Below are 144179 nucleotides of genomic sequence, written 5' to 3'. Positions count from 1 at the left end.
CATCGTGTGAAGATTGATGCGCAAAATCCGTAAAACTTAAAACTGTATATATGAAAGATTTTGTTACCTAGGGAGATTATATATCCCTGAATCTCTGCAGATCTGTAGGAAAGGGTGAAGAAGGTCAAACATCCTCTTCTTTAGCGGTGATCCACACAGCAGGGCTACGATGATGCTTCTTAAATCTCCAGACCTACTATCTGAAGAGGAGAAGAGGAGAGGAGAATAGGAGATGACAACCCAAAAATGCTCTAGCATATGAACCATTAGTTCCCTCGTATTTATAGAGGTCCTCTATCAACTTAACCCTAATGGATCCTGCCTTATTGAGTATTAGATCTTCATCCAACTACCCAAGCCTTTTAGATTAATGGATCTCTATCTAATAATCTCTCATTGACCCTTATTGGATCACATCCATAAGATCCAATAATTCAGGGGCTTATTGGATATCCAATAAGATAGGGACTCCGACGGATATCTCATATCTGAACCTCTACTCATCGCAACGCCTACCATATGTGTGTGACCCTCTAGGCCCAATATCGAGTTGGCCGTAAGTCAAACATGTCAGAACTCCTTCTGGCTTAGTGAATTATTATCTCCATAATAATTCACTCAACTCATCAACTACGAACGTACTAGGCCACTACGTCGCAGTCCCCAAGTGATACAAGGGAATCCAATCCATTGAACCTGTCTATCCTAAGTTACTATTGAATCTTGGATTTTGATGATGAAGTCAATTATCATTTGTTGATCTAATCTATATGTTGAGAAAAGTGTGTAGGATTAACTACGACGACAGTAAGACATGCAGCAGGTGTTGTGCCGGAGTTAAGATCAAGATCACATTGGGAGTACGAGAGTTCGTCGGAAGTCCGGACGTTCGTCGAAAGTTCTGCGGGAACCAGCCGAGAAGTCCAGGAGCTTGCCATAGAAGCTCGTCGGAACTCGCCAAGAAGATCGTCATGAAGTCTAGGAGCTTGCCTGGAGTCCGTTGGAGCATCACCGAGGGTTCATCAAATGTTCGTCGGAAGTACGCCAGAAGCTCGCCGGAAGAAGCGATTGATGCACCAGAACACATAATTGCAGTAATCATGTCGTAATTGTCATAGTTAGAGTATAGATTAAGTTAGGGTTAGGAGGTAATCCCACTAACTTAATTAGGGGCCAATTGGGCCCTTAATAGACCCAAATTGGGCCGAATGGAATAGCCCATTCGGACCCATAATTCCTGGTCAACGGTGGCACCGCACCGCCCAGGAGACTCGGTCTCCCAGGAATTCTTGGCGGTGGTATCGCCCCTATTAGGCAGTGGCACCACCGGTAGTTATTACTGCCAATGGTGGTACTGCCAGAGCTCGGTCTCCGAGCTCTATTAGGCGATGGTACCACCCCAGGCAGGTAGTGGTACTGCCAGAGCTCGGTCTTCGAGCTCTGTCAGGCGGTGGTATCACCCCAGTTTGGTGGTGGTACCGTCAGGACCCCGAAAATCCAGGAATGGGCACTTTTAGGCTCCATTTTCAAACTCATTGGGGCCTATATAAACCCCACCCTTTCCTACATGAAAGGGCAACGAAAACTTGATATTATCTTGAGTCTTTGAGGCCTTAAAAGTGTTGTAAAAGCTAGAGTTCTCCTTCTTTCTTCTAAGTGTTGAGATAATTCAAGAGAGGAGTGAAACTTGTAAGGGTTGTCTCCTAAGCCCGACAAAAGGAGAAAAGCTGTAAAAGGGTGGTTGGCCTTTGCCTATTGAAGGAAGGCTTCTAGTGGACGCCGGTGACCTTGTCAAAGGAGGAAGCTGATAGTGGATGTAAGTCACGTTAACCAAACCACTCTAAAATCTCGGTTTACATTTACTTTGAGCATCTTTCCTTTATAGCAAACTGCCTCTCCTCCTTACTGTGCTTTAAATACGTCTACATTCACTTTGACGTAAAACATCTTCCGCGATCTGCTTTCTACGAAGACTTTAAAAAATCTACGTTTTTGTGATTTATACTATTGCAAATCACCTTAGTCTTCTCTTTCATTTTCACTTAAGACTTTAAGCTCAAATTCCTTTCGAAACGAATTGAGTTGAACTCATTCTCGTTGAATCGACTTTAATCGAAAAAAATGTTTTTGAAATCGTAAAAGTTTTCGGCTGCACTAATTCACCCCCCCCCCTCTTAGTGCACTCTTGATCCTAACAATTGGTATCAGAGTAAGGTTCACTCTCAGTTGGCTTAAAACCCAAGAGAGATGAGATTTGCCGGGAACCAAGAGGGTCACTCAATTACACGTCCGCCCATATTCAATGGGACAGATTACACCTATTTGAAGACTCAAATGAGGATCTTCCTTATTTATATGGATTTTGAGCTTTGGAATATTTAGAAAATGGATTTCAAAAGTCTTCTCTTCCAATGACCGATTGGAATGAATTGGAGAAGATGACTTTCGCTCTAAATGCAAAGGCTATGAATGCCTTATTTTATGCACTAGATAAAAACGAGTTCAATCGTGTTTCGATTTATGAAACTGTTTTTGATATTTGACACACACTCTAAGTGACTCACGAATGCACGAGTAGAGTCAAAGAGTCAAAAATCAACCTTTTAGTACATTCTTATGAACTATTTCGAATGAAACCAAGTGAGACTATAGGAGATATGTACACCCGTTTTACGGATGTCGTCAATGGTCTGAAAGGACTCGGTAAAGGTTTTTCAGATTTTGAGCTTATTAATAAAGTTTTAAGATCACTTCCAAAGAGTTGGGACCCTAAAGTCACAGCCATTCAAGAGGCCAAAGATTTAAATGACTTTCCTCTTGAAGAATTAATTAGGTCACTAATGACCTACGAAATGATATCCAATAAGCTCCTGAATTATTGGATCAAATAATTTATTACGAATGCAAGAAGTTGGGACACTACAAAAGTGAATGTCCCTAAGCCAAGAAGAGGATACCAAAGAAGAAGACACTCAAAGCAACATGGGATAACTAAAGCGCATCCGAATAAGAGGAGCCCAACACCGAGCAAGTTGCTCATTATGCACTAATGGCCATTGGAGAGGAGGTATCAAGTTTAATTGATGCAAATTTATCATTTGATGAATTATTAAATATTTTCCATGATTTATTTAATGAATATAAAATAATTAGTAGAAAATATAAATTGTTAAAAAAGGAGCATGATTCTCTTGTTAGTAATTTCGATAAATTAAAAATTGAGCATAATGATAGCTTAGCTCCATATACGAAATGCTATGATTTAGAAATAATTCAAAAGGAGAACTTGCTACTCAAGGATGCCTTAAAAGAAATTTGAGGTTGGTAGCAAGTCATTGAACATGAACCTTACCAATAAGGGTCACATTTATAAAAGAAGTGGAATCAGATTTGTGAGAAGCTCTCACCAAAATCCAACCACATTCATTAAAGGCCCTATCTTGCATAATTCGCACCAAAACAAATGTAACTTTTATTGCAAACATGGACATAAAGCTTATTATTGTCCATTTAAGAAGGTTAGTCCAAACAAATTGATTTGAGTTCCTAAAGGAATCATAAAGAATTTCATGCAACATGATAAGCAATTTAGATCGGTTTTTGAGGCACCCAAGGTCAAATGGGTACCTAAGAATCATCCTTTTTTTTAGAAACGTATACCATCACAAGCTAGAAGCAAGAGATGACATCTTGCATTTTGGATGCTCAAGGTTTATGACCAGAAATCCAAAATGACTCATAACGCTCTCTAGCTAAAATGACAAAAAGATGATCAGTAGAATTAAAACTATCAATTACAAAACGATACTTATATTCCATACGTTAATGATGGAATCTTGTAAAACATTTAAGTTTGATCCCTCAAAATTTTGAAACTTGTAAACTCTTATGCATAAATTCCCCTTCACATATCCTCCGGATTTTTGAATTTATCAGATACATTTCTCCCTCAATTCTTCCGGATCCAACTATATCTTACAAGATCATGAACTTACAACTTGCGACTCTTGCATGATGAGTCATAAACATATTGAAAACATATAAGTTCTATATGGCATTTGAGTAGAGTATGCATTTCACAAGATCGATCATGAATGTACGAATTTTCTCATCTTATGATGTGAATCTTTATATGATTATATAATTAGGGTTGTGTGCTCCACAAACAAACACTCCCTTCAAATTGAAATCACCCACATCAGCCCACACACCCCTGTAAGCAATGCTCACTTCATGTAGGCGGTGGCACCGCCCAACTGGCGGTCGAACCACCAGCTGTCACGGGTGGCAGGTGGTTGCACCGCCCAACCAATGGTGCCACCACCCGCAATATGCCCCTTTTTAAAACCGAGCTAGGGTTGGCGGTAAAACCAACCCCAACTCTTTTTTCACTCCCCCTTGCAGCTCTAAACCCTCCAACTCCATTCTCTCCCTCTAGCTACCCAAAACTCTCTATTTCCTGTAAGATCAAGGATCAATCCTACATCTTCTTGAAGATCTCAACTAAGGTATTCTCTAAAAGGCCTTGATTTCTCTTGTGTATCATATACTCTTACTCATTATTTATCTTCATAATATCAGTATTTATAGGTTCTAGAAGATCCTCTAGGGATAAAGGGAAGAGGAGATTAGAAGAAAAATATGATTCCATGCTTTTTGATTCAAATCAACATGCCCTAAAATTTGCATCCATAGAATTTAGAAATGTTCATAAGGGAAAATATGTTGATTTAGATGAACTAAGTGATTTAGAACCTATTCAATGGTTTGTAAATCTAGACCTTCTCCCAATCCTACAAATAAGTGAACCTATCTACCCTAGATTTATTAGGTTGTTTTATAACAATCTACATGTATATGAAGAAGAAAGGGTGTCTACCTATCTTTCAAGACGTCATATATCCATTACAGATAAATCCATTTGCGACATCGCAGGCATCCCCGTAAAAGAAAGAGGTTGTTATTTTAGAGGATAATGGGATGATGAAACAGTTGGGACCACGTATGTTGATGCCTTAGAAACAATTTTTGGTAATCCCAACTTAATGATACTTCCAAAAAGCTGTGAACATTTATTACCATTAAGCACCAAAATACTACATCACATCTTGATTAGTATCATTCTTCTGAAACAATACCATCGTGATGAAGTAAGTCAAATGTAACTAGGTACCATCTATTGGATCATGAAAGGATATAACAACTGTTTTGGTTACCTTATCCAACAAAACATGATAGAAATATCTAAAAAAGACATGATGCTTCCATATGGTGGCATAATTACTAGAATACTCCATGCCTACGATATTACAATTCCACCCAATGAAGAAGTTATAAAGCTAGATAGATTTAGCATCATAAATAAAAATCTACTTTGACGGATGAGATGCATATTTAGAAATGGTATGTGGGTTAGAATGCCTAGATGAACCGATCCCCCTCAACCTGAACCAGAATCGGAAACACCAATCTTTAGGGGTGTAATCTATCTCCTCCCATTGGTCCCTTTGAGGAATCACATCTAGTAGAGCAAGCACCTCCATCATCTATCGAAGACATAGGGATTCGGATGGATCGCTTTGAACAAAGACAAGATCGACTTGAAAATCGCCAAGATCAAATCCTATCTGAGCTGCAGCAGATTCACCGATAGTTTGACACATTGGTTAGACATTTTAACTTTCCACCACCTGAATGAGCATATGTATGTATTTAGAAAAAGTGGACACAATTCCTTTGTGTCATGTTATAAAACTATGTTGTTGTAAACCTTTTTATGCTATTCACTTTGATTGCAATGCCACTTACTTTGATGATCGCAAGTCCTTGATATGTTTAACTATTGGTATATATGACTTGATGTATTATTTGGTGATCATTTACGGAGTTAGGAATATTAATGTTGATTGAACTTCGTTTTCGAATTTTCTTGATTCTTTGATCACTTAAATTCGGTGGTGAAAATTTTATACGAATTTGACATGATTGTGATTTGAGAAGTTTCAATCATACATCGAATTCTTAATATTTGAGTACTACAAAGCACTAATAATTTTGCTTCATAATTGTGATTGAAAAGCTATGACAAAATATTGTCCGAATGCATGAATTTGTTAAATTTCGTTTTCGAACTTTCTTGATTCTTTGATCACTCACTTAAATTCGATGATAAAAATTTTATGATACAAATTTGACATGATTGTATTACATGTTTACTTTAATGTTAGAAATTTTGTGCCTTGGTGCTAAAAGTTTCCATGATGATGAACATGTTTACCTTCATGATTGTAATTGAAAAGCTATAACAAAACATTGTCCGAATACATGATTTTGTTGTATTTCTCTTCCAGATTTAATATATTTCTTGAATGAAGTTTTCATGAGCCTATGCCGTGTTGAATTTATTTCATATCCATGCTCCATCACTAAATGATTTTTGATACATGAAATTAATTGACAAATGCATCTCTCATGGACTTATCTTTTGTGAATTTTTATTGAGAAATGGACTTGATGTAATCATTCTTTCACATGAATTCCTTCTTGATGAAGGAAGACTTTTTTTGAGATGAACACTTGCAAGGATTTAATTTCACATGTGTATCATGATCCTTGTGAAAAATGAAGCATGATTTTATCATGTTGACTGAAAAATGAAATGAAACTCTCTTATCGTTTTTAACTTCATTCAAAGTTGGTTCTCAATGGCTTTTCCTCCTTCATGCAAAGTTTTGATGATAAAGAAAAGGGAAGAAGTAATGAAAGCTATCTCTTTAATGTGAGAATTTTTGAATGATACCATGTCATGAATGCTTTAAAAATGATTGGTATGACTTTTTGTGTGACATGAATTTTTACCACACTTGCATATATCGTTGAATCGTTCTCTTTTTTGTTGATGACAAAGGGGGAGAAAAATATGATAAATTGATGATAAATGTATGTAATTTTACACTTGAAATGTTTGCATTATGATAAGATATCTAGAGCTTAATTTGAAATATTACAAATTGATATCTTGTCATAGAATGAATTGCTATGAGTGTTATCCTTCATATTTAAAATATAAGACTTGAAAATGGATGTCATGCCTTGACATCATTTTCAGAAAGTTATATCATGATAGGAATCATGATGGGTGTATTGATAAGTTTAAATGAACTTAACTTATCAATATGTCTCTTGAATTCAAAGGCTTTGAATTCAAGAATGACTTTTCTCAAGTATAGCATATAGATAGGGGGAGACAATCAATTGATGACGGAGTTAAGGTTAACTCTGTCATCAATTGATTGTCATCATAAAAAAGAGAGAGATAGTTGAATCTCAGATTTTGATGATGAAGTCAATTGTCATTTGTTGATCTAATCTATATGTTGAGAAAAGTGTGCATGATTAACTACAATGGCAGTAAGACATGCAGCAGGTGTTGTGCCAGAGTCAAGATCAAGATCACGTTAGGAGTATGTGAGTTCATCGGAAGTCCAGACATTCGTCGGAAGTTCTGCAGGAACCAGCCGAGAAGTCCAGGAGCTTGCCATAGAAGCTCGTCATAACTCGCCAAGAAGATCATCGCGAAGTCTAGGAGCTTGCTGGGAGTCCGTCGGAGCATCGCCAAGGGTTCGTCGAAAGTACGCCGGAAGCTCGCCGGAAGAAGCAATTGACGCACCAAAACATAGAATTGTAGTAATCATGTCGTAATTATCGTAGTTAGAGTATATATTAAGTTAGGATTGGGAGGTAATCCTACTAACTTAATTAGGGGCCAATTGGGCCCTTAACAAACTCAAATTGAGCCGAATGGAACAACCCATTCGAACCCAGAATTCCTGGCCAGCGGTGGCACCGCCTAGGAGACTCGGTCTCCCAGGAATTCTGGGCGATGGTACTACCCCTGTCACGTAGTGGCACCGTCGGTAGTTATTGCTTCCAACGGTGGTACCGCCCCAATCAGGCAGTGGTAACCCCAAAGCTTGGTCTCCGAGCTCTGTCAGGCAGTGGTATCGCCCCAGTTTGGCGGTGGTACCGCCAGGACCCTAGAAATATGGGAATGGACACTTTTAGGCTCCATTTTCAAACTCATTGGGGCCTATATAAACCTCACCCTTTCCTGCATGAAAGGGCAACGAAAACTTGATATTATCTTGAGTCTTGGAGGCCTTAAAAGTGTTGTAAAAGCTAGAGTTCTCCTCCTTTCTTCTAAGTGTTGAGATCATTCAAGAGAGGATTAAAACTTGTAAGGGTTGTCTCCTAAGCCCAGCAAAAGGAGAAAAGCTGTAAAAGGGTAGTTGGCCTTCGCCTATTAATCGGATTCTCTCGGAGAACTCATTCTCTCTCAAGTCGAATGACTCTGGCCAGGGATATGTCTGAGTAAGAATACATAGGATATTCCTCTCATGACACCGAGAGTGGATGATCCTCTATCGACACTCAATAGTCCTTATAAGATTGGCTACCACTCCCGATGACCGATTGTGCTAGATCTGGAACCTCCAGGCCTATAAGTCTGGTATCAAACAGTGGAGTACTTATATAGGACATTCTTGATGCCTTAAGTCTAAGGACCAGATACACCACTAGGACTACGAAATCACTATTTGACAATAAGGCATCATCAACTATCTATCATTCCGTAAGTAGATTAGCCAGTGAACTCATTCTCTAATAAGCACCTGTACTATATCCTTAGTGTTCCCACATGAGCAACTATGAGACCAGCTGCATCCATTATATGGACGGGCATACAACATACTAATATATTCGGTTATCTCGATGTCCTTCTCGAGTAACCTATGACCAATATTATTTAGGGTCTGTGTTTAAAAGTGAATCAGGCTCATTATCATGATCTCATGACAATTCGATTCCCATTACATAGATCCATGGATATCATAATATATTTAAGCAATAGGCAATATAAAGTGATAAAATGTCAAATAATAATAATAAGCAAAAAGACTGTGTGTCAAGTCACACGTGCCATCACTCACGTGATTAGCTTGCAGGGCACCTATGACTAGCAATCTCCCACTTGACCTAAAGCCAATCACCTATATGTCGGATCCTCATCAGACCCCAGTGACGCTTAAAGACAATTTGAGACAACGACTTTGTTAATGGATCTGCAATGTTATCTTTAGATGAAACTCTTTCTACTGCTACATCTCTTTGGGTCATTGTTGGGAAATCTTGGGAGCGACATCACATACACAACGGAAGAACAAGAAAAAACAAAATCCCCAATTTCCCAAAAAGATGTTCATCGTCATGCGAAGATTGATGTACAAAAATCCACGAAACAAACTGCGTATAGAATAGATTGTGTTACCTAGGGATATCGTATATCTCTGTTTCCTTGCAGATTTCTAAGAGAGGGTGAAGGAGGTCAAACGTCCTCCTCTCTAGCGGTGATCCACACAGTAGGGTTGCGACGATGCTCCTCAAAACTCCAGGCCTACTTTGAGGTGGAGAGGGGGAGGAGAATATGAGAGGCAAGCAAAGACTCTAGCCTATGAGGCTCTGAATCCCTCCTATTTATAGAGGTCTCCTGTCAAACCCTAATGGATCCTCCCCTAATGGGTATTAGATCTACATCCAATTACCCAAGCCTTTTAGATTAGTGGATCTCTATCCAACAATCTCTCATGGGCTCTTATTAGATCTCATCTATGGGATCTAATAATTCAGGGGCTTATTGGATATCTAATAAGATAGGGGCTCCGACGGATATCTCATATCTGAATCTCTACTCATCGCAATGCCTACTATATGTGTGTGACCCTCTAGGGCCAATATCGAGTTGGCCGTGAGTCATACCTGTCAGAACTCATTTTAACTTAGTGAATTATTATCTCTATAATAATTCACTCGACTCATCGACTATGGACATACTAGGCCACTACGCCGTAGTCCCCATACGATATAGGGGAATCCAATCCATTGGACCTGTCTGTCCTCAGTTACCATATACCTATAGTCTCTCATCCATCTAATATCTCAGAGACCGTATATCGGGCATGGTGCTGTCAGACCTATACGGTTTCTTCTCGAGTCTCGCTCTAATCGGATTCTCCCGAAGAACTCTTTCTCTCTCAATCCGAATGACCTTGGCTAGGGATTTATCTGAGCAAGAACACATGGGATATTCCTCTCATGATGCCGAGAGTGGATGATCCTCTATCGACACTCAATAGCCCTCGTAAGGTCGACTGCCACTCCCAATGACCAATTGTACTAGATCTGGAACATCCAAACCTATAAATCTGGTATCAAAGAGTGGAGAACTCATATATGACATCCTTGGTATCTCAAGTCTAAGGACCAGATATACCACTAGGACTACGAAATCACTGTTTGACAATAAGGCATCATCAACCATCCAGCATTCTGTAAGCGGATCAATTAGTGAACTCATTCTCCAATGAGCACCTACACTGTATCCCTAGTGTCCCCACATGAGCAGCTATGAGAGCAGCTGCATCCATCATATGGATGGGTATACAGCACACCAGTCTGTCCAGTTATCACTATGTCCCTCTCGAGTAACTTATGACCGGGATTATTTAGGATCTGTGTTTAAAGGTGAATCGATCTCATTATCGTGATCTCATCACGATCCGATTCACATTGCATAGAACTAAGGACATCACAATATATACATACATATATGCAATAGTTAAGATAAAGTGATAAATGCCAAAATATAATAGGCAAAAAGATTCCGTGTCAAGTCACACGTGTCATCACTCATGTGATTAGCTTGTTGGGCACCTATGACTAGCAATCACTATCTCTCTAATAAGTTGGAACCTTATTAGAACACTTCTGATGAGACCAAGGTTCCCTCATTTAAGCAATCACCCCATAGTTGTCACAATATAAGGAAATCAGCTCCTCGCTACCTGGCACGACTCCCAGATCTGTGATGAACTTTTTTTTTATCTAAACTCCCTTCTTTGATGCCTTTGTTGTAGTAATGTACTCCACCTCTGTGGTCGAGTCAGTAGTAGTATCTTGCTTGGAACTCTTCTAACATACTACTCCTCCATTCAGAGTGTACGCATACCCCAAATTTGACTTGCTATCATCGACATCGGATTGGAAACTCAAGTCCGTGTAGCCTTTAACCCTAAGGCTACTACCTCAATATACCAGTAAAATATCCTTAGTCCTTTTCATGTTCTTAAAGACACACTTTACAGCTTTTCAGTGCTCCAAGCCTAGATCCGCATGATACCGGCTCGTGACACTCAGAGCATACGCTATATCAGGTCTGGTATATAGCATAGCATACATGATAGACCCTATCGCTGAGGCATATAGTATCTTATCCACGTTCGCCTTTTCTTCAGGAGTCTTAGGGGACATACTCCTAGAAAGTAATATCCCATATCTCATCGGTATGAGACCTCTCTTTGAATTTTTTACGCGAAACCTTTTGACAATGGTGTCTATGTACTTGGATTGGGACAAGCTAAGCATCCTATTAGATATATCTCTATATATCTGAATCCCCAAGATATATGATGCTTCCCCTAAGTCCTTCATGGAGAAGTGTCTAGATAACTAAGTTTTTACTGCGGATAGCATTCCTATATCATTCCCAATGTTCAGGATGTCATCTACATATAATACCAAGAAGATAATATCGCTCCCACTTACCTTCCTATACACATAAGGCTCATCTTCGTTCTTAACAAAATGATAAGATCTGATTGCCTCATCAAATCTTATGTTTCAACTTCGGGAAGCTTGCTTTAGTCCATAAATGGACCTCAGCAACCTACATACCTTATTTGGGCATGTTGAATCTCGTATTTTGATGATGAAACTCCTTGATATATGTTTATGATTTAATCTGCGTTTTGAGTGACGCAGGGTGCTTCGATTTGGATGAGACAATTAAAGCAGGAACATCATGTTATGCCGGAGGAACATGTCAGAAGATTGGACGTCGGGCCGGTGGATCGGTTGACGTATCGACAGAAGGCTTCGGGTCGTGGACTCGGGCATCGGGCCAAGAAGAGCGGGTATTATGCCAAGGATAACAAAGTTACGGAGTCAACTGGCCAATTGGATAATAGGCTACAGGAAAGGACGATGCGCCGAAGAATCGGACGAAGCATCGAGGGACCAATGACATGCCGGACAACTTGGTTAATTGCTTAGGATTAATTGTCTCGATCGAAGTTTTTTGTTTTGAGTGTGCAGGATTAACTACGATGAAAGTAAGACATGCAGTAGGAGTTGCGCCGGAGTCATGACAATGATCACGTTGGGAGTTCGAGAGCTCGATGGAAGTTCGGACAGTCGTCGGAGGTTCTGCGGGAACAAATCCGAGAAGTCCAGAAGCTTGCCAAAGGAGCTCGTCGGAACTTGCCAAGAGGATCGTCGCAGTCCAGGATTTTGCCGGAAGTCCGCAGGAGCATCACCGAGGGTTCATCGGATGATCGACGGAAGTTCGCTGGAAACTCGCCGGAAGAAGCGAGTGACGCACCGAAGCAAGCTGCAGAATATGTCTTAGGAAATAATCGTAGTTAGCACTTTGATTAAGTTAGAAATGGGAGGTGATCCCATTAGCTTAATCCTGGGGCAATTGGGCCCCTGAAGAACTCAAATTGGGTCGAATGGTTCAACCCATTCGGACCCAGGTTGCTGTGGGAGGTGCAACCGCCCAGGCAGGGAGGTAGCACCGCCCAGGCTATGTCTCCCAGCGAGACTGGGCGGTGCAACCGCCCCAGCCAAGAGGTGCAACCGCCCAGGGCTCAGTCTCCGAGCGAGACTGGGCGGTGCAACCTCCTCTGTCAGGAGGTAGCACCGCCAGAGCTCAAGTTTCGAGCTCTGCCAGGCGGTGCAACCTCTCTAGTCAGGCGGTGCAACCGCCTGAGCTCGGTCTTCGAGCTCTGGCAGAGAGGTGCAACTGCCCCTGATAGAGGTAGCACCGCCCAGAGGCTCAGTCTTTGAGCTCTGCCAGGCGGTGCAACCGCCCCAGTCAGGAGGTGCAACCGCCTGATCCCGGAATTCCGGGATTTGATCGTTTTGAGCTCCAAATTTGAATTGGGTTGGGGCCTATAAATACCCCACCCATTCAGCACTGAAAATATACAGAACTACATCGAATTCTTGATCTTTTTTGTGAATCTAAGAGCTCAAATTTGTGTAAAGTCCAAAAGTTCTCCTCTTTCTGTTCTTCAAGTCTTGAGTTGTAAAGAGAGGAGAGAAGGGTTCTGTAAGGGTTGTCTCCTGAGCCCGTCAAAAGGAGTGAAATTGTAAAAGGGCAGTTGGCCTTCGCCTATTGAAGGAAGGCCTCTAGTTGACGTCGGTGACCTCGTCGGTGGAGGAAGCCAAAAGTGGAGTAGGTCAAGACTGACCGAACCACTCTAAATCTCTGGTTTGCTTTTATTTTGAGCACTTTATCATTACTGCAAACCTCCTACATAGCTACTGCTCTCTGCGCTTTTACGAACAAGTTTCTAAGTTCTGATCTTTCCGAATCTGCATTCAGACGTAAATCGGTGTTTTCGTACGATCTTTACATTGCAGTTTACATTTACGTTTTGATTCTATTTATAACTGCAAACTGTCTTCTGCGCTTTTTCGAACGAGTTTCTTTACAATGTACGTTTACGTTTTGATTCCATTTATAACCGCAAACTGCGCTTAGACGCAATCTGTGCCTAGACGCAAACTGCGCTTAGATGCAATCTGAGCTTAGACGCAAACTGCGCTTAGATGCAAACTGCGCTTAGGCGCAATCTGCATTTAGACGCAAACTGCATTTAGACGCAAACTACATTGAGACGCAAACTGCGTAAACTGCGCTTAGACGCAAACTGTGTTTAGACGTAAACTGCACTTAATCATAAGTAATCTTAGAATCGGCTTTTGCATCAAAATAGTTTTTATCGAACGAACGCAGCTTTTGATTTTAATCGCTGAAAGATTTCTGCTGCACTAATTCACCCCCCCCCTCTTAGTGCTCTCGATCCTAACAATTGGTATCAGAGCGGGGTATTTCTCATTTCGGATTTACACCCGAGAGAAATGGCTCTTTAAGAGGGCTTTTCGGTCTTTCGTCCACCGTTCTTTAACGGATTGGACTACACTTATTGGAAAACTCGAATGAGAGTTTTCTTGATTTCTCTAAATCTGGATTTATGGAATATCGTTGAAAACGGTTTTCAACTTCCCTCTAAACCGATGAACGAATGGTCGGATTTAGAGAAGAAGTATTTTTCTTTAAACGCAAAGGCTATGAATGCCTTATTTTGCGCTTTGGACAAAAATGAGTTCAATCGGGTTTCTTTGTGCGAAACGGCTTTCGATATTTGGCGCACTCTTGAAATCACGCACGAGGGAACTAGTAGAGTCAAAGACTCGAAAGTTAATATTTTACTACATGATTTCGAGCTTTTTCATATGAAGCCAAGCGAAACCGTTGTTGACATGTACACCCGTTTTACGGATGTCGTCAATGGTTTAAAATCACTTGGTAAAAGCTTTTCGGACTTTGAACTCATTAACAAAGTTTTGCGCTCACTTTCTAAAACTTGGGATTCAAAAGTAACTGCTATTCAAGAATCGAAAAACTTGAACCAATTTCCACTTGAAGAACTAATTGGTTCATTGATCACATATGAAATGACGTGCAATGCACGTGAAGAACTTGAGAACCACCTTCCAAAGAACAGGAAGGATTTGGGACATAGAACATTTGAAGACCACTCGAGCATAAGCTCAAGTGATGGTGAACTTAAACTACAAATGAAACAAAAATTAAAAAGTAAAAAGAACGGAACTACTTGCTTTGAACGCAAGAAGAAGAACAAAAATTGGGATGAATCAAGCTCCTCCGAAGACGAGGAGAAAATCAACAAAGGCGAGGTGGCAAACTACGCCTTTCGACGCTGAGGTAATCAAAATGCCTTTAATTTACTTTGAAATTACATGATGCTTTTCATAAAGCATTTTTCTTTTTTTAATTTTCTTGAAAATTATATGTTTAATAATTTTATAATGAAAATACAAACAATTAGGAATCATGCTTATCATTCTAGTAATTTTAAAAATAATCATGAAAATTGCATGTTTATGATAAATAAAATGATTTTGATTAAAAATACCTTATGAAATCATGCTATATGTGGTTGAGAAGTAATAATGTGTATCATGTTGATTTCCATTGTTATTTCTCGATTTTGAGTATATGAAATCATGTTCAATTTGAAGTTATGATTAATGAGTATATATTTTTTTGAAATTATGGTGATTCTTGATTATCGATTTTCATGATAATAATAGTGGCTTTAAAAAAAAAAAAATTGATGCATGTTTTCATAAATGAAAAGGCATGCTAACATGAAATTTATCACTTAAAATGAAATACTTAAAAAGGGGGAAAATATATTATCAATGAAATCATGAATCTATTTATGTTTTGTGAGTCATAGAAATGATTTTGATGACTTAAAATTGAAGAGAGTTTTATCAAAATCATGATCTTGATTTATCAAATTGAATGAATTGAAAATGAATAATGATTTTTCTCTTGAATGATTGTGACTTGTATTCCTTGTATTCATGATATGATTTTTATGCAATTCCTTGTATTCATAAAACATTTATCTCATCACTCAATTATTTCTTTTCAATATTCCTCAAGTGATGATATGAATGCATGAGATATTCATGAATTTATTTTTTCGATCATGCATGGTAGGATGCAACGTGACAAATTAATACCATGATGATTTGAAATATTTATGATTTGGAATGATGCATATGCTTTTTATTATGATAATGTATGATGTGTATCATGAATGCTTAAAAAAATAAATAAATAAATAAATAAATATTTATATCATGTTAGATGGTTTTACGTATTATGCATGATAAGCTATAGTGATGAGTGAAACAATGATTGAAATAATATGAATGATGATTTGGAATCATGCATATAATAATGAGTTTATATGTTTTGAAAATGTGCATGTTTTAATTTGAAAATATAATGATGCACAAATAAGATTGATACTAACCTTTGTCATGATTTAAAAATTGATGTAAAGGGTTTTTCCCTTCTTTTTGACAATGACAAAAGGGGAGATAGTTAGCTTGCACAATTCAAGAAGAAAGCAAAAATTACACTTCTCAAAAGAGAAGAAATTGCTATCTTGAACATCACCAAGAAGTGCTATCTTGCAAATCTCAAGACACACAAATGCAATCACGCAAAATTTGTAATTTTGCACATCATTAAAATTTATGATGCTTTGGTGATTATGCATGTTCTAAAATGTTATAAAATTCACTAGCTTGCATGATGTAGAACTTAGCTATATTGAACATCACCAAGGAATGCTATCTTGCCTATCTCAAGAAGCAAAAAAGTTAACTTGCACATCTAGCAAAACTTATATTTCATGAAGCAAAAGTTGCTTTCCTAAACATCTCAAAATTGCTAGCTTGCGGGCCTTAAAATGTAGAAATTTTTTGCTAGCTTGTATATGGTAAACTTGCTATCATACTACCATAATGATGAGCATGCCTTATCTTCATGATTATATTTGAAAAACTATGACAAAAATATGTCCGAATGATTAAACGTGTTAAAATTATTTTTCGGACTTTTTTGATTGAATGATCAAATCACTTGATTGCCATAATGATTTTACACAATTACTTGCCATGATTACATGTTGGAAATTATGTGCTTAAATATAAAAAAATTCCATGATAATAAGCATGTTTTACCTTCATGATTGTAATTGAATATCTCTAGTAAAACCCTGTCCGAATGTATGAAAGTGTCAAATTTCATTTTCGGATTTTCTTGATCCTAACAATTGGATTTTCTTGATACATTATCCTTTTCCGAACTTAACAAGCATATGTCATATCAAGTTTAATTCACATCATTGATTTTTGACATATGGAATCATCAAGCAAATGCACTTATCATGTGAAAAATATTTTTCGAGAAACATATTTGATGATTCCCTCTTATAAAAGGATGATATTTTTATATACAAGGATTTGACTCACTTACATATCTTAATCCTTGCAAAAATGAAGTGTGCTTTAATATCTTATCGATTTGAACTTCACATATGGCTTTCCTCCTTCATGTAAAAAGATAACAAATAAAAAGGAAGAAGCAATAAAAGCTATCTCCATGTCATGTTTTCCTCGAGATGTTTGCATAATTAGTATCCTATCACTCACTATTGGAAAATGACATAAACCAACTTATGGCATCGCACTTATATTTAAAATTTGCTTATATCGTTCTTCTTGTTGTTGATGACAAAGGGGGAGAAATATATAAATTGATACTATGAGTGCAATATTTGAAGAATATGAATAGATGTCATGAATGCCATATTATGATGAGATATCAAAAGCAGCATTCATATGAATAGGTGCTATGTATGTCATATCATGTTAAGATATCAAGAACTTGAATCGCAATTTTACATATTGATATCTTACCATTTGATGATAGCAAACTTGCATGATGGTAACAATAGATATTATGTTTTTCATGCAATGAGTTAAAACTTACATCACAAACACTTGATTATGGTACCTCTCCTTTTTGTTGATGACAAAGGGGGAGAAGTATGTTGATGACATCACATGTTATGCATAAGTTTATGATGACATGTTGCTTGGATTTTTGAATCCAAGAGTTTCTATCAATATGGCATACTGATAGGGGAAGTTTGTTTAAACTCTGGGAGTTCAGGTTAACTCCGTTTATGATGACATGTTGCTTAGATTTTTGAATCTAAGAGTTTCTATCAATAAGGCATATTGATAGGGGGAGTTTGTTTAAACTCCGGGAGTTAAGTTTAACTCCGTCATCAAGTAGTTGTCATCATCAAAAAGGGGGAGATAGTTGAATCTCGTATTTTGATGATGAAACTCCTTGATATATGTTTATGATTTAATCTGCGTTTTGAGTGACGCAGGGTGCTTCGATTAGGATGAGACAATTAAAGCAGGAACATCATGTTGTGCCGGAGGAACATGTCAGAAGATTGGACGTCGGGCCGGTGGATCGGTTGACGTATCGACAGAAGGCTTCGGGTCGTGGACTCGGGCATCGGGCCAAGAAGAGCGGGTATTGTGCCAAGGATATCGGAGTTGCGGAGTCAATTGGCCGATTGGACAATAGGCTACAGGAAAGGACGATGCGCCGAAGAATCGGACGAAGCGTCGAGGGACCAATGACATGCCGGACAACTTGGTTAATTGCTTAGGATTAATTGTCTAGATCGAAGTTTTTGTTTTGAGTGTGCAGGATTAACTACGATGAAAGTAAGACATGCAGCAGGAGTTGCGCCGGAGTCATGACAATGATCACGTTGGGAGTTCGAGAGCTCGATGGAAGTTCGGACAGTCGTCGGAGGTTCTGCGGGAACAAATCCGAGAAGTCCAGAAGCTTGCCAAAGGAGCTCGTTGGAACTTGCCAAGTGGATCATCGTAGTCCAGGAGTTTGCCGAAAGTCCGCAGGAGCATCACCGAGGGTTCATCGGATGATCGACGGAAGTTCGCCGGAAGTTCGCCGGAAACTCGCCGGAAGAAGCGAGTGACGCACCGAAGCAAGCTGCAGAATATGTCTTAGGAAATAATCGTAGTTAGCACTTTGATTAATTTAGAAATGGGAGGTGATCCCATTAGCTTAATCCTGGGGCAATTGGGCCCCTGAAGAACTCAAATTGGGTCGAATGGTTCAACCCATTTGGACCCAGGTTGCTGTGGGAGGTGCAACCGCCCAGGCAGGGAGGTAGCACCGCCCAGGCTATGTCTCCCAGCGAGACTGGGCGGTGCAACCGCCCTAGCCAAGAGGTGCAACCTCCCAGGGCTCAGTCTCCGAGCAAAACTGGGCGGTGCAACCTCCTCTGTCACGAGGTAGCACCGCCAGAGCTCAAGTTTCGAGCTCTGCCAGGCGGTGCAACCTCTCCAGTCAGGCGGTGCAACCACCTGAGCTCTGGCAGAGAGGTGCAACCGCCCCTGACAGAGGTAGCACCGCCCAGAGGCTCAGTCTTCGAGCTCTGCCAGGCGGTGCAACCGCCCCAGTCAGGAGGTGCAACCGCCTGATCTCGGAATTCCGGGATTTGATCGTTTTGAGCTCCAAATTTGAACTGGGTTGGGGCCTATAAATACCCCACCCATTCAACACTGAAAATATACAGAACTACATCGAATTCTTGATCTTTTCTGTGAATCTAAGAGCTCAAATTTGTGTAAAGTCCAAAAGTTCTCCTCTTTCTGTTCTTCAAGTCTTGAGTTGTAAAGAGAGGAGAGAAAGGTTCTGTAAGGGTTGTCTCCTGAGCCCGTCAAAAGGAGTGAAACTGTAAAAGGGCAGTTGGCCTTCGCCTATTGAAGGAAGGCCTCTAGTTGACGTCGTTGACCTCGTCGGTGGAGGAAGCCAAAAGTGGAGTAGGTTAAGACTGACCGAACCACTCTAAATCTCTGGTTTGCTTTTATTTTGAGCACTTTATCATTACTGCAAACCTCCTACATAGCTACTGCTCTCTGCGCTTTTACGAACAAGTTTCTAAGTTCTGATCTTTCCGAATCTGTATTCAGACGTAAATCGGTGTTTTCGTACGATCTTTACATTGCAGTTTACATTTACGTTTTGATTCTATTTATAACTGCAAACTGTCTTCTGCGCTTTTACGAACGAGTTTCTTTGCAGTTTACATTTACGTTTTGATTCCATTTATAACCGCAAACTACGCTTAGACGCAATCTGTGCCTAGATGCAAACTGTGCTTAGACGCAAACTGTGCTTAGACGCAATCTGAGCTTAGACGCAAACTGCGCTTAGATGCAAACTGCGCTTAGGCGCAATCTGCATTTAGACGCAAACTGCATTTAGACGCAAACTGCATTTAGACGCAAACTGCGTAAACTACGCTTAGACGCAAACTGTGTTTAGACGTAAACTGCACTTAATCATAAGTAATCTTAGAATCGGCTTTTGCATCAAAATAGTTTTTATCGAACGAACGCAGCTTTCGATTTTAATCGCTGAAAGATTTCCGCTGCACTAATTCACCCCCCCCCCCCCCCCCCCCCCTCTTAGTGCTCTCGATCCTAACAGGGCAATCCTTAGACACGACTCCCTCAGGATGTATCATATATACCACATCCTCGAGGTTGCCATTGAGGAACACGATTTTCACGTACATCTGTCAGATTTCATATTCATAGTATAATGCAATAGCTAATAGAATTCAGATATATTTTAGCATGGCTATGGGTGAGAAGGTTTCGTGATAAACAACACATTGCCTTTCACGATACCCATTAGCCACTAGCCTTGCTTTATAGGTCTCTACCTTTCCATCTACTCTGATCTTCTTCTTGAAGATCCATTTGCAATTGATGGGTATAATACCCTTTGCTGCATCAACTAAGTTTCAAACTGTGTTGGAGTATATGGAATCCATCTTAAAATTAATGGCTTCTTGTCACTTCCCAAAGTCTATACTCATAATAGCCTCCTCATAGGTTTGAGGATCAATATCCTCAACATCCTCTCCTCTAATATGTCTCACATATCTCTCAGGAGGATGAGATACTCTGTCGGACAAACGTAAAGTTAGAACTTATGTGCTAGGTACCTGAACAAACTCGAGCTATGGAGTGGTGCTTGAGCTAGGTTCTCCAATCTCGCTCAACTCTATCATGCCCCCATTGTCTCCGCCAAGAATGTGTTCCTTCTCAAGGAACACCACTCTCTTGGCTACAAAGACCTTTTGGTCCTTGGGATGATAGAAATAATACTCACAAGTTTCCTTAGGGTATCCCATGAACTTTTACCGCTCCGTCGTCGATTCTAACTTATCGGGGTTGTATCTTTTAACGTGGGTAGGGCAGCCCAAAATCATAACAAACTTAAGATCGGGCTCTTTTCCTTTCCGTATCTCATATGGTATAGATACTATCAACTTAGTTGAAACTCTGTTCAGAAGGTAAGTTGCGGTCTCTAGGGCATATCCCCAAAATGAGATGGGTTTGTCAACGAAACTCATCATGGATCGCACCATATCGAACAATGTATGATTCCTCCTTTCAAATATACTATTGAACTGAGATGTATAAGGAGATATCAATTGGGATAGAATCCCATGGTCTTTGAGAAATTAACTGAACTATGTACTCAAGTACTCATCTCCTCGATTTGATCAAAGAGTCTTGATACTCTTTCCAGTCTAGTTCTCTACTGCATTCTTATACTCTCTAAATTTCTCAAAGGCCTCGGACTTGTACTTCATCAAGTACATATGTCTATACCTTAATAAATCATTAGTAAAAATAATAAAGTAGGAGTAACCATCTATGACATGAGTTGACATGGGTCTATATACACCACTATGTATAAGTTCCAACAGCTCAATGGCTCTCTCTCTAGTTCCACCAAAAGGAGAGTTGGTCAATTTTTCATGAAGGCAAGGCTCGCAAGTTGCATATGACTCATAGTTGAATGGATCTAGATATCTATCCTTTAGCAACTTATAAATCGTTCCCTCATGGATGTGACCTAGACTACAATGCGACATGTATGCACTGTTCACCTCATCTCATTTTCTCTTGGACACATTTACATTCATGATATGTAGAGCAGTGTCTAGCATAAACAAACCATTATGCAATGTTCCTCTCATGATGATCTTATCATCTAATAATATTGAACAACCATTATTCTAAAAAACTAATTTATATCTACTAACTATCAAATATGAAATGAAAATAATATTCTTAATAATAGAATGAGCAAAATAGCATGTATCCAATGCAATAATAGCTCCACCAAGTAGATGTAGGGTGACCTTGCCAACAACTACTATAGCAACTTTTGCTCTATTTTCCATCTTGAGGTTTATCTCGCCTCTCACCAATCTCCTAGGTCTTGTAAGAACCTACAATGAATTGCAAATATGATAAGCACTATCGGTATCCAATACCCATGTATTATCATAAGAGTCTAACAAATAGAGACTGATCATGAATGTACTTGAAGCTTCTCCAAGCTTCTGTTTTGCCCTCTCTACAAGGTACTCTTTGCAGTTCCTCTTCTAGTGCCTATCTTTATCATAGTTGAAGTAATGACCTTTGTCCTTTCCTGGGTCTTTCTTAGCAACCTTTGCTTTACCCGGTCTGTCCTTGCCCTTCTTAAGGGACTTGTCTGCTTACCTTTTCTTTCTGGTCTCACCAATATAGAGAACTAGCTTCTCTTTTTTGATAGTGCTCTCTGTCTCCCTTAACATATTGAGGAGCTAAAAGAGAGTCACTTCAAGCTTGTTCATATTAAAATTAATTATGAACTATGAAAAGGAATCTGGTAGGGACCGAAGCACAAGATCCATGAACATGTTATCCTCTAGGACTATTCCTAGACCTGTGAGTTTTTCTATCTACTCAATCATCTTTAGGACATGGTTCTTAACCGGTGTCCTCTTAGTTATCATAGCGTGGAAGAGGCTCTTGGATATCTCATATCGTTAAGTCCTTTTTTGTTCCTTAAACAGTTTGCAGACATATAGGAAAATGATGTTCTTGCTCAGTCAATCCGTATAATTCTCAAGCACACGATTTTATCTACTATAAGAACAATTCTCAAGTTACGTAGCCAATCCATATAATTCAGACCAGTGAGATGGTTGATATTAAGTATGCCACAAAAGGGATTTGAAAGCGACATTTTCTAAAAATAAAGATGCAGCAAAAATAAATAACATGCATATTTTATAAAATAAATAATCAAGATATGGACTTCTATCTTAATCTACTCTCACTATTTTATTAGCGAGTCATGCGATACCCTCAGCATGTGAAACGGAAGTCTTCGGTAGACTTCTAGTGGAGATCGGGATCTAATCAATGTCTTAGTGTAACCTCGAGGGACTCGACCAATCACACTAAGCCCAAAAGGTAGGTAACTATTACCGATCACAACTCCTTGTGATTTCCATCCTATTCGACCTCTGAACTATCATGGTCTTGAGGGACTCGACCAACTATGATGTTTGGTTAAGTCAACACCATGGTTATAAAAAGAGTTTGATTCGATGATATTCCCTTGAGGGACTCGAACAAGCATACAATGTCCTTAGGTCACTGGTGACATCTCTATATCATAGGCAAGATAGCGAAACATGATATAGGTGAGCCTCGAGGGACTCGACCAACTCAACCTACATTGAGAATCGGTCCCTACCTATAATGATAGAAGGCCACGTGAGTCAATCTAATTGCCTCACATTTTCCGACTTAATATTGTCGATAGAGGGGTTTCTTTGATTTGGTCTCATAATATAACGTATCACACACATACATATTTAATATATATTTACATCGCATATATATATACATATATGTATACATATACATATATGTATACATATAAATATATGTATACATATATGTATACATATACATATATATATACATATACATATACATATATATATATACATATATATATACATACATATATATATACATATATATATACATACATACATATATATATACATACATATATATATATATGTATACATATATATATATATGTATACATATATATATATATATATGTATACATATATATATATATATATATATATATACATATATATATATATGTATACATATATACATATATATATACATATATATATATATATATGTATACATATATATATATATGTATACATATATATAGTAGGTGTACAAGTAATCATATATCAAATGAGCAATCACACCAGATGATCATGGACCACAGCCTAATGTGATCAGGCCCGAGTCAATAGGCCTAATAACTCACATCATGATCTATGTGTACAACGATGCATCTCTATGCCATGTGATCGTACATCTCGTTCTCATCGGTTCCGTTAGCATCTCAACGTATCTCCATGCATCGCGATCGTCCACCTCGACATCATGGGTCCCGTTATCGCTTCCACGCTCCCACTGCGCCTCCTCATGTGATTACAAATTAATCATATGCACGTAGGCCCGACAATAAACGAGAAATAAAATAGAGGCTTGTAAGCCCCAATAATAATAATCAAAAGTACACACATCACATAGTCTATTATCATACATCACATGTATATATCATCATTTAGGACTACTAGATAATAATAATAACCATAATCAATTAAACTTTGTAATTAATTAATATTTTTTGAAATTGGGGACATGTAGAGAATTTTCTGAATTATGAGGACAGAATTGAAATTTTATAAATTCACAAGGGCAAAATTATCTTTTTACCCAAAAAATGTAAATACCTATCCTTGCTGCTTGTTGCCACTACGCAACCCTGTAGGCAGTGGCCCTCTACGCCAAGGGGGCGAGGCCGCCACCCTTGCTTGTGGGTGACGCCGCCGCTGCAGGTGGGCACCCCCTTGGGTGGCTCTACTAGGGCTCGCGTGCGGGCCCAGTGGCGGCAGGTGTCACTTATGCCCACGCATAGGCGGTCGCCACTGGTGAGCCCCACCCCTATGGGCGGCTCGCTTGCGAGCGCCGCTGCAGGCAACCGTACTTGCATGCACAGTGCTCGCGTGCAGGTGACTACTGCTATAGCAGCCCGTCGACCGCTAGCCAAGAGCTTGCACGCTGATGGCAACACTGCCATCTATGAGGGCAGCAATAGTTGTTGCCCCTTTCTCGCTTTTGTGTCAATGATTTTGACGTCAAAAGCTTCTCCAAAACACAACACACGCAGTTCAAAACCAATCTTTCGCACAAACAACTTAGCTCTGATACCACTGTAGGGAAACATTAGGGGGCATCATATGCGCAGCGGAAGAACATAAAAATAAAATTCCTAAATTTCTCATCGATGTGTTCGTCATCATGTGAAGATTGGTGCACAAAATCCACGAAACTTAAATCCACACGTGAGATAGTTGTGTTACTTAGAGAGATCGTATATTCCTGAATCCCTGCAGATCTATAGGAGAGGATGAAAGAAGTCAAGCACCCTCCTCTCTAGCGGTGACCCACACAGTAAGGCTACAATGATGCTATTCAAATCTCCAGGCCTGCTCTCTGAGGAGGAGAAGGGAAGGAGAATAGGAGATGGTAACCCAAAGAGGCTCTGGTCGATGAACCATTGGTTCCCTCCTATTTATATAGGTCCTATGTCAACTTAACCCTAATGGATCCTGCCTTATTGGGTATTGGATCTTCATCCAACTACCAAAGCCTCTTAGATTAGTGGATCTCTATCTAATAATCTCTCATTGGCTTTTATTGGATCTCATCAATAGGATCAAATAATTCAAGGGCTTATTGGATATCCAATAAGATAGGGGCTCCGACGGATATCTTATATCCGAGCATCTACTCATTGCAATGCCTACCATATATGTATGATCCTCTAAGCCCAATATCAAGTTGGCTGTGAGTCATACCTGTCAGAACTCCTTCTAGCTTAGTGAATTATTATCTCCATAATAATTCACTCGACTCATCGACTGCGATCATACTAGGCCACTACTCCGTCGTCCCCCAAACGATATAGGAAAATCCAATCCATTGGACCTGTCTGTCCTCAGTTATCATATACCTATAGTCCCTCATCTATTTAATATTCCAGAAACTGTATACCGAGCATGGTGTTGTTAGACCCATACAGTCTCTACTCGAGTCTCGTTCTAATCGGATTCTCCCGGAGAACTCTTTCTCTCTCAATCCAAATGACCCTAGCTAGGGATTTGTCTGAGTAAGAATATATAAGATATTCCTCTCATAACACTGAGAGTGGATGATCCTCTATCGACACTCAATAGTCTTCGTAAGGTTAGCTACCACTCCCGATGACCGGTTGTACTAAATCTGGAACCTCTAGACCTATAAATACGATATCAAAGAGTGTAGTACTCATACAGGGCATCCTTAGTGTCTCAAGTCTAAGGATCATATACACCATTGGGATTACGGAATCACTATCTGATAATAAGGCATCGTCAACCATCTAGCATTCTGTAAACGGATCAATTAGTGAACTCATTCTCCAATGAGCACCAGTACTGTATCTCTAGTGTCCCCACACGAGCAGCTATGAGACCAGCTGTATCCATCATATGGATGGGCATACAACACACCAGTTTGTCCGGTTATCTCGATGTCTTTCTTGAGTAATTTATGACCGGGATTATTTAGGGTATGTGTTTAAAGGTGAATCGGTCTTATTATCGTGATCTCATCACGATCTGATTCCCATTGCACAGATCCATGTACATCACAATATATTCAAGTAATATGCAATATAAAGCGATAAAATACTAAATAATAATAATAAGTAAAAAGACTGCATGTCAAGTCACACATGCCATCACTCACGTCATTAGCTTGTAGGGCACCTATGACTAGCATCTTGCACATCTAAAAAAAGAAGCATGCTAGCTTGCATGTTTCAAAAATTTTCTAGTTACACTTCTCCTTTTTGTGGATGACAAGGAAGAAAAGTTATGATGATAGTTTAAAATTTGAATCATGCATGGTATTATATACTTTTATATTTTGAAATTATGTATGCTAATTTAAAATTATGCATGTAATACTTCAACATAACTAATGATTATGTTGATATGATGTATTGTATATGATTTATGATTGAAATTATGACATATAAATAGAGGGAGTTTAGTTAAACTTCGTCATCAATTGATTGTCATCATCAAAGAGGGAGAGATTGTTGAATCTTGAATTTTGATGATGAAATCAATTGATAAATTTATGATCTAATGTATATTTAAGTGACGCAAGACTGACTTTGATCATAGAAAGACAATTCGATTAAAGCAAGAGGAATCAAACGTTGGGCCGGAGTAGAACATGTCAGAAGATTGGATGTGAGGTCGGAGGAATGATCGACATGCTAGAAGGACTTCGTGCCATGAGTTCGGGCATTAGGTCGAAGGATCAGACATTGTGCTAAGGAGATTGGAAGTTGTGGGAGGTCCAACATACCGATTGGGTAATACGTCTAAGGAGATGACGATGCGCCAAAGGATTAGACGAAGTGCTGGATGAACCAATGACATGCCAGACAACATAAGATTCATGCTTATAATCGTGTGTGTCTAGATCGAGTTAGTTAGGTCTAATTGAGTTAGTTTTGGGTGTAACCATATCAACTTAATTAGGGGCCAATTGGGCCTGAATTAGGGCTGAATTGGGTCAACTGTTTAGCTTATTCAGTGACCTATAGTAGGGTCTAGCGGTGGCACTGCCAGCTCTAGCAATAGAACCACCAGAAGTTCAGTCTCCCAAGGACTAATTTGGTGATGGTATTGCCCAAACAAGTGGTGGTACCACCTAGACACAATCTTCTAGGCTGTGTCAGACAATCATACCGTTCAGACTAGCGGTAGTACCACAAGTGCAAGGTTGTCAAGTGATAGTAGCACCCAAATTAGGCGGTGGTACTATCTAGTGTCAATGTCAGACTAGGCAGTGGTATCGCCTAGTGTTAGACTAACAAGCGATGGTACCGCCAGAACCCAGGAAACCTGGTATGAGACCTTTTTTGCATTATTTTTAAAACCATTTAGAGTATATAAATACCTCACTCTTTCCTGCTTGGGGAATTAAAAAATAGAATAGAAAAGGGGGAAAATATACTTGAGAAAAAAAAGTGTAAACTCTCTTTAAGTATAGAGTCTCATTCTCCTAGGTTTAGAAAGTCTTATAAAGGGAGGAGTGAGGTCTAGTGTGAAAGAGAGTTGTAAAGATTCTCTCCTGAGCCTGTTAAAATGAGAAAGAGTTATAAGATGAAAGTTTTTTTTTTCCCGTTGAAAGAAGATCGATAGTGAACACCAATGGCCTTGACGAAAGAGGAATCGGAAGTAGACGTAGGTCAGGACGACCGAACCACTATAAACTTAGTTTACATTTACTTTATACTTTTTATTCTTATTACAAACTGATTTACTTGCTCACTATGCTTATGAATGCTTTCAAGTTAAACACCTTTCCGATACGGGCTTTCATTGAATGAAAGTTTTAGAATCGTCGAGATTTTTACGAATGTACTAATTCACCGCCCCCCCCCCCCCTTTTAGTGCCAAAATAGTCCTAATAGTTGGTATTAGAGCCACATTATTCTCGGTTAGTTTAATACCTAAGAGAGTTTAAATGGCTTTTATCAACAATCTAGAGGGATACTCTATCACTCGTCCTCTTATTTTTAATGGGACGAACTACAAGTATTGAAAAACATGAATGAGAGTTTTCTTGCTTTCTATGAAATTTGATTTATGAAATTTTATCGAATATGGGTTTCAACAACCCTCTAAACCTATGAATAAATGAAATGAATTTGAGAAAAAAATCATTTTCATTAAATGTTAAAACTATGAATGCTTTGTTTTGTGTTTTGGACAAAAATAAATTTAATCATATTTCGACTTGTGAAACTTCACATGATATTTGGCACACTCTTGAAATTACACATGAAGGCACAAATAGAGTTAAAGAATCTAAAATCAATCTTTTGAAGTATAGTTTTAAATTGTTTCAAATGAAACCATTGTAGACATGTACACCCGTTTTACGGATGTCGTCAATGGTTTGAAAGCTCTTAGACGAAGGTTGCTTGCAGCCTTGGCCAAGGGCCTAATATGTTACTCTCGGCCTGGCCAAAAGCTATCTGGCCAAGAGCAACAAACTCTCAGCCATGGCAGAAGAGTCCTATGCAACCACGGGAAGCTTGGCGGTTAGGGTTTCCTAGCCACCTAGGAGTCCCTACGGCTAGGGATTCCTAGCCACATGGAGCAACTTGGTGGCTAGGGTTTCCTGGCCACCCATGATTGCCTGTAGCCAGGGATTCATATAGAAGAATATCATCACCCATTTTAGAATTTTGAGAGTCATCATCACTGACAACAAAACTCAACTCAACAATACGAAGTTCAGGAAGTTCTATCAATCTTACAAAGTTCAATTAAAGTTTAGCTTACTAGCTCATTCTTAGACCAATGGTCTCACCAAGGTCACCAACCAAGCAATTCTCTAAAGGCTAAAGAAGTTGATCATTGGAGAAAAATGTATTTGGCTGGACAAGCTACCAAGTATCTTGTAGGCTTTTCGGGTGACATCTAAGACCAGGTCGAGAGAATCACCATTTAGCTTAGCCTTTGATACTAAGGCTATCTTGCCACTTGAGATAGTCTTTCCAAGACCTTAGGCTAAGAATTTTAATGAGAATATCTCTAAAAGAGGATTTCAAGTTGGACTCGACCTAATCAGTGAGGTTAGAGCAAGAGCACACCTAAGGGAGTTGAGATATAAGAAAGTGATAGCCAAGCTATATAATTTAGGTGTTCACCCTCTTGGAGTTAGAATAGGGGACATAGTGTTTCGAAAAGCTAAAGTTAGCAACCCAATTATATCCTAGGGTAAGTCAACACTAAACTAAGAAGGGTTATTGAATCATCGAGGTTTTTTGAGATGGAACCTATTGCCTTGGGATAATAGAAGAGGTGGTGTTGATGAAGACATGGCACATTATGAACTTAAAATTTTTTTACCTCGAGATTAGTTCGGGACGACTATGCCTCGAGTGTCAGGCATTAGTCTACTATGTCTTTGGCATCAATTATAAAAAATATATATTTTTTCAAAATGAAGGTATTGCAAGTTAAGGAAAGAAAGTTTTATTACTTTAAAAGAATTATACTGACTTGATCAAGCCTCTACATCTAAAATGAGAACTCAACCTACCGAGGTAAAAACTGATTAGATAGACAAGCCCAATGATGCAACAAGCAAAAGACACAAAGATTAAGTTGGATAGATAGACTCGATGACTCGGTAGAGACCAACACATTATGAGACAACGGGGTAGACATTAGGGTAAGGTGGCAAGCCAAGACCCCCATCAGAAGGCACTTTGGCACTATCAAAACATTTTGATCCTCGGGAAAATCAGTGAATGGATCTTCTTCAATCTCCATCCCGGGATACTTTACTTTGAAATGAGCTAAGGTGGTATAGTACTTGCATTGATACGAGATGACACCCGACCTCTCTAGGCTCCTCTTAAACCCGATGGAGGCATTGCAGTCGACGATCGCTTCCTCCCAATACCTTGGTATCGTGCTTCGCTCAGCCTCCAACGCCTCTTTCAGACCATGAACCTACTAAGTCATACTCATGAACCGCTCATTGGTAGTGATAACTTACTCAACGAGATCAGAGTTGTATGTTCTCGTCAAACCTAGCTCTCAAGTAAGCCACAATAGCTCTTGGGTAAGTCAAAAAAACATGTCACGGTGGGAGGCATAAGATATATGCCCAAGGTACGTGAGTAAAAAAAACCTAACCCGCTTTAGAAGAAACCTATTAAGGTGGGAGGCACAAGATAAAATATGCCTGAGATGCATGAGTCGAGAAAATTAGATAGACATCAAAAGAAACCCGCTATGATTAGAGATACAAGATAAAATGTGTCCAAGGCATATGAGTCAAGAAAAGATAAAATATGCCCAATGCGTGAGTCAGGAAAAGACAAAATGTGCCCTGAGAGAAATATCAACTTATGTTATAAGAAATCTGCTACATTAGGAGGCACAAGATAAAATGTACTTGCAACGCATGAGTTGGGAAAACTCGACCCACGCTAGAAGAAACCTACAATTACTGGAGTCACAAGACAAAATATGCCTATGATGTGTGAGTCGGGATAACTCGACTTGCGTCAAAAGAAACCCACTATGGCGAGATACACAAAAGAAAATATGCATGTGGTGCATGAGTAAAAAAAACTCGACTCACGTTAAAAGAAAGGCACCACGACGGTATGCACAAGGCAAAATATGCCCAAGGTGCATGTATTAAGAAGACCCGACTTATATAAAAGAAACCCATCACGGCGGGAGACATAAAATAAAATATGCCCGAGGTGCGTAAATTAGGAAAACCTGATGGAAGACGTAAGGGAAAGTGTGCCCGTAATATGGAGGTTGAGTGCCAAGCCCCCCTTACTCAAGGTGGGTAGACCATTGCCCAACATAGCCTATTAGCTTGAAAAAAAAGGGAAACCCAACCCTGTCCTCCACCCGAGGTGTGACAGTCAGGAAACCTGACCCTCTCCTCACCTACGGTCATCATCAAGGTCTGGAGGTTGGGAAGCCTGACTCACTCCTTCGCTTGAGGCGAGGAGGTCAGATAACCCATCTCCCTCCTTCGCCCGAGGCACGACGATCGGAAAACCCACCCCCCTGCTTCACTTGAGGTATAGAGGTTAGGAAACTCGACCCTCTCCTCTACTCGAGGCATGCTATGGTTCTCATTGAGGTGTGGAGGTCATGAAGGTCGAGAAACCCAACCCCCTCCTCCACCGAGCTCCTCCACCTAGCATGGAGGTCATGAAACCTAACCCCTTCCTTCACCTAAGTCATGGCAGTCAGAAACTTGACAATCTCCTCCACCTAAGGTGTGATATAGTCCTTTTCAAGGCATAGAGGTCTAGAAACCTAATCCTCTCCTTCACTCGAGGCATGGAGGTCAAAAAACTTGACCCCCTCCCTTGCTCGAGGCGTAGCGATCAAGAAACTCAATCCTCTCCTCGCCTATGATCATCGTCGAGCCATGGAGTTGCTTGAGTACGATGGTCGACAAACCAAACTAGGTTGGGAAGAGACATAGAGGTCCGAAAACCCAACCCTGTCTAACCAAGGTGCATTCCTTAATAATACGAGGGGTATGTTGATGATGGATCGCCACCAGTAGCGCTCACACCCTCGCTCACAGTTCTCCACACTCGAAGGAGGGTTAGGTTCATGTCAGTAAGGATCGATCATCTATTGAGGAGGGTCCATCGATGAGAAGATACTCCTTACCGACGAATGAGGGTCGTCAATTCAAGATGCGAGCGCCCCTCGATTCTATTGGCGTTCACCTAATGCATGCAGTTAGAGAACCAATCAAAAAGTGTTAGAGCTAGCCCCAGGAAATTTACCAAAGGGTAATTTTGGCAACCCAACAAAGACAATAAAACGGAAAGAATAAAAGCGACAAGAACACCAGATTTATGTGGTTCGGTCAATTGACCTACATCCACGGACGAAAGAGGAGCAAATCACTACTATAAAAGAGGGACTATTATAAATGCCTTAGGAAGATGTTCCTAGGCCATAAAATACCCGAAACTATTAAACAAAAAAACCAAACTATTTAACTGAGTGTGGACTTAAACCCAAACAAACACTTAGGTTTTTCTTATGGTGCATCTGACTTCAAAACCCAGGCCCTTATTTATAGTTTAAATAGGAGATACCAAACTTGATTTTCCTGATGTGAGACTATGTGGGACTTGCCAAACTAACAAATCTCCACCTTAGCGTGTCCCAACAAAACTTGCTCCACCTTCTTCACAAAAGCCCCAACGGGCAATCACTAACAATGAACACCAACCAAATCTCAGCACTACTTGAACTTGTAAACCGGAAGAGGCTTCATAAGCATATCTGTTGGATTGTCCTTCGTATGAATTTTCTTAACAAGGACATTTCCCTCAGCAATAGTATCACATTTGCATCCAACAATTTTCTTACCCGAAGGTGGCTTCACAAGATCCCAAGTTCTATTCTGATGGAGAGATTCTATTTCTTCATTTATCGCAATCAATCACTTAGTAGAATTATCATAAGAAACTGCATCTGAGTAGGTAGTAGGCTCACCAACTTCACTTGTTTCTTCTGCAACAAACAAAGCATATGCAACCAAATTTGTATATCTTTATGGTGGTCGAATATCTCTCTGTGGTCTCTCCTTGGCTATGGAATATTGCTCTTCCTCTAGATCATCTTTGTCAGTAGATTCGGGACCATCTACTAGCATTCTTTGAGTAGAAGAGTTTAACTTAAAAGACTCTGAACTACCAATCTTAAGCTCCACCTACTTCTGCGCACTATCATTTGTACAACTAGTAGATTCCTCTTTGGAAGATAACATAGACAATTCATCAAAAGTAACATCTCTACTAATTATAAATTTTGGGGATTTGGGATCAGAACACCATAATATGTATCCTTTCACCCTAGAAGCATACCCAAGGAAAATGCACTTTTTAGCTCGAGTCTCTAATTTTCCTTCATTTACATGTATGTATGCTAGACACCCAAAAATTTTTAAATCAGAGTAATCAGCAGGAGTACCTGACCAAACTTCCTCCGGAGTTCTAAAGTTAAGTGTCGTAAAAGGAGCGCGGTTGACAACGTAACAGGCCATATTAATCGCCTCTGCCCAAAAGTCCTTTGTCAACCCTGCATTTCAGATCATACACCTTGTCCTCTCCAAGAGTGTTATGTTTATACGTTCGGCCACACCATTTTGCTGAGGCATCATCCTAAGAGTGGGATGCCGAACAATTCCTTCATTTTTACAGAATTCATCAAAGTCACCTTCACAAAATTCCATGCCATTATCTGTTCGAAGCCGCTTAATTTGTTTACCTGTTTGCTTCTCAATCAAAGTCTTCCATTGTTTAAATGTTAGAAAAACATCATTTTTATACTTTAGAAAATAAACTCAAACTTTCCTAGAATAATCATAAATGAAAGTCAACATATACCTAGCACCACCCTTAGACTGAACATGAGCTGGACCCCAAAGGTCTGAATGAATATAGTCAAGAGTACCTTTTGTTTTGTGAACTGTCGGAGAATTGAAGCCAACTCTTTTCTGCTTTCCAAAAATGCAGTGTTCATAAAAATCTAGTGGCCCAATACTCTGTCCGCAAAGTAGAACCTTTTTGCTCAATATGTTTAAACCTTTTTTCACTCGTATGACCCAAACACATATGCCATAATTTGATGATGTTAGAATCAAACAATGATGATGATGAGACTGCAACCAAGCCTGTGACAGTAGTTCCCTGCAAAATATATAAGCTACCAGACCTACAAGCTTTCATAACAATAAGAGCACTTCTAGAAACTTTCATAACTTCACATTCAGCTGTGTATTTACACCCAAGGGCCTCTAGGGTGCCTAAAAAGATAAGATTCTTTTTTAAATCAGAAACATGTCTAACATTAGTGAGCATCCTCACAATACCATCATGCATTTTAATTCAGATTGTTTCTCTACCAGCAACATCACATGGGGCATTATTGCCCATCAAAACAATTCCACCATTACAAGATTCATATGTGGAAAACAAATCTCTATTGGGACACATGTGATAAGAATAACCCGAATCTAAAATCCATTCATTTTTAGACCTTGTCCTATCATCAGTAGCAAAAAAAATATTTCCATCATTCTCATCATCTGTTACACTAGCTTCAGCAGACTCAATAGTTTTCTCAACAATTTTTTCCTTTTGCTTTAATTTATTTTTCAATTTAAAGCAATCATCCTTAATGTGCCTCATTTTATGACAATATCTGCATTCCAAATTTCTATGCCTGGATTTAGATCTACTACTGTCAAATTCTCTTTTATCCATTTTACCCCTAACAACTAGACCCTTAGCCTGATTCCCTCTACTTTCCCCAATGATATCTCTGTCTATCTGCTCCTTAGATTTTAGTGCAGATTTAATTTACTGATACAAAATTATTTATTTTTCATAAATCATAGTATCACGGAAATGCTTAAAAGATTGGGAAAGAGAACACAAAAGTAACAAGGTCTTATCCTCATAATCAATTTTTACATTTATATTCTCCAAATCCATAACCAATGAATCAAATTTATTAAGATGTGAGAGTATAGATGTACCTTCAATCATCCGAAGCATATACAAACTTTGCTTTAAGTAGAGACGATTCTCTACTGTCCTCTTCATATACAAGGCTTTAAGCTTATCCCACATGCTCGTAGCCGTAGTCTCCGTAGCTATCTCTTGTAAAACCTCGTCAGAGAGATTTAGAATAATGTTGGATCGGGCCTTCTTATCCATACCCGCAAGATCTTCCTTTGACGTACCATCTGGAATGTTCTCAGCTCCATGTAGTACCAAATCAACTCCGTCTTGAACCAGAATGACCTCCATCTTGAGTTGCCACATGCCAAAGTTGACATTTCTATCGAATTTCTCGACAACGATCTTTGTTATTGTCATTGTTGCCAAAAGATCCCGAAACCAGGCTCTGATACCAATTTGTTAGAGCTAGCCCCAGGAAATTTACCAAAGGGTAATTTTGGTAACCCAACAAAAACAATAGAGCGGAAAGAATAAAAGCAACAAGAACACCATATTTACGTGGTTCGATCAATTGACTTACATCCACGGACGAAAGAGGAGCAAATCACTACTGTAAAAGAGGGACTATCACAAATGCCTTAGGAAGATGTTCCTAGGCCATAAAACACCCGAATCTATTAAACAAGAAAAACCTAAACTATAAGCCCAAACTATTTAACTGAGTGTGGACTTAAACCCAAATCAAACACTTAGATTTTTCTTGTGGTGCATCTGACTTTAACACCCAAGCTCGTATTTATAGTTTAAACAGGAGATACCAAACTTGATTTTCCTGATGTGGGACTATGTGAGACTTGCCAAACTAACAAAAAGACATAAGCATGATGTGTCAGATTAGACGTCGTATTTTGAATTCCTTTCTGAGAGCCTCGAAGCATGCCTTGGCAGAAAAAATAAATAATAGAGAGTACACCATTAGTTAATTATTATTTGACACGTGACTATCATGTAGTGTCTAGGGTGGAAGGAGAAAATGAAGGCCATCCTTTACCCGTCTACCCACGAGGTCAAGGGTCCAAGGTAAACGACTATGGGTTGTCCCTTTTTGTCGCTTATGTGGATAAGAGTCCAAAAGGAGGTTGTTGGAGGTGATTAGAGGTTGTCTCTCTGTAGAATATTTTATAAAATATTCTACCTATTTACGACTAGATATAAAGGCACATCTTCAATATAATAAAAAGGGGGATCACTTTTTTGACAACTCATGTCTAGACTCATATACCTCGGTACTAACTTAAGTATCGAAGGAATTGGATTGAAAAACCTCTCTCGACCTCGATCTTCGTGTAGGTGACACAATGGGAACACAATGTTTCTATCTCGACATACATGTTTGGATCACGTCGGGGGAGTTGACTAGGATGTCAATAGTTTTTTCCCTTAACACTCCTCTTTTTATTTTTTTTCATAATATCATATATATATATATATATATATCTTCATTTTCTTATAGATCCGTTTATAGTTTAGTTACAATATTTTTACACTGTATTATATTATTTATAATAAAATTTTAAAAATATTATAATATAAATTTTTTTACTATATTATAATATTTTTATATTATTGATAATATTATAATATAATATAAAAACGCTATAACATAGTAAAAAATCATGACATAATGTTTTTATATTACATTATAATATTTCTTCGGTATATTAAAAATATTATAATATAGTATAAAAAAATTATAATTGGATCAATAAACTGGTTGATAAAAAAAATGAAAAAAAGATATAAGTGACTGGAAAAAAAGATAAAAATCAAATCAAGGATATTTCAAGTGTTAAGAAAAAAATCGCTATTAAGAAATTACGAGGATTCGAGAATTTTTTTTCAAAAATTCGTCCTAATATTTATTTATGAAACCTGGGTGAAGTGGAAGGACAAAACTTGCCGGATAAGCATGCTCCGCTGACCACGATAAAACAACGTGCAGGAAATCTATCTCCCACCACCATGAGGCCACCTCGACACGCAATACCACGTGGCCCCGACGCCTCGCTCCACCAAACCACCCCACCACTCTTCCCTCCTCTACACGACTTCCTTTCTTCTTCGACTCCGTCTCTTTCCCTTCGCATTTCCACACCACCAAACTCTCCAACACTGCTGCTGCTGTTTAGTTTCCTTGCGCTTTCCATTAGCAGTGATGATGGGGAGTCTGAAAGCAGAGTTTTCGCAGTGGTAAGCTCTCACCTTTGTAACTCGGAGGTATCTTTCGTATATTGCTGTAGCTGCTGCAGAAGAAGAGGAGGGAAAGAGAGATGAAGGTGGCGGTGGAGGTGGTGGACGCCGCAGACCTGATGCCTAAGGACGGGCAGGGTTCGGCGAACCCGTTCGTGGAGGTGGAGTTCGAGGGGCAGCGGCAGCGCACGCAGACGAAGGCCAAAGACCTCAGCCCGGCCTGGAACGAGACCCTGCTCTTCAACGTCGCTGACCCGGCCCTTATCCCCCACCGTACCATCGATGTCTGCGTCTACCACGAACGCAGCAGGTCCGCCTCCCTCCTTGGCGGCGGTGGCGGCCGCCACCACCCCAACTTTCTCGGTCGCGTTCGCGTCTCTGGCGTCTCCGTCGCCCTCTCCGCTGCCGAGGCGCAGGTCCAGCGTTTCCCCCTCGAGAAGCGCGGCATCTTCTCCCACATCCGCGGCGACATCGCCCTCCGTGCCTACGCCCTCCCTGACGCGTTTTCTTCCTCCGCCGCCGCTGCCGCCGCTCCCGCGCCCGTCGAACCAGCTCCTTTCGTCGGCGATCCTGCCCTCGTTGATGCGAAGAAGGTGAAGAAGAAGACCAAGTCGCCCTCGGCGGTGGCGCCGGATGAGCCGCGGGTCTTCTATTCTATTCCCGCCTCCGGCGCCACAGGTGGCGGTGTGCCTCCTGCGCCGGTGATGTCGGTAGCCAGCGTCGCGCACGCGCGGCCTGAGCCACCGCCTGGGGCGGTGGTCCACGTCCGGCCTCCGGCAATGGCCCGTCCGGGCCCCGAGTTCGGCCTCGTGGAGACGGCCCCGCCACTGGCCAGCCGCCTCGGGTACCGCGGCCGCGACAAGATCAGCTCTACCTACGACCTGGTGGAGCAGATGCGCTACCTCTATGTGAACGTGGTCAAGGCCCGCGACCTCCCCACCATGGACGTCACCGGCGCCCTGGACCCCTACGTGGAGGTGAAGCTGGGCAACTACAAGGGCACCACCAAGCACCTGGAGAAGAACCCCAACCCGGTGTGGCGCCAGGTGTTCGCCTTCTCCAGGGACCGCATCCAGTCGAGCCAGCTCGAGGTGGTGGTCAAGGACAAGGACCTCGTTAAGGACGACTTCGTCGGCCGTCTCGTCTTCGACCTCGTCGATGTGCCCCTCCGTGTGCCCCCCGACAGCCCCCTCGCGCCGCAGTGGTACCGGTTGGAGGACAAGAAGGGGGACAAGCTCACCAGGGGAGAGCTCATGCTTGCGGTCTGGATGGGCACGCAGGCTGACGAGGCCTTCCCGGACGCCTGGCACTCCGACGCCCACTCCGTCGGCCTCGACGCCCTCGCCAACACCCGCTCCAAGGTCTACTTCTCGCCCAAGCTCGTGTACCTCCGCGTGCAGGCTATCGAGGCCCAGGACCTCGTCCCCAGTGACAAGAGCCGCCCGCCAAACGTGGTCCTCAAGGTGCAGCTGGGCCACCAGCTCCGCCGCACTCGCCCCGTCGCCGGCTCGGTCAACCCGTCGTGGGGCGAGGAGCTCATGTTCGTCGCGTCGGAGCCCTTCGACGAGCCGCTCGTGTTCACCGTCGAGGACCGGGTGGCGGCCAACAAGGACGAGCCTCTCGCCCGGTTGCTCTTACCGGTGTCCGCGGCCTACCGGCGGACCGACCACAACAAAGCCGTCGAATCTCGGTGGTACAATCTAGCTAAGCCGACAGCCCCCAAGGAAGAGGCCGTCGACGGCGAGAAGAAGGAGAAGTTCTCCAGCAAAATCCACCTCCGCCTCTACCTCGAAATGGGCTACCATGTGCTCGACGAATCCACCCATTACAGCAGCGACCTCCAGCCGGCGTCGAAGCAGCTCAGAAAGCCAAGCATCGGCATATTGGAGCTTGGCATCCTCAGCGCTCGCAACCTGATTCCGATGAAGGCCAAGGATGGCCGGACCACCGACGCCTACTGCGTAGCGAAGTACGGGTCGAAGTGGGTCCGGACGCGGACGCTCCTCGACACCCTGACGCCACAATGGAACGAACAGTACACTTGGGAGGTGTTCGACCCCTGCACGGTGATCACGGTGGCGGTGTTCGACAACTGCCATGTAACCGGCCACAAGGACGACGTCAAGGACCAGAGGATCGGCAAGGTCAGAATCCGGCTGTCGACCCTGGAGGCGAATCGCGTGTACACCCATTTCTACCCTCTGCTGGTCCTGCAACCCTCGGGCCTCAAGAAGACCGGCGAGCTGCATCTAGCGGTGCGGTTCACCTGCACGGCGTGGGTGAGCATGGTGACGCTATACGGCAAGCCGCTGCTCCCCAAGATGCATTACGTTCAGCCCATCTCGGTGCTTCATATGGACTATCTCCGGCACCAGGCCATGGTCATCGTCTCCACCCGGCTCTCTCGCGCCGAGCCGCCCCTTCGGAGGGAGGTGGTGGAGTACATGCTCGACGTGGACTCGCACATGTGGAGCCTCAGGAGGAGCAAGGCCAACTTCCACCGCACCACCTCGCTGTTCTCCGGCGTCGCCACCATCGGTAAATGGTTCAACGGAATCCGAAACTGGAGGAACCCAATGACGACCATACTCGTACACGTGCTGTTCCTGATACTTGTCTGCTACCCGGAGCTGATCCTGCCCACCATCTTCCTCTACCTGTTCGCGATCGGGATCTGGAACTACCAGTTCCGGCCGCGTCACCCGCAGCACATGGACACGAAGCTGTCCCACGCCGAAGCGGCGCTGCCGGACGAGCTCGACGAGGAATTCGACACCTTCCCGACCTCGAAGGCGATGGACGTGGTCAGGATGAGGTACGACCGGCTGAGGAGCGTCGGCGGGAGGATGCAGACGGTGGTGGGCGACCTAGCGACGCAGGGGGAGAGGGTCCAGGCCATACTGAGCTGGAGAGACCCGCGGGCGACCACCATCTTCGTTATGCTGTCGCTGATCGTGGCCGTGTTCCTCTACGTGACGCCGTTCCAGGTGGTGGTGGTGCTGATCGGCCTGTTCTTGCTCCGGCACCCCAAGCTCAGAAGCAAGGCGCCATCTGTGCCTTTCAATTTCTACAGGAGACTGCCTGCCAAGTCCGACATGCTTCTCTGAGAGATCAATGCGTCTGCGACAAGGAAGATTCAAGGCTTTCAGTGAGCTTAATACCCTGATCAGTAGTGAGCTCAGGTTCTTAACAGGGGATGAGAACAAGGAGGAATCCATGCAGGGTTCTTGGTAATGCAAGGAGAATATGCAGTGCATGTGCAGGTGACATATATCTCTGCCATCGTGAAATAGGTGTGGGAATTCTTTGTTGTGTTGAGCTTTCTTCTCTTCCTCTTAGAAGGATCTGAGCTTTTTGGCACCAACCATCACAGTCTCTTTTGCTTTCTCTGTTCTTTATGGAATATGCAAAGGGTATGAGAATCCATGGCATGTGCAGTTGGTATATGAAGCTTCTCTTCTAACAAAAGTGCCAAGTGTGGATCATCCACTTTTGTGCCTACAATCTGCATGTTTGGGTTGATGAGTGGAGTTGTTTGTCTGTAGGACATCATTCTATATTTTGCAGTGCATGCTGTGTAATAATAAGCTCACTCTGTAAGAAGAGTGAACAGAGATGAAGCAGAACCTTGGACATCTTTCAATGTTTTCCATGTTAATTAACATCAAACTGATGGAAAGCAGAAACATTTGACGACTTTGATTGGATTCACCTGCACTGTTGCTGTAGCAGGCACTGGAAATCGTTTGTTGGTCTGGCATTTGAGTCTGCTTTTGAGCTTTTTACAGGTTTTGCCTTGTAGTAATACTCCCTGAAGCAGGCACTATTTGAGAAACAACATAGTTTTTAGAGAGCTTAGCACATGCTCCCATCAAGTTCTTACAGTGACCAAAAGCTTGGTCTGCCAGATTTCCTTCCTCAAGATTAAGATCTGCATCGGTTTCCCCAAACACCAAGATCAGCAACAGACCTTAGGAACCAAGAAAGCATCACTTAGCCCAACTCTGCACCATTCAAGATTTGATGTCAGGATAAGTTTACTTGTTTATGATATGGAAAAGTAGTTCTTGCATTAATCAAATGATATGATACTCCTCCTAAAACATTAATATGGTGTACTTGACTTTTTTTCATATAAATTTTACACCTAAATAATTAGTCTGAAGATGACGTTGATTTGGGAATTTGAATCCTTATTCTGTAAATTTTTACAACTAACTAATTTATCTATATTTAGCTCATTTATCGTATGATAAAGTTTGAATTATTATCCTCTAAAAAACTTGGAGGTGCTAATTAGTTAAAGACTTTGTCGGATCATCATAATATTCTAAGATCGAATGAATCCCATCGATCTTTTAACAACTCAAGAGCTCAAGGCTCTATCATACTTTGAGACTGGTGAAAGGATATGATCATCATCTTTAAGATGCACGCCACATCAATCCGATCCCTTCTCTACTTTCAATCCTCCGACAATCCACATCTTCAGTTGAAATATATATATGTTTATTACTTTATAATTATTATAATTTTTTTTTATTTTTTATAAAAAAATAAATATCAGAACTTTTATCACCCGACTATTTTTAATATCAAACTATAACATCGATCAATATTTTTAGTACTAGACTACATCAATTATCAGTATTTTTAGGATATACTTGTAGAATATTAGTCTATTTTCATGTTTCACTCTTGATCACACCTATAATAATGCCAAAAAATCAACTTTTTTATGATAAAAATTGTCCAATCCCGACTCGATTGATTCCTTCATGGATCTGTACTTTAATCAAGCTATTATGTTTATCACTTATCAGATAAACATATTAATTTAATACTGATAGAAATAAAATAGAGGTTACATCGGCTCTGCTTCTGTCGGAAGAGGCAGAGGAAGGGCGACAGTAAAGAATGATTTTATCGTTATAATTTGAGACTTAACAAAATCTTCTTCTACTTTTTCTCACGCCACTAACCAAAAACTGTATCATTTACCAGTATTTTTAATACATGCTTATATAATATCTAACGATTTTTCTCTCTCTTTATTATCTATGAGACATATTACAATAATATAAGTATACTTGTGATGTCTGTGACAAATGTAGTTCAGATTCGCTGAACACACGAGTGCCATCTTTCAGACGCAATGCAAAGAACAACACAAGCCAAGAGAGTGCAGCAATAAACGTGCCAAGTTATGAACGATGATGATGAGGAGGAGGAGGTGACAATATGATTAAGAACACGATCTTTTCCTCTCTAAGCTCTTTGCCTTTGTTTTCTCTCCATTTGTCTGTCCGGTTGCATCAGTGGTTTTGTTGAAAGATTCGACTCATCTAGTACTACTTGACTTTGACGATGGTTTAAGATAAAAGACGAGAGAGTTTTATGATGATTAATAGGTCGAGCGTAGTAAATATTATAAACATAAAAATCATCGTTATGTTGTTATATGAAAAATCTTAATGTTAATATCTAAAATTAAATAGTAATATATTTAAATTCATGTTGTATACTTTTCAATGTTATTTGAAAAATTTTTATATGATCTACAAGTGTATTATCATTGGGTCGGAAAACTATAGCGATGTCAATTTGCAAAAACAACTAGACTCTGTCTTCTTCTCTTTTTCTATCCTTCACAGGATCGATGAATTATAGACAAAGAAGATATGAGAGAAGATTTATAATATCTTGGTTCACATGACTTAGGAAAAATGAGAAAAGATATATAATCTCTCAATAATGTCACATGTCCCCATTTTCTCTTATCAGTATATCTGGTGTATTTACACATTATATATATAGCCCCTAAGAGATATGCTTATTTATAGGTAAGAGTAGAAAATCTAAGATAAGTAATTAGGAAAGTCTCACCCATCAAGATTATATTATAAGAAATCCTATCATAATTGGACTTTCCTCCTATTGGCCAATAATTATAATTAAAATTTATTATATCCATAATATATCTTACCTAATTAGATAGTGTTATATATAATCTAATATTCTCCCACTTTATTCATTAATTGATAAGATACAAAAGGTTTAAAATTAAAAATAAATAAAATAAAATTTATTTTAAAATAATTTTATCCAATTGGATCTAAATTTTAAAAATTATTTATACCTGCATGAATTAAAAAAATAATAAGTTCAATAAATATAATAATATTACGTTAAGTTTGACTAGCAATACGAGTCATAGTTATTGTATGTCATCAATATCATACTTCCTTCTATGTATTATAATATTATCAATCTTTCCTAACATTATCCAAAATAATAATTTATTTTATCAAGATAATCTTATTATTATATTCAACTATAATATATATACACATATCACCATATCTTTTATGGGTTATTCACAAACTCAATGATTAAAACATTTTCTATCAAACACTTTATACTATAAGTTTTAAATGAATGAATCAATAATTAATATAATAGAACTCAAGTTATCAATTGATATTAGTTGTTTTTAAACTATTTTCTCTAACCATCAAATACTTTATACCAATGCATAGAGCTACAATAGTATATATCATTCTTAGAGAAGAAAGCTACTATAATATGTTACAAAGTATCTTTAACAACTTGACAATTGAGTTTGACTACATCAAGTCCTAAGATAAAATTTTATAATTATAAAGCTTAATTAGTAGCCTCAAAGCATATCATAAAATCAGCTTCTATTATTAATAATATAATAATATTTATTTTATATTTTTTTATAAATTGCTCCTCTAACTTATATAAATATAAATCATAAAGTAGATTTCTTATTATCAAGATAATTTACAAAATCAGCACTTGAAAATATCATCATTATAAGCGGATTTAATTTCATATATATGAGCATATAATCCTTTGTTTCTTTTAGATATCTTATTACTTTCTTTGTAGTCTTTTAGTATTTTCATTGTTGGGTAACTTTAATATTTACTTAGTATTTTAACTATAAAACTAATATATGATTTGGCATAGGCTTAAGCATATAATATACTTTCAATTATGTATGTATAAAGAATATTTTTCTTTATCTTATTCTTTTCTAAATTATTTTTTTTTTTAAATTATTTTGACTAAAATTTTTTACTTTTATCATTTGATGAACAAAGTTATATACTAAATCTTTCGAAGACTCGATTGATATATCCTTTCTGAGATAATCCTAGCAATCCTTGAAATCTTTCCCTAAATATTTCAAAACTAATAACATAAGATGTCTCATTTATAATAATTATTTTAAATTTTTTAGTGAGAAATTTCTTGATTCAGTACAATAAACCAAGATCATTGTTCACAAATAAAATATTATTCAAATATAAGATTAATATAATAAACTTACTCCCACTAATATTTAGATATAAATGTTGATCAATAGCATTTTTCTTAAATCTAAAGGAAGTAAATATATCAAGAAACTTTATATACTATTATGTGAAGGCTTGTTTAAGATCATAAATAAATTTCTTAAATTTACATACCAAAATTTTGTATTTCTTTAATTTTATCTAACAATCATTTAGGTTAACCCATATAAATGTATATCCCTAATCATAAAACTTATTTTTATATTCTTATAATGTAACTCAAAATCATAAAGTTATGACTATTTTTAACTAGTTCATTTAAAAAACTAGACAAAATGTTTCATTATGATCGATGTATTATTTATAAGTAAAACCTTTGGCAATAAATCTGGTCATTATATCATTTGATAACACCCTCTTAATGATGTTTATGTAACATACTCTTATAGTTATTAGATAATTTGACAAGTCTTGAGACATTATTCTGATCCTTGATTTCAACTCTTCTTTTATTGTATAATATCACTTTTCAGAATCAATACTTTTGATAATTTTTAAAAAATAATAAGTGTTCCTTTTGATTCATATATCATAATCTAATTATTATAGTATATAATATAATAATCAGAAATGATAGGTCTCATTTTCCTTTGAGATATTCTTAGAACTCTCAATTATGGTTGTTCTATAAGATCATTAGTAGCAATATTAATATTATGTGGGAGTTCACTAATATTATTTTATTATTTATATTTATTAAATTATTTAATGATTTAAATAATAATAATCTCTCGAATGATAAAAGAGTATCAACTTAAATCTCCTAAACGTCAATATTAAATTTTAAGATTTTCACTCTCACTAGTTCGCTATTTTTTAGGAATATTATATTATTAAATTCAACTATCCTTGTACTATGATTAGAGCAATAAAATATATACTTAATTTAATTTTTTTAAATAAATAATAAAATATTTTAAATAGTCCTCAAATCTATTTTTTATGTGAATTGAATACTCTTATCTCTACAAAATAATCTTAAATATGTAAATATCTTAAATTGGGGTTCTTATTAATCCATAACTCAAAAGAAGTTGTTGGAATTGACTTACTAAGAACCCTATTCAAAATATACATAAGCTTCTCTTCATATTAATTTGGATGCAGAATAATAACCCATCATATATATATATATATATATATATATATATATATATATATATATATATATATATATATATATATATATATAATTTTACTTTTTTAGAAAATCTAATAAATGAACTAGAATTATAATCAAGTTTATCATAACTATCATAAAATTTATTATCCTTGCCGGATCTTCCATGAATTAGATAGAGTAATATCTCAACAGATTATTTATAAAGTTGATAAAATATCTCTTTTTAATAAAATAGAAATATAAAGTGACTTACAAATATAAGCATATATAATCTTAATGAGTTTATGAAATTATATTTCATCCTAATATTTTATTACAGTATCGTTATAAACTCAAGATTTATATTAATTCTATATAGAATATCATACATAATTCAAATGTTAACTTTTATCATATTGAGTTTACGACCACCAAAAGGGAAATAATATCGTGATAATAACATAATGAACCTAAATGTCTAGAATTCTAAGAATATAACACGTATCCTCAAGATCCATTAAATGAATTATTTTTAGGTATAGGCAATAAGTACCAACTATTATTGCTTTTGTTTTAATATGATTCCTAGTAATGATGAATATTTTAATTTTTTTTAGTTTTATATTAAAATGAATCTCTATTATTGGTAATATATGTTGAAATATCGTACTTTCAATCCACCAAATATTAGAAAAGGATTTCTATAATGTTTGATTTGAAATATACAAATGTTAGACTTATATATATTTCTTTTCAACTAAATGTTATGTTTTTCTTTACATGACCTTCCTTTCCTCATAATATACAAAATATTATGAGTCTTCCTTGCTTTAATCTTAATTCTTTCTAAACATATATACTAGTCAGCCCATTTAAAATTTACTTATCTTTAATTTTATTATAGTAAATTCTAAATAAGCCAAATTAGGAAGAACAAAATTAAGAATAAATTAGATATGAGAAATGACTTATACTCAATGTTCTTGAGCTTACAACTTTGTTAACTATATTAAGAATATAATATTAAATTTCTTAAATATTATCATTTAAAATTTTAATCAATTCTTTCATTAAGGTATCAACTAATAACTTATCAACAAGTTTAAATTGATCTTTAAATGTTCAGAGTGCGCTAGTTGTATATTGTAATGAAGTCTAAATATTATTAATAATTATCATAAAACTATGTCATTTAAATATTTTTTAATTATTTATCTCATTTATTTGTTTATTAGAGCTTTTAGTAGTTAAATTTGTGATCAAGGTCTAACATATTTAATATAAATTATATATATTGAAGCTATTTATAATAATTTAATTAAAAAATAAGGATATTTACTAGAATATAATAAAATAAGTATCACTATAATAAAATAATATAATATTAATGTTTTGAGCTTTCAATAAATGTTGAACTATTGATATCATTTTTATTTCACCTTTAGGTGAAATATTGACATATCTAGTATTCATTCAAAAATGTTTATTAAGGATTGATATCATTTTCATGGAATAGTATTAGTACTTTTGGGTATATAATCCTAAACTATAAAGATATCTAAAATAATATCATCATATATCATCATATAATTATTTGAAATAGATTTTCTTTTGAGATTATCTAAATTTCCTAATCATGTATGTCATTATGAATATTATTTTTTTATATCATTTAAAATTAATTTTTAATATAATTTTATAAGTTATTGGTCTATTCTATTTTGGCGACTATAAGACCAATACAATAATATAAAATATAGTTTAAAATATCTTATAAATGATAGAACCTTTGTTGTAATTCATATCACATAAGTCTATCATCCTATGCTACTTTAACAACTACTAGTTAGATAAAACTTAGTTATATGAGTTATAAATAATATTCACTAAATTTCTTCAATCTAATTTATGCTGAAATAGTTTAATAACCAAATAATAACTATAATAATTATTGAATATTAATTAGTATAAAGAAAAGTACATATGATAAATGTAATCATGAAGAAACATAAATCATATCTTTATATGAAAAATAAATATTATTTTATAATTTCAAACATATACATATGAATAACCGAATAAATATCTAAGAATAATAATTAAATATGCATGTAACCTTAAAATAGATTTATCGATCCTATTTAATTGGACAGGCCTAGAATTGGACTACATAAATTGGGCTCATAGATTTGGCTCTACCATTATCTAATTAAGCCTATCAAAAATAATGATCAAAATAAAAAATTGATTAAAATTTAATTTTCTCTGAATTTGATCAAGACTTAATTGATTGAATCTAAATCCAATCAAGCAATCAAAAATATAATAATGCTTAAGTCTAATCAAAATATTTTGATTAAAATAAATCAAATTAATTAAATTTATAATTGAGAACATAAATCAAAAAAATTAAATTTTAAAAGGGTAAAACTATAAATTTATGAAGGATATATAATGGAAATTTTTAATTTTTGAAGGGTATAACTATCATAAAGTCATAAATCAAGATCGTTGCGTGAGGTGCAACCGCCACCTACATGAGGTGTCATAGCTGTCGTCCACAGTCTTTATGCGAGGCATTGCAACCTTCGTCCATGATCGCTACATGAGGTGCGGTCGTTGCTTGCATGAGGCGTCACAACCGTCGTCCATGGGTGCTATGCGAGGCATCGCAACTACCATCCATGATCGTTATGTGAGGCGCGACCGTCGCTACCGCATGTAAAAATTGTTAGGACCGAAATCGGTACTAAGAGGGGGGACTGAATTATTGCTTTCGTAAAATCACGTTGGTTTAAAAATTTCGTTCGATGAATCGTATCGGAAAAACGTTTAAACTTAAAACATTTGCAAGAGTAGTAATGAGTAGGTAAAGCAGATGCAAAATAAGTAAACAAGTAGATAAAAGGAGGCACACTAATTTTCTAGTGGTTCAATCATCGTGATCTACATCCACTCCCGATTCCTCTTCACTCAAGCCACCAGCTTCCACTACCGATCTTTATGGGTGAAGATCAACTATCTTTACACTCTTTCTCCTTTTCATAGGCTCAAGAGAAAACTTTTACACATCTCTTTCTTTTAGACCTCACTCCTCTTTTAGAAATCTTCTAACTCTAGAGGAAGATACTCACTAACTTTAGAGAGAGTACAACACTTTTTCAACTTAGAATTCTTTCCCCTTTCTGTTAAATTCTTACCTACTAAGCAAAAATAGTTGGGGTATTTATAGACCCCAAATGGCTTCACAAATGATGCCAAAAAAGATCTCATCCCAGGTTTCTCAAGTCCTAGCAGTACCACCGCCATTACTAGGCGATACCACTTATCGATAGACTGACAACTGGCGGTACCATTGCTTGTCAGTCTGATAATGGGTTGTACCACCCCTCAGTCTGACACTAACACTGAGCGGTACTACTGCCTAGTCTTGAAGACTGTGTTTGGGCAGTACCACTATCGGTCTGAGCGATACCATCACCCAAACAACTTGGGAGGTCAAGTCCCAAGCGGTGCCGCCGCTTGGGCCTGCTAAGGGTTGCTGCATATGACTCACTTGGCTCAAAACAGCCCCAACTTAGGCCCAATGGGCCACTAATTGAGTTGGCATTGTTTCATCCCAATATCGACTCAATTAGACTTAAACTAATTGATCTAGACATAATTGATTACAAACGTGAATTCTATTTTGTCTGGCATATCACTGGTCCATCCGACGCTTCGTTCGATCCTTCGGCGCATCATCCTCTCTTTCGGCTGTTAGGATCAAGAGCACTAAGAGGGGGGGGGGGGGGGGGGGGTGAATTAGTGCAGCGGAAAACTTTCGACGATTAAAAAGGTGTTCTTACGATAAAAGCGATTTCGGTAGAAAAGTCGATTCGTAAATCTCTTTAACTTGTAATCAAGCGAGATGTAGTTAAAGGAAATCTATGAAGGCAATTTGCAGTTATGATGAAAGTTAAAATGTAAGCGCAAACTGAAATATGATGTTCGTACGATAAAACTGATTTACGTCTAAACGACGATTTGGAAAATACTGAACTTTAAAACATGATCGTAAATATGCAGAAGGCAGTAAGCTATTGAGGAGGTTTACAATAAGGATAAGATGCTCAAAGTAAATGCAAACCGAGATTTAGAGTGGTTCGGTCAATCTTGACCTACATCCACTTTTGGCTTCCTCCACCGACGAGGTCACCGACGTCTACTAGAGGCCTTCCTTCAATAGGTGAAGGCTAACCACCCTTTTACAGTTTCACTCCTTTTAACGGGCTTAGGAGACAACCCTTATAGAATTTTCTCTCCTCTCTTTAAAGATCAGAACTTGGAAGAAAAGAAGGAGAACTTTTGGCCTTTACAATAATTTTGAGCTCTAAAAATCACAGAATAAGATCAGGATTTCGGCGTGTTTTTGGTGCTCTTTCAGTGCTGAAAGGGTGGGGTATTTATAGGCCCCAACCCAGTTTGAATTTCGAGCTCAAAACTGTCAATTCCCAGAATTCCGGGATCTGGCGGTTGCACCTCCTGACTGAGGCGGTTGCACCGCCTAGCAGAGCTCGAAGACTGAGCCTCTGGGCGGTGCCACCTCCTGTCAGGGGCAGTTGCACCTCCTGCCAGAGCTCGAAGACCGAGCTCAGTCGGTGCCACCGCCTGACTGAGGCGGTTGCACCTCCTGCCAGAGCTCGAAGACTGAGCTCAAGCGGTGCCACCTCCTATCAGGGGCGGTTGCACCGCCCAGTCTCGCTCGGAGACTGAGCCCAGGCGGTGCCACCACCTGGCAGAAATCAGGGTCCGAATGGGTTGATCCATTCAGCCCAATTTGGGTTTTTCAAGGGCCCAATTGCCCCAAGATTAAGTTAATGGGATCACCTCCCATTTCCAACTTAATCATTGTGCTAACTACGATATTTCCTAAGACATTTACTGCAACTTGCTCCGGTGCGTCAATCGCTTCTTCCGGCGAGCTTCCGGCGAACTTTCGTCGATCATCCGATGAACCCTCGGTGATGCTCCTGCGGACTTCCGGCAAATTCCTGGACTTGCGACGATCCACTTGGTGAGTTCCGACGAGCTTCTTTGGCAAGCTCATGGACTTCTCGGATTTGTTCCCGCAGAACCTCCGACGACTGTCCGAACTTCCGTCGAACTCTCGAACTCCCAACGTGATCTTTGTCTTGATTCTGGCGTAACTCCTGCTGCATATCTTACTTTCATCGTAGTTAATCCTGCACACTTATCTCAACATATAGATTAGATAACAAATGACAATTGACTTCATCATCAAAATCCGAGATTCAACAATCTCCCCCTTTTTGATGATGATAATCAATTGATAATGGAGTTAACCTTAACTCCCCCTGTCTATATGCCATACTTGAGATAAGTCATTCTTGAATTCAAAACCTTTGAATTCAAGAGACATATTGATAAGTTAAAATCATTTAAACTTATCAATACTCCCATCATGATTCCCATCATGATGTTTCTCTCTGAAGATGATGTCAAGGCTTGATATTCATTTTCAAATTTTACATTACAAGTTTGAATGATGGTAATAGTAGCAATTCATCATATTGTAAGATGTCAACATGTAAAATTATAAAGTAAGATTTTGATATCATTACATGATGCACACATTTCAAATGTTTTAGCAATTATTGCATTTCATCACATGGTAAGATATCAATATGTAAAATTACGATGCAAGTTTTTTGTTTGATATCTTGACACGATACAAACAAGGCATAGCATAGCATTAATACTCATATATTTCTCCCCCTTTGTCATCAACAAAAAGTGTGGTAATTGTGATACCAGGAGAATAATATAAGCAAATTTTGAGCATAAGTGTGGTAATTGTTCATGCCTTTACTAGGTTCATGTTATTTTCCAATAGTGAGTGATAGGAAATCAATTATACAAGCATATAAAGGAAAGCATGATATGTAGATCGCTTTGAATACTTCTTCCTTTTTATTTGTTATAATCTTTTTGCATGAAGGAGGAAGGCTATTTGTGAGTTTACTTTGAGTGAAGTTAAAATCGATGAGAGATTAAATCATACTTCATTTTTACAAGGATCAAGATATGTATGTGAAACAAATATTTGCAAGTAAAAACACTATCATCCATATTTCAAGATGGAATTTATAAGCAGGAATCATTTCATCAAATCCATTTCAAAAAAATATTTTTCATATAATAAGTGTATGAGAAAATCCGATTGTTAGGATACCAATTGTTAAGCGAATCCGAAAATGAAATTAACACTTTCATATAGTCGGACAAGACTATGCTATAGATTTTCAAATACAATCATGAAGACAAAACATGCTTATTGTTATGGAAATTTTTGTATTCAATACATAATTTCCAACATGTTATTTAGGCATGTAATGACAATCAAGTGATTTGATCATTCAATAAAGTCCGAAAAATAATTTTAACTAGTTTATGTATTCGGACACATCAACATTCCTAATTCTCTTCTTATGAAATCAAATTGTTCTTCACTTAGAGGTTTTGTAAAAATATCAGCTAGTTGATGTTTAGTATTATGGCAATATAATAACATGATGCATCAACTGCATTGGTATATCATTTTCTCAAATCATATTTATCATGGAAACCAAGGCACAAGGTTTTCAAGGTGGTTATAAAAACATTTAGTTTCAATGTAAAATCCGATAGTGAGTAACGAGATTAAACAATGAGTGATGTTTGTAACTCTGCTCATAAATAAATACATCAGGTAACCATATCAAAGATCAAGGCACAGGGCATTGTGATCATGGTGAGTAACACAAAGAGTTTACAATACACATATAAGCTCATTTAGGAGGTGAAAAATTAAAATGCCTAAATAAAGAGTCAAATTATCGATGAATTTGCTGCAGCTCAGATAGGATTTGATCTTGTCGATGTTCAAGCCGTTCTTGTCTTTGTTCAAATCGGTCCATCCGAATCCCAATATCTTCGACAGATGATGCAGGAGCTTGCTCAAATGAATGTGTTTCCTCAAAGGGATAGATCGGAGGAGATTGAGTACCCCTAAAGACTGGTGTTTTCGGTTCTGGTTCAGGTTGAGGGGGATCGGTTCTTCTAGGCATTCTAACCCAATTACCGTTTCTATAAACACATCTCAATCGGTGAAGTAGATTTTTATTTATTATGCTAAACCTATCTACTTTTATTATTTCTTCGTCGAATGATATTGGAATATCGTAGGCTTTTAGTATTCTAGTGATTATACCACCATATGGAAGCATAATGTCTTTCTTAGATAGTTCTAACATGTTTTGTTGGATAAGATAACCAAGACAGATGTCATGTCCTTTCATGATCCAATACATAGTTCCTAATTCTATTTTGCTTACTTCATCATGATGGTATTGTTTAGGGAGAATGATGCTAGTTAGGATATGATGAAGTACCTTAGTGTTTAGTGGTAATAGATGTTCACAACTTTTAGGAACAATCGCTAAATTGGGATTGGGGACAATAGAATGGACAATAGAATTTATCATGGTTCCTTTAGGAACCCAAATTAATTTGTTCGGACTAATTTTCTTGAATGGACAATAATACGTTTTGTGTCCAAGTTTGCAACAAAAGTTGCATTTGCTTTGGTGTCGAACATGTAAGATGGGGCCTTTTATGAAGGTGGTTGGATTTTGGTGAGGACTTCTCACAAATCCGATTCCACTTCTTTTGGGAACGTGACCCTTGTTTACAAGGATCATGTTCAAAGACTTGCTACCAATCTCAAATTTCTTCAAAGTGTCTTTAAGTAGCAAGTTTTCCTTTTGGAGAGTTTCTAGATCATGGCATTTTATGCATGAACCTAAACTATCATGATATTCAGTTTTTAACTTATCAAAATAACAAGTAAGACTATCATGCTCCTTTTTTAGCAATTTGTATTTTCTACTAATAATCTTGCATTCATCAAATAAGTCATGGAAGGCATTTAATAATTCGTCAAATGATAAATCTGCATCTATTAAATTCGTTACCTCCTCCCCGATGGCCATTAAGGTGTAATGAGCAACTTGCTCGGTGTTGGACTCCTCTTCTTCGGACGCGCTCGAGTCATCCCACGTTGCTTTGAGCGCCTTCTTCTTTGATGTTCTATTTTTGACTTGGGGACAATCACTCTTGTAATGTCTCGGCTTTTTTGTTTCAGTCCTCATCACTTGAGTTTTCTCTCAAGTGGTCTTTTGAAGTTCTAAGTGTCATATCCTTCCTATTCTTTGGAAGGATGTCTTCTTGCTCTTCATGAGCTTTGCAAGTCATCTCGTAGGTCATTAATGACCCGATTAGTTCTTCAAGAGGGAAGTTGTTTAGATCCTCTTGAATAGCAGTTACTTTAGGATCCCAACTCTTAGGAAGGGATCTTAGAATCTTATTTACGAGCTCAAAATCCGAAAAACTTTTTCTGAGTCCTTTTAGACCGTTGACGATATCCGTGAAACGGGTAAACATGTCGCCAATAGTCTCACTCGGTTTCATCTAGAAAAGTTCAAAAGAATGTATCAAAAGATTGATTTTTGACTCTTTCACTCTACTTGTGCCTTCGTGAGTCACTTCGAGTGTGCCAAATATCAAATGCGGTTTCACAAACCGAAACACGGTTGAACTCGTTTTTATCAAGCGCACAAAATAAGGCATTCATAGCCTTTGCATTAAGAGCGAAAGTCTTCTTCTCCAATTCATTCCAATCGATCATTTGAAGAGAAGACTTCGAAAATCCATTTTCGACAAGATTCCAAAGTTCAAAATCCATAGAAATAAGAAAGATCCTCATTCGGGTCTTCCAATAGGTGTAGTCCGTCCCATTGAACATGGGTGGACGTGTAATAGAATGGCCCTCTTGGTTTCCGGCGTATGCCATCTCTCTTGGGTTTTAATCCGTTTGAGAGTTAACCCCGCTCTGATACCAATTGTTAGGATCAAGAGCACTAAGAGGGGGGGGTGAATTAGTGCAGTGAAAAACTTTCGACGATTAAAAAGGTGTTCGTACGATAAAAGCGATTTCGGTAGAAAAGCCGATTCGTAAATCTCTTTAACTTGTAATCAAGCGAGATGTAGTTAAAGGAAATCTATGAAGGCAGTTTGCAGTTATGATGAAAGTTAAAATGTAAGCGTAAACTGAAATATGATATTCGTACGATAAAACTGATTTACGTCTAAACGTCGATTCGGAAAATACTGAACTTTAAAACACGATCATAAATGTGCAGAAGGCAGTAAGCTATTGAGGAGGTTTGCAGTAAGGATAAGATGCTCAAAGTAAATGCAAACCGAGATTTATAGTGGTTCGGTCAATCTTGACCTACATCCACTTTTGACTTCCTCCACCGACGAGGTCACCAACGTCTACTAGAGACCTTCCTTCAATAGGCGAAGGCCAACCACCCTTTTACAGTTTCACTCCTTTTGACGGGCTTAGGAGACAACCCTTACAGAATTTTCTCTCCTCTCTTTAAAGATAAGAACTTGGAAGAAAAGAGGGAGAAGAACTTTTGGCCTTTACAACAATTTTGAGCTCTAAAAATCACAGAATAAGATCAGGATTTCGGTGTGTTTTTTGTGCTCTTTTAGTGCTGAAAGGGTGGGGTATTTATAGGCCCCAACCCAGTTTGAATTTCGAGCTCAAAACTGTCAATTCCCGGAATTCCGGGATCTAGCGGTTGCACCTCCTGACTAAGGCGGTTGCACCGCCTAGCAGAGCTTGAAGACTGAGCCTCTGGGCGGTGCCACCTCCTGTCAGGGGCGGTTGCACCGCCCAGTCTCGCTCGGAGACTGAGCCCAGGCGGTGCCACCGCCTGGCTGGGGCGGTTCAACCGCCTGGCAGAAATCAAGGTCCGAATGGGTTGATCCATTCAGCCCAATTTGGGTTTTTCAGGGGCCCAATTGCCCCAAGATTAAGTTAATGGGATCACCTCCCATTTCCAACTTAATCATTGTGCTAACTACGATATTTCCTAAGACATTTACTGCAACTTTCTCCGGTGCGTCAATCGCTTCTTCCGGCGAGCTTCCGGCGAACTTCCGTCGATCATCCGATGAACCCTCGGTGATGCTCCTGCGGACTTCCGGCAAACTCCTGGACTTGCGACAATCCACTTGGCGAGTTCCGACGAGCTTCTTTGGCAAGCTCATGGACTTCTCGGATTTGTTCCCGCAGAACCTCCGACGACTGTCCGAACTTCCGTCGAACTCTCGAACTCCCAACGTGATCTTTGTCTTGATTCCGGTGCAACTCCTGCTGCATATCTTACTTTCATCGTAGTTAATCCTGCACACTTATCTCAACATATAGATTAGATAACAAATGACAATTGACTTCATCATCAAAATCCGAGATTCAACATCGGCATATTGTCTAATCGGCATGTTGACACTTGTAACTTCTAATCTTCTTGGCGCAATGTCCCATCCTTTGGCCCGATGCCTGAACTCACGGCACGAAGCCTTCTACCGACACATCGATCAATCCTTCGGCCAATTTCCAATCTTCGGACATGTTTACTCTTGCCCAACGTTTGATTCATCCTGCTTTAATCAATTTTTCTTTTTTGATCGAAGTTAGTCCTGCATTACTCAAAATATAAATTAGATCATAATTTCATCAATTGGTTTTATCATCAAAATCTGAGATTCAATAATCTCCTCCTTTTTTATGATGACAACCAATTGATGATGGAGTTTAAACTAAACTCCCCCTATAAATATGCTATAATTTCAATCATGAATTATATACAATACATCATATTATTACTTACATCATAAGTTCAAGTATTGCATGCATAATGTTAGGATCAAGAACGACACTAAGAGGGGGATGAATTAGTACAGCGATAAAAACAATCAATTTAAACGATTTCGTTCGATGAAAATGTATCGGAAAAGAGTTTAACTTGAAAGCATACAGAAGTATAGTGAATATAAGAATTCAGTTTATAATATAAGAAAATACCATGAAGGAAATACAAACCAGATTTTTATAGTGGTTCGATCGTCGTGACCTACATCCACTCCTGATTCCTTTTTCGTCGAGGCTACCGACATCCACTAACAATCTTCTTTCAATGGGCAAAGATCAACTACCCTTTTACACCCTTCTTCTCCTTTTCATAGGTTTAGGAGACAATATTTTATAACCCTCTTTTATAAGGTATCCCTCACACATCTCTCTTAGAACTCTCTCTAAGCTTTGGGAGGAGGGAACTCAACTTTTTAATAGGGTTTACAACTTTAGAATCACAGAGTTTTGCTTACTTTCTTACTGTTTCATGCAGGAATAGATAAGGTATTTATAGACCCCAAATGGCTTCAAAAATAGAGCCAAAAAAGGTCTCATCCCGGGTTTCCCACGTCCTGGCGGTACCACCGCCTACTGCACTGACACTGGGTGGTACCACCACCCAGTCTGGTGGTACCACTGCCTGACAATCTCGGAGACTGAGTCTAGGCAGTACCACTACCTGACATAGTCTTAAAGACTGTGCCACCGATGGTTCCATCTATTGGGTTACTGTTTGGGCCTTTCACTTGGCTCAACATAGCCCAAACTTGGGCCCAACTTGTTAGGAACGAGTCAGCACTAAGAGGGGAGGGGTGAATTAGTGCAGCGGAAAGATTACATCGGTTTAAAAAATCTTCGTTCGATTAAAACCGATTTCGACGAAAATTATTTCAGAGAGATGTTAACTTTGAAATCGTATTCGTAAGCATAATGAAAGTAAAGCAAGTAAGTAGTTTGTAGTGAAGGTAAATAGCAAGAATAGAAATGCAAACCAAGTTTTTATAGTGATTTTGTTGCTGTGACCTACATCCACTCTGTCGATTCCCCTTCCGTCGATGCCACCGACATCCACTAATGATCTTCCTTTAATAGGTGAAGATCAACTTCCTTCTTATAACTCTATTCTCCTTTTGCAGGCTCAGGAGAGAACCTTTACACCCCCTTTTTACAAACCTTCCCTCACACATTCCTTTAGAATGGTCTCTAATTTTAGGAGGAGAGACTCTATAGTTTACAAGGGTTTTCAACTATAGAGACATAGAGTTTTTATTCACTTTTCTTACTACTCAATGCAGGAATAGCTAGGGTATTTATAGACCCTAAATGACTTTAAAAATGGAGCTAAAATTTAAATCCCCCGAAATTTCAGGGTACTGGCGGTACCACCGCCTGCACTGGGCGATACCACCGCCTGCAGCTTGACACTGGGCGGTACCACCACCTAGTATGACAGTACCACTATCTAGAAGACTGTGTCTGGGTGGTACCATCGCCTAGACTAGCAGTACCACCGCCTGAGATAGTTTCGGAGATTGTGCCACGATAGTTTCACTTGTTTGGTCATTGTTTAGGCCTTTCTCTTGGCCCAACACAACCCAAACTTGGGCTCAACTATCCCCTAATTGGGTTGGCCCAATTCAAATCCTAATTATGTACTAACTATAAATTTTAAGGTATTTACTAAGCTAAATAAATCTATAAGTCTAGGTTTCTTTCCGGCGATCTTCCGGCGAACTTCCGATGATCTCTCGACAATGTTCTAACAGACTCCCAGCAAGCTCCTGGACTTCATAATGATCTTCTTGGCGAGTTCAGATGAGCTTCTTCGGTAAGCTCTTGGACTTCTAAGTTAATTCTGGCAGAACTTCCGACGAACGTTCGGACTTCCGACGAACTCTCGAACTCCCAAAGAAATCACGTCCTTGACTCTGAGACTTCATTTTGCTTTATACATTGCTATCATAGTTAATCTTACACACATAAAAACCTACTTCAATCTAGATAATTATTACAAAGCTTGAATCATATTGTCCGGTATGTCATTGGTTCCTCGACGTTTCGTCTGATTCTTCGGTGCATCGTCCTCTCTTGCGGCCTATTGCCTAATCGACCAGTTGACCTATTGGCGAGTTCAAATGAGCTTCTTCGGTAAGCTCTTGGACTTCTAAGTTAATTATGGTAGAACTTCCGACGAACGTTCGGACTTCCGACGAACTCTCGAACTCCCAAAGAAATCACGTCCTTGACTCTGAGACTTCATTTTGCTTTATCCATTGCTATCATAGTTAATCTTACACACATAAAAACCTACTTCAATCTAGATAATTATTACAAAGCTTGAATCATATTGTCCGGTATGTCATTGGTTCCTCGACGTTTCGTCCGATTCTTCGGTGCATCGTCCTCTCTTGCGACCTATTGCCTAATCGACTAGTTGACCTCTGTAATTCTAATATCTTTGGAACAATTTTTGCTCTTCTTGGTCTGATGCCCGAACTCATAGACCGAAGCCTTCTGTCGATATATCGACCGATCTTTCGGCTCGATGTCCAATCTTCTGACATGTTTTTCTCCAGCCCAACATGATTCTTCCTACTTCAATTGTCTCTTCCTGATCGAAGCTTCTTGTGTCACTCAAAATGTAGATTAAATCATAAATACTATCAATTGGGTTCATCATCAAAATCTGAGATTCAACACAATTGGCCCCTAATTAAGTTGGCCTAATTCCAACCCAATTACGCATAAAACCTACTTCGATTTAGATAATTATTATAGAGCTAAATCAAATATTGTCCGGCATGCCATTGGTTTATCGGCGCTTTGTCCAAATCTTCGGCGCATCGTCCTCTCTTGCGGCCTGTTGCCCAATCGGCCAGTTGACCTCTGTAACTTCGATTTCCTTAGCACAATTTTCGCTCTTCTTGGCTCGATGCTCGAACCCATGGCCTGAAACATTTTGCCAATACGTCGACCGATCCTCCGACTCTTCATCCAATCTTCTAACATGTTCCACTCCGGCCCAACATGATTCTTTCTGCTTTAATTGTCTCTCTGATCGAAGCTTCCTACGTCACTAAAAATGTAGATCAGATCATAAATGCTATTAATTGGTTTCATCATCAAAATTCGAGATTCAACAATCTCCCCCTTTTTGATGATGACAACCAATTGATGACGGAGTTAACCTTAACTCCCCCTATTAATATGCCATATTGATAGAATCTTGAATTCAAATTGAATTCAAGTCAAAGCAAATTTAATCATGAATATTTGCAACACATTATATGCATATCATTGCATTGCATTGCATGCTTCATTATCATAAGTTTTGTATGCATCATCATAAATATTACAAATCATTATGATATCAAATTATCAAAGTATATTACATCCTACCATGTATGATCATCATATCATCATATCTTCTCTCACTTTGTCATTAAAAAAAAAAGAGAAGTGTAACTATCAAGTTTTAAAAATATGAAAGTTTAGCTATTTAGCAAATTTTTCATCACTTTAGAATATGCAAGCTAGTGAGTTCTCTTCTCTTTAGAGAAGTGCAAGCTAGCCATTTTTAGCTTCCTTTATAATGTTCCAGCTAGTAATTTTTGCTTCATTTGTAAAGTGCAAGCTAGCAAAATTTTACATCATTTTAAAATATGTAAGCTAGCGATTTTGAGTTTTATAAGTTTGTAAATTTTACTAAATATGCAAGTTAGCATGTTTGTTTTTCTTTACAATATTCAAACTAGCAAGTTTTTGAAAAAGAATGCGAGATAGTAAATAGCAAGTTTAAAACATGCAAGCTAACAAGTTTTTCATATATGAAGGTTGGCAAATTTTTTGAATCTTTTGAGATGAGCAAGCTAGCAAGTTTTACCTCTCTTTGTGATGTGCAAGCTGGTAAATTTTATCTCCCCCTTTGTCATTTTCAAAAAGAATGGAAGAATACAATTTTGTAATTCTTTTCCTTTTACATCAATTTTCACATTATGACAAAGATAAATTTAAATCATATATGAGAAGGTATACAATTTATGAATACAAGGGAGTATCATAAATAAATTATGACATGGAAGATATAATATCAAAAATTATTTGAATACCAAAAGATAGATTCATATAGAAATTTTTTTCTTAAACAAAATGTAAGAGTCATATGAGGATAAAAAAAAATCTCAAGTTAAGAAATCAAGGTTCATGATTCGATTGGAAAAATCTCTAGATTCAAATCATCTAATCATCAAAATTATTTTCAAGAGATTCAAAATAACATAAATAGATTTATCAATCTTCTTTCTTCACTTTTTCATTATAAATAAGAAAGAAGAAGGGAAAAACATAATGGTGTAAATATTCTAAGTCATAAAAAAAAAAATCAATTTGGTGATGAGATATACAACTAAGGAATATAATTAATAAATCATGTCATGAAAGATATTAATATCAAATCATGAATGCTAAAATACATGATTTATTTTAATAAATCTCTTCTTTTATAAATAATAAAAAGAAGAACACTAGAGCGAAAGCTGAAGTGATGATGACATAAAACTCCTCACAATTAAATTTATAAAATTTATAAAACATAAAACTAAAAATAAAAATGAACTATGTAATTGAGATTTATTACATAAAATGAACTCCTCACTAATTATTCCTCCTTTTTTTTTCTTTTGTTCCTCCACCGTACAAGATTTATTAGAGATCTTATTCTTCACGATTTGGGAGAATCAAAACATAAAAAATAGTTTTCTTTAGCTAACTCAAATCTATGTCTAAAACCCTTATACACCATCTCACATAAACTTTTTTAAAAAAATATTTTATTCCCAATCCCCTTTAAACTTATTAGAGAAAAAAATATAAATATCTAAAATATCTTTTCACATTTGGCTTCCCCATAAAAAAACTAGAGATAAGTAAGATATTTATGAAATAATATAATCTTAACGAAGACCCTCACAAGAGCTCAAGGCTCCATCATGCTTTGAGATTGGTGAAAGGACATGATCATCATATCATATTTAAGATGCACGCTACATCAATCCGATCCCTTCCCTACTTCCAATCCTCCAACAATCCACATCTTTAGTTGAAATGTATATGTTTATTACTTTATAATTGTTGTAAAATATTTTTTTAATAAAAATTAAATAATGAATATAGGATTTGAACTTTTAATATTATTCTACTTTTCCTTGCACTACTAAAACTAATTATCATACATCACATCAATTATCAGTACTTGTAGCATCACAAATATCAGTACTATTATCACCCCCACTATTTTTAATACCAAACTACATGATCCATCGATATTTTTAGTACTAGACTTCACCAATTATCAGCATTTTTAGCATATACTTGTAGAATATTAGTCTATTTTTCATGTTTCACTCTTGATCACACCTATAATAATGCCAAAAAATCAACTTTTTTTATGATTAAAATTGTCCAATCCTGACTCGATTGATCCCTCCATAGATTCCTAGCTTTAGTCAAGCTATTTCATTTATCACTAATCTGATAAACATATTAATTTAATATAAAATTAGTTTTTTTAATTTATCATTTGAGGTTATCATTTTAATTTGAGACTCTAACAAAATCTTCTTCTACTTTTGATCACGCCATTAACACTAATCATAATACATCTTCCAACTATATCATTTACCAGTTCTTTTAATACATGCTTATATCATATCTAACGATTTTTTCTCTCTTTATTATCTACTAGGCATATTACAATAATAGTTCTTTTACATAATATAATTATACTCGTGATGTCTGTGACAAATGTAGTCCAGATTCATTGAACCCAAATGTAGTCCAGATTCATTGAACCCACTAATGCCATCTTTCCGACGCGATGCAAAGTGCCATAAAGGTGCCAAGTTATGAATGATGATGATGATGATGAGGAAGAGGTGACAATATGATTAATAGCACGATCTTTGCCTTTGTTTTCTCTCCATTTGCCTTTCCGATTGCATCGGTCGTTTTGTTGAAAGATTCGACTCATCCATTATTACTTGGAGTTTGATGATGGTTTACGATAAAGACAAGAGAGAGTTTTATGATGATTAAAAGGTAGAGCATAGTAAATATAACATTTAACTTTTTATAATAAGAAATGCTTCATATATGTGTGTTTTCAAGATCAAGCTTTTATTTTTTTTGTTTTATTTTATGTGTAGATAGATAGTTCTTTCCTTTACAAAATGATTGAAATATCCTTGTTTGCTAGATCGATTTAGTGTAAAACCAAACTTGTTATGATGTTCTGGAACAGAGTTACAGTATTAGATCGTTCAAAAATACTATAAAGTAAATAATAATGTATCGTTCTTTTTTATTATTGTTATTCTTTTTATAATATATAGCATAAATATTATAAGGTTCTCAGTATATATGGATCTAAATTTAACTTCAAGTGAAAAAAGATTTATCATCCATCTTTTTAAAAATATATTCTTTTTTTCTTAAAGTTTATCCAAAACTAACTCAAAAACTCTTGAATAAATCATTTTAAGAGAGCTTACTATGAATGCTAATTAAAACTCTATTCTGATTTACGATGTTTTCTATTACCAAACCAAAATATTATAGCTCTCTTTAGAAAAACTAATGAATTCGTGAGATACCACTATTTTTCTATATAAAGCCTAATCAGCTTGAAGATGGGATAACATGTCACGTTAATGATTGATAACTTGACTAATATAGTGAGTGACGGAATATTCAATGTCTAAGGACTCTTGGAGAGCATACTCTTGGCGTTTTTTTTTTTTTTTTAAGAAATAAGTCGAAACTAGATTTGGGATAGAGGTATGTTTTTATCATCAAGAGAAATTCTCCCTTGATCAATCATTTCTCTTTTAACTTATATCTTCTTTTATCTATTCTTGATGAACAGAACTAATAAAAAAGCATAGTAGGCTTTTTTATTAGTTTAATTAAAATTTCATCAATTTTTATTAGTTTAATCATCAATTTTCATATAATTAAAAATTTTATTAGTTTAATTAATTATCAACTCAATTTCATCATATTGAGTTGATAATTAAAATTGATCATATTAATTTAATTTAACACTAGATCAATTTAGCTAAAGAACCGATCTAGCCTAGTTGGTTTTAGAGCAAACTCATTTATTTTAGATAATAAGATTATTTTTTTCAAAGACTATTTTACCATTTGAAATGGTACGAAATGAGCAATACTTATTGTAGGTAACTCAGTCCAAATCTTATATATAAATAAATAAATTTTAAAATAAGTTGACATCATCTCAATTAGGGCTTGGATCTCTTTTTTTATAATAATAATATTATTATTAATGTTATTGCTGCTATTTTTCTATGTCACCCACCCATTTATTATGGTAGGCTATCATCTTCTCCTTTTTCTTATCTTCTTCTTTTCTTTATTCTCCTCCTCCTCCACGGTTCTATCTTCTTCCTTCTCTCTATTTTGTCTCTTATTCTTCGTTCTTCCTTCTTTTCTTCCATTTGCCACATATTCTTCTTTATTTTTTATTCTTCTTTTTCTTCTGTTTCTTCACCATCCCTGATGGTAATCATCAATCTAGCAACTATATACCTCGATAGCTAAAGAGTTATGATACATATGGAATGCAAATTAATACTCTCCAACGAATTGAAATAAGATGGATCGTTCAAGATTAAAGTAAGGGAAACTATTCTAATCACTTTATCAATGAAAATTTGATGAAATAATTAGACCATCACTTTCATTCCCTTAAAACGTCAAAACTAAGAAGTTTAATAAGTTGAAAGGAAGTTAAAAAGAAAAAATAAATATTTTTGGATTTTGAATACCATAAACAAAAAAGTTTGGTTAGTTCCAAAGTTCATGCAAGAACTTAAAAACAAAATACTCACCAATGTTGAAAGATGATTATACTTCTCAATTGCCTTCTTACAAAGAGAGTCAGGTTTGTTTATATAGTACAAGGTCAAGTACAAAGGGAATTAATCCATTAAATATATTAAATGACATTCATATCTCAAATTCATGAACGTAGATCATTCATGAATCTGTCTTGAATTGATTTAAATAATTATTCATGAATAAGCTCACAATTTCTAATATAGTCCAATATGACTTAATATCATTTATTCTTCAAAATATGTTAAAAATTTATATTTCTCTCAAAACTAAACTTTTTTCTCTTCATGATTTAGACTTATTTGAATCATATTGATCATTTTAGGCTCTTCTTGTATCCATAGAACCTTGACCGAGTCTTGACCAAGTTGCTTCTTCCAAATATCTTCCAATAAACAAGTTAATACTTCTTTCATCCTTTTAGCTTTAGCTCTTGTCATTCGTCCAACATGAATAGTTAAAGGGTCTTTGGTAGAATTATGATCAACTTGATAGTTTATATCATTCTCCCTTTCCTCGAAAGAATTGATCCTTGAATCAACGCTTTCATCACCTGCATCAAACAAAGATAAATCAGAAACATTAAAAGTTGCACTAATATTGTTATACTCACCTAGTAGTTTCAGCTTGTATGCATTGTCATTAAGTTTTTGAAAGACTCGAAATGGACCATATCCTCTTGGCATTAGTTTAAACTTCCTTTAGCTAGGAAATCTTTCCTTCCTCAAGTGTACCCAAACCCAATCACTAGGTTCAACTACTACTTGATTTCGGCCTTTGTTGTGTTGTTTCTCATATTGTAGAGTTTTCTTTTCAATGTGTTTGGGCTCTTTCATGCAATGCTTTGACAAAATCAGCTTTTTGCTTCCCATCCAAATTGACATTTTCCAAAGGTAAAAGTAGCAAATTCATAGGAGTTAATGGATTGAACTCATACACAACTTTAAATAGGGAATGATTTGTTGTAGTATGCATATTTATGTTATAAGCAAACTCCACATGTGGCAAACATTCCTCCCAATTTTTTAAATTCTTTTGAATTATAGCTCTCAAAAGTGTTGATAAAGTTCGATTTACCACCTCCATTTGTTTATTTATTTATGGATGACAAGTAGTTGAATACAACAGTCTTATACCCAACTTGTTCTAAAGTGTTTTCTAAAAGTGGCTAAGGAACTTCGCATCTCTATCACTTATAATTGTCTTTGGAATGTCATGTAATCTTATAATTTCTTTGAAGAATAACATCACAATATGTGTTGCATCATCTGTTTTATGGCAAGGAATGAAATGTGCCATCTTGCTAAACCTGTCAGTAACAACAAAAATAGAATTTCTCCCTCCTTTTGATCTAAGTAAACACAAGACAAAGTCCATGGATATATCAACCTAAGGCTCACTAGTTATAGAAAGAGAAGTATATAATCCATGAGGTATTACTTTAGATTTAACTTGTTTACAAGTAATATATTTCCCACATAATCTTTCAACATCCCTTTTCATGTGTGGCCAAAAGAAATGATCACTTTAACACATCTAAAGTTTTTCTAATCCCAAAATACCCTATTAAACCTCCACTATGTACCTCCCTCACAAGTAATTCTCTCATTGAACATTGAGAAATACATAACTTATTTTCTTTGAAAAGAAAACCATCATGAAGAACTTATCAAAACCCTCTTTCTCACATGCCCCATAAACATTAATAAAATCATGGTCAGAATTGTATAAATCTTTAATGTACTCAAAACCTAATAATTTTGTATCTAGTTGAAAAATTAAAGCATACCTTCTAGAAAGAGCATCAGCAACTATATTTTTCTTACTTTGTTTGTATTTGATGATGTATGGAAAGGATTCAATAAACTTCACTCATTTTGTATGCCTATGGTTTAGCTTTCCTTATCTTTTGAGATATTTCAAGGACTCATGATCGGTGTGCATAATGAATTCCTTGTACCAAAGATAGTGCTGTTATTTCTCTAACACTTTTACCAAAGCGTAAAACTCCTTGTCATATGTTGGATAGTTAAGACTTGCTCCACTTAGTTTCTCACTAAAGAATACAATGGGTCTGCCTTCTTACATTAAGACTCCTCCAATACCTATTACACTCACAGCATACTCAATCTCAAAAGTTTTAGCAAAGTTAGGTAAAGCAAGCAAAGGGGTTAAACTGAGTTTGTCTTTAAGCAAGTTAAAAGCATTATCTTGTTTTTCACCCCATCTAAATCCCATATTCTTTTTTATACATTCAATTAATGGTGTAGCAATTATAGAAAAATCCTTAATGAATCTTCTATAAGCTAGCAAGACCATGAAAACTTCTAACAACACTAACACTAGTGTGTTTTGGGCACTCCCTAATTACTTTCACTTCTCTTCATCAACTTGTATTCCTTTATTGTTAACAACATATCCAAGAAAAGTAATTTCATTAGTGAAAAAAGTACATTTCTTTATATTAGCATATAACTTTTCTTTTCTAAGCATATCAAAAACAGCTTTTAAATGTGTTACATTCCCATCTAAACTTTTGTTATACACAAGAATTATCAAAATAAATCACTACAAACTTTTCAATGTAAACACATAAAATATGGTTCATCAATCTCATAAAAGTACTATGTATGTTAGCAAGGCCAAACGGCATCACCAACCATTTATATAAACCATGTTTAGTTTTGAAAGTTGTTTTCCATTCATCACCCTCATGCATTCTTATTTGATGATATCCAGATTTTAAGTCAATTTTTGAAAACACATAAGAACCATACAATTCATCCAACATGTCATCTAGCCTAGGAATAGAATGTTTATACTTTATCGTGATTTTGTTGATGGCTCTGCTCCAAAATCTATCCTTTTTAGGCACCAACAAAATAGGAACTATACATGGATTTATGTTTTCTCGTATATACCCCTTTTCCATAAGCTCACTAACTTGAATTTGGATTTGCTTGGTCTTTTCGGGGTTCTATCTATATGCTGGCTTATTTGGTATGCTTGCATTTGGAATGAAATCAATTTGATGCTCAATTCCTCTAATTGGTGGTAAACCATTAGGAACTTCTTTGGGAAAGAGATCCTCATTTTCTTACAAAAGATCAATAATAACACTAGCCAAACTCTTGTCAATTTTATTAGAAGTAATCAAAAGTCCTTCTACATAAGTACAAGTAAGGGCTACCTCATGATTAAGGCTTTCTTCATATCACTCATTTTGGCATAAACACTTATTTTTCTTTCACTCAAGTTTTCCTTGTTTTTTCTCCTCTTGTGTTTCCTAATACTCTCATTTTTACCACTCAACTCATCTTTTTTCTCTCTTTCTGGCTCCCTCCCCAAAGTTTTGGTTAATGAAGACTCGAGCTCCTCATATTGTTGTTTTATATGCATTTGGTCTTCAAAAATTATCTTTGGAGGCAAAGGTCCAAGCTGATATTTCGTCCACCTATGATTAAAGAATAATGGTTCTTGAACCCATCATATATTACCCTTCGATCATATTGCTAAGGTCTCCCCAACAACATATGACCAGCATACATAGGTACTACATCATACCAAACTTCATCCTTATATCTACCAATTGAAAAAGAAACTAACACTTATCGATTTACCTTTACTACACCACTATCATTCAACCATTGTAACTTGTAAGGTTTTGGATGTTTGCTAGTAGATAATTTCAGTTTCTCTGGGTGCTTACCATATTTGTACAACTTCCACTATCAATAATCATAGTACACAACTTGTTAGCAATCAAACAATGAGTATGAAATAGATTTTCACGTTGTTCACCATGTACATCATTTTTATTTTGTAAACTAAGTGTGTGTTGAATAACTAGATTTTCACCTTTAGCATACTCTATATCACTAGCATCCTCCGGAATGTCATCAATATCCTCTCTCTCTCTCTCTCACTCAGATTCCACAATCTCATTCCTCGTGATCATAACTCTCTTATTAGGACATTCACGTGCCACATATCCATGTCCAAGACACTTAAAACACGTAATGTCTCTAGTTTGATTAGGTTAATTCTTACTTTTACCTTTATTGCTTGATTTATTTTTACCTTTAGTTTCATCAATTTAAGGCTTAACAATAGGTTTATTATCTTTTGTACTCCAATCTAATTTCTAAAAAGAAAAAGAACCTGAATAAGATTTTGAATCATACCTTGTGTCTTTTCTTTTAAGTTGCCTCTCAATCTTTATGGCTATATTCACCATGTCCTCAATCTCCACATGATGTTGCAACTCCACAAGATCAGTAATATTCTTATTGAATCCACTCAGGAATCAATCCATTGTGGCCTCATGGTCTTCCTCCACATTAGCCCTTATCATGGCTATCTCCATCTTCTTATGATATTCATCAACACTCATAGAATCTTATGTCAAAGTTTACAACCGTAGATGCAAATCCCTATAGTAATAGCTAGGGACAAATCTCCTCCACATGATTTATTTCATCTCCAACCAAGTCTCCACGGGCCTTTCACCATTTCTATGCCTATATTTACATAATTGATTCCACCAAACAATAGCATGATCAAAAAATTCAATAGTGGCTAATTTTTCCTTTTTCTCTTTGGAGTAGTTGTGACATTCAAAGATTAGCACTACTTTTTGTTCCTACTCCAAATAGGCATATGGATTATTCTTCCCTTAAAAATATAAAATTTTCATTTTGATGTTGTCTATGTTTCTATTCACACCATCAAAACATCGTATCCAAGTTTGTCTCCTAGGATTAACATCTTGACAAATTAGAATAACTTGGTCATCATCCATGTCATCTCCACCACCATAATCATTATTGGCAAAGGCTGTTTGTCTCCCATGCCATGGTTCACCTTACAATCTATTAATTGCATTATCATGCGTTTCTAAATGATCTCTTATATTTACCATCACTTTGAACATACATTCAAATTGTTGCTGCATTGCTTGAACCAAAAGAGAATTTGATGAAGAATTCATTTCTTTATCTTTAGACATATTTATAACCTAAAAAACAAAGTCAGAATAGCCTCACCAACACTCCTTAGTGTGTTTCACTCAAGATTTGATTCACTCCGCTACACAATTTTTAGTTTTTCTTAATACTGATCTCACCACTTTTGCCTTTTAACTCTCTTTGTTTTGTTCTTCATAAACAAATAATTCAGATTATAACAATTCAAGGGTAGTAAAATTGGATAGGTCTAAAAGAAACAAAAGATAGGCCAATTTAAATATGTGTACGATGCACTTCAATCATAAGCAAAGATTAAACTCAAATATCAAAGAAAAATTTCTGGAATAAAGAAAGATTTCTACATCCAAATAAGAATATAAATGAATTCATAATTTTTTAATTTGTAATTTGTAAGAATTCCTTGAAACCATAATTTTTTAAATTATGATCTCTTTACTTTTTTTTACCTTTGATATTCTCTCCTTTTTTTTTTACCATTCATTTTTTTCTCTCTTTTTTTACTTTCTGATTTTTTTCCTTTTTATACTATAAAATATGAAAAAAAAATAAAGAAAATTAGTAATAACACAATAAGCACAACAATAAAGATGAAAGAAGAACAACAATTATAGATATGGTGCTGAAAGAAAAAGAAGAGGAGGAGAAAGGAAAGCTAAAAGATAGCAAATAAATAGATACACATATCTTAAACTTGAACCGAGCTCTAATACAAAATGATGGTAATCATCAACTTAGAAATCATATACCCCAATAGCTAAAGAGCTATGATACATATGAAATATAAATTGACACCCTCCAACAAATTAAAACTAGATGAATTGTTCAAGATTGAAGTAAGGGAAACTATTCTAATCACTTTATTAATGAAAAATTAATGTAATAATTAGAACAACACTTTGATTCCCTTAAAATACCACAAACTAAGAAGTTTGATAAATTAAAAAGAAAAATAAAGATTTTTGGATTTTGAATACCACAAGCAGAAAAGTTTGATAAGTTTCAAAGTTCATGCAAGAACATAAAAACAAAACATTCACCAATGAAGATGATTATACTTCTCAATTACCTCTTTACAAAGAGAGTTAGCCTTATTTATATAGTACAAGGCCATGTACAAAGGGAATAAATCTATTAAATATATTAAATGACATTTATATTCCAAATTCATGAACGTAGATCACTCATGAATCTGTCTTGAATTGATTTGAATGATTATTCATAAATAAGACCATAATTCCTAATATAGCTGAATGATCTTTATTATTTAAAATAGGCTAAAAATTCATCCTTCTCTCAAAGCTGAACTTTCTCTTCATGATTTGGACTTGTTCGAATCATATTAACGATTTTATGCTCTTCTTGCGTCCATAAAATCTTGACCAGAGTATTGACCAGCTTGCTCCTTCCAAATGTCTTCCAATAAATAAGTTAAGACTTCTTTTATGTTTTTAGTTTTTGCTCTTATCATTAATCCTCTATGAATAGTTAAAAGGTCTTTTGTTTGTATCAATCCCTTACTCTTTTCCATCATTTTCTTTTGAAACATCATAATATACCATTATACCAATATATAATACGTTGATATTAATCTATATATACTAATCCAACTAGATCATCGAAATGGTAAGTAATCGAAAAGACAATACTTGTTTTTTAATCATTTTGTAAAGGAATGAACTCTCACAAAATCAAAAAATTAAATCTCATCTTAAAAAATGTTGATGGGAGAGAAAACTTCGAAACTAAAAGAAAAATTTTAGATATTAATAAAATAATAATAATAATAAGATAATAGAAGATTTACATGGGTTGATACTCCATGTAATCGAGAGATCATATTCCTCCCAATTTTAAAAGAATCAAAATATAAAAAAAAAATTATCTTACTTAAATCTACGTTTGAAACCCTTATACACCACCTCACCTAATCTTTTAATTTTTTTTTCCCAATCCCCTTTAAACTTATTAGAAAAAATATATAAATATCTAAAATATTTTTTCACATTTGGCGTCCCCATCAAAAACCAAAGATAAATAAGATATTTATGGAATAATAAAATCTTATTTTTAAGATCTCTTTCCTTCAAAAATATTATTTATATAATATACTTGCTTACCTTCCAAGCATCCTAACTTTAGAAATCCAAAAATACATACCATCTCCAGTATAATCCAAAAATACTTATCACCTCCAGCAGAAAAATCACAAATACATGCCTCGTGCCCACGAGACCGACTCGTTGCCCATGCAATGACTCCTCTCGCCGTGCCACAGAATACAAACCGCTCGTGCGACTCGCAAAGGTGCCGATCAAGTCTCTTCACGCATCTCAAGGCATCATGGACGCAGATCAGCGCCGGGAATGGTCGTGCAGTGCGATTGAGAAGGGCACGCAAAACACGTAGGATCGTACATCGCGGACCTGATCTTCCTTCAGATTCGTGAACGGCTGATGAGCGATCCAACCACGGGAACCCAAATTAATTTTAGTTTATATATTTTAATCCATATTTCCTGTAAATGGAGACGTCCAGTAACGGAGGGAGTGGCTGCCACCCGCGAAACGGCAACCGTGTTCTGGATTCGTCCACTCGTGTCGCTACCTGCCGGCCACGCACTGCCTCCACCGACCGCCACGTGTCAGCTGAGGCCACCGGATCCCCGCCCGTGTCCGCCGTCCCCACGGTCGCCGGTCGCTATAAACCCCCACGGAGCGCTGCAGCCCCCAGGGAGTCTCCGAAGCTCCCCTCGAACTTTGCCCGGTCGATCGAACCGATTCCCCACCCAATCCCTCGATAAAGGTAGAGGCGATTCCGAAATCGGTCCGCGTTTCTTAAAGTAGGTGATCGGCTTTCTTGGATCCTTGTGGGTTCTGTTCGCTTCCTTGTCACGATCATCTTTGCACGCGATGATAATCTGAAAGGACGGATTTGTTTCGAGCTTTGTGATGTTTGTTTGGAGGTTTCCCTTCGTGGACCGGCATCATTTTGATGCGTTCGTGACCCCGTCTTGTATCCGGGTGGATTTGTGAGAGTTGCCTTAGGGTTTGAGATCGTTCGCTTGTGTTGATTGTTTGCGAGAATCGATCGAAGCAATACTAGGCTGTAAATTTGGTTCTTCGTGTCGAATTGTATAGCTAAACTGGTCTTCTCCTCTTGCCATCTCTTAGTTCGGATGTAAAGGGAGAGACTTGGCTTCCAATTAGTCTCTAATAGGCTTAGCTAATTGCATTTCTGTTGCTGTTCTTCCGTATTTGGTGTTGATTGTTCTTGGACTATTATTCTGCAGGAAATTTGTTGATACTGTTGCTATCTCATGGTGTCTGGTAGTGGAGAGAAGATGGAGGTTGAACCAGAACTTGTGATGTGCTGGAAGGACCTTCCGATGGAGCTGCTGCTGCGTATTCTTTCCCTTGTCGACGACCGAATGGTGATCGTGTCTTCAACCGTTTGTACTGGCTGGAGAGACGCAATCGGCTTTGGGCTTACAAGTCTCTCTTTATCGTGGTATGGATAATCGTTAGCTATTTCTTACCCTCTTCTTTTAAGCTAACATCTCGATTTCATCATTGAGCTCATTAGGTTCTTTAAGTGTCATGAATCACGACTGCACTCCTGACCTTGTTAGAAGTGGTGGCTATTGACAGTGAAGTGCTCATTCTCAATGAACTATAAAGGCACTTTTTCCTGGTTTTTTGGGGTATAGTCTGGGAACCATGTCAAGAGAACTTGAAAATGTTGCTATCATCTTATTGAGAAACTGATTTCATTAAATGTAAAGAATGAAGGCTGTGATCCCACTACATGTGAAACCTTCTAGCCAAAGCTTCAATACATGAAGAGATCAATGTGTTAAAGTTCTCTCTGAACGGAGAAATGAAAAGGAGAATTTTCAACCTGGTTTGGAAAGTAGACAGGACCTTTTGATATGTCCCCTATTAAGCTCCGTTCCTTAGTTTGCCTGTTGAGTATATGGCCTCAGTCCAGGACTCCAATCAAGGATATTAATACACTAAATTAGCACATATTTGACCAGACAATTTCAATGGTGAAGACGAGGGCTACAGCTTGTCACAAAACCTTTCACTGGCTTCAGCCCTTCTTTGCGGATACCACAAAATGGCAGCACATCTTGGTTCTTCCATATTGTTTGTTGTCATTGGTCTCAAATTTGTTTGTGCATTAATAGACAAAGCATGATGCAACAATCCACTATTTAAGCAGCACATATCCATTTTTTACAGAGCATAAGCTATTTTTTTGGCCCGTTGTTCATTCTGTGCTAGATGCTTTTATTTTCATGCTGTTCTCTACACTCATACCTAGAAATCGGAGGCAGGATCTTGTTGGTTTAACTACCTAGTACCTTTTCCTACCTTTTCCCAGTATTATTCCAAGAAACTAGAGAATCGGCAGTTGAAAATAGTAAAAGGGAACAGAGTGAACTGCAGTCCTTCTACTTGTTCGTCTCCCTTAGCTCCTGCATCAGTGTTTTCTCAAAAGTTTGTAAATTACATCTGCATGAATAAGATGCTGATATCCTGCAATGCTGTAGCACTTGTGAAACTATGGATGTCAGAAAAACAATTATACGAACTGGCAAAGCATATGCAAAGATGATTTAAGTTGGGAAATCGGTCAATTCCTTGATAATCCAAAATTTATTCTTATGTAGGCGATTTCTGCTGGGCTTATCTTCAAGCTCTAGTAGAGTAGGATATGATTCTCATAGCAGGAATTTTGTTTTCTAATTGATTATCATATGAACGAGTCATAACTGTGAATTGAATTTATTTCTCATTAGACCATATCTTTCAGTATCATCAGATCAATAACATAAACTGCTTTTGGTCTATACCAACTGTCCGTTTATGCAGTGTATTTTTCACTGACAAAGATTTTGTGGTAATTGGAAATGTCATATCTGTATTGTAGGTGCAAAAACAACATGAACAACCTTGTGCGGTCACTTGCTCCCAAGTTCACGAAGCTTCAAGTTTTAACTCTTCGACAAAATAATGCACCTCAACTTGAGGACAGTGCTGTTGAGGCAGTTGCTAATTACTGCCATGACCTGAGGGAACTAGACCTTAGCAAAAGCCTTAGGCTGACTGACCAGTCTTTGTATGCTCTAGGCCATGGATGTCCCCGCCTAAATAAACTGAATATCAGTGGATGCTCTGCTTTTACCGACTCTGCCCTTGCATATCTTGCTAGTTGCTGTCGAAACCTGAAAACCTTGAATCTCTGTGGATGTGCGAGAGCTGCTACTGACAGAGCTTTACAAGTTAGTACTTTTTTACTTTGTTTTGCTGAGTACTAATTTTTGCTTGAAGGACACGGAAATTTTGTTGCAGGCTGTATCACGTCATTGCAGTGAGCTTCAGTCTTTGAATCTAGGTTGGTGTGAGAGTGTCAGTGACAAAGGAGTCACCAGTTTGGCAGCTGGTTGCCCAAATCTCAGGGCATTGGACTTGTGTGGCTGTGTCCTCATAACAGGTAAATTACATGGCTGACACTTACTATTATGATACAGACAAAGTCATAGGAACAGAAGCACTAAATCTCTGGAAGGAGTATAATACTTTCTCAAGTGTTAATAAGCTATTCATATTGGAAAATTACAACGTACTTCTCTAATTTGTTTCATTCATCTGGTCACTTACAGCACCAAAGAGCCTATTAGGCTCCTACTTCTTGTCCTTTTATTTCTTGCTCTTGTCGTGCTTGTACTGTTGTTGGCCTAGTTCTTTTTGTTTTCATGCATTATTACATTGTTAAATTCTATCAAGTGGAATGTCTTGTTACATTCTAGAATCCTGTTGCCATACTGTGGGAGGTTTGAGTACTTGAACATGCCACGATATCAAAGCATCTGTGCTTAAAATTCAATGCGACTAGCATTAGATTTTGCATTTTTTGCATTTTTCATTAGATGTTTTTTAATTGTTTAGGGCATCATTATTTCTTTTGCATTTTATTTTTATGTGCATTAGTGACCCAGTTCTCAGACTTTCCATCAAAAGGTTGCCTAGGAAGATTCTATAACATGAAGAATACTTAATTGTAGACTAGATATTTGCCTTCTGTTTCATATCATTCGCGACTCAGTAATCAGACTTTCTGTCACGAAGCTTCAAATGTTTACTAATCAATATTTCAATGGAATATAGGAAGCTCTAATGGGGATCTCTTGTATCCACTCATCTGGATTCTTAAGTGATCTGTATTACTTTTTGCATGAAAATTTTGTGCACAAACACTTTTGCCTTGTCCGTCAAATTTTTGTATCCTTATATGCATTTTGTCTATATAAATTTGGAGAACTTGTTCTGATTACTGTTAAAAATTGTGACTTTGGCCTCCTCATTTCCTCATTCCGATTAAAAAAAGGAGGTGTTTTCATATTCAAAACTTGTAATTCAAATATCATCATTTGCTATTCTCAGTTCTACAAAAAGCAAGATCCCTTTTCAAAACTTAGACACTTGAAGCATCTCAAGAGAATCTTCCTACAAGATAAGATCTCATCAGAATCAAATTGGACTGTCATTTTTTAGATTGGAACTCTTTTTTGCTAGATTTCAGTTAAGAGATAACATTCTGAATGCACTGTTTATGACTATTATGCTTAGGCATACAGGTAAATTTAAAATATCTAAGTATTTTCACTGGAATTAGATTAATAGTACTGTTTGATTTCACTAAAGCTTCCTTTTATTCTTGGTGCTGAATTGTCTCACATTTATGTTTACATTACATTATTTCTTTTTAGCAGAAAGATCAGTATTTCTTAACGAAATTTGTGCTTGCTTTGTCACTGCAGATGAGAGTGTGATTGCCATAGCAAATTGCTGCCCTCATCTCAGATCACTGGACTTGTATTATTGTCAGAACATCACAGACAGGGCAATGTACTCGCTCGCAAATAGCTGCATGAAAAGCCGGTACGGGTTGTGGCGAGACGATGCTGGCAGCAGTAACGGCAATGACAACACTGGGCTGGTGAACCTTAACATCAGCCAGTGCACAGCACTGACGGCTGCCGCCGTCCAAGCCGTGTGCGATACATTCCCATTGCTGCACACCTGCCCAGGGAGGCATTCACTCATCATCAGCGGTTGCCTCAGCCTCACTTCTGTGCGCTGTGCTTGTGCCATCCATGCTCACCGTGCAGGCAGAGCTTCTCTAGCAGACCACGCCTACTGAGGACCATGTCTTAGCAAGATACTCTGAAAGGAGTGGTGTGTAGTTGAAGGTATAACAAGGTAGATCTCAGGATCATGTTGTTGTTCCTAAGCTTGTCTTGATGTTGATAACAAGATATAAATTAAGCTTGCTTATTTTGTTTTGTCAGGTAGCAACCAAGTCCCATGATAAATTTCTCACAATCTCATTGATATATATTCTCATCAGATTTCTTACAAATTAGATCCTGATAGGGGTTTCTAATGCCATAGCCTAATGAACTTTACATTCTGACATTGAAGAATTCCATCACCCATATCAAGAAGATTATGGTGTAAGTAGGCTGGTTCTACGCCCTAGCAATTGGTAAAACAACTTTCCCTGATCTCATTTATAGTACAATGCAGAAACTTTGTGCTCTACAATGAGCAGAACTCCAGAGCAAACAAGTTTCTGACGGTCATCAAGTTTCTTGTCGGGTAAACATTAAACCAGTCATACACTAGTATACAGTAAGGAGGACATAGAAATAGCTGCTGAAGTTGGGAATATTGTGGATTACCAATTAAAAGAAATATCAGTACTATACATGAACCAACCAGCAAAATTATCAAGAGGCAATTTTGGCAACCACTAGTGCGAGGAAGGCAGCGGAGTCTGTGCAGAAGACAAGCGGTCAGCAGCAGCTGCTTGTGGAAGCATCTGCTTGGGGAGGCTTTTGCTTGAAGATATTCTTTTTAAGGCCGGATGAACCCTCAGCACAGAGGCTTGGTGTTTCCAGGATCTGTAAGGTGAATTTAAGATCATTAGTCTGGTATTCCACGGATTACCAGTAGTATCCTATTGATTGGAAAAGTACATGCAAGTCCCAGCTTCAAAATAGTCGATGATGCCAAGATAACAATCTGGATGGCAAGTGATTGTACAACCCCGATCAAACAGGTAAGCCAAAAAACAGGTAAGCCAAAATCATCGCACCATGGCCAGCAGGGAGCATGAGGGAAAAAAATGCAACGGCAAAACTCTAATATGGCTTGAACATGTCAAAATGTTACCGCTTGGCCATGTGATCAAGACAATTCATAAAGATGTTCACATATTTTCTGGCAGGAGGGCCTTTAAACAATGGATTAGGAATAATAAAAGACTTGACCGGTTGTGATATTGTTGGACTTGGACCATCCAAAAACCAACCTTGATGTCACTAAAATCAACAAAATGAAGAGAGTAATATAGGTTTTGAGGATAAGGGTTCCATTATTTCGAGCTACATTAGAGGCACCGAGCTACTGGATGATGTAAGCAGGGACATCACTTTATTGTGAGTGCAAAAAGTGGTCATATGCATCATGTGGTGTCTTGAATACACATGCCTAACTCAAAAACTGGCTTAATAAGTGTGTTGGGAGTACACCAGCCCGCCTGGATAATGACTAATAAATTTTATGCACTGTGTCATCTCATCTTACTCACCTTTTGAACTCAGGTAATCTACCTTTTCGGAAAATAAATAAAAAAAGGGAATGCTTATTGCAGCTATATTGTAAACGAGTTGTTAGCGTGCAAACATGAAAGTTGACATACCTTTAACACGAGCTCCTCAAAGCATTGTTCCACATTGACACGAGTCTTTGCACTACATTCTAGAAACAAACATCCATATTCCCTTGCAAAGTCAATTCCTTCCTTCTTTGTTACAGCTCTCTCACCTTCCTGAAACACGAAAATATATGGAATCACATATTACCTTCTGATCAAAGATAAGTTACAAAAGTAATATAAATAAATTAATGGAACAATGGCATAAGAAAAGTTCCAATATCTGGGTTAAAAGTGATGTAGATGGTCACTAACAAGAAAAATTGGCTTGAGCGATTTATACATTTAACCTGAGATTTAAAATAAACATATATTATTGAAAAATATTCAGAATTACCTTATCAACCTTGTTCCCAACAAGCATCTTAATGCAATCCTGATTAGTTGAATAAAGTTCTATTTCCTTAGCCCATATATCAGAAAGATTTGTGAATGTGTCCCTCCGTGTTACATCATAAACTGTCATAGATTAGCCGAGAACTGAAGATTAGCATTTAGAACTCAACAACTAAATGTAAAATCAATGAGATTTCTGTGAAATCATAACATCAATACCATAAAAGTTAGAAGACATCAACTAGATTGGGTATAAAAATAAAGTGACTTCCATAACAACTTATACTTGGTGGAGACACATTCCATGCTCTTATCAACAAAACTAATAACCAGTGGGCTCATAGCCTCTTGACCAAACAATGTTTCGTTGTTGAAAAGTCAAAGTTTAAGCAAAGGCCAAAGTGGAACTTCCTAGTAAGAAAAAGAACATATATAAAGATTAATTCAGCTCTTAAATACTAACCATACATGGATATAAGAATTAAAAGCTTTTCCACCTAATATTTGGCCTAATTTGCGTTTGTTCACTCAACGTTCAAATGGTAGCATTCATGCTATCTAAAATTTACTCCATCAGCCAGATGTACCATCCAGCTTGTGTCTAACGATAGTTTGACAACACAAATATCATAGTTAATATGCCATTGGAGTAATCTAGGTCCTGATATGGGTTGGGGGTAGGTCCACGTAGGTTATTTTGTGGTCCTGGAGGGTAGGAATAGTTTGTTATCATCTTGTGAAATGGTACATAGAGTATCACTTGGGTCATATTTTCTCACTAAATAATTAACTATCCGTCTAATTTAAACAACAAGGGTAGTAGAAAGTAACTAACCCACTTATTTTTGTTTAATGTTTAGGATTATTGTTGTTATGAAATTTTCACTAGTGCAGGAATGTTTGTAAATATTTTTTTCTTTAGTTTATTTGTGAGATTAAATTTCAAAAAGATCATGATCCAGTAACATGTAACACATAAAAGTGGCCATTTCCTGTCCCATTTCCACAGGACCATGGCAGTGTCAGCATGCAAATAGCTTGGTTAGCAAGACATACAATCAAGTCCATACAAAAAGTTATAGAAGATTCTTATCATTATATATAAACAGCCAAGGCATACAGCAAAAAAAATTAAAGGAGAAAATATTAAAGAAGTAACTGGAATTAAGCTAAAATATAAACTTTATCTGACAGATAACTTCAGCAGTATAAATCTAGTTATAAGTTTTTTCAGCTTAACTATTGGACAAAAAGGACAAGTCTGTAAAATTAATTACAGGCAATGAAGAAGTTATACCCATAATGACTCCTTGTGCTCCTCTGTAATATGAACTTGTTAAAGTTCTGAATCGTTCCTGTCCAGCTGCAAAACAGAGTCCTTCTGAGTTCTCATTTAACAACATTTGAAGTACAAATCATGCTGCAAAACCCAGGAGTATCAACTAAACTAGCATCACAATGATTCTTTTAATTGTAGCATCGCACAAACGATTTGCCAAGTACAATTGCAACAAGATGGTCTTGTATATAACAGGAAAAACAATAGTCTGGCAATCCATAGTTCATCACAGAAAAGAATAAAAATTAAATTTGAACAGAATTCAACTGTAGCATAGCAAATAGCTGGGACTTCTAAGATTGTGCTACTACATGCAATTGATTCTGCAATTGCACCAATCTGGGGTTTGCAACACCAGTTATATTCTTGTCAATTCATTGACTTACTGCAGCCTAAACCTTACTTCAGTCAAATATAATGGAACTGCATTATCGCCTTAACAATCATGGACCACATAAGAATTGCACAAAATCATGACATTACGTGGTTTTGTATAAAGTTGATAACCTGTGATAATTAATTTGTATAGCTTGAAAGGTATGAGATAGCCAACTTATGAAATTGAAACCTCCTGCATCAAGTAGAATTTTGTGGTTGTTGCTTCAACATCATCATGATGCATACTTCTTCTTCTGTCTAGTAATTATCTTATAACCAAACACTATTTGCACTATGGCAGTTCCATTCTCCAACCCCATTTCATGTCAAAAATATTCTTTTAATCAGATGCTTATTCTCCTATAGAACTAACATGTCAATAGAATTAGTTCAAACAACCATCTTTGACTTGCATGTAAGCTTTCCACCTTAATGACCCTGATAAGGAGCTTCTCAAAATTTGTGTTAAAAAAAAAGAATTTCTGTTACCAAATATTAACTATATTCATTTACCAGTGTTTACTCTCAAGAAAATAGGAATGAGAATTATGCACCAAGTGTTAAACAGTCACCTGTATCCCAGATAGCAAGCTTCAGCCTTTTTCCACCAATGTTAACAATCTTTACTTTGAAGTCAACGCCTGGATATAATTATGGAAATGTTTGAACAAAATCACAGTAACAATAAACAAATTCCAACTAAATAGTTCAACAAACTCCCTTGATAAGATTTTACTTGAAATTTTAAAAAAATTAAAAGCAACATTCAAAGCCAATGTGCTAAGATCCATCAGAAGTACAATCAATCACAGGGACAAATTGCCAGAAAGATTAGCCTTTATATTACAACTGAATTTTAGCCTTTATATTACAAGTCATCACGTGACAATCCTGTCGTGGTTTGTCATTGCATTCTCACAAAACGTTGCAAATCTCCTTGTAACTCGAAAACTATTACATATTAATCAATCAATAACACCATCACCATCAATTACAAAAGCAATCGATCGACAAACGAAAAATAAAGCTTCCTCCTTTCCTACTAAAGGTTAAAATTGTATCAAAATTCCAGAAATTACCGTCAAAAATAATTATAGCAACAAAAAAGGACCAAAGAAAGACAAGAAAGGATCCAAGACCGCACCAATTGTAGGCGAAAGATCCTCGAAGGAGTCCGAAGTGAACCTCAAGAGGAGACTGCTCTTACCCACGCCCGAATCCCCAATCAGCAACAGCTTAAACAAATAATCGAACTCCGGCTGCCCTGAAGACGCGGAATCCATGGAAGATATGCCGCTCCGGAAACCCTAGAAACCAAATTAACCCCCAAAAGAACGCGTCAGTAGGAATAAAAAGGAAGAAGTCACAAATCCGGATCACAAGAAACGCCAACCCCAAGAGCATCGCAGAGTACCTCGAAGACGGAATTGGTGGAGGAGGAGGAAATGGGATCCGATCGGAGAAAGAAAGGGGATGACGGAGGGTGGACCGGGGGCGCTTTTTTTTTAATATATTTAATATTTAAATAATTAGAGCTCGGCAGTTAGTTTCGGTCTTTTATTAATAGTATTTAATTGGCGGGTTACGTAAGGTTGCCAATAATAACATTGTTTTGTTTTTACATTACTATATATATATATTTATGTATCGTTGTAAACTTTAGAAATAGCATTTTAATTATAATATACGTATTCCTGTCTAAGATTTACATATAATAATCTCTGCAAACATCACGTATAAGTTATTCCCGAATTAGTGATTTTAAATTTAGGTTTAGAAATTGAAGAGTTAAATAATTGATGAAAGGGATATGCTTAATACCACAAATAATTGATGAAGAGTTAAATAAGTTAGTAGGATAATCAAATATCAGAAATCAGAGTGGCGCAGCGGAAGCGTGGTGGGCCCATAACCCACAGGTCCCAGGATCGAAACCTGGCTCTGATAATTTATTTAGCTTTTTGAGGAATTTTTAATACATTGATCCAATGCAGTATGGTAAAACCTGATTGAGTAGCTTTTAATTAATTTCTACTGCTTTTTTTTAATAATAACAGGTCAGATCAACTATTTTTTTTTTACTTTTTTGTCATAGAGATAAGGAAAACAAATTAATTTTTTTTTTACAAAGTTAAGGTAAATAATGTGAAATCAGCTTTTTTTTAATTTTTATCTAACAAAGGAATTTCCAATACATTGTGGTAAAACTTGACTCTGATATAATTTTTTTATTTAGTAAAGGAATTTTTTTAGTACATTATGGTAAAACTTGATTAACAAGTTTTTAATTCATTATTACCACCTTTTGCAAACAATAACAGATCGAATCTAATTTTTGCTCGCAGACCGGCTAAATTTTTTTACTTTTCAGTGATAGAGATAAGGAAAATAGTTAATTTTTATTCTTAATTTTTTTACAAAGACGAGGCAAATCATGAGAAATTAGTTTTTTTATATTTTTCATCTAATAAAAGAATTTCCAATACATTGTGGTATAACTTGATTAAGTTTTCATAAACAACAGTAGTTTTTAGTTTTTCCACATGGGTCAGCTAAAATCGTTTGGTATTTTTCACATATATTAGGAAAACTCAATGCGAAGGTCCACCATACTATCATGTTCTTACTATGGCCATTTGTCTTAATTTCCATTGACATGGGTATAGTTGTCCTTATTATTGGGACTAATTAGATTATCTCATGTAGTTAGTTACTCTTAGATTTCTATACTTTCAAAAATTATATTAGAATTTCTATACTTATGAAAATAAATATTCAATATCATTTCCCCTCGCATCATCGATTAAAATTATAATTAAAAAACTAATAGTTTTGCAATAGTGAGGAGAAGGCAGGATTACAAAAGAAAAAGAGAGAAATCTTTTCGAGTACTTCGCTTTCCAATAAAACCTGAGAGAAAAGATAAAAGCAATTGAATAACACTACCTCACTTTGTTTTCCAATAAAACCTCTTTTTCTCTTCTTATTTATTTTTCATCAGCATAATTGATTGCGAGAAATAAAACTTAATGTTTCACTATAAGGATCCCAATATAATTTTTAAAAATATAAATATCAAAATATTAAATATAACTAATTATAAAGTATAACCTATAATTAGTCCTTGTTGTCAGTACATCGAGCTATGTCCGACAAGCTAATTATATATTAACCCTTATAATTAGTTACATTTAGTATCTTAATCTTTATACTTTCAAAAGTTACATTTAAAAATTTTGAATAATTTTTTTTTTAATTTTTTTTAATTATTTTTTAATCTTATATAGGGATATTAATAATTTATTTTTATTAGCGTAGAAATTCTAATATAATTTTTATGAGCATAGAGATCGAAATATTAAAGATAACTAATTATATAATAATATATAATTAATCTCGTGATGACGATCGATGCGTTGTTGGTGTCCAGCATCCAACGCCTGTAGCAGCATCCGTCGCGGGTGCACGACAAGGAGGCTGACCATTATATGTGCATGGAGAGTGAGCTTTTTGATGATACAGGCATAAGACTAGTCTTCTGTTGGGAGGAGACTATTCATGTGGTCTCCTACCCCCATCGTATTTACTATTTTACTACTAATTTAATTGATAAAAATTAATAATTTATTATAAAATATTAAGCTTAAATCTCATTATTATCATTTATTTTTAATGAAAAATTCTTAGGATCGGTGAGTTTTCTGTCTATTAGGTTGATTGTAAGGTCCATGTTATCGGCACACTTACTATTATAACGCCATCTACAGTAACAGTTATAACATATTTTAGATTAATTGACATTAGTGAAACTGCAATAGGAAGTTTAACTCAATACATTTCTATTAGAATTTTACTTAAGGAAACTTAAGTTAATTTTATAGGGAAATGTTGAGGCAACATCTCATGCGCAGCGGAAGAATATAACACAAAATCTTCAAATTTTCCAAAGATGTATTATTTATGGTGCGAAGATTGGTATGCAAAATCTATGAAACTTAAAAGTTACGTGTGAGATAGACTGTATTACCTAGGAAGATTATATATCCCTGAATCCCTATAGATCTTTAGGAGAGGGTGAAGGAGGTCAAGCATCCTCTCTAGCGGTGATCCACACAGCAGGGCTGTGACGATGCTCCTCAAATCCCCAGGCCTGTTATCTAAGGAGGAGAAGGGGAGAGAAGAATAGGAGGTAGCAACCAAGAGAGACTCCAGCCTATGAACCATTGGTTCCCTCCTATTTATAAAGGTCCTCTATCAACGTAATCCTAATGGATCATGCCCTATTAAGTATTGGATCTCTATCCAATAATCTCTCAATAACTCTTATTGGATATCATCCATAGGATCCAATAATTCAAGGGCTTATTGGATATCCAAAAGATAGGGGTTTCAACGGATATCTCATATCTGAACATCTACTTATCGCAATGCCTACCATATGTGTGTGACCCTCTATGCCCAATATCGAGCTGGCCATGAGTCATACCCATCAGAACTCCTTTTGGCTTAGTAAATTATTATCTCTATAATAATTCACTTGACCCATTAACTACGGGCGTACTAGGTCACTATGCCGCAATCCCCAAATGATACAGGGGAATCCAATCCATTGGACCTATTTGTCCTTAGTTATCATATATCTATAGTCTCTCATCTATCTAATATCTCAAAGACTGTATATCGGGCATGGTGCTGTCAGACACATACGGTTTCTACTCGAGTATTGCTCTAATCGGATTCTCCCGGAGAACTCTTTTTCTCTCAATCCGAATGACCTCGGTTAGAGATTTGTCTAAGCAAGAACACATGAGATATTCCTCTCATGACACCGAGAGTGGATGATCCTTTATCGATACTCAATAGTCCTCATAAGATTGGCTACCACTCTTGATGACCAGTTATGCTAAATCTGGAACCTCTAGACCTATAAGTCCGGTATCAAAGAGTGGAGTACTCATATAGGACATCATTTGTATCTCAAGTCTAAGGATCAGATGCTGAATCTCAGATTTTGATGTTGAAATTAATTGATAAATTATTAATCTAATCCATATGTTAAGATAAGTGTTGCAAGATTGACTACGATAATGAATAAGGCATAAAGCAAATGTTGGGCTGGAGTTAAAGATCGGACAATATGACGAAGATTCGGACGATGTACCAGAAGCTCGCTAAGAGTTCATCGGGAGCTCGTCGAGAGCTCTCCGAGAAGTATTGGGAGTTCGCCAAAAGCTTGTCGAGAGTTCAACGGGAGCTCACCGAGAGTTCGTCGGGAGTTTGCCAAGAATTCATCGGGAGTTCGCCAAAAGCATGTCGAAAGTTCACCGGAAGTTTGTCGAGACTTTGTCGGAAGAACGATTGACATACCAAACAAAGATTGCTTAGTTAATGCCTTAATTATTATAGTTAAAACTTAGATTGAGTTAGGATTGTGAGATAATCCTACTAAGTTAGGGGCCAACTGGGCCCAAAATAAGGTTGAGTTGGGCCGAATGGAAGGCCACTCGGCCACTTGGAGCCTTGCCAGGCGGTGGCACCACCCAGGGTGGGCGGTGGAACCGCTTGAGACTTAACCTCTCAAGTGGTTTGGGCGATGGTACCGTCGAAAATTAATACTGCCAAGTGGTGGTACCGTCCTGTCAAGCAGTGGTACCATCCTGCCAGGTAGTGGTACCATCCTATTAAGTAGTGATACCATCCTATCAGGTGGTGGTACTATCAGAGTGCAATCTTCGAGGCTCTATCAAGTGATGGTACCGCCTATTACTAGCGATTGTACCGTCGGTACCCCGGAAATCCGGGATGAGACAATTTTGGCTCTAATTCAGAAACCTTTGGGGCCTATAAATACCCTACTATTTTATGCATTAAAGTAAAATAAAAAGAGTAAAAAATTATAAAAAAATCTTTAAGTGTTGGGGTGTAAAAGTGTTATAAAAATGCTAAGGGTCCTCCTCCTCTTTCTTTAGCTTTGTAATCATTAGCGAAGAGGTGTGAGGCTTGTAAGGGTTGTCTCCTAAACTTGTGAAAAGCAGAAAGCTTTGTAAGAAAGTGGTTGATCTTTGCCTATTGAAGGAAGATCATTAGTGGACGTCGGTGACCTCGATGGAGGAGGAATCGGAGGTGGACGTAGGTCATAACGACCAAACCACTATAAATATGGTGTGTTCTTTCTTTACTGCTTTCTTTCATTACTTAGCTGCACTCTACACTTCACATTTACTCTAAGTCATTACTTTCATTACTTTCTGATATGGGCTTTGTCGAAACGATTTTATCAAACGAAAATTTTCAAATCAACGTAATTTTAACGAAAATTTTCAAATCAACATAATTTTTATCGCTGCACTAATTCACCCTCATTCTCCTAGTGTTGGATTGATTTTAATAATTGGTATCAAAATCATGTTTTTCTTATTTGGTTTAACACCCAAGAGAAATGACTTTTATTATATTTCAAGAGGGTCTTTCTATTGTTTGTGCTCCTATGTTCAATGAGACGACTACACTTATTGAAAAATTCAGATGAGAGTTTTTTTACTTTCTTTGAACTTTGATTTATGAAATATTATCGAATGTGGTTTTGAAAAGTCTTCTAATCTAATAAACGAATAGAATGATTTGGAAAAGAAAACTTATTCAAAATCTAATAAACGAATAGAATGATTTGGAAAAGAAAACTTTTTCTTTGAATGCTAAAGCGATGAATGCTTTGTTTTGTGCTCTAGATAAAAATAAATTTAATTAGGTTTTTATTTACAAAACTGCGTATGATATTTGACATACTGTTGAAATCATACACGAAGGCATTAGCAGAGTTAATGATTCTAAGATAAATCTTTTGATGCATGATTTTGAGTTGTTTCATATAAAACTAAGCGAGATCATTAGAGACATGTACACCTGGTTTACGAATGTCGTTAATGGTCTAAAAGTATTTGGTAAAAGTTTTTCTAATTTTGAACTCATTAGCAAGAAATTAAGATCCCTTCCAAAGATTTAGGATCCTAAAGTAACTGCAATTCAAGAAGCCAAGGACTTGAATAACTTTCCACTTGAAGAATTTATCGGGTCATTAATGACCTATGAAATGACGTGCAAGGCATATGATGAACTTGATGAACATAAGAACAACCTTATAAAGAACAGGAAGGATTTGGCACTTCGAACAATAGAAGACCACTTAAGCAAAAGCTCAAGTGATGATGACATAGAATTTTTGATAAAAAAAATTAAAAGGTTGATAAAACAAGAATCAAAAAATAAAAATAAACTAAAAAATGAGACAACCACTTGCTATGAATGCAAGAAGCCGGGGCACTTCAAAGATGAGGGTACAAAATTGAAGAAAAAGTTGCCTAAGAAGAAAAAGATACTCAAAGTGACTTGGGATGAATCGAGTACATCCGAAGATGTGGAGTAAACCAACAAAGACAAAGTGGTGAATAAGTCTTGGTGGCTTTGAACAACAAAGTAAGTGACTCAACCAAAACTCCTTACTATGAAATTACTTAATACTTTTCATAAGTTATTTTTAAATTAATTAGTAAGAAATTAAAAAAAATTAAAAAATAATGCTTCTTTTTCTAGTGATTTTGAAAAAATGATCATGACAATTATATGTTTTATGATAAAGGAACAAAATGTTTGATTTAAATCTAATGCTTGTACACTTAATAAGATTAATTATATATATGTTTTAAGAACTTGAGCTATTTTTAATCTTATAGGAATATATCTACGTTGTTTTCATTGAATTTTTCGAAAAGTAATTTTGATGATGATTTTGGATTTTTTTTCATATGATTCATTTTAATAATGAGACGATATATCCAATTGAATTATTTATTGATGTTTACGACTTGAGATGTATTTTATATGAAATATTTTTCTTGATTCTCGTATGATTCACTCTTTTAAGAGAACATTCATCTAAACGAATCATGATTATTCTTTTGATTACAACTTGAAAGTTTTATATGAATCAAGAATTTTCGTTTCACTAAAGAAGAGATTTATCCAAACAAATCATGATTCTTTCACTTGATAAATTGAGATTTATTATGAATCAAGATTTTTCATAAATTGTCCTCATACGATTCTTCTTGGTATTCACTAAAAAAGGGGGATGTATTCAAATTAACCACAATATATCACTAGACTTATTGATGTTTATAATTTAAATTTTATTATATTTATGATTTGTATATTTCATAATATGATTGAATCATTGTTGTAAAAGAAGAAGGAAATTGTTAGCTTGCAACCAAAAAGCACTAGAATGATAAACTTAAATATCTCAAATACATAAATTCTTCTTATATATTTTTTATCATTATCTTGATTACTCGGTTTTTTATGACTTGAATTTTTTCTTTTTAAATTAAGATAATTTCCTATCATTCATTCTTTTTACAAAAGAAGAGATTTGTCAAAAATGACACATGGTCTTTTGGTATTCATGAATTGATCTTTCATTTTTTATAATTAAAATATTGATACAAATTTATCTTTGTCATGATGTGAAAATTGATATAAAGGGAAAATAATTACAACATTGTATTCTTCTCTTCTTTTTGACAATGATAGAGGGGGAGAAAGAATTGCTAGCTCAAGATGTAAAATTTGGAAACTTGTACATTGCAAAAGGAAAAAAACATGCTAGCTTGCTCATCTCAAATGATGTAAATATTTTGTCAACTTTCATATGTGAAAAACTTGTTAGATTGTATGTTCTAAACTTGTTATTTACTATCTCACATTCTTTTTCAAAAACTTACTAGTTTGAACATCGCAAAGAAAAACAAACATGATAACTTTCATATCTCAAAAAGAAAAATTTATAAACTTGCAAAACTCAAAATTATTACTAGCTTGTATGTTGTAAAACTTACATATCTCAAAAACTTACAAGATGAACTTTTTCCTTTTGTTGATGACAAAGGGGAGAAGATATGATGATAAGATGAATCAATTCAAAGTTTCTATTAATATGATATATTGATAGGGGGAGTTTAGTTTAAACTCCGTCATCAATTGATTGTCATTATAAAAAATGGGGAGATTGTTGAATCTCGGATTTTGATAATGAAATCAATTGATGAGTTTATGATCTAATCTGTGTTTTAAGTGATATAGGACAAGCTTCGATCAAGGACATGCAAATTGATTAAAGCAGGAGGAATCAGACGTTGGGCCGGAGGATCAGTCGACGTATCGGCAGAAGGCTTCGTACAGTGAATTCGGGCATCAGGCCAACGGATCGGACATTGTGCTAAGGAGATCAGAAGTTACAGGAGTCAACATGCCGATTGAGAAATACATCGAAGGAGAGGATGATATGTTGAATGAACCATGTTAGTTTGGCAAGTCCCATAGTCCCACATCGGGAAAATCAGACTTGTTGTCTCGTCTTGGAACTATAAATAAGGGCCTGAGTTTTGATGTTAGACACACCACAAGAAGTACCACAGACACCACAAGAAGTACAGCAGGCATCACAAGAAAACCTGCTTATGGTTTGAAGTCTTCTTGTTTAGGAAGCTGAAGGTGTTTTATGGCCTAGGAACATTTCCTAAGGCATTTGTAAGTGTCCCTCTTTTATAGTAGTAATTTGCTCCTCTTTCTTCCGTGGATGTAGGTCAAAGTCAATTGACCGAACCACGTATATCTGGTGTTCTGGTGTTTTGTTTGTTCTTGTCGCTTTTATTCTTTCCGCTTTATTGTCTTTGTTGTGTTGCCAAAATTACCCTTTGGTAAATATCCTGGGGCTAGCTCTAACAAACTGGTATCAAAGCCTGGTTCTGGGATCTTTTGGCAACGATGACAATAACAAAGATTGTTGTCGAGAAATTCGACAGAAATGTCAACTTCGGCATGTGGCAACTCAAGATGGAGGCCATTCTGGTTCAAGACGGAGTTGATTTGGCACTTCAGGGTGCTGAGAACTTTCCAGATGGTACGTCAAAGGAAGATCTTGCGGGTATGGATAAGAAGGCCCGATCCAGCATCATTCTAAACCTCTCTGACGAGGTTTTACGGGAGGTAGCTACGGAGACTACGGCTAAGAGCATGTGGGACAAACTTAAAGCCTTGTACATGAAGAGGACAGTGGAGAATCGTCTCTACTTGAAGCAGAGTCTGTATATGCTTCGGATGGTTGAAGGTACATCTATACTCTCGCATCTTGATAAGTTTGATTCTTTGGTTATGGATTTGGAGAATATAGATGCAAAAATTGATGATGAGGATAAGGCTTTGTTGCTCTTGTGTTCTCTTCCCCAATCTTTTAAGCATTTCCGTGATACTTTGATTTATGGAAAAGAAACAGTTTCGTATCAGGAAATTAAATCTGCACTAAAATCTAAGGAGCAAATAGACAGAGATATCACTGGGGAAAGTAGAGGAAATCAGGCTGAGGGTCTGGTTGTCAGGGATAAAATGGATAAAAGAGAATTTGACAGTAGTAGATCTAAATCTAGATCTAAATCCAGACATAGAAATTTGGAATGCAGATATTGTCATAAAATGGGGCACATTAAATCTGATTGCTTTAAATTGAAAAATAAATTAAAGCAAAAGGAAAAAATTGTTGAGAAAACTACTGAGTCCGCTGAAGCTAGTGTAGCTTCTGATGAGAATTTTGGAAATATTTTCTTTGCTACTGATGACAGGACAAAGTCTAAAAATGAATGGATTTTAGATTCAGGTTGTTCTTATCACATGTGTCCCAATAGGGATTTGTTTTCCACATATGAATCTTGTAATGGTGGAATTGTTTTGATGGGCAATAATGCTACATGTGATGTTGTTGGTAGAGGAACAATCCGAATTAAAATGCATGATGGTATTGTGAGGACGCTCACTAATGTTAGACATGTTCCTGATTTGAAAAAGAATCTCATCTCTTTAGGCACCCTAGAGGTCCTTGGGTGTAAATACACAGCTGAATGTGGAGTTATGAAAGTTTCTAGAAGTTCTCTTGTTGTTATGAAAGCTTGTAGGTCTGGTAGCTTGTATATTCTGCAGGGAACTACTGTCATAGGTTCGGTTGCAGTTTCGTCATCATCATTGTCTGATTCTGACATCACCAAATTATGGCATATGCGTTTGGGTCATATGAGCGAAAAAGGTTTGAGCATATTGAGCAAAAGAGGTCTACTTTGCGGACAGAGTACTGGGCCACTAGACTTTTGTGAACACTGCATTTTTGGAAAGCAGAAAAGAGTCAGCTTTAATTCTCCGGCAGTTCACAAAATGAAAGGTACTCTTGACTATATTCATTCAGACCTTTGGGGTCCAGCTCAAGTTCAGTCTAAGGGTGGTGCCAGGTATATGTTGACTTTCATTGACGATTATTCCAGGAAAGTTTGGGTTTACTTTTTGAAGCATAAAAATGATGTTTTTCTAACATTTAAACAATGGAAGGCTTTGATTGAGAAACAAACAGGTAAACAGATTAAGTGGCTTCGAACAGATAATGGCATGAAATTTTGTGAAGGTGACTTTGAAGAATTCTGCAAAAATGAAGGAATCGTTCGGCATCGCACTGTTAGGATGACGCCTCAGCAAAATGGTGTGGCCGAACGTATGAACAGAACACTCTTGGAGAGAGCGAGGTGTATGATCTCAAATGCAGGGTTGACAAAAGACTTTTGGGCAGAGGCGATTAATATGGCCTGTTACGTTGTCAACCGCGCTCCTTCTGCAGCACTTAACTTTAAAACTCCAGAGGAAGTTTGGTCAGGTACTCCTGCTGATTATTCTGATTTTAAAATTTTTGGGTGCCCAACATACATGCATGTAAATGAAGGAAAATTAGAGCCTCGGGCTAAAAAGTGCATTTTCCTTGGGTATGCTTCTGGGGTGAAAGGATACAGATTATGGTGTCCTGATCCCAAATCCCCAAAATTTATAATCAGTAGAGATGTTACTTTTGATGAATTATCTATGCTATCTTCTAAAGAGGAATCTACTAGTTGTACAAATGATAGTGCGCAGAAGCAGGTGGAGCTTGAGATTGGTAGTTCAGATTCTTTTAAGTCGAATTCTTCTACTCAAAGAATGCCAGTAGGTGGTCCCGAGTCTACTGATGCAGATGATCCAGAGGAAGAGCAATATTCCATAGCCAAGGATAGACCACGGAGAGATATTCGACCACCACAAAGATATGCAAATTTGGTTGCATATGCTTTGTCTGTTGCAGAAGAGACAAGTGAAGTTGGTGAGCCTACTTCCTACTCAGATGCAGTTTCTTGTGATAATTCCGCTAAGTGGTTGATTGCGATGAATGAAGAAATTGAGTCTCTCCATCGGAATAGAACTTGGGATCTTGTGAAGCCGCCTTCTGGTAAGAAAATTGTTGGATGCAAATGGGTCTTCAAAAGGAAGGAAGGTATTCCAGGGGTTGAAGATGCAAGGTACAAAGCACGGTTGGTTGCAAAGGGCTATAGTCAGGTACATGGTGTTGATTTTAATGACGTATTTTCACCTATTGTTAAACATAGCTCTATTCGTGTTTTGCTTGCTTTAGTTGCCATGTATGATTTGGAATTGGAGCAACTTGATATCAAGACAGCTTTCTTACATGGTGAACTTGAAGAACAAATTTATATGGAGCAACCTCATGGATTTGAAGTTGATGGTAAGGAAGACCATGTTTGCTTGTTAAAGAAATCCTTGTATGGATTGAAGCAGTCTCCAAGACAGTGGTATAAGAGGTTTGATTCTTTTATGTTGGGTCATGGTAACACGAGGAGCATGTATGATAGTTGTGTTTACTTCCGGAAGTTAACTGATGGCTCTTTTGTGTATTTGTTGCTTTATGTTGATGACATGCTTATTGCAGCTAAGAATTTGTCAGAAATTCACACTTTGAAAATGCAGTTGAGTAGTGAATTTGAAATGAAAGATTTGGGAGCAGCTAAGAAAATTCTTGGCATGGAGATCAAAAGAGATCGAGGAGTTGGAAAATTATTTCTGACTCAGAAAAATTACCTCAAGAAAGTCTTGGAGAGGTTTGGCATGAAAAATGCTAAGCCAGTTAGTACTCCTCTTGCTAGCCATTTTCGGCTATCTGCTACTCAGTCACCACAGTCAGTTGAAGAGGAAGAATATATGGTGAAAGTTCCATATTCTAGTGCCATCGGCAGTATTATGTATGCAATGGTTTGTACTCGTCCAGATATTTCACAAGCAGTCAGTGTGGTTAGTAGATATATGTCTCGCCCGGGTAAAACACATTGGCAGGCTGTGAAGTGGATTCTCAGATACTTGCAAGGGACTTCAGATGCTTGTTTGGAGTTTGAAAAAAATCGTGACACTTTGGTTGGTTTCGTCGACTCTGATTATGCTGCGGATCTTGATAAACGAAGATATTTGACAGGCTATGTATTTTGCGTTGGCGGTTGTGCAGTTAGTTGGAAAGCTTCCTTACAACCTGTCGTAGCTTTATCTACTACAGAGGCAGAATATATGGCAGTGATAGAGGCGATCAAAGAAGTTTTATGGTTAAGAGGATTGTTCAGCGAATTATGTCTGCATCAAAGTGTTACTACAATTTACTGTGATAGTCAAAGTGCTATTCATTTGACTAAAGACCAGATGTATCATGAGAGGACAAAACACATCGATGTGAAGTTTCATTTTATTCGGGATATCATTGCTGAAGGAAAAGTCCTTGTTCAGAAAATTCATACGAAGGACAATCCAGCTGATATATTTACGAAGCCTCTTCCGGTTTACAAGTTCAAGCAGTGCTTGGACTTGGTTGGTGTTCATTATTGGTGATTGCCCATTGGGGCTTTTGTGAAGAAGGTGGAGCAAGTTTTGTTGGGACATGCCAAGGTGGAGATTTATTAGTTTGGCAAGTCCCATAGTCCCACATCGGGAAAATCAGACTTGTTGTTTCGTCTTGGAACTATAAATAAGGGCTTGAGTTTTGATGTTAGACACACCACAAGAAGTACCACAGACACCACAAGAAGTACAGCAGGCATCACAAGAAAACCTGCTTATGGTTTGAAGTCTTCTTATTTAGGAAGCTGAAGGTGTTTTATGGCCTAGGAACATTTCCTAAGGCATTTGTAAGTGTCCCTCTTTTATAGTAGTAATTTGCTCCTCTTTCTTCCGTGGATGTAGGTCAAAGTCAATTGACCGAACCACGTATATCTAGTGTTCTGGTGTTTTGTTTGTTCTTGTCGCTTTTATTCTTTCCGCTTTATTATCTTTGTTGTGTTGCCAAAATTACCCTTTGGTAAATATCCTGGGGCTAGCTCTAACAAACCAATGATATGTCGAACAAAGGATTCATGCTTTGTAATAATTTGTCTAAGATCAAAGTAGTTTAGGGGTTAATTGAGTTAGCTTTTGGTGTAATCATGCTAACTCAATTATGGGCCAATTGAGCCTTAACTAGGACTGATTTGGGCTCATAATGAGACTCATTTAGTGATCCAAAAGTTGGGTCAGGCAGTGGCATCGTCAGAATAGGTAGTGGAATCGCTTGTGAGTTGGAAAACTAAAAAAATCCGATCTCTAAGGCTGTCAGACGGTGGTACCGCTCATTGGGTGGTACCACCGAATGTTAGGTTGCAAGCGGTGGTATCGCCCATACTCAGAAGACCTAGAAATTTGAATTTTTGGCTCCATTTTTTAAAACCATTTGGGGCCTATAAACATCTTGCTTGGGCAGCAAAAAAGGAGTAAGAATTCTTGAGAAAAAAACTGAGTAAACTCTGCCAAAACTTTAAGTTCTCTCCTCTTAGTACTTAGAGTTAGTCCTAAGGGAGGTGTGTGAGGGACTACTTATAAAAGAGTGACATATAAAGGTTATCTCCTAAACCTATAAAAAGGAGAAAGTGTTGTAAGAGGATAGTCATTTTTCTCCTATTGAAGGAAGACCGATAGTGGACGTCGGTGACCTTAACAAAGGAGGAATCAGGATTGAATATAAGTCACAATGACTAAACCACTATAAATCTGATGTGCTCTTTTCCTTTGCTGCTTACTTTCATTACTTAGCTACACTTTGCATTGTTCATTTACTTAAAGTTGACATCTTCTTAATACGATTTCTTCGTTATGTTTTTATCAACTCGGAAAAATTTGGAATTGCAAACGTAATTTTTACGTAAGCACTAATTCACACAACTCCCCCTCCCCCCCCCCCCCCCCCCCCTCTTAATGTCGTATTAATCATAACAATTGGTATCATAGCTCATTTATCCTTTGATGAATTGTTGAATATTTTTCATGATTTATTTGATGAATGTAAAATAGTTAGTAAAAAGTATAAATTATTAAAAAAGGAGTATGTCTCTCTTATTAGTGAATTCAATAGTTTAAATATTAACCATAATAATGAAATATTGTCTCCTTATTCCAAATGTGAAGAATTAGATATGCTTAAAAAGGAAAATTTGCTACTACATGATACCTTAGAAAAAATTGAAACATGAAGCAAATCCTTAAACATGAGCTTAGCAAAAAGGATCATGTTCATAGAAGAGATGGAATCGGCTTTGTGAGTAAAACTCATCAAAAGCCAACTATCTTTATTAAAGGTCCAATTTTATATATTTCACCCCGAAACAAATGTAACTTTTGTTACAAATTTAGACATTATGATCATAAATGTCCATTTAAGAGGTATATTTCACATAAGTTAATTTGGGTTCCTAAAGGAACCTTAAATGACTCAATGCAAAATGATAAGATAGCGAATCACAATATAGATAAGCCTAGAGGGACTCAACCAACTCAACCTATATCGAGAATCGATCCCTACCTATAACGATGGAAGGCCACGTGGGTCAATCTAATTGTCTCACGTTTATCGATATAATATTATCGAGAGAGGGATTTTGATTTAGTCTTCTAATGTAATATGTCACACACATACATATTTAATATAAATCTACATCACATGCAAATATATATACATATATAGTAGGTGTATAAGCAATCACACATCACATGAGCAATCAAACCAAATGATCATGGACCATAGCCTAATATGATCAAGCCCGAGCTAGTGGGGCTAATCACTCACATCAAGATCTATGTGTGCAGCAGTTATGCCCTGTGATCGATCATCTCGTCCTCGTCGATATCTCGACGTCTCTCTATGCATCGCAATCATCCGTCTCGGCCTCGTAGGTCTCGCTATCGCTTCCACGTTCCCGCTGCGCCTCCTCATATGATTACAACTTAATCATATGCACGCAAGCCTGATAATAAATGAAAAATAAAATGGAGGCTCACAGACCCTAATAATAATAATCACAAGTACACACATCACACGGTTCATGATCATCCGTCCACATATCATACATCACATGTACACATCATCATTATGTAGGACTACTAGATAATAACAATAATAATAATCAATTAAACTTTTTAATTAATTAATATTTTTTGAAATTGGGGATATATAGGGAATTTTTTGAATGCTGAGAGGTATTATGGTAATTTGGACAAAAGGATAGAATTTAGAATTTTTAAAATTTCAAGGGGCAAAACTATCTTTTACTAAAAAACCCTAAACCCCTTCCTTGTGCTTGCTACATTGTGGTCGTCGCCACCTTGCCGGTGGTGGCCACAGCGCCGAGGGGAGGGGGCGCCCCCGCGGGTGGCTCTACTCGCGCCCGCTGGCACCGCTATAGGTGCTGCCCTCCTTTGCAAGCAAGTCGTCTATGCGGTTGCCAACTTGCGGGCTGCAAGCAACCGGTTGCTACACACTGACCACCTGCATGTAGGTGGCTAGGCTTTGGCCAAATGTTGCAAGCAGACATTGGCCTGTTGAATCTCAGATTTTGATGATGAAACTAATCGATATATGTTTATGTTTTAATCTGCATTTTGAGTGACACAGGTTGCTTCGATTAGAATGAGACAATTAAAGCAGGAAAAATCATGTTGGGCCGGAGGAACATGTCAGAAGATTGGACGTCGGGCCGGTGGATCGGTCGACGTATCGACAGAAGGCTTCGGGTCGTGGATTCGGACATCGGGCCAAGAAGAGCGGATATTATGCCAAGGATATCAGAGTTGTAGAGTCAATTGGCCGATTAGGCAATAGGCCGTAAAAGAGGATGATGCGCCGAAGAATCGGACGAAGCGTCGAGGGACCAATGACATGCCGGACAACTTGATTAATACTTAGCATTAATTGTCTAGATCGAAGTGTATTTTACATGTGTAGGATTAAGTATGATAGCAAGGCATGAAGCAAAATAAAGTCCCGGAGTCAAGGACGCGATTTCGTTGGGAGTTCGAGAGTTCGTCGGAAGTCCGGACGTTCATCGAAAGTTCTAGCGGAACCAGCCGAGAAGTCTCGGAGCTTGCCAAAGAAGCTCGTCAGAACTCGCCAAGAAGATTATTGTGAAGTCCAGGAGCTTGGCCGGAGTCCGCCGGAAGTTCATCGGAAGATCGTCGGAAGATCGCCGGAAGAACCAAGACTTACAAACTTGTTTAGCTTAGAATATGTCTTAGGAATCATAGTTAGCATGTAATTGAGTTTGGATTTGAGCCAACCCAATTAGGGGTCAGGTAGGCCCATGTAAGAACTATGTTGGGCCTAATAAGAGGCCCAAACAGTGCCTCAAGAAGTCTCACTGTCGTGGCACAATCTTCGAGACTATGTCAGGCAGTGGAACCGCTAGTCTGGGCGATTGTACCGCTCCTAGCAGGGTGCCAGGCGGTGGTGTTGGGAAATCTTAGGGGCGACATCACATGCGCAGTGGAAGAATAAAAAAAATAAAATCCCCTATTTCCAAAGAGATGTTCGACGTCGTGTAAAGATTAATGCGTAAAATCCGTAAAACTTAAAACTACGTATGGAGTAGATTGTGCTACCTATGAAGATCGTATATCTCTGTTTTCTTACAGATCTTTAGGAGAGGGTGAAGGAGGTCAAGCGTTCTCCTCTCTAGCGGTGATCCATACACTAGGGCTGCGACGACGCTCCTCAAAACTCCAGGCCTGCTCTAAGGTGGAGAGGGGAAGGAGAATAGGAGAGGCAAGCAAAGGCTCTAGCCTATGAACCACTGAATCCCTCCTATTTATAGAGGTCCCTTGTCAAACTCTAATGGATCCTCCCCTAGTGGGTATTGGATATGCATCCAATTACTCAAGCCTTTTAGATTAGTGGATCTCTATCCAATAATTTCTCATGGGCTCTTATTGGATCTCGTCCATGAGATCCAATAATTCAGGGGCTTATTGGATATCCAATAAGATAGGGGCTCCAGCGGATATCTTATATCCGAACCTCTACTCATCGCAATACCTACCATATGTGTGTGACCCTCTAGGCCCAATATCGAGCTGGCCGTGAGTCATACCTGTCAGAACTCCTTCTAACTTAGTGAATTATTATCTCTATAATGATTCACTCGACTCATCGACTACGGACGTACTAGGCCACTATGTCGTAGTCCCCAAACGATACAGGGGAATCCAATCCATTAGACTTGTCTATCCTCAGTTACCGTATACCTATAGTCTCTCATCTATTTAATATCCTAGAGATTGTATATCGAGCATGGTATTGTCAGACTCATACGGTTTCTACTCGAGTCTCGCTCTAATCGGATTCTCCTGGAGAACTTTTTCTCTCTCAACCCGAATGACCCTGGCTAGGGATTTGTCTGAGCAAGAACACATGGGATATTCCTCTTATGACGCCAAGAGTGGATGATCCTCTATCAACACTTAATAGCCCTCGTAAGGTCGACTACCACTCCCAATGATCAGTTGCATTAGATCTGGGACAGTCAAACCTATAAGTCTAGTAGTAAAGAGTGGAGCACTCATATAAGACATCCTTTGTGTCTCAAGTCTAAGGACCAGATACACTACTAGGATAACGGAATTGCTATCTAATAATAAGGCATCATTAACTATCCAACATTCCGTAAGCAGATCAATCAGTGAACTCATTCTCCGATGAGCACCTGTACTGTATCCCTAGTGTCCCCACACGAGCAACTATGAGACCAACTACATCCATCATATGGATGGGTATACAGCACACCAGTCTATCTGGTTATCACGATGTCCCTCTCGAGTAACCTATGACCGGGATTATTTAGGATCTTTGTTTAAAGGTGAATTGATCTCATTATTGTGATCTCATCACGATCCGATTCCCATTGCACAGATCCAAGGACATCACAATATATACATGCATATATGCAATAATCAATATAAAATAATAAATATCAAAATATAATAAACAAAAAGATTTCGTGTCAAGTTACACGTGTCATCACTCACGTGATTGGCTTGTTGGGCACCTATGACTAGCAGGTGGTACCGCTAGTCTGGGCGGTTGTATCGCCCCTAGCAGAGTGCTAGGCGGTGGTACCACCCAGCACTGCCCCCGAGGCGATGGCACCGCTAGACATGGGCAGTGGTACCGCCCAGGACAATATCAATGTCGACTAACTCTAGGTGGTGGTACCGCCCAACGTAGGCGATAGTACCGCTTGTGCCCGGCGAACCCAGGATGGGAAAGTTTTAGGCTCCAAGTTTGAATCAACTTGAAGACTATAAATACCCCTCTCAACCATGGTTAAAACACACAAGCACAGAGAGATTAAAAGAGAGAAAACGCTGGTACGATCATAAGTGTATTCCCTCCTTAGCTTAAACTTAAATTTCTATTTAGAGAGGAGAGTGAGTGCTTATAAAGGTTATCTCCTAAACCCGGTAAAAGGAGAAGAGGGGTGTATAAGGTGATTGGCCTTTGCCTATTGAAGAAAGGCCTCTAGTGGACGTCGGTGATCTCATCGGAGGAGTTCGCCGAAAGTAGATGTAGGTCACGTTGACCGAACCACTTTAAACTACTATGTTATCTGGTTTGCATTTTATTCTTGCCATTTACATACTGCAAACTACTTTACTTAGCCACTATACTTTCATATGCTTCCAAGTTATTAAGCTTCCGAAATTGATTTATGTCAAAATCAGTTTTTATCGTACAAAAGTTTTTAAACCGATGATATGTTATCGCTGCAATAATTTACCCCCCCCCCTCTTAGTACTGACCCCGATCCTATCAATTGGTATCAGAGCCTTGTGATTTCTCTGTTGGCTTAATATCCAAGAGAAATGGCTCATTTCGACTTTCAAGAGGGACTTTCTCTTATTCGTCCTCCATTTTTAAATGGGACGGACTACACTTACTAAAAAACTCGAATAAGAGTTTTCTTGCTTTCATTGGATTTAAATTTATGGAATATTATCGAGAACTGAATATTTTCTCTTCCAATGAACCATTGGAATGATTTGGAGAAGAAAATATTTTCTTTAAATGCTAGAGCTATGAATGCTCTATTTTGTGCCTTAAACAAAAATGAGTTTAATCGGGTTTCTATGTGCGAAATGACTTTCGATATTTGGCATATTCTTGAAACCACTCATGAAGGCACAAGTAGATTAAAAAATTTAAAAATTAACTTTTTAATGCATGATTTTAAATTTTTTCATATGAAACCAAGTGAAACCGTTCTTAACATGTACACTTGTTTTACGGATGTCGTCAATGGTTTAAAAGCTCTTAGTAAATTTTTTTTGAATTTTGAACTTGTTAGTAAAGTTTTACGCTCACTTTCTAAAACTTGGGATTCAAAAGTAACGGCTTTACAAGAATCAAAAGATTTGAACCATTTCCCTCTCGAAGAACTTATCGAGTCATTGATGACCTATGAAATGATGTGCAATGCACGTGAAGAACTTGAGAACCACCTTCCAAAGAACATGAATGATTTCAGACTAAGAACAATCGAAGACCACTCGAGCATAAGCTCAAGTGATGGTGAACTTGAACTCATCACTATGAAATTTAAAAAATTCATGAAACAAAAGTTGAAAAACAAAAATAAACTTAAAAAGAACGCAACTACTTGCTATGAACATAAGAAGAAGAAAGCAATCTTGGACGAAACGAGCTCATCTGAAGAAGAAGGACAATCCAACAAAGGCGATGTGACAAACTACGCCTTAACGGTTTTCGATAATGAGGTAATCAAAATGCCTTTAATTTATTTCAAAATTACATAATACTTTTCATGATTCTTTTTTTTTAGTTTAGAAATTTTATTTTTTAAAAAAAATTATATGTTTAAAAATATAATGAAAATATAAAAATTAGGGTCATACTAGTAATTTCAAAAATAATAATAAAAATTACATGTTTAATAATAAAATGATTTTGATTAAAAATGTCTTATGCTCAATGAAACTATGATTGATGAATATGCTTTATGTTTAATGATTTCTTTGGCTTGTATGTCTTATCATAATGAATGTTTGTATCATGCTCGATGATTTTTATGCGTAACGACTTGAAGTAATAATTTAAAATCATATGTTTTGGAATTGTGTTACACTTTTTGATCTTGATGATTTTTTATCTTTCCATTTTAAATGTTGATGCATGGTTTTAACATAAGAACAAATATTTGAGCATGCTAATATAAAATCTATCACACAAATTGAAACTAAGTTTAGATATCTTTAAGAATCATTCAACATTATATTCAATGAAACCAAGCTTGATGTCTTAATGAAAATGTAATGATGATTTGAAAGCATGCTTAATGAGTTTATATTTTGAACTTATGCATGATAGTTTTTGCGATCTTTGAAAGTTCTTTTTGTTTGGTGTTAATGAATGATGCATGGATTTGAAATAAAAGAACATGCTTATATGAAATCAATCACTTAAAATGTATCACATAAAAAGGAAAATATATTATTGGATTTAAAATCATGAATCTATTTATGTTATGAATTTTGTGAACTATGAAATTGATGGTTTGAATTTAATAGGTTTTATCGAAATCATGATCTTGATTTCTCGAGATTTATAACTTGAAATCTTTAATGAATCAAGATTCCTTACTATTTATTCTCTTGCATTTTGAGAAAATTTTCAATATGAATCATAAGAATTCTTATGCATTTACTAAAGAGAATATCTTTTTCAAAATTCATGACTTAAAATTTCATTTGAATATCTTTTATTATTTGATCTCCTAAGATATCTCTTTGAATATTTAAAGAGGAGAATTTTTTAGATGAATCATGATTTTGATGATTGAAGATTTGTTATGCATGAATTGAGATATTGCTCTCCTACTATTCTTTTTGCTATTCACTAAAAAGAAGACTAATTCTAATAAACCATGATATGCTATTTGACATCTTTTAAGGTTTATGACTTGAATTTTATTATGTAAAATTCCTTATATTCATGAAGTAATATCTCATCACCAAGTTCTTCTTGATATTCTTCATGTGATGATATGAATACATGAAATACTTTAACTTATGATAATAATACATACAATGATGAAATATTCATGATAAAATAATTGTTTTGAAATTCACGACTTGAATTTTCATCTATGCTATTTACATTTGTCATAATTTAAAAATTGATGTAAAAGATCTTCCCTTCTTTTTGACAATGATAAAGGGGGAGAAAAATGTGCTAGAAAGCAAAATTGCTAGCTCAAACATTACAAAGGAAGCAAAAAATTGCTAGCTTGCAACTTGCATATTTCAAGAAGCAAGTGTTGCTTTTTTGAACATCTCAAAACTGCTAGCTTGTATGTTCTAAAATGTTGTAAAAATTGCTAGCTTGTATGTTGTAGAAATTGCTATCTTACTACCTTGCATATCCATGATGATAGCAAAATTGCATGATGGTAGAACTTAAGATTTATTATGCAACGATTTGAAACTGTTATGTCAAACACCTAGAAAGTGGAACTTCTCCTTTTTGTTGATGACAAAGGGGGAGAAGTATGTTGATGTCATGCATGATTTGATCATGACATATTGCTTGGATTTTTTAATCTAAGAATTTCTATCAATATGGCATTTTGATAGGGGGAGTTTGGTTAACTCCATCATCGATTATTTATCATTATAAAAAATGGAGAGATTGTTGAATCTCAGATTTTGATGATGAAACCAATCGATATATGTTTATGTTTTAATCTACATTTTGAGTGACGCAGGATGCTTCGATCAGGATGAGACAATTAAAGCAGGAAAAATCATGTTGGGCCAGAGGAACATGTTAGAAGATTGGACGTCAGGCCGGTGGATCAGTCGATGCATCGACAGAAGGCTTCGGGCCGTGGATTTGAGCATTGGTCCAAGAAGAGCGGATATTGCGCCAAGGATATCAGAGTTGCGGAGTCAACTGGCCGATTGGGCAATAGGCCGCAAGAGAGGACGATGAGCCGAAGAATCAGATGAAGCGTCGAGGGACCAATGACATGCCGAACAACTTGATTAATGCTTAGTATTAATTGTCTAGATCAAAGTGTGTTTTACATTTGTAGGATTAACTATGATAGCAAGGCATGAAGCAAAATGAAGTCCCAGAGTCAAGGACGTGATTTCGTTGGGAGTTCGAGAGTTTGTCGGAAGTCCGGACGTTCGTCGGAAGTTCTGGCAGAATCAGTCGAGAAGTCTCGGAGCTTGCTAGAGAAGCTCGTCAAAACTCACCAAGAAGATCATCGTGAAGTCCAGGAGCTTGCCAGGAGTCTGCCGAAAGTTCGCCGGAAGATCGCTAGAAGCTCACCAGAAAAACCAAGACTTACAGACTTATTTAGCTTAGAATATATCCTAGGAATCGTAGTTAACAACACGTAATTGGGTTTAGATTTGGGCCAACCCAATTAGGGGTCAGGTAAGCCCATGTAAGAATTGTGTTGAGCCCAATAAGAGACCCAAACAGTGCCCTAAGAAGTCTCACCATCGTGGCACAGTCTTCAAGATTGTGTCAGGCGGTGGTACTGCTAGTTTGGGCGGTTGTACCGCCCCTGGCAGGGTGCCAAGCAGTAGTACCGCCCAGCACTGCCCCCCAGGCGATGGTACCACCCAGGACAATGTCAGTGTCGAATGACACTGGGCGATGGTACCGCCCAGCGCAGGCGGTGGTACCGTCCAACGTAGGCGGTGGTACCGTCCAGCGCAGGCGGTAGTACCGCCTGTGCCCGAGGAACCTAGGATGAGAAAGTTTTAGGCTCTAAGTTTGAATTAACTTGAAACTTCTAAATACCCTTCTTATCATTGGTTATAACACACAAGCACAAAGAGATTAAAAGAGAGAAAACGTTGCTGCGGTCATAAGTGTATTCCCTCCTCTAGCTTAAACTTAGATTTCTGTTTAGAAAAGAGAGTGAGTGCTTGTAAGGGTTATCTCCTAAACCTGGTAAAAGGAGAAGAGGGGTGTATAAGGTGATTAGCCTTCGCCTATTGAAGGAAGGCCTCTAGTGGACGCCGGCAATCTCGTCGGAGGAGTTTGCCGAAAGTGGATGTAGGTCACGTTGACCGAACCACTCTAAAACTAATGTGTTCTCTGGTTTGCATTTTATTCTTGCCATTTACATACTACAAACTACTTTACTTAGCCACTACGCTTTCATACGCTTCCAAGTTATTAAGCTTCCAAAATCGGTTTACGTTGAAATTAATTTTTATCGTACGAAAGTTTTTAAATCGACGATATTTTACCGCTGCACTAATTCATCCCCCCTCTTAGTGCCGACCCCGATCCTAACATGGCCAACCTATGAGGGCAGCAATAATTGCTACCCTCTCTCACCTTTTGTGTCAATGATTTTGATGATAAAGGTCTTCTTAAAACACACGTAGTTTAAAACCAATCTATCACACGAACAACTTGGCTCTGATACCACTGTAGGGAAATCTAGGGGGCGACATCACATGCGTAGTGGAAGAATAGAAAACAAAATCTCTAAATTTTCCATATTCGAACATCTACTCATCGCATCGCCTACTGTATATGTATGACCCTCTAGGCCCAATATCGAGCTGGCCGTGAATCATATCTATTAGAACTCCTTTTGGCTCAGTGAATTATTATCTCCATAATAATTCACTCGACTTATCGATTGCGGACGTACTAGGCCACTACATCGCAGTCCCCAAATGATATAAGGAAATCCAATCCATTGGACCTGTTTGTCCTTAGTTACCATATATCTATAGTCTCTTATCTATCTAATATCCTAGAGACCCTATACCATGCATGGTGTTGTCAGACTCATACGGTTTCTACTTGAGTCTCTCTCTAATCGGATTCTCCCGGAGAACTCTTTCTCTCTCAATCGGATTCTACTTGGCTAGGGATTTGTTTGAGCAAGAACATATGAGATATTCCTCTTTTGACACCGAGAGCGAATGATCCTCTATCAACACTCAATAGTCCTTATAAGGTTGACTACCACTCCCGATGATCGGTTGTGTTAGATTTGGAACATCCAGACCTATAAGTTTGATATCAAATAGTGGAGTACTCATACAAGACATCCTTGGTATCTTAAGTCTAAGGACCAGATACACCATTGAGACTGCGGAATCGTTGTCTGACAATAAGGCATCATCAATCATCTAGCATTCCATAAGCAGATCAATTAGTAAACTCATTCTCTAATGAGCACCTGTACTATATCCCCAGTGTCCCCACACGAGCAACTATGAGACTAGATAAATCCATCATATGGACGAGTATACAACATATCGGTCTGTCCGGTTATCTCGATGTCCCTCTCTAGTAACCTATGATCGAGATTATTTAGGATATGAGTTTAAACGTGAGTTGGTCTCATTATCGTGATCTCATCATGATTCGATTCCCATTATACAGATCCAAGGATATCACAATATATATATATATATATGTATATATGTATATATATATGTATATATGTATATATATATGTATATATGTATATATATATGTATGTGTATATATATATATATAATAAATATAAAATAATAAAAATATTAAATAATAATAATAGAAAAAAAGATTATGTGTCAAGTCACATGTATCATCACTCATGTGATTAGCATACAACACACATTTATATGACTAGTAAATTTTATGTTTGTGATATCTTCGATTTTTGTGATGTTTTTGGGAGTAGACAATATAAGATCTTTGCATCCGTACTTTATAGTTTATACTCTGATTCATTTTGCTTAGAACACTTGGTTGTAATCGAATCTATATCATGATGATTAGTTTTTCTCAGGAGATATTTATTTGTATGCAGTATATTCCTGGAACCAAGACGGTTTTTCCTGGACTTGAAGAAGCCACAGGAACGTGTCGACCTCATCACTTATCTCAAGGCATCGACAGCGTCTTAATTTCTTTGCCTTTTATATCACAATGTGATCAATCTATTTTGTCCATCAGAACTATAACCGTCCTACTTCCGAAAGCAGCCGAACCCTCAACAATTTTCTTGTTCTTCCATTCAATTTATCAACTCTTGGAGGATCGTTGTGATACCCATATCTTCGTTTGTATGGTGCACCTGCGAAATGTAGGTGGAATACAATTACTACCAATTGAGAGATGGTGTGTGACACATCATTTTCTAAAACGATTGATAAATAAGTGATTTTGTACATCCATCTACAACTGCTTTTGCTACATGACGGTTGACCGTTTTGTATTACCTAATTGTCTCATGTTTCCTTTCTGCTGGTTCATTTTCTCAGTTTTATGTTTTCATTTATCATAATATCTTAATGTATTTTTTGATTTTTCTAAAAATATTTTTCCATATATATTAAGTGATTGTCCGCACTGATCACCTAATTTTGCATACAATCTCTTAATTATTTGGTGTTTTTTTTCTTATGTTGATGTGACTTGGTAGACTCGACACATGAGGTGTCCATAGCAATGCCACGTGGTCAAATGACACTTTATGTGACACATCCTGTGTTTTTTCTTTCGAATTAAAAATTTGAGTTAAGTTTTCATAATTCCATTACATATATAAGAAAAATCTGAAAATGATATGTCAATTAAATAAAATAGATATATATTAAAGATACTTTATGAAGGATCTGAATAATAGACCAGTAGTTTGGAAAATAGACAAAATAAAAAAGAATCATTTAAAATAGTATGAATATATGCTAAGGACATGGGAGACCAAAAAAGATTTGCATAAATTCCCTGAAAAAAGCATGTTATTATGTTTCCATTTTTATTTTTTGCAATTGGAACCTCTATTTTTTGAGTTGAGCAAAAGTATCCTCAACTATCATTTATATTCTTCTTCTTTCCCTGTTTTAACTTAACATTAGACCACTCCTAGATTAATAGGAATATGGATTGATTATAAACAAATACAAAAATTAAACACAAAATTATTGCAAAAATTTTGAAAACTAAAATAAATTCATATAATTGAATATTAAGGAAAATATAACACAATGATATTATATCTATATTTTATACGAATAATATTAAGGTCATTAAATAAACCAATAAATAATAAACATTAATTCTAAAATTCTTAAATTTTCACAAAGCATATAAAATAATTTACAGTGGTCTAAATGATCATTTTTCTAATTTTAAGCTTTTAAATACATATTTTTATTTCGGCCATTTACAAGTATGAAATTAGACTATTTTTAGTCTTACCCAATTTACGGTGAATTTACCATCCCAATGGATAAAATCCACTTAAATATTATTATAGAAGATTTCCAAACTTCAAGATCCAAAAGAATTTTTGAAGACATGAGTTATATTGTTTTTATTTCATATTCACAAACAATGTGATCCTCCTCCAAAACAGTTTAACTCAACTTTAATATTTTTTTTAAAAAAATAAAATTTATAAAATTTTAAAATGACTATTTTTTATTCCAAGAATGTGTTGGTTCAATATTAGTTTGAAAATGAATAGGAAGAAAAAGACAGTTTGGTTGTTAAGGATATTTTTATTATTTTGGCAATTAGTGAGGCTTTGCAAGAAAAAACTTAAAATAGGAGCGTTTTGCATGCAAAAAAAGGGACATTTTGAAGGAAAAAAAAAGTAAGGTTGCAGGCGTCATAAAGGAATTACCCAAAATATTTTGTAGAATAAAAATTAAATATTCTAAATTAAACTAAGAATATGACTGTTTAATTAAACGACGAAAGAATAACCGTATGACAGGTCCCAAATAATTGAAAATTGACATCTTTGTTGTATATATTTAGAATTAATTGTATTTCTAGCTGATACGCTTCTCCACAAGCACGAGCGAAGCACGTGTTGCCACCACCCTCCCGCGTCCCTTCCACCGCCTGGGAAGCGACCTCATGATTCCTTTTTGCCTCGGCTTGGTTTCAAATGGTGAGTCGGGCCCGCTCGGGTTTGGTCCACAACCGCCCCTTTCTTTCTCCCCACCAACTCCCAGTCTTCTCCCGTTCCATCTCCACGCCGCCGCTCGCTGCTCCTCTGCCTCTTCCTCCTCCACCGATTCCCTTTCTTCCATCATTCGAAACCCTAATCCCTCGCCGATTCCCTCTCCCGTCCCACGTATCGCGTCTTTTCTCCCCTCACGCACCCGACTCCATTTCCGTTTGCCCGGGCGATCTGCTCCAGGTTGGTGATCGCCCCGTAAGTTCTCTTTCTCTCTAACATTGGATACCTTTGTGTTAATTGTTCTTATTTTGGCTATATATGCATATGTCTTCTTTTTTCTATCTTGTTTTTGGGGAATTCTTTCCGCCAATTGTATGATCGTGGATGCTTGCACGAAGGATCTCTGTACGTGAAGCTGGAGGTTATCGATTGGGCAGGTTTAAGATAGGGGTTTTCCTTTTTCTTCTTTTTTTTCCCTCTCCTTTTGTGATTTTCTAGGTTTTTTTCCCCCTCATTTGTGCCCATTTGGGGGTTTGCTTTTGCTTTCACTAATTGTTTTTTCATCGAAATGGGGCTTGTATCGCTTTTTAGTTTGTTCAGTTCATAGAATTGCCAAATTCTTTCTTTCGTTCAGTTAGCTGGTGCTTCATTAAATGCGTCTAATTCATTTACACAAATCTGAATTGTTCTGGCATAACTTATATCCCTTTTGTGACCTCATTTTCTGCTAGATTGTAGGATACTAACCACGATCCAGACCTTTGCTCCTGGTGTTGATCTAAAACTTTGCAATGGCAAGTCCTGAAGTAAATACTGTTAGAGAATGTCAAGATGAAGCTGTGCCTTCATTCTCCGGCGTGACTGATTTTAATCAGGGGGAGGAGGCATCACCTGACCTGTTAAAGAACACGCCATCCAACATTGCCAGATTGGAGGATGCAATTGAACAATGTAAGGGTCATCAGAAGTATCTTGCACACACAAGGAGCCCATCTGATGGGGAAGACATTCGTTGGTACTTCTGCAAAGTGCCTCTTGCAGAAAAGGGTCAGTCACTATTTTCTTCTTTTGTGTGAATTGTTGTAACTAATTCATTTACTTATTACGTGTTTGCATTTATCAGTAACATAACTACAGTAGCACAATTTGCAAGCCCAACAACTATTAAGAACATATCTTTGCCTAATTGACATTGACCTGCATATACTGTCGAGCTTGGCTGTTCAAGTTGGCAAGAACATGTGTTTCTTTAGTCCTATAAATCTTATCCTCAAGCAACATATATAAGTTCTGTGACAAGCATTCTTGTTGGTTTGAGGATCGATGTTGAAATGCTTTTCCATTTAAAAAAAAAAACATCTGAATTTTGTTTTGTTGCAAAGGATAAGTGACGAAGGTGGGATTCGAGCCCAAGACCTTGCAATATATCTGAACCATTTTTTACTTTTGATCCTTTCTTTCTTTTTCATGTTCACATGAAACAAAAACTAAAATTCAGGTCTTGATCACTGCTTACAAGTTTACTAGTGAATTTATTGATTGTGATCAAGAAAGAACAAACAACAGTGGTTTAAGGATTATCATCCTTATATGGAAGTTAGATACAAGGGACGATATAAGGGAATAGAGTTATGGTATTTAATGATAATCTCTTTCTTCCAGATTATGTATTGTTTGGTAGATTATGCTATTTTTCACATGAAATATGTCAGTCAGTGTAATGTTACAGCATTCAGTTGAAGCTGCATTCCATGTGTATTCTATCTCACGGAGTTGTTTGTCTCCTTTCCTTTACAGAGCTGGCATCTTCAGTTCCTTGTACAGAGATAGTTGGCAAAAGTGATTATTTTCGATTCAGCATGAGAGACTCTCTTGCACTGGAGGCTTCTTTCTTACAGGTTAGTAATACTGGCAATTAAAACTTGTGGTCCTAATACCTTTCTAGGTACACAATTACCTCATGCATGTTTTCTCCAAATATCAACTTAGGTGTCATATTTGCATATATCATTGGTTTTGTTCGTCATGAGGTATATTGAGTTTTTTATTTAAAATGCAAGTTGTATCCCATCTTTTTATCAGTAAATACATGGACATGCAACAAAAAGAGATGTGAAATGAGGACTAAGCAAATAAGGTTCAAGTACCTTTTAGACCACTTATCGAATTTGTTCCAGATAAGGTTGTTGCTTGATCCAGATCAAATCAGATCTTTAAACCACTTTTGGGCATGTCAGGCCATGATGCTTGGCTGATTGGAGCAATATTATTTTATCAAATAACTAACTGAATTGTTATGATAAAGCATTAAAACATCTGATCGAAGCCTTATACTGGTTTGACTAATGGATTACATTGTTTAATGCTTGATTTTTTTTTTTTGTTTGGGAAGGAGTGTTGTGAGCTAGGATCAGGTGTTGCGAATGGGTTAACTTAAGCATCTGAGTGAAAACAAAAGGAAGTTAAAAATTGGACAGGTTGTTCAAAAGTTTCAATTATGCTTATGTATCACTTTGTTCTCCTAAATGGATCTCTTCAGACATTGTCATTTTTAGAGTTAAGAGCTTTAGTGATCTGCTTGTCAAAAAGATCACCTCTGCTCAAAAAGATCACTCTGCTACAAATTCACAATACTTCTATGTTCCAGCTCACCTATCTGGATTGTTGATATTGGCATCCGTTACATATTTGCTCTTCTTATTTTCATTATAAGTTATAAAAAAAGCATACTTTCATAATAGGAATTCTTATACTGGAGTATAAACACTACTAAAAATAATGCCACATTTTGATCTTTCAGGTTCTACTGTCATTGTTTTTAACTTTAAATGTACAAGTGTACAACCATTGACTTAATCAGACTAAGAGGCCTTAATGTAACAAGGGATGTAGGTATTAGTGAGTTGCATAATTTACGATGATCCAACTAACCCTACTTCTTGTACTTCAAACAAGCTGAAAGGCGTACTCTACCATGATCTGAGTTGACTTATATATCAAACTGTAAAAATGGAGTATAGGATTCCAAAAAGCAATTTTATTACACATAAGTATAATGCCTAGTAAATAATTTATCTATGCTACATTATCATAAATATGGTGGCGAAGTTATATATTTTTGGATGTCAAGCCTCCCTTTCTATCACTTTTTTCCTAAAAATAACATGCAAGATTACAATGTTGTGCCTGAATACTTCCTGTGTTGTTTATCTGTAAGTAATGCTTTACCAGATTTATACAATTTCATTTTATCAGTGTTTTTGCTAATTTATATAAACTGTGGTGTTTGTTTACTGATTGATTGTTTGACATCAATTTTTTTTTAATGTTGTATTTTAATTGTTCATATTAGAAGTTTTATAATGAAGGTTATTGTCACAAATGAATCATTATGGTCACTTTTACATCAATTATGTGCATACATTGTTTGAAACATCTTTTATATGTTGTTCTAAAATAAATTCTGTTACTTTTAGTTCATTATTCATGTCCTTGAAGTGTTTAAAAAAATGAAATGCAGAGGGAGGAAGAGTTACTTGCATATTGGTGGAAAGAATATGCGGAGTGCAGTGAGGGTCCACGTGGACTACATGTGACTTGTGATGAACTGTACATAGTGGAGGAAGAGAGAGTTGGTGTCCCTGTAAAAGGTGGTCTTTATGAGGTACTTTCTTTGCCACTTTTGACATCTAGTGTTTTCCTTGTCATGTGAGCTTTATTTTTTGTGATTCCAGATGGCAAATGATTTTTTTTCTGTGAAGAACTTTGTTATAGACATTTTCTATACCTTGCATAATAAGACCGTCGATGGTGATGGCACCCTTGCATATTAATATTGATGTCCACTTTGGTAATTTCTATGATTAGCTATATCTTGGTGGCAGACACTGGTTGTTGAAATATCTCTTGAAGTAGTTTATATCTATCATTTAGATGTTGGGCATAGTTGTCAAATTGGACTGCTGCCTCAGCAATAGAAGGAAACAAACTTTAATAGAAGTCAATTTCTTCATTTTTATTTGAGGTACATAACCAATTTGATAGTTTCATACTGTTATTGACAGACTAACAGTTATATGTATCTTGGTTGTTGAGGAAGTTCCATCAAGATATTCAAGAGTGCTGGATAGTAAATTACATGTTGCATAAGTAAATATATGCAAATATAAGAGTAAAATTATTACATCAGATCGAGTAATGCACAATTGAATATATTGCACATTTAAACATATGTTCATATATGTTAATATACATATATATATATATATTTTTTTTTGTGCATATGGATTTATATACTTGTACATTTATGCATATGGTGGTCTGGGTGAGCTTTGCGTATGTATGCCAAGACTGGTTTACGACCTAGGCATTTCACATAGTTATAAATTATGATATTGGATTGGATTGGTTGGTTTGATTTGAATGAATGATTCATAACGAATGATTCATTCATTATGAATCAGACATCAGCCCATTTAGTTCAGTTCAAACTAGTTTAGCATGAAAACTAGCGAAACCTAACTCAACTTATGTGCTCTTTCCATAAGCTGCATAAAAAACCTGTACCAATATTTATGTTGGATAATACCCAATCTCTTTGATCATCCAACTCTAAATCATGTGAAAACAATCTGACAAATGCCATCTCGGTCATGCCATTGCTGATTTACGCTTGGTTCATTATTGTTAGCTCCTTCCTTTGCCATAAATCATTATCATCATCTCCCACTTAAGTCCGATCTTCGGGAAAGAAGGAGAACAAGAAGAAAAGAAGAAAGGATAACAAGGGAAGAACACAATTAAATTTCATTGTCGTTGCTGTTTCCCACTTAAACTCTTTGTTACATATTTTTCATTTTAGCTACACCTTTTGCTTGGTCCATTTTGATGCTCATTGCTGAAGAAGAGAAGGGCTGTCGAGAAGTAAGCAGAAGAGGAGAAAGGCAAGGAAGAAAAAATACGGAAAAATAGGAAAGAGAACTGAACTAGAAAAGAAAGAGACAAAAAGAGGCAAAAACAACTAAAAGAAAGAAGGAAAGAAGGAACTAGAAAGGAGTAAATTTTAATAGCTTAAATAGAATAATACTATTATATTAAACCTATGGTTCAACGAATTAACCCACTGGTCCAATCAATAATACAGGGAAATGAGGTTTGGAAGGGTTATTGACTGGTTTGGTTATGATAGTTGTGCTACTGTGGCCTATTTGTCAATACTGGTTTGGTTATCATTGCTATGCGGTTGTGGCCTACTTGTGCAATAATGTTCATTTATTCTTCCAAGTATATGTTTTGATATTCTTTCAAATTTATGTAATTTTTTACCTACTTAAAGGAGATTCTCTGGTTTTTTGCTTATCTCTTAGAAAATACGACCATTTTCATGTTTTGGTTATGCTTGTTTTTTCATGATAATTTTTTGATGTCTTGCCAAGCTTAGAGCTTTATGGGATTGTTTGGGGTATATATTTGTCTGATGTCTTGTTGGAATGTTCTGATGTATGTCTGAACAAGGAGCAAATTTGTCTAATTAGCCATGGTAGACAAGGTTGTAGAGAACCAGTGGAAGACCCTTGTTTTTTTTTTTGTATTTCCTTGTATTTTTCTTGGGTGACCTAACTGATTGTGTATGGCATTATCCAACTCTAGAGTGCTAGATATCAAGATCAGCAAAATATGGCAGTGTCCAACTCTAAGAAACAGTTGATTGCTTTCAGTCTATGTGAACTTAATGGGATTACAGCACTGCCCTTATGGTTCAGACCTTATTTTTTCCTTGTTTGCTTGTGGTAGACTTTTGACAGTCTTATTGTGTTATATTCTATGCTTTTAGAGATCTTATAACCTTGATTGAATAGTACATTTTTTTGTTCTGTTCTGTTCAAGGAAGTGAAGACTAAATGGATTCAGTTTTCTGTAACCCGTTTGTTAACCTGTATTGATATGTACACCATCACTGTATAAAATTTTGAATGTTCTTTAATATTTTCTTATGATTATAAAATGTACAAACTTCTGTCAAACTGAGCAAGGAACTCATTATCATAATTTATTTTGTGACAGGTAGATTTAATTAAGCGACATTGTTTCCCTGTGTATTGGAGTGGTGAGAACAGGCGTGTGTTAAGAGGTCACTGGTTTGCTCGTAAAGGTGGAGTTGATTGGCTTCCCCTCCGTGAAGATGTTGCAGAACAACTGGAGTTAGCGTACCGTTGTCGAGTAGGAATTCTATTGTGCAATCTTCACTAGTTGGTTCCTTGCTACACTAGAATTTCTATCTCCTGCTTTTAATGTCCTTGTAAACTCACCATTAGATGAGCTCACAAAAGCTGATTTACACACATTTACTTTATACAATTACAAGCTTGTTCTATAAGCTTTCAGATCATAAGATATCTGAATTCTATTAGCTTTCTTCTATCTACTTTATAATTATCAATGCTTCTGAATGAAATTTATTAGTAGAGACATAATCATTTAATAGGATGGGATCTGAGCCTGTAGTACAGTCTTTGTTTAGTAATTTATACATCATTATAGTTGGATCATCTATTGGTCTGGAGTCTGGACATTCAGAATTCGTTGGTTATCTTTCAAAAGAACATTTTAAGCATCTTCTAGTATTAGAAGTTGATGCAATGGGCTTTTGGGAATGTTGTATAACTGTTACATTTTCGTTCATTTCTTTTTTACAATTTCATGGTGCAAACGTTGTTCTTTTCTTTTCGGGGTTGGATTGTTATGTAGTAGCTTAGTTATCATCTTGGGCCTCTGGACAATCCCTACTCATTTGAATTCTGGCTGCATTCAGGTCTGGCATCGACGTACATTTCAACCTTCAGGTCAATTTGCTGCTCGTATTGATTTGCAAGGCACAACTGTGGTATGGATATTTAATGATCATGAGTTGGTTGACAACCATGATATTTAGATACAGTCTCTAAAAGAAGTTTACTGGATAGGGACTACATGCCCTTTTCACAGGAGAGGATGATACTTGGGAAGCGTGGTTAGCCTTTGGCAGCTCTGGTTTTCCTTTTGGAAGTGGAAATGTGGTTAAACTAAGACGTGGTTTCTCCCCTTCTGGATCTGTGAAGCCAACTCAGGTTAGTCATGTCAGCATGAAACATTTTTTTCTCACATTTTTATAGAAACTGATTAAAATTGTTATTCTATCCATATATCTTAATGATGCTACTTATTAAAGCTTGCTGCATAGAACACTAAGATTTTTGTGCCTTGAGTTGATTTAATTTCTCTCACCATCATACTCTTCATGTAATTGACTAAAAGCCACCACTTAAGTTTGAGAATCCCAAGTCACTTGTGAGCCTAGCACCACGTATGAGCCTACTGAGAACTGGTAACTCTTCTTTGTTTCTTGCAATTCAGCCCCTAAGGTTAGAGGAGAATAATAAATACCTGTCAGACCGATAAATATTGACAGGTACTAATGCCCGGCCAAGCACTGGTATCAATCTATCACATGCATTCATTTTGTTATTTTCTATTATTTTATTAGATTATATTGGATGGCACATGTTGGTTTACCACCTGGTTACTGGTAATGTACCAGTTCTTTAGTTATTAAAATTGGCTTTAAAAGCCCTGCTTTGATGGCTGCTCATGTACTAAATAGCATGGAAAAGAGGGTCTGTTCTCTGTATTTGGTTTACGGATGTTTTGGGGAACAAATCCAGAAGAATTTAAGGCCTATTTGTCTTTCAATGGAAACAGTTCTGCTGATTCAGCCAAATTACAGCATAAGAAAGATTGAGAGAAAGAAATAGGTTATGAGAAGATAAAGTGAAGAAATATAGAGAGACCAAAAGGGAAAGGATGATTGGGTGGAAGCTAGGATTTATCAAACACATAAATTCCTTCTAGAATGGTTGTTCCTACTTCCTACTATAACTTACAACTGGACTATACTTTTTTACTTCATATAGGGCTCTGAACATGGAAGAAAAAGTTGAAGCTTTTTTTTTTAAACTTACACTCATATAAAATAATCAGCTAATAGTTCCATCTATTAAATATGGAAGCCTGAAATAATAAGACTCAGTTTCTTGCACCAATTATTAATTAAACTATCTTTAGCTTAAAAATCTTTCCTAATCTATAAGACTCCATCCTAAACTAAAATAACTCCATGTTGTATTTCATCTGGACACTTTTATTGCTTAAACTCAAGTTTTTTTTTTTTGGTTATAGAATATCTAGTGAGTTTTCATTCTTGGTAATGCTTGATTGGAATAAAATAAAGTCATGGCTTTGAGTTTTACTTTTTGGTATGGGATGCCCTTCATTTGAATGAAAATTATTTATAATGGTGGTGATAATATGAAACATGCCATGGTATTTTATGCCCAAAACTATCATGTGCTGGCATTGAAGATTGTCCATATTTGTCCAAAGATCATTTTCATTGTTGTCATAATCCACTAGATCCCTTTCCATCAATATGAGTTTGGTGGGAGAACATTTGAAAATCGAGAATGGTTTATGAAGGTTGGTCAAAATTGTATGATCTGCAGTTAAAATTTTTTCTTCAAGCTTCTGTTAGAAAGCAGTACCTTGTTTCTACAAGCTACGATCAATCCACCCCCCCGGCCCAAAAAAAGAAAAATAAAAACTTATCAAAAGGTAGAAAGCACTACCTTGTTGGTTGCACTTTAAGTTCATGCATACATGGAGCAACTCATATAAATTTCCTTGAGATTTAAAAGAAAATAGAAGGCCCAAGACCCAGACATCAAGCATTGTCATAAGGAAACAAAATGAATTGAGTTATTGGAATTTGGAACAAAGTCTAAATATGTTTGTCTTAAGTATGGTATGCAATTTCGAATGGTACCGCCTGGTACGGGCGGTACATACCGGTCCGACGGCATACCGGTACGCGGACCACCCGCTACCGAACAGACCGTGCTACAGTGCTACAGTAATATGCTGTAGTAGTGCTATAATGCTACAGTAAAAGGAAATAGCTCGATAAGCCTTGGTGTACCGCTTGATACACTGGTACCATACCATACCGAGCCAACCTCGAAACACCGGTACGGTATGGTATTGCATACCTTGGTCTTAACAATATCAAATATATGTAAGTTCTAAACTTGCATATTTCGAACTGTCATTGATCCTAATTGGGGTTGCTGACTGTTTTGATGGGTTCATACCATTCTAACCTACCATTGGTACAAAGCATGACAAACAAACTGGAGTATTGTGACACCAGAATTTTTTCTTTGATTGGTATGCCATACAGCCATAGTACATCTTACTGTACTGAAAATATTATACTTATTCGACACTACATTGGCATGAGGTATGAACTGATATTTAATTTCTGTCAGTTGAATATGCTTATTTAGGTGGCAACTGTCAACTAAAATGTACCAAATCAAAATTATTTTTGATGTACTAATTGTCTTTGTACTTTTAATACTTGAAAATGGAAAGTAGATCTTTTGATGTCCTTGGGTCTTTTATTCAAAAATAAAATTGTGTTTATTATTTGCTTCCATTAGACTATAACTATCCTTTTGGTCTTTTTCACTAGGATGAGCTTCGCCAGCAGAAAGAGGAGGAAATGGATGATTATTGTTCTCAGGTTTTACTTTAAAGATCAACCATCCTGTTCTATTATTAAGCTATTTCAGGAGATGCTTGTGTTAGTACTATGAAATTTGTAGTGAGGCAATCTTCCATTTGGAACTTGTTTGTTGCATGAGTATGGATAATAAGATACTTATTTGGAAGTAAACAAATGACATTAATCATTTTTGAAAGGTATTCCCAATGCTGAAGTATCACATTGGTTCATTATCTTGCCATGTCTTTTTTCCTTGGCAAAGTAGGGTACAGAAAGCAATCTTCTTCAGTATATGAGATGTGGTATTTGCAGACAGAAAACAAATATTTGGAATTATCAAGTGACAAGAAGTATCAACTTAATTCTTGTGTTATTTCTCTGTATGTTTTTTGGGGTAAAATTTTGCTCTCCTCAAAAACATAATACAAATGAGCATAGATTTATTCCGAACACGTAGCAGTAAGATGTTATCAAGAATAACAAAGCATGTGCACTCAAACTGCTTTGTTGGGCCTGTTGATGTGGTCAAATTTTCTCTGCTTGTGAGCTTTCCTCAATGGATTTTGCTGCATTGCCTACTTAACGTACTTTTTCTTTATTCCACAGGTGCCAGTTGGTCATCTCGTTTTTATGGTTCATGGTATTGGGCAAAGGTTAGAGAAAGCCAATTTGGTTGATGATGTTGGTGATTTTCGTCGTATAGCAGCAAGTCTAGCTGAGAGGCACTTAACACCATACCAAAGAAGCACCCAGAGGGTTCTTTTTATTCCTTGCCAGGTAAATTTTATGCTTTTCTTATAAGGTTGGTGTTTGGATTATTTTGGGTTGATCCATTCTCATGAAAATGGGCTATCATGATCTTACTGTTCTTTGAAAGAGGGAATACCGGTTGGGTATTTATACATCCATAAGAAAATTAGGTAGCGCTAATTAGGAGAGAAAAAAACTATATCAGAAGCCCTTGGATTTTAGATGGTCTGCATTTTTAAGTTAGGTTTGGTTATCTGTACTTGTAGCAAAGAGGAGCAGGTAACTGATTCAGACTTGTCAATCCATTTCCAGAATTTCTTTTTTTTTTCTTTTTTGTAGATAGAAAATCTTCATATATTTTTTATTTTTAGTAAAATAAGTTTTTGGTTGAGATCTGCCTAAAGCTGTATTTTTTTCAAGTTGTCTATGTGATACTTCGAGATAATCATTTAAAGGTCAGATTCCCTGAATACTGGTTTAGTGGCAACTTGAGTTATATTAGCTATTCTTTTTGCATCATTTTATTCAATGAACTTCCATATGGTTGCATTGCATGATGGCCCTTTACTCCCTGGTCTTATATTTTGTCTGGATCCTTTTTAATTTAATGTCTGGATTTTGACTTAAAAATTGTGGCTTTCTTTTCCCCATGAGCCTAATAAGTCATGTTAATTTGGCTTCTTGAAATCTTTATATACGTGATTTTTATATTCCTGGGGCAAACATTATCCTAAATGCATTAATCTTGTTGTGGTTTTCTTTGATACAACAATTTTAATTGATTTAATTTTTAGGTCATCTTGGTTCTTGGAAATGCATTTGCCTTTTGTGTATAGTTAGAACTTAGAAGGAACAAGTTGTTGTCATGTCAGTAGTTCTTTAAGTAGCAATATCTTTCAAGATTCTTCCTTCTGTTACATGTGAATTGAGGTTGCATATATGATCTCTGTTTATCCTTGCTTGATTTCAAGTTATTTTTGTTGTAGTGGAGAAAGGGTTTGAAGCTCAGTGGTGAACATGCTGTTGATAAAATTACCTTGGATGGTGTACGAGGTCTACGAGTAACATTGAGTGCAACAGTTCATGATGTTCTGTACTACATGAGTCCAATTTATTGTCAGGACATTATCGATTCAGTATGTGATATTCTCTTTATTAATATATACATACGTACATCTTTTTGCTAGCATAATACTTCTCTCTTTTCTTACCGTCTCTTTGTATTTCTCAATGATGTGTCAGAGTGACCTAGATTAGGAAAATTCACCATACATGCTTGTACAAATTTGCCTAGAACTTCCATCACTTCTTGGTTTTCTCTCTATTAGTACAATCAGATTTTATTTGCTTGATAATCTAGGACCTTGAGTGAAGTGTGCTGCTCTCTTGGGTAAATGCTTAAATGAATATTATCACAAAAGCATTATTGTGTATTTGTGCCTGCGAATTTATTTGTGATTCTTATTGCATGTGTTGTTCCATGAGGATTGATTTTATAAAGCTGTCACGGTGGATATTTTTAATCTATTTGTATACATGTTTTTAGGCTATGGACTTCTAATCATAGGTTAATGTGCTGAATGATATTTTAGTTGCACTCTGGAATGGTGATCCTAGAAAGGTTAAGCAATCAAAATTCTTTTACAGGAGTTTTGTGTGAACTTTAAAAGGAACACTCAAGCTCTAGAGTGACAGTCATACTGGATATTGTGTTCAGTTAAAGAGATAAATAGTTGCATATAAAGCTACAAAAATTGATTGGACTATTCTAGGAACAATCTGAATCATGATGAATACTAACAATGAACTATTTTTGTTCATTTCTCTGCAAAACCTTAAAATCTTCTATTATGATTGTTCAATTTGGTCAAAATTTGTGTACTTCATAGCAAGGTTTGCCATTTCGGATACCGGACCCATCTCGGAGATTTATTAGTATGGTATGTACTGGTGTACCAATACATGGTATGCTGGGGTGTGCCAACGGGGACTTGGGTGAGTCGTGTCTCGGTGGCAAGTCAGATCGGTACGTACCGCCTCATAGCATATTGACTCGGACGGTGCAGCAAACCTTGCTTTATAGTTGAAGCTCATGGCGATATAATGATATCACACACTTATAAGCTATTGTCACTTCGAAAACTTCCTACCCATTTGAAAACTTTGAAAGCTTTCTCAAGTTTTTATGGCCATGGTTTTGATGAAGCAGTTAATTCTGCATGATGGCTATTCTCAGATCTGAGAATGGGCATATGAAAAATGTGATTGCAACAAATTGATTGAATCATTTTGCATTCGAAGCCCTCAGAAAGGTTGCATTCCCATTGGCTTTGATGCCTGTCCTGCCTTCGAGCTATTTTTGCGGGCTTTCAAAGAAAAGTATTGGATAGACTGCAGCTTCACTTCTAAGCTAGCACAAGACGATGAATTCAAAAGAAGTTCCAATTTGTGTCAAATTTCTATTTTTTGGGAACTCTTTACGTAGATTGAATGTTGAGGATATGAAATTCATGATAATTTTTTTCAGATTTAAATGGGCTAGTGAGTCTGAAAGTAGTTAATTTGTTCTGCTGTAGACATTTTTATCCCTTCTCTGCTACATCTAGCTGTGTCTCTGAGTAGGTAATTTCTTCCAACACTAGTAGTACGCACTTCAAGATCGTGATGAAGTGAGATGGATATGCTACTGCTTATGTTTGCTGTAAAAAACTATTTGCATTTGATTTTGAGCTATATTGGGGTAAATATATGTTTCTAGCATTCTTGGATGTCTAGGGTATACTTTCTTTGGAAGAGAGATTCTGGACATATCCTATTCCCTGATACATAACAGAGATTTTGAGGAGCAAGAAGACGTCACTGTTAGAAGAGTGCTCATCACATATAATATTTCATGCATAGTTGTTAGTAGTTCATAATTTTCTACTGTGTTTGATTTTAAAAAAGGGTCCAACATGTCTAGCTTGCAATGTTGAGATGACAATACATAATTTGCAGTGATTGCAACTAAATGGTTTTCTTGATACATGCAATTTATAGAAAAAAATGCAATTTAATAAGAAGTTATACCGAGTAACATGAGCATAAATGTTATTGTTAGCAATTGAAGTTAAGATGTTTTATCTGAATAACTTATGTGCATCATTTTATTGGATATAGTTATTTGATATCATATGTTCCTGAAGTGAGGACTTATTTTTTCCTTTTTTGTTCCGACTGTACTAAATGAGAAATGAAGAGTACATTACTGCAAGAATTCAGAACTAGATATTGAGCTGATTTAGCTATGGTTGTTTTCGTGATAAGCTATTTAACTTATAAATTGTTTGCTATATTGTTCAGGTGTCCAACCAATTAAACAGATTATATGCAAAGTTTCTCAAGCGAAACCCTGGCTATGATGGGAAGGTTTGTGTACTATCTTTATTTATCTAAGCAAAAAACTTATTCTGATAGTCACTGCAATGTTTAACACAGGATAAAAAATTATACAACTCTCTTTCAGGTTTCTATATATGGTCACTCATTAGGAAGTGTACTATCCTATGATATACTTTGCCATCAAGATTGTTTCTCTGCACCCTTTTCCATGGATACAGTGTCCCTGGAAGGTGTTGGAATAAATATTCAGGAGTCTGAAGTTGATCCTTCGTATTGGCTAACTGAATCTAGTATCCCCATGAATTCTGAGCATAACAGAAATAAAATAACAGCTTCGAAGCCACTGGCATGTGGAACAGTAAAAAACAGTTCCAAGTCACGGATATATCCCAATGTTAATGAAGGTGAAGCAGGAGCCTTCTCTCGCAATGGAGATGACTTTCTAAGAAATGATCTGCAAGAGGTGTTCCCAGATAATGGTGGCATGCTATATCCTAATGAGAAATATGATAATCTGGACCATCTGTGTTTCAATGATAAGTGTATCGATACATCATTCCTTAAACAAGCTGGTGAAGAAGTAAATTGTCCTTCAGAAACTTTTTGTGCTGAAGCAAATAATTCTACTGGAAATCTGTGCAAAAGTGTTGATTCTGAAGGTGGTATCGTTAAGGATTTCAGGATTCTTTCTGAAAATACAGTTGATAAAGACAAATTAATCTCCATGTTGGAGGAAGAGGTATGTATCTCTTTGATATGATTAAATATCATAAATAGTAATTCACCATACAGTAGTGTCAGTTGGCTTGTAGTTAAGTAGAGATGTGCCTAAGGATTCAAGCTGCAATTTTAAGATGTCCTAGTATTATAACTGGATATGGTGAATTATGACAACAGGTGGAGTCCCTCAAATTGAAAATTGCAGAACTGGAAAATGCTCATCTACCAAAAACTTACTTAAAGCATTACAGTGAGAATGATGGAACCAGTGGAACTTATCATGGCAAAGGTTAATCCATCATCTATATATGTTCATGTTATGTGTGGCTTTGCTGACCTTCACCAAGTCATTAGTTAACATTCTTCTTACTATTTTTAATCCTTGATATTCTGCAAGCAGACAAAGTGGCTGAATCAATCAATCAGTCTTCTGAAAATTCTTCTCCTGGGAAGGATGACAAAAGAAAGAGTTACACACCTTACGTCAAGTACACTAGGCTTAATTTTATGGTATAATCATGTGCTGTATTTTCTTTTTTTATACTTCAACCTTTTCTGTGGTTGATACTTCTGTATTTGTTTATTTGTAAAAACTTCCTATCTCCAATTTGCATTTACTCTTTTATTTATTTGACAACTTTACTAATCCTTGGAAGTGTGATCTTTTCTTTGTTAGGTTGATACATTCTTTGCTGTTGGATCACCTCTTGGTGTCTTTCTTGCCCTGCGAAATGTCCGGATAGGAGTAGGTATATAAACCTTGTGCTAATGATATCAAAATCCTTTGTTTTGTTTTCTTATGACCTTGATTCTATCTCTTTCTGTCATGTATCTGCTAAGTTTCTGTAAGAACTGCTTTTTATGTTCCTTTGACCTTAGTGGATACTATTTATAGGTCTTCTGAACTCCTGGTTCATTGGTTTGAAGTTTGAACATTTCAATCTTCACAATTGTATTTGCTGTTTACCCTGTTTACATATTCTCATCTGGGAAAAAAAATATCTTGAGGGGACGGTTCAGATGGTTCCCCCACTAGGATATTGATCCAATTCTTCGACCAAATCTTCTCTCCTTTTGTATCAGTGGTCATGATTCATGTGTGAACTGTGAACTATTAGATTGACTTGATCTGCTAGAAATTTTTTGTTTATCCTTTATGGTCATATTCAGCAAGAATTGCTCCACAAGTTAAAATGCACTGTGCCATGAAGCTACTGGCTAGTGCCATGCCTATCGATGCTGGTAGCACCAGCATATTTTATGCCAATCCTGGACTATATTGGTTGGTACATGGTCAGCATGGGGGCATTTGACTAGCACTACATGAATATGTGCCATGCCAAAATGGTACTAACATATTCCAGTGTATAGAAACAACACTTTTGAGGTACATGAGTAGGGTTCGAGTCATGCCAAGCCAAGCTGAACTTTGCTTTTATCAAATACCTGGACCTGCTATGAAGAGGTCAAATCTTTATCAGCCAAGCTAGTCCACACTTTCTTTTGAAAGATAGACACAAACATTAACACAATTATTTATACCGCAAAATAGATTTATTTTTGTTTTTACTATAATAATAGTAATTATGGATATACTAACCATTTTGTGAATCTAGAAGTCTGCACATAGGTTTGTGAGTGAGCTTGTTTACGAGCTTATTAACGAGTCTACTCTTGTCTCTGAGTCCTCATGTTTCAATTCCGCTTGTCTAAAAACTGAGCTTTAGATTTAAGCTCAAGATCTGGATGGACTGTCTGCCTTTTGTGCTTTCCACTGTGACTGAGGCAGGATAACTTGAGCTGCCGTTTTTCATAAAATGATGCTTGATGAATAGAGGAAGTGCTTTTTGGTACCAATTTTAAGAATATGGAAGATATAAAAAGTTGTTATAACCATAAAGGAACTAAGATATATGAAACTTTTGGAAAGAATGATTGAAGGTTAAATAAGATCAAATATTTGCCATTTAAAATATTAATACCAAAATCTATTTATGAAGACAATATATGAAAAGTATATAGAGAAGAGTAAACATTTGCATATTAGCTTTTATTGATTTATCAAAAAAGGTATGATAAAGTCCATAGAATTTATTATGGTTGTTTTTAGAAAAGAACATGTATCCATAATTTATATTGATGTTATATCTATGATAATAGTGACGTGTCTAACAAGTTCTATATTCGTATATGATTACATCAAGGATCACTTTAAATCCATAAATATTTACATTGGTAATATACGAAATTGCAAGTCATATACAACATAGACCTCCATGGTGTATTTTATTTGTTATTGACATTCTTTCAATTGATGAGAGTTTGAATGGAATTAATTATAAACTTAAAGAGACAAACCTTAGAAACTAAAAGTTTTGAGGCTTAGATGGATACATGAGATGTATTTAGTATTACTGATAGAAGAATCAAGGATATATTTATGTTGGATGGATGATAAGTTCCACGAAGTAAAAGTTTTAGATCATTATTCAACAAGATGAAGAGATTGATTAATATATTGTTCATAGAGCAAAAGTAGTTGGAGAGTGATTTTGTGAGATCACCATATGGTTTTTAGTCTAAAAGAAAAATTTTACAAGATAGTTCTTGGGTGGATGCTTTGCGGACTTGACTGTTGCTGAGTTAAAAAGTAATATATAAGAAGTTTATCACTTAGATGAGAATATTGAGGTGGATATGTGGAGTTATTAAAATGATAAAACAATTTGGTATAATAAGGGGGAATCATTTAAATTTTGGTACATGCAACATTTATAGAGAAGGCTTATATATGCTATAGAAGAAGTGAGATAATTAGTATAAATGGTGTGAGTAGAAGTAGTAGGAGATCTGAGAACACTTTATTAGATATTATAATTAAAGATATAAATGTTCTTAATCCAACTAAGAATATTGCTTTCTACAGAACTTAACGGAGGCAAAAGATTCATGTAGCCAACCTATTTAAGTCTTATTGCACATCATGCTTGATGCTAAACAGATGCAAGGGATTTCATAGGAGATTAAAGAATTTAACTGGGTTAGGAATTGAGAATGAGTCATTTGAAATCTTCCAATTCAATTTGATTTTTCTCAAAAAGTGATAATGAACTGAGACTAACACAAAGGAAGAAGAAATATTAGGTATATGTATGAGACTTACTCTGACTAGGAATCACTTTTACGGATAAAGGCCTTGTACCTCTTCTCACATGAGATGGTGTAATCACACAATTGGGATGAACAACGTCCTTTGAGTACTTCTTGTTGTGCAAGACTAAACATAGAATTGTAGTTTCTAAAAACCAGAAGCAATTACATCGATCCTTCTTTCTTTTTCTAGAGATTCTTTACATTCCATTGTTGTTTTTGGAGATAATTTGTCCATGGATATTTTCGGCTCAACTTTTTTTTTGGTGTATAAACAAATAGGACACTGCTATGTTGTAACTTGTTTCAATTGCAAAAGATGTCTTTTCCATCAATGCTTGTATTCTCCACAGAGGTATTTACTCAATATTTCTGCTTGCTGGATGTATACTTGAAGCTATGAGACTAACCTTTTATTTTTGTCGGTGTCAAAATGCTGATACATCAGAAAAATAGTTTTTCATATGCAATTAATCTGTTAGATATATCTTTTATTCAAGAGCCCCTTTCATCCATTTAAGGCAAAAGACAGAATTGCATCAAAGCCTCATCTGTTGGGACATTACAGCGTGTTGTTGTTCTTTTGCCAAGGCCTTGTTTGGCTTAATTATGTTTACTGCTCTGCTGTTATTCATAACTTTAGTGCTCTTTAGTCTTTGGAGCCTCAGAAAGTTACTTTCAATTTTTTGATACCACTTATCTTCATATAACATCAGTCTTCTATTAAATTCTTTGGCTCATTTGCCTTTAACAATAGATATAATGAAATTACTTTTCTTTCTTCAAGGCAGGGGGCAAGGTTATTGGCAAGATGAAAAAATAACAGAAGAGATTCCTTCATGTAGACAAATGTTTAACATTTTTCATCCTTTTGATCCTGTAGCATATAGGTTTGTCCAATAGCTTTTTCTACAAGTCTTTCTTTAGCTTCCACACAGTATTATCATGATTGGGTGACTGATATCTGGGTACAGATATAGCACATCCTCAACCATATGATATTTGTGTTGAGATATAAATATATATTTTTTGATGTGAGGAACACTGTCATCAGTATAGGTTGTCTTCTTTGCAGAGTAGAACCGCTTATTTGCAAAGAGTTCATTGACAAGCGACCTATTATTATTCCCTACCATAGGGGTGGGAAAAGGTTGCATATTGGATTTCAGGTGAGTTATGCATGCAAAGTAACTGCTGACAAGATTTGTGTTCCTTGCTGGTGTAACCTACTGTTTTTTTCTATTGTATTTTCCTCTTGATATTTAATGCAGGAATTCACTGAAGAAATAGCTGTGCATTCTCAAGTCATGGTGAATCAGATAAACTCTTTGAGGGTGGGTTGGATATTTATCCTGAAAACCATTTCATTGTCCTGATTCATATCTCCGTTATTCTTAGGACTAGTGAATACTGCTCCATTTGTTAGTTCTGTTGGAGCTATACATGGTTCTTCAAATGAGAAAATTCGAGTTAACAATAAACAAGAGGTTTATATGCAGTACAGTTTGTAACATGAGGTTTATAGTCAATCCATCTGCTGTTATTAATAATTTCAAGCATTCAGCAAATGGTTCATGGATCATGGTGAAATTGTAGAGTGGACTGTAAATGAACTATAGATCATATGAATGCCTGGTATTCCTTGACATTCAATAAAATAAGTAAAATCTTTTATCGATGCTTGCCAATTAGTTAAAGCTTTTACGTAAGTTTCATCACTAATATACAGAACTGCACCAATTATGAAGAATGCTCATTAGATTTTCTGCTGTTTCCGATTTCACTGGGTTGAGTCTGTATCAAAAATTTACACAACATTTTTAAAAAGGGCTTTGGTGTATCATCTTATTGTATCAGATTACTCAAAATATGCTGCACCAGAAAATGCATTTCAGTTCTTGATATTCTATGCTAAGTCTTATGTGAGATTGTATTGATTTTTCAATAGGTTAAAGTCATCAGTGTGTTTCAATTACAGAACAAGGATGAGAATGGAGGTAAGGGCTGACATGCCTTTTTTAAAAAATATTTAAAGTAGTTTTAACATGTCGTGAATGAGAGGAAAAAAGGTCTGAATCAGTAACTTGCATTGCAGATACTGCACATGGAACTCGAGAAAAAGAAAGATCATATGGTTCCATCATGATGGAAAGGTTGACTGGTGACAAAGATGGTCGTGTTGATTATGTTCTCCAAGTAAGTATCGACAAATCTTAGTCATCCATGCTTTTCCTTTTGCATGCAGTTCTAATACGTTATGCTTAACTGTCCAATATGCTAAGCTCTTGTACATTCACTATAGAAGTAATTGGTTCATGAATACTTTTCCTATATTGATTACTTTATTTAGTCTATCAATCTTTTGGATTTTTATATATATTCTGGTAGGTCCCTGAATTTACAACCATTGTACATGTAATTGAATCCAGTAATTGTCCTTTATCATAGTTTCTTGGTGGTGGAGAAATGATTATATGTCTTTATAACATAGTGCACAACCTTAAGCAAAAGAATTATGTTAAACTACACTATCAATAATTGTTCAAATAACCTTTACTAGGTTGAGATTTTGGTTCTAAGGATACAAGTAATATTCGCTAAATTAGTTTTAATGTCATGCATTGTGTATCTTTTAGACTCAGGCAGACATATGTGGTATGTGAATTGGCATGAGGATATCTGCTTTTAAGCATTGCATGATACTTCGCCAATCAATACATCATATGGCATCAGAATTGTTGCACTGATGTACTATGCCATTGTCCTGGTAGCATTGACTTTTATTGTGATATTAGGATCTCTAATCTAATCTAAGTAGATTTTGAGGCCATTACTTGGTCAGGTGAAACTTTGGATCATTCTAGAACAAAATTTATGCACCTTATGATAATGTGCTTTATGTATTAGTTTGAATCTGCTAGTTTCTTAATTCACACAAAAGATTGGTAAATTGTGGTGTTGATTGCTTGTTAATCCATGATCTGACGGATATATGATGTAATTAATATAATCATAATGCTCAGCGCTTAGGGATAAGGGCTCCTTCAAATATAATCCGTTACAATGCCTCTTTTAACTTTCTGCATATGTGTTTTGTAGGCAAATTTTGGATTTATAAATTTAAATATAGAATTAACTGAGGCATCAAGGGCATAAAATAGTTCAGAAGTTCTTCTAGTTACTTCTCTAATCCTTAAATATATGTATTTTCCAACAATAAAGGCATGGATTCTCTGATGACATGTTTTGGAGCTAATGCCCTGTACATAATGTTTGCTTCCAAGGAAGAAAATATGCTGGATCTGTCCCTGTCTGCAAAATATAGATTCTTGATTCATATCAGCCTGCATCTTGCCATCCTCATCAATTCTATTTTACTGAAAATGTGAGGTTTTGAATGATATTTTGACCTGAGATGCTTGATCATCTTTTGCATAAAACTATGGTTGTCATGGCCTCATCCACAGAACCAGGGGATGGTTGAACTTAAAATCTGGTTGGCAGTTTTTTTTTATTTTAATTTTGACTTCCTTCATTTGTCAAGTGTGCAAGTCATGACCTAAAGGATCCTAAGCAGTTCGTAATTGCGTGAAGAATCCTAAGGAATATACTTTAAGATCAATATATACATTAAAAACTAGAAAGGGCAAGTTTTCAAGTTTGGTGATATCTTTCCCTTTGAGAATTCTTAATTAAGTTTAAATAAATAGTGTAATATACATTCAATGCAGGATGACATGGGCTTATTGCCATTTTACTTATGTTCTAGGACGATAGGAGTTGCTCAAAGCAGCCAACAAAAATAAAAATGGGAAAGTGTTATGGTCCCTAGTTTTAATGCTTTCGATGTCCTTAATAGTTTTTTTGTCTGTTTATTCACATGTGTGTGTTCTTTGGTGTTGCAATTATTGGTTGCTTTTTATGTTTTCACTTGCTAATCAGATAATTGCATCTTGAATTTAATTGGAGTGAAAATCAAAATGAACTTAAAGTTTGGATCTCCAGTAGTATTTTGGTTGTTTCTTGACTTCATGCTACTATGTGGTGATTTATACTGCAGTTTGCAAAGAAAATTTTCACTTCCCTATATTTGTGTCATGGGTTATTCAGAAATTTGTTTTGCTGGTTTGCAAATTTTTCTACTAGTTATGCTTCTATCTCCTATAGGGTCGTTTTTAACTGACTGATCATTGATAAATCAACCAATATGAACAGGTAGAGGCTTCAATGATTGACAATAACATGTTTTTTATTTTACAGGATAAAACATTTCGGCATGCATACATATCAGCTATAAAGTCACACACGTAAGAACCAATCAAATGACCCACTGTTGTCTTTCATACCTGTCAATAAAAGAAGACTGGAGATTTTCCTGTGTTCAATGGACTGATTTGGTCTGCTTATTGCAGTAATTATTGGCGTGATAAGGATACTGCACTTTTCATTTTGAACCATTTGTATCGGGATATACCTGAAGAGGCACCAACAACTGAACAGACAAATACTAGACATGGTCCAGAAAGCCAAAGACCTACAAGACTTTTCTATGAGAAGGATATTATGGATGAAGACACCCCATTGACATTCTCTGACAGTTATTCTATTAGGGAATTCTCGAGGAAAGCAAAGAAGGTTATAAATGCAAGTTAATGCTTTGGCTTTTAGCCATTGACACAACAAGTGATAAAAGGTTAGTTTTGTATTTTTTATATCCTATTTATCTCAATTATGAAATGAACTTGAATTTCACTAGACCAGTTTTCTATGTGTGTGAATTTCATTAATTCAGTTATTATAAAAGTTCTGAACATGGAGGTGGAAGTTAGTCTTGATTAAAAGAACTTGAGGAAGAAGTTTTTCTGATCTAGAGTTAGTAGTATGAATATGGAAGGTGGTATTAAATGAAGAAACTTAAGAAGATGATTTATTGAGTTGGAGTACCTAATTCACAGCTGTATGTAGGCTCTTGAACTGTCAAAGCATACGAAATGAAATCAAAATAAGTGGTTTGGTTTGTTTTGAATCCTAGGAAAAACAGGTTAGTTATCTATCACTCATTTTCCTTTTTTATCTACACTTGAAAACCTCTTCTGAGAGTCATATGCCATCCACCCTTGTTGATGATTGACTGTGCTACTATCTTTCTGCAACTCCTCAGGAACAAATTAGAAATTTACAAGAAACTCCAATTTAAGTTATAATACTTCAGGAATTTAATGATATTACTAGAGAGTATAAACTTAACTAGAAAGCAAGCTATGTTTTGTTCTGGTTTGTTGTATAATACATTGGTACATCGGTTGGTTTTGTTGAGAATATCAAACTGTATTTACTGTTTTTATTTGCCAGACAACCCTATTAGTTTGCTGTTATAAATCTTTGGGACAAGTACCAAATAGGAAGGCTTTTAGTTCTCTCCTGTATTGGTCTGAAATCCAAGGTTTATGACTGTCATTTGCTTTTTACACTGCAGGAATCATATGACTTAGAAAGAAGTGGAACTCTTCCAATCTATCTCTAGATTTCATCATGCTTATAAAATTCAAAAGGTAGGGACCAATCTCTCTAGATTTCATCAGTGTGTAAAATTCAAAAGGTAGCCTGCTGAAGCAGGGGTACCAACCTACCGTTCTTCATACGATATTGTACATATGTAATGCTAATTTTGATCTACAAGTGGATACAGCATCAGACTTTATTATCTAATGTCTCGTTTAGAAATGTGTAGTGCATGCAATGTTATTCTCTTGTCAATTGTGTTCCTTCCTCCATGTTGTGTCGAATGCTTTAGAAAGATTTAGTGCTTGTAATGTATGTAAAAGTATCAGTTTGGTGGTGATTTGTTAGAACCATTTGTTAAAGGTTGAGGGACCAAAATATTATCTCATAATTTAGGACATTTATCTAGTAGTTTATTAAAGACTGATGATTTAAAATATCATCTAAAAAATTTATGAATTAAGCATTGATATGATGGTGTTGTATCAGATCTACCCACTAATTAATTTTTTGAAGATATCAGTTAGTCTAACTAGTAAAATTATTAACCTTTGATAAGGTATAAGTATCGAATCTTATTTCTGCAATTTAACTTTGTAAAAAAAAAGTATTTGTCCCTATCAAATTTAACCTTGGATAAGGACAAACACTTTTATCTCAAGCTTAAAGCTCATCAAATTCTAGCCTCAGGAGTCAGACCAGAGATGCACATAATCGAATAGCATTTTGTTTCACACGCAAAGATAACAATACAATCACTTTCTTTGACACCCAAAGAGACTAGAAACCTCAGCCCGTACACAGGAAAAGAAATAGCCACAAAAACAGCCACAAGCTTCCATTTCCCTGGAAGGTAGATATGTTGCCTTGGGAATCGCATACATGCCGTGGATACTATTATAGGCATGTCTTTAGGAGAACTAGAGATGAACTCAGGATCGACGTTGCAAAACTCATCTTATTGGACTCTCTCTCTCTCTCTCTCTCTCTCTCCCTCTCTCTCTCTCTCGTTTAATATAACAGCCTCCCATGTTAGGCCGCCGGAATCATTCCATTTCGTCCTTAATTTTAAACAATCCCACCATTTAGGTTCCCCAACTCCTGTATTCTCAGAGCAGCAACTAAGGCCTGCATGTCGGACATGAATCCGATAAGTTCATGGATACATGTAAAAGCTTAGATTCATACTTCACACCCGGGGTTGGGGTTTCGGGTTATCGGACTCCTCCCAGGAAACTAAACTCTTCCTTCCACCTTCGTGGAAACCAGCGGCCTTTGCCGGATTCACATCCCACGGTGTCCATGGCATGGATGCCACATAGGAAGAGAAGAAGATGTCTTCTCCACCCTTAAATAACTCCATGCATGCATGCGAGTGCAGTCTCTCTTCCATGGCTATAAATATGGCTTCTTTCTCCTTCAAACTATGCAACGGCAAACTTCATCTGCTTCACTCTCCATGGCTAGTTCGTCACCGTCGGACGCCATGAACGCTTACACCCACACTCTTCACCTAGTAAACACCCTTTCTCTCCCTCTCTCTATCTCTATCTCTATCTCACACAGCCAATGCTGAGACTTGCTAACATTTCATGCAGTGCAAGTATTTCTACGATGAGAAAGGAGAGAGCCTCAAAGCTCATCGAACCCGACTACACAGAGTACATATCGGCGCTGCCTGCAGGCAAGCGAACCCAGCTGATGGTGGACGCTGGACCATCCGGTGGCATATCTCCATCCACTCTCTCACTGATTGAGACGCTCAACCTCACCGGCGTCGTCGAGTCGAGACTGGGGAGATCATTGCATGTTGTGGAGCAACTCAGGAACGTTGACTTCGCGGTCGTGGATCACAGAATGGAGTGCTGGAAGTTTGTCGCCACTGTCAGACGCCAACCCTTATGGGTAAGTGCTGGTGTTTCATGTTATCTTATTTAATTAGATAAGATATATTATAGGACTATATGCTTATCTACTTTTATCTCTTATTAGTTTTTATTCTATCGTTTATAGTTATTCTATATAAGACAACACATTTATAGATCGAAAGAAATATATTTTGAATAATCGAAGGGTTTGTATCATAAATTTTATCTATTATAATTTAATTTTAATTTTAATATTAAAATTTATTCGTATAATAAAGACAATAGATTGAGATGCTCAGCCTCATCGACATCATCGAATTAGGCACCAATGACCTTTAGGTCATGATCGATGGTGTGATAATAAGACTAGGTCGCGAAGGGACATGTTCTTATAATTTTGACCTAATCAATCAAAATCTAATTTTGACTCTATTGATAAGACCTAATTAGTCAAAGTGCTATTTTGATGTTCTCATTTCTGATTTTTGACTTTATTTTAACCGAGCCCTAATTATAACATAGTCGACGAGGCTTGCAACTCTGAGTATTTGACACTTAGCAAATGTAATATTCATAATAAGCTTTTTGATTCTTAATCAAGATAGGAACATTGAACTAATAGAGATTTGCTTTGATTATTTTACTTAGATAAGGATCTTTCAATGAAAATGATGGATCAGTTTTTTTTTTTTATAATAATAATCCAACTTTCACTACTAGAAATTTCAAATATTAAAACTGATTTTATACAAAAGTTAGATTTTCTATTTAGTCCCAATATATAGTATTAAATTATAATTTACAGATATTAAATGAGATCATTCATGTTTTTATTTAAATTTTTTATTCATATCTACATAAAATAAGCTAAAATTTAATTCTGATTTTTTTTTTACTTGGTGTAAGATATAACTAATGAATAGTAGGGGTCAAATTTTTTTAAGAATAATGGACCTTAAATTTCATATATTAGAAGTTCAATTTTTTAGTTAATTATGAATTACAATTCATATTTAGTCGTGATAACTTATGTTCTTATTGTTTGACTCATTAAGGACTTAAATTCAACCTTGGTCTAATTCTTGAGCCTGTCATATGAAAATTACATCAAGGATTCAAAAACTATGAAGTGTATTTTTTTTTTATAGGGTTAAGGATGCATGTGTGGGCCCTTTTATTGTGTATCAAGAAATTATTATACTAAAATAAGAATTAACTTAGGGAACAACTGAGAGTTTTAATGACAATATTTGATCATATCATTCAATATATAAATTAATTTAAATAGATTCATTGAGAGTAAAAAAAAATATTACATTAAAATTTTCATGATAATAAATAATTTTTTACATAACAATAACACATTTGGTCAACTCAACTCCTTTTGCCTTAATTATATATCAAGTGAATCCCCTTGCAATGGGGAGGGGATTTAAAACGAGAAAGATTAAATCAACTCCAAATTCCAATAATGAAATCAATATGCTTAATTTATATTTCGAAGCCAAATATTTCTTGTTTAAGTAAATATTCACAAATTTTATGATAAAAGTTTTAAAGAAATTGATGGTTTCGTGTGAAGGATGGAAATTGTAATGTTTCTTTCTGCAATCCCTATTGCCATCTCATAAATGAGAAGGAAAGAGAGATATTAATTTCTTTAATTACAAAAGAAAACAAAACTATTCAAACTCTTTGGCAATCCATTAAAGAATATTAAAGTCGAACTATACGATATATTTTTATAAATAAATATAACTTATGAAATAATTAAATATAACTATAGAATTAACCTAATTACAATACTTCACACCCATCCAAGAATTTGGAGTGCCAATGGAACTCGGTAATTCGGGTTCGGAGCTTTTCATGCGGATCCGATAAGCAATGAGGCCGATAATTAGCCGTTAATATACAGTTATCGGGTTCGGATCATGCTCTAAATCCGATTGGTATTCGATCCGATAATCCGCTGCGTCATCATCCTATAAATAAGATACGATCCGCTCCGCAAACCCTTACAGCAGTAGGGTTTTCTCTTCCTCTTCATTCCCAGTGCCGATCGATTTGCTTCCACAAAAGGGGGGCTCTTTTACTTGGCCCCAGTTTCCCTTTCGCTGCTGCCGTCGCTCCTCCCCTTCTCGCCCTTAACATGTCTTTCTACCGCCACCTCCTCCTCCTCCGCTCCCTCCGCGCGGCCCCCGACCGCTGCCGTCCCCTGCTGTTCGGCGCCCTCTCCGCTCCCTCCCGCCCCTTCGCCTTCTCCTCCGCCGAGGAGGCGGCGGCCGAGCGTCGCCGCCGCAAGCGCCGCCTCCGCATCGAGCCCCCCCTCCACGCCCTCCGCCGCGACCCCAACGCCCCGCGGCCCCCGCGCGACCCCAACGCCCCTCGCCTCCCGGACTCCACCTCCGCCCTCGTCGGCCCCCGCCTCAATCTTCACAACCGCGTCCAGTCCCTCATCCGCGCCGGCGACCTCGACGCGGCGTCCTCCACCGCCCGCCACGCCGTCTTCTCCTCAGTTCGCCCCACCGTCTTCACCTGCAATGCTATCACCGCCTCCATGCTTCGCGCCGGTCGCCTTGATGATGTCGTCGCCCTCTTTTCCTTCTTCTTCAATCAGTCCAACATCGTCCCTAACGTCGTCTCCTATAACATCCTCATCAACGCCCACTGCAACGCTGGCCGCGTCGACGTCGCCCTCGACGTCTACCGCCACGTCCTCGACAACGCCCCCTTTTCCCCCTCCTACGTCACCTATCGCCACCTCACCAAGGGCCTCGTCGATGCGGACCGTATCCAGGAAGCTATCGACCTACTCCGTGAGATGCTCAACCGCGGCCACGGCGCCGACTCCATCGTCTACAACACCCTCATGGCTGGCTTTATCGACCGTGGGAACATGGAGAAGGCCCTGGAGCTCTTTGATGAGCTCCGTGAGCGCTGCCTGGTCTACGATGGGGTCGTGCACTCGACCCTGATGGAGGCTTACTTCAAGCGTGGGATGGACAAGGAGGCGATGGAGTCGTACCAGTCGCTGCTTGACCGACAGTTCAAGATGACCCCCGTCACCTGCAACACCCTCATCGAGACTTTGCTGAAGCACGATAAGTTGGCCGAGGCCAATAAGATGTTTGAGAATATGCTCGAGAACCACACACCACCCAGCTTCACGGCTATCAACACAGACACTTATAATTTGATGGTGAATCAACGTTTCAAGGAAGGGAAGATCTTGGAAGCCATCGAGGTATTCCACCGGCAGCCCAAGAAACCATGCATAATGGACGTCAGCTGCTTCAATAACATCATTGGGAAGCTCTGTGAGAACGGATTGCTTTCTGAGGCAGAAAAGCTGTTCGAAGAAATGCCTGAAAAGTCAGTCAATCCGGATGCAACCACTTATCAGTTTCTGGTCGATGCATGCTTCAGGGAAGGGAGGACAGACGATGCATTGGAGTACTTCAAGAAGACAATCGAGAGTAGTGGGGGAAGCCCTGGCTTTAGGGTTGTTGTGGGATTCTACAACATGATGTTTGAGGGATTGGTGAAGGCAGGGAGGACCAATCAAGCATTGGAGACTTTTGGGAAGATGTGGGAGAGGGGGCTTAAACCAAATAGAACAAGTTATGAGGTTTTGGTTACTCAACTGTGCAAAGAAGGAAACTTGGATGGAGGACGAGAGTTGTTGGAACAGATGCTAAGAAGCCAGATAAATGCTTCCCCTGAATTCACTGCATTTGTGTTTGATACTTTTGGCAATGCAGGACGAAGTCAGGAGATACAAGGGCTGTTTGCTGGGAACTCAGGCAATGTTGCTTCTCAAACAGAACAGGTAGCAGTTATGAACTAGACAGCTTATACCACTCAAAACTTCTCTTCTTGTCCACAGAAGAATTGGCTTCTAAATTTTTCAGAAAGTTATCGTTATGGAAGTGCTTCTACGTGGATTCTTCTGCTATTTTGTTAAAGATAAGTCATGATGGTAGTTATTCTCTCAGGAGCTAGAGTGTAAGGATCTGCATGGTAGGAACTGTTGTACTATGGTGGTGATCTTTGCGTTGACCTGCTCTGGGTTACTTAATGTTCAGTTAAGATGATCTGTTTAATGGTGATCATTTCTAAAAGCTGCTATATATTATCTGATAAACTCTGTACTTTTTAGCAACATGGTATGCCTATTTGTCCTTTGCAAACTTCTAAATATTTTGCTATTGAACTAAGTGCATTATGTCGTTGTCCTTTTGCTATAATAGTTATGCATTGGCAAAATTTCAGATGAAGTGTGTTCTCGTTCTTTTTTTTTTCTTTTGTGATTTGAATTTAACGCATGTGGTATTATTATATTTGGATGTATAAATTTGAAGAGAAGCTTGTTAATAGGACTTGTTTATGTTATCTCAGCATGGTTATGGGCAAGTTTTTGTCATGAATCATTTGAACTGAAGGTCTAATCTTTCTGTCCTTCCCATGTGCTTTATGTAGAATATTTTGTTATTTTGGTTGATTTGCTGTATTATCATTAAATGATATGCTTATGGAAGCCTTACCTTAACATGTATCTTCTAGTTAGCTCTGTGATCGTGCCTACATGCTCTAAACCTACTTTCATGGTAAAAACATGTGCAATGCCTATAATCATATTTTGGCTTAGAATCATGAATTGTGATGTGGGCTATAGTCAGTGTGGGGATGAGTTCTGTATCCAGATGGTTCCTTGTCCATGTCCAAAAGAGTTGCCTGTGAGCTGTGGCATACCATTTATGTGATCCTACATTTATCAAGAATTAGGATGTGTCAATGGGAGCAGTTGATGCTTGTAGAGTCATACCTGTCATTTGATTTGGATAGATATTATCTAGTGAATGTAGCTTTATGGAGATAGTAATTAAAATGCTTAAATAAATTTTGAGAAAGCATGATGTGCACATAGGAAGCTATTGGTTTATTGGTTCACTAAGATTTTAGACACACTCATCTCATCTGTATTTAGCTATAATTTATTGATGAGGGACATGTTCCATTTGAACTGATTTCGGTCGCTCCGTTAATGTTTAAATGTAACTATGTAAGATTTACTATAGTTCGATTCTTCCATACTTTTTTTTTTATTAGTACAGAAAAGCTTTCTGGATGTGCGTTGAAAGTGTAGTTTGATCAATTGCTAAGTAGGTCAAATGTATACCATCCTGAGTTATTTTATTATGATGTCCGAGTATGAAGTTCCAAGTTCGGCTTTTGGTACGTTAGCTTGGACCAACCTAGCTATAGGTTGAAAACCCTTTATTTGTGCTGTTTGGTTCAGTGTTGGGGCTTTCTCAAAATAAACTCAAACATGGACCTTTAAGTAGTGTTTGGAGGAGGGTCATGGGGAAAAATTATAAAGTGGATTCATGGATTCACGTATACTTTTTTCTTAATGAGATCTGAATATGAAATTTAAAATTTGAGTTTTGATGTGTTATTTTTGGTCATTCCCAAGTCCCAACTCTAGGTTGAAATGTTTGGTTCAGTGTCACAACTTTTTTAAAATTAGACATCAACATGGACCTTTGTGTAATGTTTGGTTCAAGGTTACAAAGAAGATTAAATCAGTAATTAGAGGTTTAACTTGCAAAATATGGTAGTTTTAGGGGTAAGCGACAATATAAACCTGGAGGCAAGTGCAAGCAACCGTATATAGACATATCCAAGTATCCAACTAGGCAAGAGCAAGAGAAATAAGTTAGGATATCTTTATAAATAAATACATGTTCCATGTGAAAGATGATTATTAAACATTCATAAGTTATGAAAACAATAATTACTATTTCCAACTAGAAAAAAAATTTGTGGATGTTGACTCATAAATGATTAGCCATACTTGGCAGAAGTTAAAAATACATTAGTTATATTTTTTTTTATGGAAAAGAGATGTTCTCCATCAGACTAATTCTCTCTGAGATGCAACAGTAGCAGATGCATTGTGTTGCTTCCTCTTCTTTTTATTGCCTTGTGTTGCTCATTTTTTTCCTTCTTTCCCCATGTATGGTCAGTCGTTTTGAGTATAGGCTATTATTAGGTGCTCAATGATGCACTGTAGGGTTTGCTTCACAAAACATTGAGAAGGTTTAAAGGTTCAGATTCATTTAGTGCTACAAGTCTATGTTCGGGTTATTGTTTCTGTTTATTTTTCTGTCATATATGGCTTAGGGATGTAGTATCGCAGTTACTGATGCAAATATGAGCCAGAGCTGCAGGATATGCAAGAATTAATATGAATTTGGTGACAACGGAAAGATTCTCAAGAATATATATATATTTTTAATGTGGTGACGATAAATTCAGTTGTCCGATCTGTCATGTCAGTATCATTTGCAATGAAAACTAGTTTTTGAATGAAGAAGAACTCTTAAGAATATTTTCTTACCTGCAGAACTAAGAAACTCTTTAAGATAGATAGAAGACCTTATGACAATAACCTAACTCGTCTTTCTTCACTCTCCAGCACTCTCTCTATGTGGGAAAAAAATTCTTTGATCAGCTCGAGCATCAGAGGGATGAGTCGAGATACGTTCAGCGTGTAGGCATGAGGATTCAACTCCACTTGGGGGGATCCTATAAGTCAACAACACATTCGACAACGATCTTTAGGTGCAGTGTATAGGCATGAGGATTCAATTGTGCTTGGGGGATCTGAGTAGACATGGTATAAGTGAGGAATATTCTAGAGGATATCCTGACCCTTGCTAGCACGGTGAAATCATTTCTTTCTCTTTCTGACATGCGACTATGCTTCGAGTTGCAAAGTACCCGACATCACCCATCAATGGGGACCTTGTACATTGGACCACCCTTTGTGTGTTTTATGTTAATAGCTGATCTAAATTGGTTTGAATTGCAGTCAATATTAGGGGCAGCCCTAAAAGTTCCACAGCTACATAATGATTACTTTGTAGTTCCACATAAAAATGGAAGATGTGACGTTAGACATGTCAAAGAAAAGAAAAACAGGAGTTTTAACTATTTTACACTACCAATCTAAACTTTGAGCACATTCAGTTTGGAGCTTAGTAGACATATAGGATCTCTAAGTAGAACTTACCAACTAAACCATGTTGCAGAATGGAAAAGATACCACCATCAGCCATGCCCATTTTGATTGATTTTGTTGATGATCCACTCATCTCATGACAATAAACATAGTTCACACATTGAGTTTGCAGTGATATCAACCCAAAGGGCAAAACTAAAACATAGCGAGTAGTTCTGATGAGTACATGCATGTTTGCTTCAAGGGACAGAAAATGTGAAATTCTCCAAGTCAAAATCTGAAGCGATCTAGGTTATGCATGCTGCGGTAAATAACCATTGTAGATTTATAACATATCTTCATGGTAAAGATAAAGTCCAAGCCCAAGGCGTGCACATGCTCGCCGGAATGCCATTGCTTCTGCCTTCTGCAGCGGGTCTCCAAACTCCGTATCCGTGGTCGAAGCTGTTCCAGTAGCTTCTCTATGAACCTGAGGAAGAGACATTAGAAAGGACCTTTCATCAGCAGAGTAGATACACGTTCATGGAAATAAATATTAATACCAGAGGAGGTTCTTACAATAGAATATGGCACCGAACTGAAGGATAAATGATGAATGGATGGCTATGGAATCCAAATAGGCAGAAAAAAATCAGAGATCATTATGCATTTGGAGATCTATTCCAATCATCTAAACATTTATGTCATGAGTTTGAAGCCTAGCAGGTTCCCCACAGTAACTTCATACAGACAAACTAATGTTTCCTCAGGACTCGAAGAACTTTCATCAAATACTACTACACCGTGGCATGTTAATGTTGGACCATGGTATTTTACATGCACAAACACATTTATCATGATGGTATGGAGGCCCTACATGCACATATGAATATAATCTTACTTCTAAAATGTTATCGTAGATCTGAAAGGAGCCCGATTAAAAAGTACCTCTGCATCAGTTCCATATAGAGTTACACGATAAACAACAGAGACCGACTTTCCATCAGCTGAATAAACAATGCTTCGGACCTCGCCAGACCATTCTACAGAAAAGGAAACAAGTGCTCGAAATGTTCATGATTTGCACTGATATCTGAAGCTTGCCAAAGTCACTTAAACCAGAAGAAATTATTTACCAGGAGCATGTAAATTCAGAATTCGATTGACGAAATGCCTGCAAGAAATGGATGTGAAATGAAGACTTGCAACAGGTGCTCATATGAACATATTTGTAAAACAGCATCCATACCATAAGGTAAGCAAAGGCTCATCTTTCATATAAGGAGATGAACGTTCATATATAGTAGTAGAAGAAGAATTGTACTGAAACCCCATCTACTCAACTTAGTTTTATGGGAAGGAGATGTTCTATGTGGTTTCTTGCGTTGTTCCACCTTAAATGTTCACTTAGATTTTCACCAAGGCAGACAGACCAGATATACATACACAAATTTTAAGGATACAGATACATTTGCTAACAGTGTGCTGTGAATTAGTCACAATTTCATCTATCCCAAGGAAATAGCATGTATTGTTTTGATAGTTCTAATATTCCCATTCATTTTCTGACAGCAATAGGCAGGCAAATAGGCAAATAATGTTTTTTAAAAGCAGCATCGCAGGATCTTACTTGAAAAATCCAAATAATGCTTTGCTTAATTAAGATTTACTTTGAAAACTACCAACTCATGGAATAAAAAGAAATAAGTAGAAAATGTATGCATAAAGATGCAGAGAAGATGAATTAGTTGGACTCAAGAAACCAACCTAGCCACATCTGAAACCTAGAGTACGGTCTAATTTTCATATTCTCATTTCAAGACTCAAATCTGAATTTTACATAAGAAAACAGACCATTGCAAACATGGTAAGAACCTGACAAGGATGTCTAAAACAACACCGTCAATCTGTGATCAACAAACTTGTCCAGGCAATTTAACAGCTAAACAAGGCAACAGCGATAGTAACATGAACATTTATGTAGACTCATTTATTGATGCAAACATATCCAAATGCTTCTAAATCAATAATTTTTCAACCACAAACACTGATCAAAAACAATTTTCTCATGTTTTCTATCAAAAACATTCTAAACACATACATCCGAAATGTCAGTACAAAATGGCATGCAAAACTTTGGCAGCTTCAATAACACATCCGGATTATGTTACAGTAGCACAAAGTTCCAACCAACAGCTGAATTTGAAACCCAAACTCAACTCACCTCTTCAGTACTTAACTACATGTCATCCTTTTTACTCTAAACTGTGAACTTACCTCTTCGTGCAATGACTAATTAACAAAACTAGAATTCCACTCAGCAACTCAGAATCCCAAACTTTCTACTTCTATTATTATTATTTCTTGATTCCACAGTTAAGCTGAAGCCCAAATGCAACAACTTCAAGATTCATCATTTTGTTTTTTGGGGAAATATAGAACACATGGCATTAATTTAATCAAACAAAAAAAAGTAGAATAACACCAATTTAATCTTCTGTATTTTTTTCAGGGATTTCTTTTATTATTATTATTATTATTATTTCACAGTTAAGCTGAAGCACTAATGTAACAACTTCAAGATTCATCATTATCTTTTGGGAAATATAAAACACATATGACCAATTTAATCAAACAAAAAAAAATGTAGAATAACACATTCGACAGTTTAAGAGCAAAACAACATGCAACACCCGCAACAATTGCTTCCTACGCCTTTAACCTAACCCGAAGCACCAAAGATTTCTTCTTTATCATGACTCTCCATTTCTGCTTAAACCCTAACGCAAGATATCAATCAAATGCCCTGCGAGATCGAACCAGAAGAGCTACATAAGATAGGTGACAGATGATGGAAAGAGGGCAAACCAAGGAATGTATCTTATGGTGAAGCCGTCCTCGGTTCGGGTCCTGATGAGTGACTCGGGAACCTTCTTGTTGAGCTCTCTGAGGATATCCGAGAGGGGCCGGCCGATGACCGGCGCGGGGACCTCCTCTCCCTCCTTCACCATCGCAGCAGCCGGCGCCGGCTCGAAGGGAGGGCTCTGCTTCGCCAAGTTCGACTTGGCCGCCACGGAGGCATAGGAGCGGGAGAGGAGGAAGCGGTTTCGCGCAAAGCTTGCCATGACGCCGCGGCCGCTGGTTTCGGGGCGGAAGGGTTTTGGTTCGCTTTTAAGACGCTTCGGCTTCGTGGCCACAATGACGGCTCGGCCCATCATGACCGGCCCAGTTGATCGAGCGCTGCTTCTTCCCTGCTTCAATTGGAAATGACAAGGTGACTACTCTGCAACACATGTAGATGACTAGTAATGTTTGAAGAGCGGAGGAGTTCCCTGAGTGCGTTCAGTCATCCCCAATTCCGTTCGTATACTCGGAAGAACTCATACAAGGTTGCAGGAAAGCAATCGTCTCCGCTTAGCTTCTGAATCCTCTTACAAGGAGCAAGAAAGACTTTTTAGGATCAATGCCATGCCTTCTCCCAAAAGCTTATAATTAGTGGGAGGATTAGTTTTGTTCCACATCTTCGGACTAATTATAAATTATTCTTTCTAATTAATTATTTTAATATTTAAATTTTTATATTTTAAAAATTATATTGAGATACACAGTTTTGTTGGAACAAGTTAAAATGTTTTACTTTCGTAAGTATAAAGATTTTAATATAATTTTTAAAAATATAAGGATCAAAATACTAAATATAACTAATTATAGAAGTAATATATAAGTGGCTCTGTATCACTCATTTCAACCTTCCATGATTACTTAACTTATTAGGAGTGGATCGACACACAATATCTGATTATGTTGCTATATAAGGAAAATAATTTAAAATATGGGATATTGGAGCTGGGTCCTAGTTGCTGTAAACTTAAAGTAATAATCTAGATATATTTAGAAGAGCAATTGTCCAATTATTTTTTGGGTTTTTTAAGATGATATTCTATTTTTCAAAATTCTCAACTAGTGATCTTCTAATTTAAAAAATCAAAAATCCTC

General features: G+C 36.8%; 6 protein-coding genes and 1 non-coding gene across 14 annotated transcripts; 5 read left to right on the top strand and 2 right to left on the bottom strand.

Moving 5' to 3' along the window:
* The first annotated feature begins 36735 nt into the window (after window positions 1-36735).
* Window positions 36736-40639, top strand: LOC135596205 (FT-interacting protein 3-like). Its single transcript, XM_065088199.1, has one exon. The coding sequence runs from the start codon at window positions 37024-37026 to the stop codon at window positions 40048-40050; it is 3027 nt and encodes a 1008-aa protein (XP_064944271.1). The 5' UTR covers window positions 36736-37023; the 3' UTR covers window positions 40051-40639.
* A 31074-nt stretch (window positions 40640-71713) lies between these two features.
* Window positions 71714-76563, top strand: LOC135596196 (F-box protein SKP2A-like). Of its 4 annotated transcripts, XR_010480859.1 has the most exons (6): window positions 71812-71950; window positions 72438-72655; window positions 74084-74435; window positions 74506-74647; window positions 75975-76416; window positions 76506-76563. XR_010480859.1 is itself a non-coding variant. In XM_065088167.1 (5 exons), exons 2-5 carry the CDS (start codon window positions 72465-72467, stop codon window positions 76355-76357), a joined length of 1068 nt encoding a protein of 355 aa, XP_064944239.1. In that variant the 5' UTR covers window positions 71714-71950; window positions 72438-72464; the 3' UTR covers window positions 76358-76504. The 4 variants fall into 4 exon arrangements, 3 of the variants coding, with proteins under 3 accessions (XP_064944239.1, XP_064944245.1, XP_064944250.1); XM_065088167.1 differs by lacking the exon at window positions 76506-76563 and having other exon boundaries at window positions 71714-71950; window positions 75975-76504; XM_065088173.1 differs by lacking the exon at window positions 76506-76563 and having other exon boundaries at window positions 71714-71987; window positions 75975-76504.
* A 303-nt stretch (window positions 76564-76866) lies between these two features.
* LOC104000226 (ras-related protein RABC1) lies at window positions 76867-81513 on the bottom strand. 2 transcript variants are annotated; one of them, XM_009422217.3, is made up of 7 exons: window positions 81403-81513; window positions 81133-81295; window positions 80561-80629; window positions 79569-79634; window positions 78273-78394; window positions 77921-78049; window positions 76867-77120 (listed from the first exon to the last, which is right to left on the bottom strand). In XM_009422217.3, exons 2-7 carry the CDS (start codon window positions 81269-81271, stop codon window positions 77013-77015), a joined length of 633 nt encoding a protein of 210 aa, XP_009420492.1. In that variant the 5' UTR covers window positions 81272-81295; window positions 81403-81513; the 3' UTR covers window positions 76867-77012. The 2 variants fall into 2 exon arrangements, with proteins under 2 accessions (XP_009420492.1, XP_009420493.1); XM_009422218.3 differs by having other exon boundaries at window positions 81382-81461.
* A 350-nt stretch (window positions 81514-81863) lies between these two features.
* On the top strand, window positions 81864-81935 carry TRNAM-CAU (transfer RNA methionine (anticodon CAU)). Its single transcript has one exon. It is a non-coding gene; the product is annotated as a tRNA-Met (tRNA).
* Window positions 81936-108203: 26268 nt separating this feature from the next.
* LOC135596175 (phospholipase SGR2-like) lies at window positions 108204-131508 on the top strand. 4 transcript variants are annotated; one of them, XM_065088118.1, is made up of 23 exons: window positions 108204-108445; window positions 108937-109252; window positions 110003-110103; window positions 111726-111869; window positions 114269-114424; window positions 115017-115088; window positions 115168-115311; window positions 117771-117821; window positions 118410-118580; window positions 119540-119689; window positions 121896-121961; window positions 122059-122673; window positions 122832-122943; window positions 123055-123164; window positions 123331-123403; window positions 126592-126694; window positions 126880-126973; window positions 127076-127138; window positions 127753-127801; window positions 127900-128000; window positions 130065-130111; window positions 130217-130497; window positions 131281-131508. In XM_065088118.1, exons 2-22 carry the CDS (start codon window positions 108997-108999, stop codon window positions 130455-130457), a joined length of 2919 nt encoding a protein of 972 aa, XP_064944190.1. In that variant the 5' UTR covers window positions 108204-108445; window positions 108937-108996; the 3' UTR covers window positions 130458-130497; window positions 131281-131508. The 4 variants fall into 4 exon arrangements, with proteins under 4 accessions (XP_064944190.1, XP_064944199.1, XP_064944184.1 ...); XM_065088127.1 differs by having other exon boundaries at window positions 108204-108460; window positions 108944-109252; XM_065088112.1 differs by having other exon boundaries at window positions 108204-108460.
* A 3684-nt stretch (window positions 131509-135192) lies between these two features.
* LOC135596188 (pentatricopeptide repeat-containing protein At1g10270-like) lies at window positions 135193-137394 on the top strand. Its single transcript, XM_065088146.1, has one exon. It carries the CDS (start codon window positions 135327-135329, stop codon window positions 137022-137024), a length of 1698 nt encoding a protein of 565 aa, XP_064944218.1. The 5' UTR covers window positions 135193-135326; the 3' UTR covers window positions 137025-137394.
* A 2874-nt stretch (window positions 137395-140268) lies between these two features.
* LOC135596191 (DNA repair RAD52-like protein 1, mitochondrial) lies at window positions 140269-143413 on the bottom strand. Its single transcript, XM_065088157.1, has 4 exons — window positions 143052-143413; window positions 141320-141357; window positions 141132-141226; window positions 140269-140673 (listed from the first exon to the last, which is right to left on the bottom strand). The coding sequence occupies exons 1-4, from the start codon at window positions 143399-143401 to the stop codon at window positions 140530-140532; spliced, it is 627 nt and encodes a 208-aa protein (XP_064944229.1). The 5' UTR covers window positions 143402-143413; the 3' UTR covers window positions 140269-140529.
* Window positions 143414-144179: the final 766 nt, after the last annotated feature.

Source organism: Musa acuminata, chromosome BXJ1-2 (genome assembly GCF_036884655.1).
Source record: "Musa acuminata AAA Group cultivar baxijiao chromosome BXJ1-2, Cavendish_Baxijiao_AAA, whole genome shotgun sequence".
Lineage (NCBI taxonomy): Eukaryota > Viridiplantae > Streptophyta > Magnoliopsida > Zingiberales > Musaceae > Musa > Musa acuminata.
This window is presented reverse-complemented; position numbering and strand designations above follow the sequence as displayed.

What these genes read in the sequence shown, in the direction of transcription:
- LOC135596196 (XM_065088167.1), top strand. Translation starts at nt 72,465, where the DNA reads ATGGTGTCTGGTAGTGGAGAGAAGATGGAGGTTGAACCAGAACTTGTG. An exon ending in CTACTGACAGAGCTTTACAA is followed by an intron (nt 74,436 to 74,505) that starts GTTAGTACTTTT and finishes ATTTTGTTGCAG; the next exon opens with GCTGTATCACGTCATTGCAG. An exon ending in TGGCTGTGTCCTCATAACAG is followed by an intron (nt 74,648 to 75,974) that starts GTAAATTACATG and finishes TTGTCACTGCAG; the next exon opens with ATGAGAGTGTGATTGCCATA.
- LOC135596175 (XM_065088118.1), top strand. Translation starts at nt 108,997, where the DNA reads ATGGCAAGTCCTGAAGTAAATACTGTTAGAGAATGTCAAGATGAAGCT. An exon ending in AGTTAGCGTACCGTTGTCGA is followed by an intron (nt 114,425 to 115,016) that starts GTAGGAATTCTA and finishes GGCTGCATTCAG; the next exon opens with GTCTGGCATCGACGTACATT. An exon ending in TGGAACTTATCATGGCAAAG is followed by an intron (nt 122,944 to 123,054) that starts GTTAATCCATCA and finishes TTCTGCAAGCAG; the next exon opens with ACAAAGTGGCTGAATCAATC.
- LOC135596188 (XM_065088146.1), top strand. Translation starts at nt 135,327, where the DNA reads ATGTCTTTCTACCGCCACCTCCTCCTCCTCCGCTCCCTCCGCGCGGCC.
- LOC135596191 (XM_065088157.1), bottom strand. Translation starts at nt 143,401, where the DNA reads ATGATGGGCCGAGCCGTCATTGTGGCCACGAAGCCGAAGCGTCTTAAA. An exon ending in ACCATAAGATACATTCCTTG is followed by an intron (nt 141,358 to 143,051) that starts GTTTGCCCTCTT and finishes CATTTCTTGCAG; the next exon opens with GCATTTCGTCAATCGAATTC. An exon ending in TCTGAATTTACATGCTCCTG is followed by an intron (nt 141,227 to 141,319) that starts GTAAATAATTTC and finishes CCTTTTCTGTAG; the next exon opens with AATGGTCTGGCGAGGTCCGA.
- LOC104000226 (XM_009422217.3), bottom strand. Translation starts at nt 81,271, where the DNA reads ATGGATTCCGCGTCTTCAGGGCAGCCGGAGTTCGATTATTTGTTTAAG. An exon ending in AGCACAAGGAGTCATTATGG is followed by an intron (nt 78,395 to 79,568) that starts GTATAACTTCTT and finishes AATCTATGACAG; the next exon opens with TTTATGATGTAACACGGAGG. An exon ending in TTGAGGAGCTCGTGTTAAAG is followed by an intron (nt 77,121 to 77,920) that starts GTATGTCAACTT and finishes TTCACCTTACAG; the next exon opens with ATCCTGGAAACACCAAGCCT.
- LOC135596205 (XM_065088199.1), top strand. Translation starts at nt 37,024, where the DNA reads ATGAAGGTGGCGGTGGAGGTGGTGGACGCCGCAGACCTGATGCCTAAG.